This window comes from Sorex araneus, chromosome 1 (assembly GCF_027595985.1).
Source record: "Sorex araneus isolate mSorAra2 chromosome 1, mSorAra2.pri, whole genome shotgun sequence".
Taxonomy (NCBI): domain Eukaryota; kingdom Metazoa; phylum Chordata; class Mammalia; order Eulipotyphla; family Soricidae; genus Sorex; species Sorex araneus.
The window spans coordinates 36,401,894-36,527,592 of NC_073302.1; the positions used below are offsets into that span (position 1 = coordinate 36,401,894).

Consider the following 125,699-nt stretch of genomic DNA (forward strand, 5'->3'; position numbering starts at 1 on the left):
CTAAAACAATTGTCTTGAACTCCCATGTTAGTTGCATCATACACAACAGCAAAGATCTGGACACTCATGTCCTTTTATGGGTGAATGGTTTAAGATGTGAGTATTTGTATATGCAGTGAAATGTGACCCTAAAACAAAGGAAATGTGACATGGATAAACTTGGACAACATTATGCTAAGTGAAATAAACCAGGTCAGACAAGTACCTTCTGGTCACTGTCACTGTCATCCCGTTGCTCATCAATTTGTTCGAGTGGGCACCAGTAACATCTCTCATTGAGAGACTTATTGTTACTTTTTTTTTTGGCATATCCAATACGCACAGGTAGCTTGCCAGGCTCTGCCTCGTGGGCTCGATACTCTCGGTAGCTTGCCAGGCTCTCCGAGAGGGGCAGAGGAATCGAACTCGGGTTGGCCGCGTGAAAGGCGAATGCCCAACCACTGTGTTATCGCTCCAACCCCCTATCTATGGTACCATTGAAATTCTGGGTCCTGTACTGGAGAGAGCACCAGGGGCTCAGGTGCTTGCCTTGTGTGAGGCTGAACCTGGTTTGATATCCAGCATCACATATGGTGGTCCCCCAAGCACCACTGAGTGTGATCCAGATACACATCCCCAAATAATAAAAAATAAATGCGGGGCAAATTACTTAGAAAGATGGTTGCTAGGGGATGAGAGGGGAGGTGTGGGAAGATGTGTATGTTCTGGGGCGGGAGCAATAGTACAGGTCGGGTGTTTGCCTTGCATATGGCTGACTTGGGTTTGAACCCTGACATCCCATATGGTCCCCGAACACTGCCAATTCCTGAGTGCAGAGCTAGGAGTAACCCCTGAGCATTGCCGGTATGACCCAAAAAGCAAAATAATAATAATGTATAAGTTCTGGAAATCTAAAACATGTGGTGACTAATTGACTAGTTACTGTGACTTGGAGACTTGAAATGTGTTGAGTTGATTTAGAGTTCTTACCCCTCACAGACGCATACAAATAGTAACCGTGAAGTGAGTGATTGTGGTCATGACAGCAGACTAACTTGTTAGATGGGTACGGTGGCCCTTGAGCAGCACTTACGGGGCTGGAGGGATAGTCCAACGGGAACGGCACTTGCCTTGCAAGTGGCAGACCTGGCTTCGGTCATTGGCACCCCCTATGGTCCTCTGAGCACTGCTAGGAGTGATTCCTGAGCACAGAGCCAGGAGTAAGGCTTGAGAATCTCTGGGTGTGGCCCCCAAACAAAACAAACAACAAAAAAGGTAAGACAGGAAGCTGAAGCAATAGCACAGCGGGTAGGGCGTTTGCCTTGCACATGGCCGACCCGGGTTCGATTCCCAGCATCCCATATGGTCCCCCAAGCTCCGCCAGGAGTAATTCCTGAGTGCATGAGCCAGGAGTAACCCTTGTGCATCGCCAGGTGTGACCCAAACCCCACCCCCCCCCAAAAAAAAAAGGTAAGACAACCTGATAGATACCATTTTTGTGAGTCAGACCTAAATGAAACTGGAGAAGAGCCATGGAGATGGTACAAGGGTCGGGGCACATGCCTTGCGCACGTGGGGCCCTGGTTCCATCCCTGGCACCGGGGCACCCTAAGCCCCATGCTGCTGGCTGCCAAACACCGCTGAGCACCCCATTAGCACTGGAGCCCTGCTGGGTACTGGGAGACAAATCAACTTGTTGGCTAAATTTTTCTGGGCGGGGACACCAGCCCCCTGAGCTCTCCCCAAAAATGTTGGAAAGAAGCCTCCCTCAGCTTCCACTTCTAAGGCTGTTGCCTTTTAACACCTGTGGGCTCTGCTCTGTCTGTGCTTCACCCTTTGCTGCTTCCAGATCAGGAACAGAATTTTCTTTGCTTGGAGGACCCTTCTATGCCTTTTTGCCCAATGTGTCCCTCAGGTTGATACCTAAATACCACTTCCTCCAGGAAGTCTTCCTCGAGTCCCCTCCCAGAACACCCTAACCTCCCTTTAACTTGCTCCTTTCCCCAACCAGCAGGGCAAGCTCTTGACACTAAGTCTCTCATAGCTGTTTCCCATCCAGATGTTGGCCTCAAACAGGAAGTACTTCATGGCTATTCGTAAATGGAGCCACGCAAAGTGCCGGTGTTAAAATGTCTAGGTAGGTGTTTATTATCGTTACATTCTTTCCATTGCACAATTCCATATTTATTTTCACTTTTATTATTTTTTTTACAAAGGTTCAAGGAATTACAGAAACATTAAACCAATCAGTTTCAGGCACGGTTTCATATGAAAAGCATAGATTGATTTCTAACTTCTTGTTTCCCTCTATGATACAATCTCAAGTTTTGTTCCAGGAAGAATAATAATTTGTAGAGAGCTAAGGTGGATCCACCCCAAAACTCATCTCCCAATTCAGTCTTCATTCTCAGAAAGTTCCTGAGTCAGCAGTCAGCAGAGGGGCAGGGTAGGGGGTGGGGTGTCCCAGGCTATGAAGAAAAGAGCGGGGGGGGGGGGGGGGGCGGGCACCCTCTGCTCATCTTACAGGGAGGCCTCACCCAGTCAAATGCTGGGTAAGTTCTACTTCCTCAGTCTAGAACATAAAAACAAATTTTAATGGCTTTAAAAATATTGATAAAAATTACCTATCCCTCTTCCCTTGTTGTAAAATAATTTAAATAATTTATTCTGATGTAAAAAAAAAGTTTGTTCAACGATGTCTGGGTATTGTCTTTAAGAAGCGTGAGGTGTGGGTCTCGTTGCAGGCGGGGGCTATGAGGCGAGGACCCCAGCCTCCCACCCCGCCCGGGGACCCCGTGGCAGTCCGTGCCTTTGGTCATGGTGCCTCTTCACTGGGAAGCCAGGCCTTCCCTTCTCACCCCGGCCATCCCGCAGGGCGGGTGTGGAGGAGGGAGGGCTGTAAACGGGGAAGCAGGAGAGGGAGGGGCCCTCGGCCTGAGACCCGCTTCCCTGACCACATCTTGGAGTCTGACCTTTGGCGAGCTCGGCCAGTCCCCGAGACGGAGTCAAGTGAGGCTAAGAGGAGGAGTGGGGTGGCCGGTGCGTGTTGGCAGGTGGGAACTCAGCCGTGGTCTTAGGCAGGGGTAGCCAAGGGCACAACACTCCAATGTGTTACTGCAGCCGGAGCATCCAGAGACCTGGGGCACGGGGGGGCGGGGAAGGGCAGGGGGACAACTTGGGACCAAGACTCTTGAATGTTCTGTCCAGGGGTCCCCAGGCAGGTCTTAGACTCTGGGTTGGAGTCCCAGCTCCGCCGCCTCCTACTGGCCTCCATCTTCACTGCAGACAGAGATGGAGGAGGCCCGGTTCGCCTTCCTCACTGCCCTGGGCATCGCCTGGGGGCTTGTACCATCCACAAGACCAGACCCTGCTCTGGGGAGTCTGCGCCAATAGTGGGGAGGGTGTGGGGGGGTGGCGGTGGGGGCTGAAGCTTCTTCAGTCGGACCCTGCCAGGCTTTGGGGTCCCCAGCACTCCAGAACCATGGCTCTAGCATCACCCGATACCCCCGAGTCGGGAGGGGATGCATTTAATTTTCAGTCATGCCCCCTTCCCCCGAGACCTCTAGCTGGTACTGAACACCAAGAAAAAGAAAACCATGGTAGAGTCGCAGAGATTCGTCACGGAGGGACATAGGCACGCGAAGGCCGGCTGGGGACTCGGGGGGCTCTGCCGCTCCTCACCCCCCGAGATCCGGAGCAGGTGTGTTTGCCCTGAGGGCCTCCTCAGTTTTCGAGGAGTGTGAAGTCCCAGAGCATGTGACATGGCTGGGGACACCCCGCAGAAGGGACAGGGTCTACCTCCAACCCAGCTGATCGGGGCTGAGGAATGGGCGCTAGGGGGCTGTCTGTGTTCTAGAATTGAGCTGGACCCCCACTCATTTCCCTGATGGAAAGTGTCCCTCGGCCCCTTTGCTCACGGCCTGTGAGTGCCTGCCGAGAGCTCAGCTCCCCTGGCCTCCAGGTAAATGCCATCAGGCCCAGGCCCGGGGTTCTCAGGGTCCGGGGCAGATCCTGTAGGGAGCAGCACCTCTGGGACTCCCTGCCCCATCTCCCCACCCTTGCGGGAAGATGGAGGGCAGGAGCCCGGAAGGGGGAAATGTTTCATCAGAGAGCACCGAGCAAGCCAAGGGCACAGCTGGAAGGACAGGTCAGCCCGAGAACGGCCAAGCCCAGACTCGGGACAAGAACTCTCTGGCCGTACCCCGTGCCTCAGTTTCCCCATCTGTAAACAAAAGGAAGTTGTTGGGGAAGAGAGGTTTAGCAGAATGATGTACTCCAGAGATGCCAATCAACAGAAAGGAGGAGGGCCTGTCTGCTTCGGGAATGGGGTTGATGGAATGGGGAGGGGGGACCAGTCTTCCCGCAGGGTCTCCCCCATTCTTACCAGCTCGGCGTCACTCCATTTTCACCCCACCTCTAGAAGCCAAGCTCATCCCTGAACACCGTCTCCCCCCGCCTCCCGCCCCACCCAAGACAGAGTTCCACAGAAGGCAAGGTTCTCGTCGAGAGAGTCAATTCAGAAAATGCTGTTTTGAGAAGGCAAATAGAAAAACCGGCACCGCATCCCATGGGAATCTTTCAGCGACTGAGGGTTTCGTTTTCTGGTTAAAAAAAAAGAAAAAAGAAAGAAATGAGGGTGATTTTTCGGGGGGGGGGCCGGGCACTGGGGGCTGGATCCTGCCTGCCCTCCCCCGTGCCCCTGAGCCCAGTGGTGTCCCTGGGGCGGAAAGGCAGAGACCTCTGCTCAGAACCTCTCCGAGCCCGTACGCAGGTTCTTGATCTCCAGTTCCAGCTGTCTGGCCTGCACGTCGCGCTGCATCAACAGCTCCCGGAGCCGCCGGATCTCCTCCTGTTGCTTATAGAACATTTTCCGCAGCTGGGGAAGCAAGGCAGAGGGAGGTGGTCACGGGGCGGGTGTGCTAGGACAGGTAACAGTGCTCCCTGTGGCCCAGAAACGATGGGGCTTTGGGGGTGTATGCTAATCCCTTGGAACTCTTTTTTTTTTTTTTTTTGTCACACCCGGAGGTGCTCATGGCTTATTCCTGGCTCTGCGCTCAGGGATCACTCCTGGCAGTGTTCAGTGGACTGACTATACAGGATGCGGGGGACTCAATCCAGGTCAGCTATGTGCAAGGTGAGCTGTCGCTTGGCTCAGACACAATACTTCTGACTCCCACCTCTATCGATTTCTATGTTTAGGCCACACCAGGACCTTATGTGGGGATCGAACCTGGGCCTCCTGCATGTAAGATATGTGCTCCAGTCTGTTGAACTCAGCCTGATTTCACATCTGACATTGAGGCAGAAGAGCAAGGGGGCAGGAGGGCAGAGACCCCAGCTCAGAACTCTTTCTGAGCCCACCCACAAGTGGCATTGTTTTTTGGGTCCTTAAATCTACCCCTAGGGAACAGAGGAAAGAAGAAGACTTGGCCCTGAAGTATGGCTGGATTTAGGGTTTGTTTTTTTTTTGTTTTTTTTGGTCACACCCAGTGATGCACAGGGGTTACTCCTGGCTCATGCACTCAGGAACTACTCCTGGCGGTGCTCGAGGGACCATATGGGATGCTGGGAATCGAACCCGGGTTGGCTGTGTGCTAGGCAAATGCCCTACCAGCTGTGCTATCACTCCAGTCCCTGGATTTAGTTTTTCACTACCACTAAACTGTATGTACTTGCCCTCTTGGATCTTTATTTCCTTTCTTTGGGAATTGGGGTAAAAGAAATTATCAAGCATTCTCAAGACTGCTGCCGGGGCTGGAGCGATAACACAGTGGTGGGGTGTTTGCCTTGTACACGGCCAACCCAGGTTCAATTCCCAGCATCCCATATGGTTCCTCGAGCACTTCCAGGGGTAATTCCTGAGTGCAGAGCCAGGAGAAACCCCTGTGCATCGCCAAGTGACCAAAAAACAAAAACAAAAACAAAAGACTGTTGCTACTGCAGAGAATGGCTAATACTGTTGGGGGTCCCTGTAGACTTTCTTCAGCATCCACCAGTACTTAACGCCTCTCCAGGAGGGTAGGAGTGTTTGTGTCCCCGGTTCACCAGGAGGTCCCTAGGGAGGAGACACAGTCCTTCGTCCAGTCCCTACCAGCACCAGAGTCCTGGATGTCAGAAGCTGTCAGGTCAATCAAACCCCACAAGGCCTGACACACAAGAGCACATTACAAATGCTGGCATGGGCTGGGCAGAGAGGTCGGAATAAGAGTGCCAAGCCCCGAGCCTGATCCCGGGCACGGCCTGCCCCTCAGAAGCCTCCACCACCACAATCACTACTAAGGTAGCACTGTCATCCCGTTGTCCATCGACTTGCTTGAGCGGGCACCAATAACATCTCCATTGTGAGACTTGTTAACTGCTTTTGGCATATTGAATACGCCACGGGTAGCTTGCCAGGCTCTGCTGTGTGGGCGAGATATTCTCGGTAGCTTGCCGGGATCTCCGAGAGGGACGGAGGAATCAAACCCTGGTTGGCCGTATGCAAGGTGAACGCCCTAACCACTGTGCTATTGCTCCAATCCCAATACTAAGGTGACCTACAAAAATCAAATGTCTTTTCTTTTTTTTGGGGGGAGGTTACACCCGGCAATGCACAGGGATTCCTCCTTACTTTGCACTCAGGAATTATTCCTGGAGGTGCTCAGGGGACCATATGGGATGCTGGGAATCGAACTCCGGTTGGTCACGTGCAAGGCAAACACCCTCCCCACTGTGCTATCACTCCAGCCCCCAAATGTCATTTCTGAAAGCACAGAAAGCCCAAGGATATCAGAACAACTGTTTTTAAGCTGTTTGGGGCCATGAGATACTAGTTGAGATACTAGTCAGAAACTGGGGTACCCACAGCTGTGGCAAGCGCTGCAGTGACAGCCCCCTGTGTCTGTGTCTCCTCCTTTCTTGCTCTGCAGGTCGCCCACCGCCCACCCAGCCCCCTCCTCCGCCCCCCACCTCGTTCTCCGTCTTGGGTGGCGGGTAGTCGAAGATGTCCATGCCGTTCATCACCCAGGTCCTCTTCTCCTCCGCCTGCTGCTCCAGGTCCCTCCGGGACGTCTTGTCCACGGCCCCGGAGCCGGGCCGCCAACCATCTTCCACGGCCAGCTTTTCCGCGTGGCCCAGGGGCCGGGGCGAGGTGGGGGGCATGGGGTTGGAAGTGGGTCTCTGTGGGGCCACCACCTGGGGGCTGGGCTGGGGCTGGAGGTTCAGCGGCTCGGAGCCGGGCCTCAGGGATATCATGACGGGCCCTGGAAGGAAACAGCAAAGGGCTGCGTGAGGCTTGAGTGACAGGCACAGACCCCGAGATGCCCTCTGACCCTCGAGATCAAGCCGGGGCTTGGCGCTGCACCAAGAAGGCCTAGAGGCCTCCCCTCCTCCTGCCCCCCGCTCCACGGGCAAGGCCTTGTCCTCAGCTTTAAGGTGACAATCCAGTCCCACCCTCCACACTGCGCTTGGCTCTGAATCATCACAGTGTGTGTGTGTGTGTGTGTGTGTGTGTGTGTGTGCAGGAAATGGGAGTCTAGCGATGCTAGTGGAGATGGTCCCCTCCTGCCCCTGCGCCAGTCCTGAGGTTGACGGTCAGGGAAACTGAGTCAGGGCTGTGGAGCGGACTGAGCCCAGGGAGAGGTCGGGATGGTGGAGGGGGGAGCTGGGCTGAAACTCTCCGCTCAGTCGTGGAGTTCAGAGGCATTTTATTTTCATTTTCAAATCCTAGGTGCTCACGTGTTCATACATTGCAAAACTCTCATCTTGGTGTTACTTTGTGGCACTAGGGACAGAATCTGGGTCTGCACATGCAAGGCAAGTGCCTTCCCTGCCAGGAAAAGTCCTTCCTGGGCCCGGGGGAGCTGACCTCCAGGGGCCTGCGTCCACAGTTGCAGGAGGAGAGAGATGCAGGCCAGACCCCTCTCTGTCACTTGGGATCACTGGGACATTCCATTGTGCTGACCCCCCATTGCCCCCCCACCCCCCACACGCACCCATGTTGCCCCTTTGTTGCATCACCTTTATTCATCCCGCTGAGCCACTCCTGGGCCGTCATGGAAGGCTGCGCCCCTGCGGTGGGGGGGTAGATGTCCTCCTGGTAGGACTCCGACTGCGGGGAGAGCGGGGCCGTGAGAACCAGGCCGCCAGGCTCCCCACGTGAGGAACCCCAGGCCCCGAGAGCCTCGGGGGATGCCAGAGGGAGTGAGAGGCCAGGGAAGTCTCTCTGGGGAGGGTCTTCCTCGCCCTCATCCTTACCCTCCGGGGTACGATCATGGAAACAGGTTCGATGAGGCTTTTGGTTGTGATCAGCTTGTAGAACCGGAAGATCTCACAGGAAGAGACGTCCAGACCTCTCTTTGGCATAACACCTGTGGCAGGAGGCCGAGGAGGGGCGGGGGGACAAGGGAGGGGGGTGGCTGCAGGCCTGGGCCCAGTGTCCACCTGCTCCTCCCACCTACAAACTGTTCATCAGCAAACACTGCTCTAGGGCAGGGCCTGCAGGAACTGGCCTCTCCCCTCCTCCAAAGATGTCCCTGGTCCTGGGGGCTTCTGAGGGCTGTGCCCGGCTCCCCAGGGACCCACATCACCCCCTGCTGTGCCCAGTAGAGCAGCTCCAGCTCTGTCTTGACCCCAGAGACACCCCCAACCCTTCGCTTTCATCCAGCCGTGTCTTTGGGTGGTTCCTTGGAGGTGTCATACATTGTTGGGTCTTATTTTTATTTTTTTTTTGGGGGGGTGGGATCGGGCCACACCTGGTGGTGGTTAGGGCTTACTCCTGGCTCTATGCTCAGGACTGTGACTCTCCGTGTCGCTCAGGGCACAATAGGTCGTGTCAGGGATCAAACCAGGGTCGGCCGTATGCCAGGCAGGTGCCTTACCCCCTATACTATCCCTCCAGCTCTTAGTTTTAATTTTTAATCCCTAAACTAAGTTAAAAAGTCAGTGGAGGGAGTGGAGTGACAGTACAGTGGGTAAGACTGGGGTTCGACTTGGGTTCAACTTCCGGCATCCCATATGGTCCCCTGAGCACCGCCAGGGGTAATTCCTGGGTGCAGAGCCATGAGTAAGTCCTGAACACTGCCAGGTGTGGTAAACATACACATACACACATATACACACACACACAAACAAAAAACCCCAAAAAACAGAAACAAACAAATCCAAAACCTAAAACAACAAACTCCCTCTCCCACCAAAAAAAAAAAAAACCCACCAAAAAACTGTCAGTGGAGGGAGGGAGGGGTGGGGAAGGAGTACAAGGGTCAGGGCGCAGGCTGACATGTGCTGACCTGGGTCTGATCCCTGGCACCACATGGTCCTCTGAGCATTGTCAGGTGCAGTCCTAGATGCCCCCAAGCACTGTCAAGGTGGACCAGGTGGGCACCGCAGGGCCTGAGAAACTGGCATCCTCAGGGCCTCGCACTGAACTGCCAGTCAGACTGGCCAACCATGGCCAGGAGCAGCCCCTGAGCCTCTGACCCCCACTCAGGAGCCCCCCTCCCCACCATCTTCCATAAAAAAAAATAAGTCAGTGGGGCACACACTCGAGGGTCTCTCTCAGGCTGGTCTGTCTCATTCTCCTGCTCCAGCTGCTCAGACAGCGGTTTCCCTCCTAACACCCACACACCAGCTCCACACTCATCCTCTCTCTGAGCTGGGTGCTGCTTAAAGGCCGCCTTCCGTGAGAAGCCTTCCTTGACTTTCTCCTGGTGTTCCCAGACACCCTCCTGCACGCCTTGGCCCGAGCCCCCATGAAGGCAATGACCCCCACTGGCTCATCTTTGTCTCCCACCCCCCCACCCAGCTCGACCCCAGGGTCCCCTGCTCACCGATCCCCTTCTGTGGATTGGAGGAGCGGTACTCGGTCAGGTAGCTGAGGTAAGGTTTGTTGGCGCTCACCTCATAGTAGCGGATATTCCCATCTCCCTAAAGAGTGTGGGGGTCCATTTAGAGCTGGCTCCCACCAGCACCCCCCAACCTCCCCCACCAGGCCCCCCACTGAAGGCTACAGAAGTCCCACCCAGAGGGAGGAGGTGGCCAAACCACCACACACCAGGGGACACTAGGTCGCATGAGGGTGGTCCTCACGGCAAGACTCGGTCCCCCCAGCTGGGGCCCCAAACCTACCCTAGCCCAGGGCAGAACAGATGAGAGCCCACTTTACGCCTGAGAGGTACGCCCGAGGGTCAGAGGTGATCTGGCCTGAGGTGACCCAGCGGGGTACTGTGGGGGGTCTCTGTGCTGTGGGATCATAATGACTGGGTGGAGGGGGGGCATTGCGGGGCGTGGCCAGCAGGCCACTGGCTGCCTCCAGTCTGAAGGTGACCCCATCAGAGAAGCGCTGGTGGGCCCCTCCTCACCCGAGCCTCCGTGGGGAGGCACTGACTTGGGGTGTCCAACATGAGCTCTGGCCCCAGCCCCGGGCGCTATGGGGGAGCCCAGAAGATGGGAGAGGGGCTCTGGGTGACCACAAGGGACTGGCCGGAGACTCTTGCCTCTTCCTGCCCTGTCCTACTCCCCAGGGCCCTGCACTGCGGGGTCAGGCTCGGGGGTCCGGGCCGCCGCCTCCCTCCCGTGCCAGGCTGACCTTCCCCACCATGTAGAGCATGTTGGTGTCCTCGTCAAAGAAGGGAAACAGCACACCTGAGGAGCCATCCAGGTCCTCCTCCACGATGGGCATGCCCAGGTTGTCCTGCAAGGGAGAGGGCCGGCCGCGGGGGCGGGCGTCAGCCCAGGGCACTGCACGGTCTCCCGGCACTCAGAGGTCCCCGCAACACCCCCCTCCCAGCACCCTGGGCCTGGGTGGCCAAGACTCCCATCCACACCTCCACGCCCCCTGCAAAAAAACAATTCCTGCATGAGACAGGAGGTGGGGGGGAGAGACAGAGACTGATATAGAGAGGGAGAGGGAGAGAGAGAGAGAGAGAGAGAGAGAGAGAGAGAGGGAGAGCAACGCCCTCTTTTTGCCTTTTTGCCAGCATTTCGTTTTTCCTTCTATTCTTTATTCACCATGTAGTTTGCCAGCATCTATCTTATCTCGCCCGCTCGCCCTGACCTCACTCCACCCTTCCCCCGCCTGTTTTATTATTTATTGTAATGCATGCACAGGGAAATTCAGAGAGTGCAAACCATTGGTTTAATCTGCGTGACTGCTGCCAAGTTCTCCTCCAAATCAATACTGTTTGGTCTGGCCCTCGCCCGACCCCACCTCCAGCTGCCCTGTGGGGCCCATTTCTCCTGCCCGCCTGGATCGCCTTCCCAGTCTTTGTTCCAGCTGCTCACGCTGCATAGAGGGGGGCTCTCCGAATGCCTCCCTCCCCGCTCCCCGCCTGACTCCATCACTTCCCCTCTCCATAATGAGGGGGCTTGATCCTCTCCTGGGGACGGCTCCCTCTTACTTCTTGAAAGATGAGCCACACAATGTCTGGGTTTATCCCCCTGGGCTGTCAGCGGTTCCTTGTTGGGTATCCTCAGCACCCTGCTTTCAAGGCTTGAGGAATGGGTGAGTGAGTGAGCGAGAGGGAATATGTGAGTGAGTGAATGAATGAATGAATGTATGAGTGAGAGAATGAGTGAAACAGTGATCAGTGAGTGAATGACTGAGTGAATGAATGAGTGAGCAAAAGAGTGAGTGAATGAATGAGCAAAAGAGTGAATGAGTGAGTAAATGAAAGAGTGGGGGCTGGGGTGATAGCACATCGGGTAGGGTGTCTGCCTTGTATGCGGCCAACCAAGGTTCGATTCCCAGCATCCCATATGGTTCCTGGAGCATCGCCAGGAGTGATTCCTGAGTTCAGAGCCAGGAGTCAGCCCTGAGCATTGCTAGGTGTGACCCAAAAAGCAAAAAAAAAAAAAAAGTTGAGTAAATGAGTGAGTGAATGAGTGAGCAAATGAATGAATGACTGAGTGAGTGAGTGAATGAGTGAGCAAAAGAGTGAATGAGTGAATGAGAGAGTGAATGAATGAGTGAGCAAAAGAGTGAATGAGTGAGTAAATGAAAGAGTGAACAAGTGAGTGAATGAGTGAGCGAGAGAGTGAATGAGTTAGTGAGTGAGTGAAGCAAGCCGTGCTCGCCTGAGGGGTAACGGTGGGGGCAGGGGGGTGGTGCTGGGACACACCTGGTCCCACAGGGCCATCTGTCGGTTGTTCCATCGGGAGGTGCCTGTGGACAAGAGCTTCTTCAGGGTCCCCAGAAACAAGACTTTGCTGGCACGGTGCTCCTTGTAGCTGGACTCCTGCAGGGACAGGTCAGGGATCTCCGCTCAACCTCTGCTCCCTTCTGCCTGGAACTCCATCCTTCCTGCCTCTGCCTCCCAGGAACCCACCTCCAGCCTTCTGGGCCCTTCCCACCCGCTAGTTTTCCCAGAGCCCTTTTATTTTCTGCCAGGGACACTCTCATCCAGTTCCGAGCTCTCGAAGCATCATCTGGTTCATCTCGCGATTACTGAGGCCAGGGCAGAGTATCAGCCCAGGGGCACCTAGTAGTGAAGGGTGCTGCCCTGATGCCCCACCACAGGCCTCCAGGCACCAGACAGGCTTTGAAGTCAGACCCCAGGTGGGCCAAAGTCATGGAAACTGGGGTTTCCTCTTGGAACATGGGGACATTTCACAAGGCTGACAAATGCCAGGTCTGGGCGCTGTGTTCCCGAAAGCTCCCGCTCCCAGGGGGTGGGCCCGAACCCTGACAGTCCCTTCCTCCCCATAGCTCCCCTCCTCTCACACCCTGCACCCACCTGGAGGCTGGTCCCTGAGCGAGGGTCAATGACCCGGATCTTGCGGTCCTTACAAGAGGTGGCCATCAGGCTGCCATCCGCGTTGAAGGACATGGAGAGGATCACGTCCTGGTGACAGTGAATCGTCTTCACAGGGCTCGTGATGACAGACTCTGGCGTATCCAGGTTCCAGACCATCACCTGTGGGGCCGGAGAGAGAGAGTACAGTGGGAAGGGCACTGGCCTTGCCGGAGGCTGACCCAGGCTCCATCCCGGCATCCCATATGGTCCTGCAAGCACCACCAGGAGTAAGTCCTGAGTGCAGAGCCAGGAGTAATACCTGTGAGCATTACCGGATGTACCCCCAAAACAAAAACAAAAAAAAACACCTTAAAATATGAACTGATGGAAGAAATACAACATATTCCTGGTTGGGAAGAGTCATTTACTATAAAGGTGCTACTTGGGTCTGGAGTGATCGTACAGGAGGCAGGGCGCTTATTTAAAAATTTTAAATAAGGGGCTGGAGAAATAGTACAGCAAAGAAATGTACACACACTGGGGCTGGAGCAATAGCACAGCGGGTAGGGCATTTGCCTTGCACACGGCCGACCCAAGTTCAATTCCCAGAATCCCATATGGTCCCCTGAGCACCGCCAGGAGTAATTCCTGAGTGCAGAGCCAGGAGGAATCCCTGTGCATTGCCGGGTGTGACCCAAAAAGCAAAAAAAAAAAGAAAGAAAGAAAGAAAAAAAGAAATGCACACAACCGAAAAACTGGGGCGGGAGCAGCAACAGTACAGCCCTGAATGCAGATTTCTGGGTTTCAAACCCTGGCAGCCCATACGGCACTTCCAGAAGTGATCCCTGAGTGCAGAACCAGGAGTAACCCCCCTGAGCATCTCTGGGTGTGGCCCCCCAAACAAAAACAGACCATCCCCTTCCAGGCAGGGAGCCAGCTGTGAGCGCAGTGCCCCCTCCCTCATACTCTGCCCTGGGGGACCCACAGTCACCCCGCCAGCCAGGCTGCTGTGAAACACTGTATCTCCCCAGGGGAAGCCGCAGATGGCAGTCTGGCCGCAGGGCTGGTGGGGGGCACGAATCCTGGAGGGGGGAGCTGGACGTCAGGCTGTGTCCAGGAAAACACCATCTGCCTCTGAGCAACAGAACACGCCTGGCGGGAGGACCCATCCATCCAGGGGCTTCCCAGCGCCCATCCTGGGGCTTCCCAGTTCCCAGCTGCACTTCCCGTCCCACCCAGAGAAGCTGCCTTTCACGGCCCAGCTCCCGGGCCATCCCTCCCGCCACCCCCTTCACTGCCAAGAGTGCCCCTTGAAGTGTGCTGCAGAGCCTGCGCCCCCACGTGCAGGTGCTCATTTCTGGGACCCCGTGGGCAGGGGCAGGTGTGATCGAGGCGCAGGGACCATCCCGCCAACGTGTGGTTCCCTCTGTGTGGGCACCACAGGAAGTAACCCCAAGCACTGAGCTGGGAGTGGCCTCCTGCCAAGTATGGCCAGGTATGACCATCCCCCCCCATATACACACACTTTCCTCCCTCCTCCAAATAAAGAGCATTTCAACAGGCCAGGGGGTCACCAGAGAAGCCCTGAGCGCCTGCCCAGGCCCCTCCCCAAACCAGCCCCGGACACTGCAGACCTGAACTCAGGGCTGTAGTCTGCAACCCGTTCTGACACCAGCTGCCCCCAGAGATCTGCTGGGGATGGTCGAATAAAACAGAGCACTCCTGGCTCTCTGCCGAGATGTGACCTGAGTGGCCGCACGTGTGTGGCCTCTCCGTTGCTGGATGACCATGGTCCTGGAGGCCAGCTAAACTACTTTTGGTACCAGCAGCTTCTTGCAGAAATGTCTCTAGACTGTGAACTAAGCCATGGCCCCATGCCACCCCAGGAGGGGAAAGGTTTTTCTCTCTCGGCTTTTCCTTTGGGGGGGAGGGGAGAAGGTGTGGCGAACGCCATATTATAAGGACCACTAAAGAGAGGTAGGAGCTTGCAATGATGCAATTTCTGGCAGAAATTTCCCTAGATTTAGTTACTAAAATACAGAAATCCAAAACTGCACAACCTCATATCTCTTCATTCTCAGCAATGGAAAATAAATTATCAAATGCTTCCTTGTCAGCAGGTCTGATTTTGGGGGGGAAACTCCAAACAATAATAGTGAATTTTTTTTGTGTGTGGAAATATTGAATGTAATCAAAGTCAAGAGAAAGTAAAATGAAAATTATCAGCTACACAGGCAAGGGGGTGGGGGTGGGAGGGAAGGTATACTGGGGTTCTTGGTGGTGGAACATGTGCACTGGTGAAGGGATGGGTGTTTGATCATTGTGTGACTGAGACTTAAGCCTGAAAGCTTTGTAACTTTCCACATGGTGATTCAATAAAAAAAAATAAATTTAAATAAAAAAATAAAACAGCACTTCTGCTCAGAAGGAGGGAGGACCTCCCAACTGCTTCCAACTACCAGCCTGGACACGCCCAGAAGGGTTAGCAAGCCCCGCGCCCATGCTGACCCCAGCCTCACGGCAAAGGAGCCGAGAAGAGCTGGGCTGGTTACACTGAGTCAGGCAGCGTCTCCGCAGCAGGGGATGCTCCAGTCAGCAGGGCCCACAGCCTGGCCGGCCACTGCACGGGAGGAAAAGCTTTTCCTGTTCGTTTTTGTTTCAAGGCTTATTCCTGGCTCTGAGCTCAAACATTGGGGGCCACATCTTGGGGGCCACATAGAGTGCCGGGGATTGAGCCTCGGTTGGAAGCGTGCAAAGCAAGGCAGGGGCCCTACCCACTGCACTATCTCTCAGGTCCCCAGGAGGAGGCTTTTCTAATTTTTTTTTTTTGCAGGAAGGGTGGGGGCTGCTCATCCAGCAATGTTCAGTACTTACTCCTGGCTCTACACTCGAATTACTCCTGCCAGTGCTTGGCTGGCCGTATGGGATTCTGGGACTTGAACCCGGGTTTGCAAAGAAAACACCCAACCCACTGCACTATTGCTCCAGCTGTGGAGGAAGGTTTTTTTTTTTTTTTTTTTTTTTTTTTTTTTTTTAAAGCACGTGGACCCTCAGAATATCACCTGATTTGGAAAGAGAGCCCGTGCAGACGTCACAGTTAGACACGGTCACTCCGGGCTAGGTACACATGGAGATGGTCATCCTTCCTCCCAGAAGACACACCGGGTGGCTAACGGGACTCGGGGGGAACCGCGGGAGGGAGCAGACACTAGCGTCTTCCCTGGCTCTTAGAAGGAGGCGCGATGCTGGGTGGATGTGTCGGTCTGGGCTCCGGGGCACTGTGAGTGAGTACCCTCTTCCGAAGCCTTGAGTCCCCCTGCATCCCGACCTGTGCTAGGAAATGAATCCACAGGCCCACCTTGTAGTCATAGCCGGCGCTGAAGAGGATGTTGGCGGCCGTGGGGTGCCACTCCACCAGGCCCACCCTGCGGGCGTGGCCCAGCAGCTCCTTCCGGCAGGTGGTGATGTTCCTCATCAGCATCTGCTTAGGAATGTCCCAGATCTTAACCTGTCAGAGGAGACACGGGCAGGACAGGCTCGAAGGTGCTTTGGTTCCCGGAGCACCACCCTGCTGGGGCCCCACAGACACCTGCTCCCACCCCCGACACGGTCTCTCTCACTCGGGGTTGGGGGAGCAGAGGGAGGTTCCCTGGGCCCCTGGGGAAGGAGGGGCAGCGGCCTGCAGCAGAGCAGGGTGTGGGTCTCTGGGACTCTCGGAACCATGGAAGCTGGGGGACGGGAGAGTGGGCTGCAGGGCCATGGTGCCTCCCAGCCTGGGGTAGGGCATTCCTCCACGGACGCTGGTCACCTGCTTCCCGTGCCAAAGGCCCAGGGCAGAGCCTCGTGTGCCTGGAAGGGCACCAGGGGGTCAGTGAGGCCCCTGGAGAAGGGCAGAGCAGGGACAAGCTCTTCGGACTGAAGGGGCCCCTGGACGCACCAGGGTACACCCATGGGCTGAGGGTAAAGTGTCCCCGTAGTTTCTGGCCACAGCCCAGGTGCCCCTCGCAACAGCTTCTCCCTCTTCCCCAAGGCGACCACTCTGACTGGATTTTCACTGGCCAGTGAGGAGCGATGCCGCCCAATGTTGAGGGTGGGGACTGGGGTCCATGGAGAGGAGCTGAACGGAGCCCAGAACTTCTCGGTGGGAATGCAGCCCCCGCCCCACCCCATCCCTGTCCCCCTCCCCCCCACCCCCATCCCAGCCCCGGCCCTGCCAATCCCGCGTCTCTCCAGAGCCCCTCACGCCTCGCCCACCCACACTCACCGTGGCATCCTCCGAGCACGAGGCGATCTCAAAGTCGTTGAAGGGGTTCCACTTGATGTCCAGGACGTTCCGCTGGTGCCCGCAGACCTTCGGGTAGTGGGGGTCGAGCTTTCCTGTCTGCAAGACAGGGCCATGAGGGTCGGGCCTAATCAACTCCCAGACTCAAGGCGGCACTTCTCAGCCTGTCTCTGACCCTGGGCCCCCTCGTTTCTTCCCTGAGGCCCCCTTGCACTACTGGCTGCCCTCCTCCGTCCAGTCTTATGTCATGGTTCCCCGCCGACGTGATTTTCATTGTGGCCTCCTGAGGATTTCCTAGGGTGGGGGTTGGGGGCCCACAGAGCCTCTGGTTGAGAGATACTGTTCAGGTAACTGTTTCCCACAGAGGAGATGTTGGCCCCAGGAAGGATCTAGGGGCCTACTAGCCCCTGGTGCAACGTGGCGGGGGGGGGGGGGCACTTTCTGCCTGTTCACTTAAGGGAGATTTCCAGGGGATGCTGAGGGATTGTTTCTTTTTTTTCTGGAAACGTGGTGGTGGGACCCGCTGCAGATGATCCTTTAGCCTGTCAGCAACCCCTCAGTAGATGGCACACGTAGAGGGGGTGGGTATGGGGGTGAATCTAAGATTTCCCCCTCTCACATGATCGAGGCATCACAGGGCTTTGCTAAAGTCTCATGCTTCTCTCAGCACGACGGAACTGTGGTAGGCATTTTATGAGGCTCGTGTGAGGATGGAGGGGAGAGAGGACCATGAAAGGGTCCGGCAGAGTGCCCGGCGCACACTGAGTGGTCCATATAAGGACCTTGGTCTCAGACACCGCAGGGGGCAATGTAGAACTATGCAGCCACCTGGGACGGCCTGGCAGCTCTGGACAACGATCCACACAGAGACCATGAGAAACGAGGACCTCAGCCCATGAAATCGCCCATGTTCACAGCAGCGTCACTCAGTCACTAAGAGACAGTAACAGGGTTGGAGTCTGAGCCCATATTTTGCATGCAGGAGGCTCGGGTTCAATCCTGACATGGTCCCCCCAAGCACCAAGTGATGAGTAGCCCCCTATTTCAACTAGGGCAGACTAACCACCAGAGGAAGAGGAGGAGGAAGAGGAGGGAGAAGAGGAAAAGAAAGAGGAGGAGGAGGAGGAGGAGAAGGAAGAGGAGGAGAAGGTGGAGGAGGAGAAGGAGGAAAAAGGAGGAGGAGGAGGAAAAAGAAGGAGGAGGAGGAGGAAGAGGAAGAAGAAGAAGAAGATGACAAAGATGATGACAAAGAAGATGACAAAAAAGAAGATGACAAAGAAGAAGATGACAAAGAAGGAGTCATAGAAACTGCTAAGTCCACTTTGATGATGGAATAGCTGCAGTTTCATTGCTTGAGCAAACAAACCCTGGTTACCGGTGCTCACAAAAATCCAGAACATCGTCAGGGCTGACGATGGTGCTCGAGTGCCACACAAACTCCCCCGGACGCAGCTGGGAAAGGGCTAAAAGTGTTGGGGACCAAACACTGACCGCAGAGCAGTGAGGACGGCGTTCAATGCATCTGGCCTGCCCAGGGCTCAAACTTGCAACCTCAGGCTTGTAAGGCAGAACAGCTCTGTGCCACTGAGACTCACCCCCACCCCATTTCTCTTACCCTTCACTGAGCCTGACCTGCCTCTGCGGACACCACTGCCCTTCCATAGGATGTCCCTGGGTCTCTGCTGAGGGTAGCTTGGGCAAAGATACAGTGGTGGCCCGGACTCCTGACAGACTCCGGAGACACAGGCATGAGGGCCTTTCTGCACACATAGCTACGCAGTGCTACAAACAGGTGCAGGACTGGCCCCAGTTTGGAAATGCCATGCTCCCTTCAGCTCTCCACACTCAGGAGAGGAGACTGGACCCACGTGCCCTGCACAAGAGGGAGGAACTCCCTAGTAAATGCCATCAGACCTGTGGACTATGGACCAAACATGATGGCTGCTTGTTACCTGTGTTCAAACCATAACACCCAAAAGGACAGAGAGTAAGGATTGTGCCTGCCACAGAGGCAGGAGGTGGGGAGGGGTGGGGATGGGGGGAGGGTTACTGGGAACATTGGGGGTGGGGAATGGGCACTGGTGGAGGGATGGGTACTTGAACACTGCTTGACTGAAGCGCAATTATGAAAGTCTGTAAGTCTGTAATTGTATCTCACAATGATCCATTAAAATAAAACGAAAAACACACACAAAATCTCTAATTTGAGAATCAAGCTAAATTAGATTCTGCTTAAAAAATAAATTGCAATGTTTCAAGATAAAAAAAAATAAACCATCAGGGTGCGGAAAGATAGATCAAAGGGTTGTCAGGATGCAATGGAGAAGTCCATCACTTAAGGCAGTTCTGTAAAGAGTCTTGTTTCTAGGAGACATTCAAGTAGGGAGGGGTAAAAGGCATAGATTTGTCATTCATCCTCAAATGGTTTAGAGAAAAGCATATTTAACACTCCACATTCACAGTCAGGGAGAAACAGGAATCTGGATCTGGTGCTATGTGCATGGTTTGTGGGTCATGGTACATGGTCTGCCGGCAGACAAGCATACCGTGGCTAGCCAGTGGCCTTCGCCTCCTCCAGGGATGAAAATATCGGGCCCCTCGGACAATGCTCTGGACCCGAATCGGGGCCAGCAACACCGGGGGGCTGGTGGTGGTGCCGCCAGCACGCCTTCTCCAGATGGAGCCCTGGCGACACTGAGCAGCAACTAACACGGCTCCAGGATTCGGGACTGGGACACATCCGAGCCGCGGGGGGGCACTGGAGTGGGGCGGCGCCAGCCCAAAACTCCTAGTGGTCCCGGCCACCAGAAGTCACTCCCTCGACCCACCCTCGGCGCCATCTTGCCACAATCCACAGAGAAGCGGCAGGCATTCTGGTGAGCAACGCGGCCCGGACAATGCTCTGGACCTGAATCGGGGCCAGCAACACCGGGGGGCCGGAAGGAGGAGGTGCCGCCAGCACGCCTTCTCCAGATGGAGCCCTAGCGACACTGAGCAGCAACTAACATGGCTTCAGGATTCGGGACTGGGACACATCCGAGCCGTGCAAGCGGCCGCGCGACCTGTTCTAAAACCTGAAAACATACAATCTTTTAATGGAAAACTAATTATCAAATGCCTCCTAACTAGGGTTATCTTGTTTGGGGGTATAACTCCCACAACAATAGTGAGTTTTGTGTTGAAATATGGAACATAATCAAGGTGAAGAGAAAATGAAGTGAAATTCATCAGTTATACAGTTGGGGTGGGGGCGGGGGTTATACCGGGGATTTTGGTGGTGGAATATGGGCACTGGTGAAGGGATGGTGTTTGAATACGGTATAACTGAGACATAAACCTGAGAACTCTGTAACTTTCCACATGGTGATAAATTTTTAAAAAAATAAAAATAAATATATTAAAAAAAAAAAAAGAAAATATCGGGCCCCTGGGTAGGAAGGACAAGGGCACACACCCAGGTGTCTGCTGTCACGAGGCACCCAGTGGAGCTCAGGCCCTGGAGGGAGATCACGCACCTCAGCTCTCCACAAGACCAATAACCAGCCATGAGGTCTACACCAAGCCTCCGGGCACTCAGCACCCATGGGGTGGCCTTCCAAGACTTAAAACACTCGTGGAGTTGTGCCTCTTTTCCCATGTAGGAAGTGTGAATAACTTCCCCCTTCCCCACCAAAAAAAAAAAAAGCCAGGGAAATAACACAGAGGTTAAGGCCCTTCCCTTGCAGTGGCCCACCGTGGTTTGACACCACATACGACTCCCTGGGTGATTCCTGAACACAGGAGCAGGCCCTGAACCCTCCCAGGTGGCCTCCCAAACAGAAACCGAAAAATAAAGGTGGACAGTCTCTTCCCCGTAGGATTAGTAAGAGTTGAATGAAATACTGTGCATGAAAAACAAAACGGTGTCCGGGGCTCAGATTGGGCCATGATTCTACATACACGTGTATGAGTGTACACATACATATGTATGCAGGAATACGTGTCCATCAAACAGAAAGATAAAAGACTGGAAGGAAATATCCATCCCCCCCCCCATTTTTTTTTCTCATTATTCTTAGATGGTAGACTAAATGGACAGTGTATTTTTGTGTGGTTGCTGTCTAGTTTCTTGTTCGGGGGCCACACATGGTTGATGCTGGAGGCTATTTCAGCTCAGAGCCGGCATGTTCCGGGCGGTGCTCTGGAGACTACACGGGTGCTCCAGCCCTGTGAGTGATCTCCCTTCTGGACCCTAAACGATTGGGTTTTGTTTTTGTTTTGTTTTGTTTTGTTTTTTTTAAGTCGTCATCATGTGCTTCTTTTTTATTTTTATTTATTTATTTGCTTTTTGGGTCACATCTGGTGATGCATAGGGGTTATTCCTGGCTCTGCACTCAGGAATTACCCCTGGCGGTGCTCAGGGGACCATATGGGATGCTGGGAATCGAACCAGGGTCGGCCACATGCAAGGCAAATGCCCTACCCGCTGTGCTATCATGCCAGCCCCCTTGTGCTTCTTCTTAATTCCCCAAATTTGCTATTAAAAATGACAAAGTTGGAACTGGAGCAATAGCACAGTGGGTAGGGCATTTGCCTTGCACACCGCCAACCTGGATTCAGTTCTCAGCATCCCATATGGTCCCCTGAACACCGCCAGGAGTAATTCCTGAGTGCATGAGCCAGGAGTCACCCCTGAGCATTGCCGGGTGTGACCCAAAAAGCCAAAAAAAATAAAAAGGCAAAGTTTGCAACAAAAGATATTAACTCCAGACTTTCTAAGGTTTTTTTTTTTTTTTTTTTTTTTTAAGGATGAGCTAAAAGTCTGTTCTAGAACCACCAAGAATGAAGGGCTCTAAGAAGGGGAAGGCCAGCACAGAGCTGAGGCTGCACTCGTGGAGCCCAGCCCTGACACCTGAGGGCAGATTTGCCCAAGGGCCCCCAGGAATGGGTGGGAGGAGATGGGCTGGGGCCCAGGCGGTGGGCACTCACCCAGCTGAGGGAGTGCAGCCCTCTCTGAGTCCCTGACCCTGCACACGGATCATTTCCTGGGTCAAAGGGCACAAGCCGTGATAGGACATTTACTCTGGCTCCCGGGGACTCTCAGGGCCTTTATCTTTACAGGCAGGTGCCGGGCCGTGCCCTGATTTCTGCTCTGACGTTTTCTGCCAAGAGGAGGGGACGGTCGAGCCGCGGGCCGGACGCCAGCGGGCAGCAACTTGGGGGCAGCAACTCGGAGCTTCTCTTCCTTCTCAGTGAACACGGATGGGGAGGGGTGCTGATCCTCCCCCCAAGACCACCAGGCTGCTCTGGGCCCACGTGGGCCAGCCCTGTCCTGGCCAGACCGCTTAGACTCGGCCCCTCTGCCCCCCCCCACCCGTGCCACCAGCAGTAGGGGACAGGCATCCGACTGAGGGGGAACGCAAGCTCTATACTGGGGGACAGACAGAACTCCTGGTCTTGCGGAGCCCCAGGGAACCCTGCTCAGGTGACACCTGTCAGAGTATGGCCGCCCCAAGGCAAGGGCCGGCGGGTGGAGGACACACACGTTAGCTGCTGAGAGGTCACTGCGGTGGGGTCCCCCACAACCATCCCACGACAGCCAGAATGTACATGGGAGTCGGGTGTGGATGGGACAGAGCCGGGCGGGCCCGGGTGGTGGTCTCCACTCGCAGACAACGTGTTCTCCCCTCTGGGCATGGCCACGGCCATCTGCTCCAGGTGGGCACGAGGGTGACCCGGGCTGAAGCGTGGAGGGTCCCTGAAGACAGTGTCTGGGGCCTGGCCGGGGCTGGGTCAGCTTGCCAGAGCTCAGCACGACGGTCCCGTTTTATCATTGCTGTGGATGTTTCAGAGGCCCCCGGAAGGGCCTAGTGTGAGGCCAGCGGCTCTGTGGGGACTACCGCCGCTTCCTACCATCCCACCACAGCCCCGGGACCCCCTCCACCCCGACGGCATCCCCGTCACGGGCGCACGCACAGCTCCTGCCTACCAGGAAGGGATGGGAAGGGCCTCCTGGCCAGCGTGTAGCACAGTTTCCTGACACTGCAGCGTCCCTGAGCACACAGCTGGGGGTCACATCCCAGCACCACTGGGAGTGGGGGCCCCAAAATCCAAAAATAGGGCTACACAGGCCCCCAACATGGTAGAAGCCAATTCACCATGTTGGCTGAGTGTAAACGAAAATGCTGCTTCCTCTTCCCCTCACCACCCCCTCTGCTCCACCCTGGGGGCCCCACGGACACTGCCTCCACTGGGCAGCCCCTGGGTATCTGAAGGCTGAGGACCAAGACCCGAGCAGACCACGCGGTGGACCATGCCCTGGTCCACGCCTGTGTGTCCCCGGAGGCGGAGAAGTCCGAGTGTGGAGGGAGCGGGCTGGGGCTGAGATGGCAGGTGAGGGGGTGTCCCAGGGTGGTGCCGGGGGTGGGAAAGTGAACACCCTCCCCAGCCCCAGGCACCTGCAGGTCTCAGGGCCATTCACACCACTGCAGGTCCTCCGCCCCCTTGCTCTCAGCTTCTGCAGAGGGAACTTGGGATCCTGGGAACTCCCTACAGTTGAGTAGGTGGAGTGATCAGAGTCCTTTGGACCTAAAGGGCTCTTTAGAAAAACACTTCTCTTTTTTTTTCTTCCCCAGGGCCAGAGCCATAGGACAGGGGGTAGGGCGCTTTTCTTGCACACAGCCCATCCCAGCTTGATGCCCAGCACCGCATGCGGTCCCCTGAGCACTGCCAGGCTTCAGCCAGGAGAACAGAGCCCGGAGTAAGCCTCGTGCACTGTCAGGTGTGGCGCCCCCAAACCAAACAAATTCTTTTTCTTCCCGTATGGTGTGCTTGTCTGGGGGCCACACCCAGGAGTGCTGCGGAGAGGGGGCTCCTTCCAGCTCTAGGCTGGGCGGGAGGCGTGGGATGCCGGGGAGGCGGGAGGCGGCTCCCAGTACACGGGGTTCACGCTGCTCAGCAATGTTTCAGCGTCCGCACATCCTTCGCAGACTCCACACCTGGGAGCAAGTCCGGCCTCCTGCCCCGCGCCAAGCCCAGAGGCTGCTGCCGGCTGGCTCCCAGGTATGGGGCGTAACTTAGCTGGTGCCCCGCCCCCCGCCCCGCCCCTGGCTCCTCCCCCTCCTCTGCTCCCGGGTGAGGCGCTGGGTTGCCAGGCAGGCAGGCACTGGCCCTCCCGAGGGGCTGAGGCTGGGTCACCAGGGAGAGGATGAAGGACCTTGAACACACAGCCCCTCCCTAGAGGACACCTGACACCACCTGGGGTGGAGACGGCCTTCTGGCACACCCTGTCCAACTGTGTCCTCCATAAGTCATTAGCAGGCTGGGCCCTTCCTTCTCTCACCCCAGGCTGACACCTCTCCGCGCAGCGGGGGAGGGAACTGGCCAGCAGCCAAGCTCGGCCCTCCAAACCCAAGGCCACAGCCCAAGGCCTGCTGGCATCGGGGTCCTCACCCTGATAGCTCAGGGTCCTTCAGGAAGGCAGATGCCTGAGCTGCAGGACCATTGCTCACAAGCCCACTCCCCAGCGGGCCAAGGAGAGGAAGAGAAGGGATCAGCATATGCATCAATCCAGGGCATATATATATATATATATATATATAAAACAAAACAGCTGCTGCATGCCAGTCTCCGGGGCTGTGCTGCAGAGGGGACTGAATGGGGTCCTGTCCCTTCCAACCTGGGGTGGGGGTGCTTAGGGCAAAACCGACCTGGCCTAGTGCATGGACTTTTCTAGATGTGAATTCAGAGACCATCAGGGCCAGCTGTGCATGAGCTGAGATGCAGTTAGGGCCAACACTGTGAACTGGGCATGGGGTCACCTGTTCTGGGAGTGCGTACTGAGGTTGCTGGTGGCAACATGACAAAATGTCTATGATTTGTTTGTTTTGAAACATTTGAGGGGGGGAAAGAAGAGATGCATAAGGCAAGACGGGCCACTCTGGCATTTGGGGGGGCAGGGGTTTGGGCCACACCCAGTTAAGCTCAGAGCTTACTCCTGGCTCTGCAGACACTCAAGGGTCACTCCCGGGGGGTGCTCAGAGGACCATCTAGGGTGCTGGAAACGGAACCCAGGTCAGCTGCGTGCAAGGCAAACAGTTCCACGATTGCTCTTGCCCATCCGGCCCTATATTATGACCCAGCATTTGCACTCCACAGCACTTAGCCTGGAGAAATGGAATTATTTCTGATTAGGTTCACACAATCCCATGCACAAATGTTTCTATTCATTTTATAGCAGTCCAGGTGGCTGTGGCCAGGTGGAGGGTAAACAGGTGTATCCATGTGCTCCTCAATAACCCTAAGAATGCGTGATAGATGCACACAACCCTCGGGGACGGATTCCCAGGTGCTGATGCTGAGGGTGGACACAGGAAGCCCAGAAGGTTCCACGCCGCAGAGTTGCTCAGAGAGAGCACTCCCTACGTGGCAAAGCTGAGCAGTGGAGAGTGGATCAGTGTCCGGTGAAGGAGAGGACGGGCTTGCAGGGCAGTGCCATGGCTCTCAAGGGGGCAGGCTGATCGCTCAGCAGGTAAGGGCGTAGGCTCTGGACATTCCCTGGAACCCAGCTTGATCCTCAGCACTGCCTGGACCTCTGAGCATTGCTGGGGGTGGCCCTGTGGTCCCTAGCACCATAAGACTTGACCAATGAACAGTCCAGTTGGCCAAATATTGCTAGGAGTGTTCCCAGAGACCCTCGAACACTGCTTGAGGGCCCCCAATAAACATTAAAAGGGCAGCCTGGGCAATCCTTGTGATAATGGCCCTGTCTGTCTCTTCACTGCACTCACAGCCACGTCCGGGTGGACCCTGTGCCATGTGGCCTGCTAGGATGCTTCCCCTGGGGGCCAGGGGAGGCACACCACATCTCTCAGCATCACCGCTCACAAACTGACAATCAGTCCACAACGACCTCAAAATAGAAAGGCTAAGGGAAAAGAAAAACTAAGCTAAAGGCAGAGTTGGCTGTGATGGTGTGTTAGGTTGTTTATCTGAAACTGCATTTTAACTGGGCATCTTGTATTTTATTCGGGAACTCCCTGGGGCTTGGGCCAGGCAGATGTGTCTGGTCCTACGGGATATCCTCCAATCAGAATCTGTGTGCGGATACGGGGGGGTGGGGGGGGTGAGACAGTGGTCATGGTCCATGTGCTCTAGCCATTTAGTTCAAAAAAGCGGAAATGGATTCACACCCGGCCCCCGGGAGCACAGGACAGCCGGGTTTCAACCCTCCAGGGAGCTTCACTGGCCACTGAACAGCGCCAGTTGCCGGTCCTGTCCAAAGTGGGCCCCAGTCCCAGCCTGTGCCCTACGGGCAATGCGGCAATGAGACCCAACGGGTTTCTCAAACATAGGGCGCCCGACCCCTTAGGGCCTTGGCAGCTGCCCTTGGTACATTCAGCCTAGAGAGTCAAGAGGCCGTCTGCTCCCTGACCCTCTCCAGAAGGGCCTTCCTGACCATCCCAACATGAAAAACTGACCTCGCTCAGGCCACTCCTCATCACATCAACCCAACTTGCTTTTAGTGCTGGGTGCAGGGGACGTGGCTGAGTGCTGGAAGGCATACCTCATGGTGTGAGGCCCTGGGGTCCACCCCCGGCACAGCCCCCTGCCCCTCGCCCCATCCCCAACAGATGCAGTTTGGTGGACGGTGTCAGTGCACCCAGCTTGAGAGACTGCAGGAGCTAAGGTACTTGCCTTGCTTGCAACCAACAGCTTTAGTGGCAATCCCCTGGACCGTACATGGTCCCATGAGCACTGCCAGCGGTCACTGCTTGAGCACAGAGCCCCTGAGCACCACCAGGGTTGGCCCCAAAATAAAAATAAGAAACACGCATATCTTGGGGGGAAACAAGCGGCCAAATGGGTCACTTCTAGGGGTCCTTACAGCTGTTCTTCCATTTTACACTCATCCCTCCCCAGATTTCAAAACATCTCTCTGGAGTTCAGTTCACATGCCTCCTCCTGGCAGCCTAGGTAGGCCCTTCCTGCCTGGCCCCAGGCCATTTCCCCAGGAACTGTTCTGCCCTGCCTTCACAGGCTGTCCATGGCTCCTCTCCGCCCTGGCTCTCTGGACTCCCTGACTCTGCTCGTGGCCTTCCCTTGGCCAACTGAGCCATCATTAGGCACAGGCAGGAACAGTCACTGGGGAATGTGCTCACTCTGTGAAGATTCCTGGGCACATATGCTGGGCCCACAATGCCTGCTGGTAAAAAAAAAAAAAAAGAAAAGTTCTTGTTCCTCCTCCCTGTGCCTCATCCCAAGCCTATCAAAAGGTACTTAGCAGGATGAAATTTGCATATAAGTGGATCAACATGGAAAGTACCATGCTAAGTGAAATGAGTCAGAAAGAGAGAGATAGACGTAGAAAGATTGCACTCATCTGTGGAATATAAAATTAAATAACAGAATAGGAGACTAACACCCAATAATACTAGAGATAAGTACTAGGAGGTTGGCTCCAAGGCTTGGAAGCTGGCCCCACATGCTGGAGGAAGGAGCAGCTCGCATAGAGAAGGGAACACCAGGTAAAGTGTGGTTTGAGGACCTGCACGGGATGGGAGATGCACTCTGAAAATAGAATACAGACCAAACACGATGGCCACGTAGTGCTTCTGTTGTAAACCACAACACCCAAAAGGAGAAAGAGAGAGAACAAGGGGGAATGCCCTGCCACAGAGATGGGGTGGGGGAGATGGGGTGGGGGGATGGGAGGGTGGGAGGGATACTGGGAACATTGGGGGAGGGGACTGGGCACTGGTGGAGGGATATAAACAAAATGCAAACATGAAAGTTCACAAGTTTGTAACTGTAACTCATGGTGATTCACTAATAAAAAATAAAAATAAATAAATAAATAAAGGTACTTAGCAGGGCTGGAGAGATAGTACAGTGGGTAGGGTGTGTGCCTGGCACATACATGACCCGGTTTCAACCCCGGGCACTGCATACGGTTCCCTGAGCACCTCCAGGACTGATGCCTGAGCAAGAGTCAGAGACAGCTTCTGGGCACCACCAGGTGTGGCCCCAAACCACCCTCCAACCCCAGTAAAAAGAAAAGAATATCTTAACATTCCTTTATACCACATTTCACTGCGTAATTGTCACACCCTGTTTTCTCAGTAATATCAGCACAATTGAAAACAAAAATTTCCCTTAATGGACACATCCTACTTTTTTTTTTAAAAAAAAAGGCTGTAAAATCTAGGATTATGCAGTGAAATATGAACTATAATTGTTAGCACCATATTAACAAAGAGATCAAATATCAATCTAACCACCAATGGAATGGGCTGACCTCCTGCAGGCATGAGGTATTAATCTAAGGACATAGATTCTGTGTCATATTCTTGCCAAAATGACCAACATGACTCTAAACATGAGGACAGCTTGACAAGCCCAAATACAGGACCATTCTTCAAAACATGCCCTTACTCCTTATAAATGTGAAAATGGTGAAATCAAGTAGGCCAAGAGACAAGGCAACAACAGAGCACAATGCAGGATCTGACTCGGATTTCAGGCCTGAAATGAAATTTCTCTATCCACACATATGGAGAGGAGGATATAAAAAGAGGCAAAGCGAAGTGGGCAGAATGTTAACCACTGGTGAATCGAGGTGAAGGAAAATCAGTTCAACTACACTTTCAGTTTCTCTGTGGGGCTGAGGGTCTTCCAAAATAAAAAATGTTTTCAAAATTCTGTTTCCAGGGCTGGAACAATACTACATCAGGCAGGGCACTTGCCTTGCAGACAGCTGACCATGGCATCCCATCGGGTTCAATCCCTGGCATCCCACCATGGGTGACCCCTGAGCTTGGAGCCAGGAGTAATTCCTGAGCACTGCCAGATGTGGCCCCCAAAACCAATGAACCAAACAAACAAACAAAATTCTGCTTCCAGGCTGGAGAGAGCTGCAGAGGCTGGCGAGCATACTTGGAGTGCAGAGGCCCAGATCCAATGCCTGGCACTACATATGGTCCCCCCAGCACCACCAGGAATGGACACTGAGTACCACCATATGTGCCCCTCCCTTGCCCTCTGACCCCCTAAATTCTGTTTCCAGCTCTCTTTGTTTTGGTCATAGATTGTCTAAAAATGCAGTCCACTGGGTAAGCAAGCATCCTGTGTGCTGGAACAGAAATGGCACAGCGGACCATATAAATTATATCTCTATAAATTATACCTGCAGCAGCCCTCCTTGAAAACCAAGAGTGCTTGGGCTTGCACATTCTCGAGAGGAATAGTTGGCGGTTAAAGGGACCACAAAGAAATGGAAGCTCAGGAGAACCAAATTAGATCTGAGTCTCACTTCTTTCCCGGCCTACAACTCTTGGTTGCTGGAAGACCTGGATCTATAATCGGTAATGATGGCAACTTTTCTTTTATGCATGAAGTTAGATAATTCTGTGGGTTAAAGATGGAAGCTGACTTTTCGCACCAGAAATAGCTTGTAAAATCCGTTTGCGAAAAAAAATGTAAGAGACAGTAAAGAAGAGAATGTCATATTTTTCTTCTATCAGCCTTAGGTTCTTTGCAAGACTGGGGTAACTTCCTTAAGTAGGAAGTAGGCTAACTTCTTGATCCCTAATGCTAGGCTCAGAATAGATCCTCACGAAATAAATATTTGAAGAGAACTCAAACTTCCATTCATTTTATGTTAATCCCTGGAAACTGGTGGGCGTTTTAATGGCATTTCAGCAAGACATTGACAAGGGATAAGTGAGACTTAAAATTTTGACTCTGGTGTGAAACATTTGCATAGCATATTGAACTACCTAATAAGACTTATCCAATAAGTCTAGTTAAATCTCCTTTAATTTTGGGAGGAGGAACCCTAAGCAGTGCTCAGGAAGTTCAAGAGCCACTTTGGGTTAGAGGGTTCAATGCTAGGGTGTGGCGATGCAGTACCACTTGGGCCCAGCAGAGCTGAGGGCCACCAGGCTTACACCTGATGACACTCAGCGGGGCCATGCAGTGTCAGGAATCAAATTTGGGGCCTTTTGCACCCCCTGACTGACAAACTGTCTTAAAAACTCTACTTAAAACTCTACTTAAAACTCTGACCATCTCAGACTGCAGCGATAGTATAGCATTAGGGTGCTTTACACAAAGCTGAGCCGGGTTAGATCCCTGTTACCCTGGTTACCTGTTACCCTGTTACCATGGTTCCCTGAGAATCGCCAGGAGTGATCCCATCCCGGAGCATCATTGGGTGAGGACCTTCAAAAAATTCTGATTATGATGATGGGTGATTATGATGCTTGGTGCTTTGAAGGATGTTTCAAAGTGATCTATGTACTTGAAAAACTGATATATAAAAATCACAAATATTTAGTAGGGAACATTTATTATAGACATTTTATTTATAGCTGAACTGGATAGTACTGGTACAAATTGCATAGACCATTCCAGTATGGCTAAAAAGTCACTATATCTGCTTTATATTTAATGTCAATTGTTCCAAGAATTTTTTTTTGCCCTCAGTACTGTGTTTACATCCAAGGGTGATAGTAACACAGGGCCCTGGGTTGGTTATCTTCAGAGAGGTAGGAGAGAAATGGGATTGAAGTGCACACAGAAAAGGGTATAATTATACATGCAATATGCTCCTTCATTAAAAAAATTAAAGTAGAGAAAGATGAGGGCTTATTAAAGCTAAGTGATGGCCATTCACATACTTTATGTGCTTGATATTCAACCATAAATAATATAGCAATAAAATTGGATAACAAAACCCAATTAAAATATAAAAACAAGGCAGGTGGGGGTGGCATGCTTGGAGAAGTGGGAGGGAAACTGGGGACACTGGTGCTGGGATATTATACTGGTAGAGGGATGGGTGTTGGAACAATGTATGACAGAAACCCAATCATGAACAGCTTTGTATTGCTCATCTCACAGTGATTCAATAAAATAAATAAATCATGATCACGATCACGAAATCCCGTTAATCATCGATTTCTCGAGCAGGCTCAGTAACCTCTCCATTTGTCCTTTCCCTGAGATCTTAGAAGTCTCTCTCGACTTGGCCCTCCCAATGATGTCGCACTGGAGGCTCTTTCAGGGTTAGGGGAATGGGATCCAGCTTGTTACTGGATTTAGCATATGATACACCATGGGAAGCTTGCAAGGTTGTCCCATGTGGGCAGGAAACTCTCAGAAGCTTGCCAGTTTCTCCCAGAGGGAGAAGTAGGCTACAAGTTATAAAATAAATAAATAAATAAAAAGAAAATTTTGCTTCTTATGTGTTAGTGAAATTCCCTTTTCCTAGTCTGCTATGAAATTTTCTCATGAATGGGTATCAAGTTTTCTTAGATGATTTTTCTGCATTTTTGGAGACAACGAGGGCCACTATTTTTCTCTATTTATTTGTTAACAGGACAATGTACCTTCATAGTTTTACTAATATTAAGCCATGCAACAAATCAACCTGAAGATGTATCTTATTTTATTTTTTTTATTTTGTTTGTTTTGGGCTACACCTGACGATACTCAGAATTACACCTGGCTCTGCACTCAGGAAACTCCTGGCAGTGCCAGGAGTAATATATTTGGGTTGCCAGGGATTAAACCCGGGTCAGTCGTGTGCAAGGCAAATACCCTACCTGCTGTACTATCACTCTGGTATCTGAAGATGCCTTTTAAAAATAAAATTCACTGCCAGATTCAGTTGACTGGCAATTTGCTTTCATCTTCCTGAGCGAGACTGGCTCATCATTACTTATTTTGCCCTTATCTCATGTTGGAATGCAGATTTCTGTGGCCTCACAGGACAAGAAGGAAGTAGCCCCCACTTCCCCTAATCTCTGGAAATGTTTGTAAAATCTGGGAATGTTAATTTCTTGGTAGTTAAACAGGCAATGCCTCTACAACTATATAGGGGCTGGAGAGATAGTACAGTGGGTAGGGCACTTGCCTTGCATATGGCTCATCTGGGTTTGATCCTGGGCACCCCATGTGGTTCCCTGCGCACAGCCAGGAGTGATTTCTGAGTGCAGAGCCAGGAGTAGCCCCTGAGCATTGCCGGGTGTGACCAAAAAGTAAAAAATAAATAAATAAACCAAACTAAACAAACAAAAAAACCTACATGGACCTGGCATTGGCTCCTTCTGCTGTTTTCCTTACGATGGATCTGTATTGCCCAATTAGAAATAGCTTGGGGGGGGCAGACAACAGTACCACTGGGTGTGACCCAAAAACAAAAACCAAAAAGAAGGAAGGAAGGAAGGAAGGAAGGAAGGAAGGAAGGAAGGAAGGAAGGAAGGAAGGAAGGAAGGAAGGAAGGAAGGAAGGAAGGAAGGAAGGAAGGAAGATTAGCTAGCTGCAGTACTACTCAGGTTTTCTATTCTGCTTGAACCAATACTGAGCAGCTATATGTATAGTTTTAGGAATTGGTCCATCTTTCCAACATTTTCAAATAGGTTATTATAAAACGGTTCAGATGGGCATTATTAGATTTTGAGCTCTCTTATCATAGAACCTTTTTTGCTTTCTGCGCATTTTCTGAGGTTATTTGCACATTTTCTATTTTATTCTTGTTTGTTTGCAGGGGGTGGGGGGAGAGGGCTCATCTGGCTGTATGTGGTGACTCAGAGCTTGGGAGTTGAAGCTGGCGATGCTGGGGACCAGCTGATGCTCAGGACCAAACCCAGGTGTCCCGCACACACAGCACTACCTCGGCCCCCTGAGCCCTTTCCCTGTCCCTCTCCTTTATTCTTGACCATCCCTCAATTAAAAGCACTGCAGGGGCCAGACGGAGAGCACAGGGATGGGGCGCTTATGCATGCAGCCTGCCGGGGTGCAACTCCGGGCACCACATGTGGTTTGCTGAACAGTCCTTTCTAGGAATGCAGGTTTGGATGTTTATGTTGCCCTTCTCTAATGGATCGTAGGACCTTTCCTTAATTTTTTTTATTATCCCCCTCTTCAAACTTCCTTTGGGTTTGCTCTGTTGTTCTTTAGCGAACCTCTTCGAGATAGTCATTGATTTTCCATCTTCATTGTTTTCCCCCTGAGAAGCATTAATGTTCTACACTGTGGTACCCGAAGTTCCTTGAGTTTCCTGAAAGGCATTTTCCTGCCCCCCCCCACCACCTCCTGCACACACACACACACACACACACACACACACACACACACACACACATACACACAGACATTTGGGGATATATTTCATTAGCACTTAGTATTCTGAATTACTTTTGTTGCTTTCGGGGCCACACACAGCAGTGCTGAGAGCTTACTCCTGGCTCTGTGCTCAGGGATCACTCTTGATGGTCCCTAAACAACCGACCAAATGTGATGTTGGGGACTGGACCCAGGTCGGCCCTGGGCAAGGCAGATGCCTTATCCACTATCACTATCTCTCCAGCCCCAGCACTCAGTAACTTTAACTTCATTCTGGTGTCTTCTTTGGCTTAGAAGTTATTTAGGAACATGCTTTTAAAACTTCCGAAACAAATGAGAACTTAAAATCTCTTTATTGATTTCTTGCTTGGCTGCATTAGGGTCTGAGAGCCTTATCCACCTCCGTGATTCTAAGCTGTATCTGATGTGAACTTCTTCAGTTCTCTCTTGGGGGTCTAAGTGTATTGTTCGCAGTCTTGGCTGACTAACTCAGGAGAGCGCAGGAGCTTGTTAATCTTTGATTTTGCATTTCCCTGATCCTAATCTGTGGCTGTGCCGTGCATGATGTGACCAAGTCGCTCTGGGGAAAGGACTTCCCTCCCTCTGCAGTGAATCAGGCACCACCTGCCAGCAGCACTCGCCCCCTCCCCCACCCCCACCTCACTCTTGGAGGGAGGTTCTGCTTTAAAACAAAGACTGGGGCTGGGGGGGCGACCGGGGAGGTGTGTTAGCAGGTTAATCGATATGGAGCTGCCATTCTGGGGATCAAACTGCAAAATATCAGCCAATGCCTGTGGTCCACCCTCCACTGTCAACATCACACATAGCACAAGCCTGTTCTTCCTGTTCTCGCTGCTGCATTGCTCTCCCAGGCAGCTCTGGCCTCTAATGTTTGTTTCCTTTGCAAGGGGGAGGGAGGAGGCGGAGAGATCTCTCCCGCATCTTGGGAGCCCAGCAATGCGTTAAAATTAAGAATCTGACGTGGCCGGAGAGATAGGACAGTGGGTAGGGCTCTTGCCTTGCACGAGGACAAGGCAGGTTCTCTCCCCGGCAGCCCGTCTGGTTCTTGGAGCAGCGCCAGGAGTGATTCCCGAGGCAGAGCCAGGAGTAACCCCAGAGCACGGCCGGGGGTGGCCTAAACACTGCCAGGGGAGACAGTACCGGGGTTACGGTGGCTGCCTCGCATGGGTCTGAACCCAGTTTGACCCCTAGCACTGCAATCCCCTCCGGCAGCACTGGGTGCATCTCTGGAGGCCCCCAAGCATAGCCCGGGTGGCCTGGGCCACCCCCAACAATGTGGGGCCCAAGGAGTACTGGATTCGCAGGCCCTGGCACTCAGGCCCCCCAATGTGTCTAGCCAAGAATCGCTGGGAGTGGCCTCCAGGCTTCCTGTGCACCCCTCAAATGCCGTCCCCCGTTCCCCGTTATATTTTATTCTGGAATGAATGATTCTGCAGTGGGTCCTCAGAGTTGGGGGGCCACAGATGAAGCTGACACACCAAGAGAGGGAGGGGTCTCTTCCCGGCACGGACACCCAGGTCCCGCATGACTCACCAGGTCCCACGCGGCCACGGGCAGACTTGAGCCCACGTGTGGGACCCAAGGCCCCAGGCTCTCCCCTGCCGCCCCCCAGTCCTCGGGGCCCGCAGAGCGGCCAGGGCCCCCGGCCTGTCGGACCTTCTCACCTGTTGCAGGGGGATGACGAGGAAGGCCCCTCCACCGGCACACTCAGTCACCACAGCGATGAAGTGGGGGTTCACGGCGCAGAAGTGATTGTCGTGGACGCTCCGGGTGATGGGGACGGAGTCGTAGCAGTTCTCCTTGGAGGCTGCTTTGCCAAAGACATGGCGGAACTTGGAGCTGCGGTACTGGGGGTGCCATGACATCTGCAGGGGGCACAGGCAACAGAGGGGGCGTCAGGTCAATGTGGTAAGGAGGCGCATGGGGGGTGGGGATCAGGACAGTGAGGGATTGGTAGGGAGGGCAGCTGAATGAGCAGGACTCAAGTTATGGCTGACCTGTTTGTTTGCCCGCCTTCTCCTTCAAGTGGGGGAGCCAAAGGCAGACATGAGAGAGAGGGAGAGAGTGAGGGGGGAGAGAGGGAGGGAGAGAGGGAGGGGGGAGGGAGAGATAGAGAGAGGGAGGGAGAAAGAGAGAAAGAGAGGGAGAGAGAGAGAGAAAGAGAGGGAGGGAGAGAGAGGGAGAGAGAGAAAGAGAGGGAGGGAGAGAGAGGAAGGGATATAGGGAGGGAGGAAGAAAGAGAGGGAGAGGAAGAGAGAGGGAGGGAGAGAGGGAGGAACTGAGGGAGAGAAAGAGGGAGGGAAGGAGAGGGAGGGAGGGAGAAGGATGGAGGGAGAGGGAGAGGAAGGGAGGGAGGGAGGGAGGGAGGGAGAGGGTGGGTGAGAGAAGGAGGGAAACTAAGCACCCCTGTCACCCACCCCAGCACTAAACTGCCTCGTGGCACTCTGCCAAGTGTCCTGAAGCCAGTCTGTCTGTGCTCCAGGTCCTACTAGACCTCTTGGGATGTCTCAGGGAATGCCCCTGGTTTAGTAAGAGTAGCCAAATGTAAGAAATAAATGCATGAGCACACACACAGATTCTCTCTCTCTCTCTCTCTCTCTCTCTCTCTCTCTCTCTCTCTCTCACACACACACACACAACCACCACCACCAACAACTACTACCACCACTACCACTGCTACTGTTACTACTTAGGGGAGGTGAGTGAGGGAGCCTGGAGCTGAAGGGTGGGCAGCGCCAGCCCCCGAGAGTCTGCAGGAGGGCCTGGATCTCACCCACAACCACTGCAAGGCCACGGGTGGCTCCTCTTCCCTGTGTCTGTGCGGGTCAAAGGGCTTCCCAAGACCCTCCGGCCCCACTCAAGCCGCCACCCCCACACCCCCGCGCCATCCCCACTGAGGCCAGAGGGCTCCTCGGACACCTACACTGGTCAGACCCCCCACCCCATGCTCACGCTTGGGTGCCCCTGTTCATGGCTCCCCTCCAGAATCAAGGCCAGTGCCTCTCCCAACACTCCCCGGGTCTTCCGGGGGTAGCGAGGCAGGACTCGCTCTCCTCTGACCCCCACGCCCTCTCCCCTTCCTGTGGCCTCTGACTCTGCCCTGCTGAGAGTGGGGTGTCAGACCTCTTCTTCCCTAAGGCTGGGGGCTCTGCTCAGAAGTGCTCCCTCAGTGCTGTGCTCCCGGATCCAGACCCCAGACACTTCCGAGGGGAAGGAACTGACCATCCTTGGACACAGAGGGCCCTTGCTCGGCCCATGCGGCCAGACCAAGAGGCTCTCCACTAGGCCTATGTCAAAGGCACAGGATGAGACGCTGTCCCCTGGGAGGCCCAGAGGGACAGTGGCCTGGCCTTTACACAGCCCCAGGGAACTATCAGCTTCTGCCGGGACAGCCACACAGGTGGAGGCCGTGAAGCTCAGCATTTCACCTGGCCCTGAGGAGTTTGGCCCCAAACCCTGTCTGCATGGGCCAGATCCTGGCTCGGACCAACCCATGAGTATCCATTGGACCCCAGGAAGGACTCGAGGAACCTTCTGGGAAGAGAACACACGCCAGGAGGGGGTGGGGCTGGAGCAACAGCACAGCGGGGAGGGGGCTGGCCTTGCACCAGGTGGGTGACCTGGATTTGATCCCAGCACCCTGTATGGATCCCCACGCTCAGCCAGGAGCATTCCCTGAGCACAGAGCCAGGAGTAAGCCCTGAGCACTGCCAGAAGTGCTCCCAAAACCAAAAATCATCATCATCATCATTATCATCATCATCATCATAGGAGGGAGTGGGAAAGCCTCGGGGAGGAAGTGGGGAGTGGGGGTGTGGGGATGCAGGAGTCAGAGATCACCTGAAATGCAGGGGGAGCTAAGCTATCAGGTGAGTGCTCCCCGGTGTCCTCCACACAGGAGGCGGCCCTCAGATTGGGATCGGAGCTTCCTAGTGGCCAGTTCGACAAGGGAAAGAGAATCAGAGAGAGACAGAGTTAGTGTCTATGATGAACAGCCTGACTTAGTGTCTGCTCTGGCAGCAGGGCCGGGGGACACGGATCAAAAGGCCAGAGTGTGGGCTTGACCCTCAGCGCCACTCGGTCTGGTTCCAACAGAGCAGCCCCCGACACTGACGGACGTGGCTCCTGCTGTCCCCGTCCCCCAAATATAAACAAGGGGCCGCCTGGCTTCTCTCGTGCTGGGTCCTGTGAGCTGTGTGTGTGTGTGGGGGGGGGGGGTGCTGGGGCCTCTTAAGAACACCAGGGACCCTCTTTGGGATTAGAGGGCTGATAAGGAACTACCTCGGGCCTTGGGCTGAGCTAGAGTTGGGAGAGGGGGTGGGGCAAGACAGAGGGCTGGGCTCTGGGCCTGCTGACCACCTCATCTGGAGAGGCTGTGTGTGTGGGGGGTGCATATTCGTGTGTGTGCACGCATATGTGCGTGTGTGTGCGTAAGTGTGCATGTGTGTGTGTGTGTGTGTGTGTGTGTGTGCGCGCGCAGGGGGCAGTCCTGTCCATACCCGTGGCTCTGCTCACCCCAATCCTGGCCCTCCTGCAGCCTCGGTGCCTTCCAACCAGAGCTCACAGGTGGAAGCAGGCTGCTGCTTCCAGAAGCGTGCCGAGACCTGGCCGGGACCCTCTCAGGAAGCGTGTGCCCGGGCTGCAGGGAGGAGAGGCTCCCCGGCCCTCTGTCCTGGCTCCCCGAGGGCTGGCTGGGTCAGAGCAGAGCTCACGACTTCCTCTGCTGGGACAGACGTGCACTCGGCCAGGAGCTCTGGGCCGGGCGGGGCTCGTGGTTCAGGTTCACCTGTGGGTCAGGCAGGGCCAGCCAAGGGTAGCGGGCTCAGGGCCGCCCATCTGGATACACAGAGAGCTGCAGGTCATCCCAGAGCTGTGCAGAGGAACTGGGACTCAGAGAGTGTCAGGGTGGGCGGTGTTTACCAGGACGGAGGCAGGGAGGAAGAGGAGCTGGTGACAAGGGTGGTGGATGTCTCTGACCACTGGGTACTAGCCCCTGGGCAGAGGCAGGGCAGGACGGAACGGGTGGCGAGGTACTGTGGGAGCCAGCCTCAGAGCCCCGGTGCCGTGGCTGACAGAACCACACAAGCGGGGGGCACAAGTAGGATCCAGAATCTCCTCCTAGGGTCTGTGCACCTGCGGAGGCAGCTGGACTTGGCCCCACACCTGGGGGGCGGGTGCTGGGGTTCCTGGGGGCTATGTGAGGCCCAGGACCCTGTACCTGGGCTCCAGGTCAGCTCTGTGCCAAGAAAACGCGCAGTTGTGGGGAGCTCGCTACGTACGTGGCGGTCATCTTTCCATGGGCTCAGCAGGCAGGCGGGTCCCCACCTCATCACAGGCGGGGAAAGCCGTGGGGTCACCAGTGGGGGCTACCAGGGTTGGGGGGGGGAAACCTGGTGCCCCTGGTCCTTGTCCAGGTTCCCACAGGGAGTCACCAGGATGACCAAAGCTTTTGGACCCTGATATACCCTGGCCCATACCACGCCCTCAGAGGAGGCCCTGACAGCAGCCTCATCACCCCCTGTTCATGGGAGACCAGGTGCGCCCGCCCTGGCAGGAGGGTGCTGGCCCGCACGGAGGAGCTGGCCTTGACGTAGGAGGAACGTGTGTGACCTTCCACCCCGGCCTCTCAGTTCCTCTCCCGGCCCCACCGCCACACCTGGCCTGCCCCGCCCCACCCCAGCACCTTATCTCCAGCACCAAGGTTCTTCCTGACCCGTTGCCATGGCAGGAAACAGAGTGGGGGATGGGGCAGTCCCGGCCAGGAGGGAGAAGAGGCACATGGGCACCAGGAGGGGAGCTGCACCTGTGCCCGGCACACACACACGCGTGTGCCTGCAGGGGTGTCACGCGGGGGCGGGCATGCGTCCGGGGAGAAGTTTCACTTTCCCCACAAGCAGGCACTTGCCAGGAAACACGGACCAGCGGGAACGGGCGCTCATCCTGCAAGGCGCTCAGCCCCGGGCGGCAGGGGCTGATCCGGGCCGGGTGTATCCCAGGCCACCCGTCCCATCCTGCCCGGCCCCACATCAAAGCCACCGGAGGCCTTCCCGGGCGTGGCACTTGGGTACAAAGCAGGGGGTGGCATCTCTCCTGCTGCTGTGTCCCCCCAGGCACGCTTAGCGGGTCTGACGCATGAGATTAAGGCTCTGTTGGCTACAAACACCCCCACCACACACACACACACACACACACACACACACACACACACACACACACACACAACCCCAAGGATTTTGTCTACTCTGGGTTTAACATGCCATTGATTTTTGCTTTTAAATTGAAACCATTTTTGAGGGTCCAGAAAGATAGTACAGCAGAGAGGGCACTTGCTTTACATGCAGCCGATCCGGGTTCAATCTCTGGCACCTCCTATGCTCCCCTGAGCCCCACTGGGAATGATCTCTGGGCATAGGGCGGGGAGTAAGCTCTGAGCACGTCTGGGTGTGGGCCAAACTAAACAACAACAACAAATAACACACCTGGCGTGGTGCTCAGTGCTTACTCACAACTCTGTGCTCAGAGCTTACTCCCGGCTCTATGCTTGGGGGTTCGCTGCTCCTGGAGGTGCTGGGGGGTATTGGGAGGGTATCAGGGACTGAACTTGGGCTTCCCACTTTGCTCTCAACCTCCTTGAGCAATACCTCCGTAGCCTCATAGACCACTGGTTTCTCTCTTCAGCTCTACTAGCCCCGTGGCTGACACCTGTCCCATCCCTGACTCTCCTGGGGATTTGTGGGACAGGGGCAGCACCTGGGCCCAGACCACAAGAGTTGGAGCCGTGGAAGGGGGGCAGGGAAGGCTGCGGCCTGACTCAGGGGCCCCTCAGAGGCCCTGAATCACACTGCAAGACAAGGTTTAGCCGCAGGGTGGCTGGAACCAGCCCCACTGGGCGTGGCAGCAACCACCCTAATAGATCACGCATTAATTGCACTGTTCCTGGCCTCCGGGAGGAATGGGAAGACCTGATTCTGCAGCAGGACAAGTAGGTGTCCCCGCGCCGCCCTCCTCATCCCTCTGTAAGCCTGGGCTCTCCTGTTCCTATCTGGAGTTTTTAGTTTTATCTCTGACAACCTGTGTTCACCTGCCCCCGTTTCCCCCATGAGGCAGGGTCTAGACCACCACACGATGTCAGCCACAGGGAGAGGAAACCCAAACCCCTTACATTTAAAATTGGGAACAAGTTACTCCGAGAGTAAGGAACTTAGGGTGGTGGGGGGGAGGGGATACAGATGTTAAAGCGCTTGCCTGGCATGCAGCTGACCCAGGGCTGGTCCCCGAGCCCAGGCAGGAGTGACCCATGAGCGCGGGGCCAGGAGTAAGCCCCTGAGTGCCGCCAGGTGTGCCCCCAAACTAAAACAAACCACAGAGTTTGTTTTAAGTTTGTTTAAGGAACTCTGTTTTGAAGGTGATCTAAAAAAGAGCAGGGATGAGGACAAATTCCACGGAACGTGGGAGTTCTGCTACTGACTCCAGCGCTCCACCGACTGGTGCAGATCCTGATCTTGGCCTCACACCTGCCTGGGAAGCTCCTTTCGGATGCATCCCAAACCCCTTCTGGGGCTTCATACCTGTCCTGCGGGGCCCAAGGAACCAAGGCCCCTAGTTGGCAAAGCTCGTCCCCCAACCTGCCGCTTCTCACGGGACATTCCTGCAGCAGGTCTGCGAATTCTCCCTCGTGAGAATTTTGTCCTCAACCGGTTTCTGTACGGCCTGAGGGCCAGGCCCGGGTTTAGCCCTCGAGTTTTAGCTTGGTGGGTCTTTCACTTTTGCCTTTCACTGGGCAGTCAAGGGATCTGCAGTGACAAGATGGGACCTGGGCCACAGACTTCCTCCTCCCTCTTGCCGCTCTCCCAGGAAGCTTGGCTGAGCCACCGTGCCAGACTGCCTGATGGAGCAAGTGGTAGGGGAGAGTAATGCCCGGGGAGTGGTGTGTAAGTGTGTGTGTGTGTGTGTGTGTGTATTTAGGGTACTGACAGCAGGAGCAGGTCAGGGCCCCAGGCCAAGCAGAATAAGAGCAGGACAGGTTGGATCCGTTACCACCCACCGTTTCCAGACTTTCAACTTTCCATGGGATGTTGATCCTATTGTAAATCACCAGTGACTCACAATCTGCCAGTGAAAGCAACGCTAACTTCCTACAGAATCCACCATCCAGAATCAGAGAACATTTAACACAAGGAGGAAGAAAATACATTTGTAAAAAAAAAAAAAAAAAGTGTGGGTGGGATGGGCAAAGCAATAATAGAGCGGGTAGGGTGTTTTGCCTTGCATGCGACCGACTGGGGATTGAACAACCGACCTCGTTCAATCCCCGGCATCCCATAGGGTCCCCTGAGTACCACCAGGAGTAATTCCTGAGTGTGGAGCTAGGAGTAACCCCTGAGCACTGCCAGGTGTGACCAAAAAAGCCAGTAAGTAAGTAAGTAAATAAATAAATAAATAAAATACGGAGAGGTGAAAGGGGGTTGGAGCAAGAGCCCAGAGGGCTTTGCCAGCTAGATAGTTCCCCAGCACCAGTGGATTCCTTGAGCATTGCCAAGAGCGACCCTATGCACCAAGCCAGGAGTTGTCATAGAGCACCACAGGGCATGACCCCAACACTATAAAGGGGGGACTTTAAAAAAATTTTTTTTTTAAATTTTATTGAATCACCATGAGATTTAGTTACAAGCTTTCATGTTTGGGTTACAATCTCACAATGATCAAACACCCATCCCTCCACCAGTGCACATTTCCCACCACCAATATCCCGGATATACCCCCCCTTCCCACCCTCCCCCTGCCTCCATGGCAGACAATATTCAAAGGGGGGGCTTTTAATCAACAACCTTCTCCCAGAGGAGCCTCAAGCCGACTGGGTGCCTGGCTCTGGGTGGCGGGCTGCCGCTGGGCAGGGGAGGAGCCAGGGAGGAAGGCCTGAGATACGGATCCCTGGCGTTTATACCCCACAAGAGGAGACGGCGCGATCCGTTAGGGCAGGGCTCACATCTGCTGGGGATGGACAGTAGGCAGGGGAGCTGTGGGGCAGCTGCCTGGCTTCGGAATGGGAACTAGCTAAGCGCGTGGAAAGCAGAGATGTCAAGTTCAGCCACTCAGCAGCGCAAGCAACCTCTCAGGGACTCCCGGGCCTCAAGTGGTTGCAGGGTGCCTGGGCACTGGACACGCCAGTGGGAACTTGAGAACTTGGGCAAGTTACTGTTTCTTCCAAGGGAGGCCTGGTGGAGGAAACCTGGGAAGTCTTGGTGGTTGGGAAGGTGCCCTAAACCACACGCAATTGTAACCATGTTGCCAGACTGCAATAAACATTCAGAAAAGAAAGCACTGGAGCTGGAGCAATAGCACATCGGGTAGGGCGTTTGCCTTACATGCATCCTACATGGTCCCCCGAGCACCGCCAGGAGTAATTCCTGAGTGCATGAGCCAGGAATAACCGTTGTGCAACGCCGGGTGTGACCCAAAAAGAAAAAAAAAAAAAGAATGCACTGAAATTCAAACAGACAAAACCCAGGAGAGTCAGGGTACAGGAGCAACCCAGCCAGCCACACTAAAGTGTTTGCTACTTGAGGAGGATGGTCCTTGTGTACCTTGGATGCGTCTTGACAGAGGAGAGAACCGAGGCACATTGGGGTTAAGTGACTGGCCCCAGTCACACAGCTGGTGGGGCTGGGTTGGGCTCCCAAGCCAAGCTGAGAGTCCCCAGGGGGAGCTGAGGGTCCCCACTCTCTCTCCTGGTGATACCTAAGGGCCATCCAAGGGAGCGTTAATGCTGCTGCGGTTCTGGCCGGGAGACAGCCCACAGGACTGGGGCACACTCCGGGCGCTAGAGCACTGCCAGGATTGGCTCCGGCCAGGAAAAAAGATGGTGTTGCCAGAGAGAGGAGAGGGCAGCGGGCAAGGAAGGTACCTTGTCTTGCCTGAGGCTGACCCAGGTTCACTCCCCAGTACCCCTATGGCCCTTGAACACAGAGCCAGGAGTAGGCTCCAACATCCCCCACAAAAATGACTGTGGAGGTCTTGACGTCTGTGTGTGTGTGTGTGTGTGTGTGTGTGTGTGTGTGTGTGTGTGTGAGGGGGGCAGGGGTCTGAGTCACATCCCCTATGCAGAGCTGTCAGGAGGTGTCAGCAACCAGGAATGCTCACCTCGGTGCTGGAAGAGGCGGGGAATGGGGAGAGTGGGCTGAGAAGCCCTGCAGGATTTGTGCCTCTCTGCGGGGGCAGGGGGCGGGGGTCCCTGGGGGTCCTTCCCGAGAGCAGTGAGGGTGACGCCTCGCCCCTGGTTCTAGCCCATAGCCTGCTCCGGGCCCACAGGAACCCGGAAGGGCCCCCCGATCCCCACAAGGGTCACGTCTTCTCCAGACACCTGATACCACCCAGGGCCTGTCCTGATTCCCTAGGCAGGGCCAGGCCCTGCTCCCCAGAGTCCCCCTCACCTGTCCCCCCTGCCCCCCTGCTCTCATCCCTCCACCATGCGCCAGCTCAGGCCTCTATCCCTGGACCCCGAGACAGCCCACCACTCCCCAGAGCACCTTCTCCTGCCCACACGGCCATCGTCCTGGGGCCCACTCCCCTGGGGCCCACACCCCGCCTTTGCTCACCCTCCTCCCTGCCACAGAGGGCACTGTGGGAGCTCCCTGGCCGCCCTCTCCTCTTCCCCCCGGGGCCCCAGATGGCTGAGCAGCCTCTAAGGCTCCACCCCAACATCCGGGGCACAGGAGAGAGTCACCTGGCTCCGCTCTGGGCTTCAGCATCCTTGTGCACGAGGAAGGACACCCCGATACCCACCTCCCGGGGACTGGGCCAGGACTCGGCAAGACGATGCACAATTTGGGTATCACACAGGACTGTCTGCCCCCTACCCTGCCCTGCTTCTCTTCCTCCTCCTCTCCTTGGTCCATGTCCCCTGCCCCCTCTACCCCCCACTTCCCTCCCCCTCCCCCCGCTCCCCCCCTGCCCCGCTGCTCAGCACCCACCCACAGGCAGATCCCAGAGGCAGCTGCCCCAGGTGGCCTCACGGCACCTCCCCACCCTCCGCCAGCTTCCCTGTCAAAGGACTCCGCTGCCGAAGGCCCAGGGGCAGGAGGCCATGCCCGAGGCCGGGACACTGCCAGGCCTTGTTCCCCCGCCCCCTCCCCCCCAGCTTGTTCTACTTATTTTTATTGGGGTTGGTGGGGGTGCTCCTAAGCTGTGCCCGGGAGGGCCAAGGCCCCATTGGCAATTCTGGGCCAATGAACTGGGCCAGTGGTTCAGCGCAAGCACTTGACAGTGCGGTGCTGCCCGGGTCATCTGAGGTCGCACTTGGTGGTGCTCGGCGGGGAGTGGGACACAGAGCCACACTAGCGATGCTGGGGTGGGGTGGGGGGGAGGGCATGCGGGGCCGAGACTCAAACCCAGGTCAGGCGCATGCCAGGGTTGTATGGCGGCAGTACCAGCTCCCACCCGCTCCCCACCCCACCCCCTTCCTCTCAGCTTTGGTTTATCCACCCACCCCACGGCTGTGCCCTGCCCACCTGTTAGGAGGCTCCAACGCCGCGGGGGCTCCGCTGCCCCCAGGCACTGACCGCCGGAACCTTGTCCGCCTGGACAGCTCAGCCTGCCCTGAGGCTTGAACAGGCGGGTTGTGATCCGTGCCGCTCTGGGAGACACACGACACCACCGCTCCTTCCCAAATCAGGCCTGGACCAAGGCTGCAGGCCCATTTATGGCCCCGCAATCACCTTATCGGCCAGTTTCGAGAGGCAAGGGTCACCGGGGACTTCCTTAAAAACGGCCACCCAGGGAACCGCCACTTCCTGCTCATGAACCACACCACGCGTGCCCTCACGGTGCTTCCAGTTTCTGTTTGGGGACGGACAGCCAGGGAGCCCGAGACCCCGAGAGGGGCCTGGCTTGAGGTCCCAAGGGGGTGCCCCACGCAGGGGCTGAACCTCTCCCCCCATCACCCTGCAAGCCCAGTCCGAACCAGCAGGGTCCCTGGGTGATGGGGAGCAGGGGTCTGAGAGCTGAGCCGCCCCCAAAAGCCCGGCATGACATGATGCCAACTTGGCAGGACCAGCAAACCTGATTCAGGGAGAGCAGGACGGAGCAGCCTGCAGCAGGGAGACAGAGAGTGAGAGGCGGGGAACGAATGGGTCCTGAGCGACGCCTCAGGCTGTGGCAGGCAGAGGCCTATGGGGCCCGCAGAGGCGTAGGGTGAGTGAGGAGCATGCACACTTGTGGGCTGGGGGAGCCCGGAGGACACAAGGGAGCCCAGTGGTGGGGGTGGGGTGGGGGCAGAACCTTCGACACAGTGCCAGGAGGGATGGGGCTGCACAGGCGGCTGGGCGTGGGCGATGGAGGCAAAAGAGGCCGGGGACACTGGACTCAAGCTGGACGCGGCCAGGTTTGTAAGCGGGAGGTGTGGTGCGCAAGGTCAGGGCTGGGGTGGATTTCGCCTCAGCAAACAGCAAGGTACAACATTGGCCCTCAGGCTTGGAGTTCCTCTTTTTCCCACTCCCCCCCCCCCCCCCCCCCCCCGCCCTGCCGGCCATGGATTGATTGTTTCCTGCCCAGCCCAGTGCTGCAGAGCACGGGGAGAAGGCGGCAGACTCTGACTCTGACTCTGAGGCTCTGGTCTGGAGGCAGGAGGAGATGCACAGGGCTTTTAAATGAGGGGGGACTGGGTGGGGGGTGCGGGTGCGGGAGGAGGGAGGGTTCTGAAGAGGGGTCTGGTCTGATCTGCCTGCACAAGGTTGGGGCTGAGACAGGCAGGAGGCCTGGCCTCCCTAGTTCATTCCTGGGCCACAGCTTGGCCGCGGGGCCAAAGAAATAAAAGCATTTCCGGGGCCCGGAGAGATAGTACAGCCGGTAGAGCTCTTGCTGGCTCTATCCCCAGTACCTCCAGTGGTCCCCCAAGCCCTGCCAGGTGTGATCCCTGAGCACAGTGCCAGGAGTGAGCCCTGAGCTCCTCCGGGTATGGTCGAAAGACAGCACAACCACTTACGTGTGGAATATAAAATAACATCATGTGAGACTGACACCCAAGGACAGCAGAGACAAGGGCCAGGCATATTGCCTCACAGTGGGAAGCCGGCCTCATGAGCTGGGGGAGAAGGCAGCTGGGATAGAGAAGGGACCACTAAGCTGATGATGATTGGAGGGATCAGTCGGGATGGGAGATGCGTGCCGAAAGTAGATAATGGACCAAACATGATGGCCTCTCAGTATCTGTGTTGCAAACTATAATGCCCCAAAGTAGAGAGAGAGTATGGGGAATATTGTCTGCCGTGGAGGCAGGGGGAGGGTGGGAAAGGGGGGGATACTGGGGAGATTGGTGGTGGGGAATGTGCACTGGTGGAGGGATGGGTGTTTGATCTTTGTGAGATTGTAACTCAGACATGAAAGCTTGTAACTATCTCACGGTGGTTCAATAAAACAGCAACAACAACATCAAACACCCCAACAAACAGCACAACCAAACCAAGAGAAACGGTCAGTGCTTCCTCCACTCCCCAGCGGGAAGCATCCCCAGATGGGCCGAGGGCCTGCTCCTGCCCTCACCCGGGCCGCCCGATGCTCACGCAGGCAGGCGGGTGCTGGGAAATTCCTTCCCGCTCCTACCTCACCTGCAGGTTCACATGGAGATGAACGCGGCAGCTCACCCTAATCAGATCCCCAGGCAGCTCTGCACCCGCTGCCGGGAGAGGATGGTGAGGTCACCTGCCCGCCGTTGCCACGCAGACCGTGGCGGGGCGCAGAGGACAGGGAGGGGAGGAAGTGGTGGGGCCCAGTCCCCGGGCCACAGCAGCTCATCTCCTGAGTCCTGACCCTCCCCTGGGCCTCACGGTCAGCAGATTGACACCCCGATTGCTGGGCCGCACCCTCGAGTTTCAGATTCGGCGAGACCAGGGTGAGGGCCGAGAACAGGTGTTGCTGGCACGGGCCCAGGAGCCATGTTGGAACTGACCCTCCACTGCCAGCGCTATGGACTGACAGGCGACTTCCTCTTTCGAGGACACATGGCGTCCCTCACCCTCCTGCCCGCCCGCCTGTCCACCCGCCCGGGGCCAGGGAAGGAGGGAGGCCCAGGGTCCGTCCCTTGAACACCTTCAGGAGTGACCCCTCCTGAGCACACAGTGGGGAGCAGCTCCTGGGCACCCACGGCTGTAGCACACACCCAAACAAACACACATGAAAATAGCTACAGGCCTGCTACAAAATAGCTACAGCTCGTGCTGGCGAGGTCACGAGCCCTCCCTCTAAGCCACATCCCCGGCCCCGCGCCCAACACTGAAGTAGTTAAGATGGTTCATTTCAGGGCCAGGGGTGAGGTTCAGAGGCAGAACAGTCAGCACAGCACGTGGGGGGCCCTGGGAGGCCGTCCCCAGCATCACAACAAAGAAAAGGAAGAAAAGGAAGAGTCTACTTGATGGGAGGGATATTTCCTTCAATTTAATCAATTGACCAATTTTTGTCTCTCGGTCACACCCAGCGATGCTCGGGGGTTCCTCCTGGCTCTGCACTCAGGCTCTACCTCCGGCAGTGCTCTCCGGACCATATGGGGTTCCGGGGATCCAGTCCAGGCTGGCCACGTGCAGGGCCAGCACCCCTATATGCTGTACTTCCGCTCTGGCCCCGGATATTTACTTCAATTTAAAATAAAGAAATTGAGAAGAGACACGGCAGCCCCCATCAGCCGGCAGTTTGCCCCTCAGAAGGCCTGTCTAAATCTCTTCGTGCCCTGGCGAATTCCTTCCCGCTACCACCCCGTTTAAAGAAAAAAAAAAAAAACGCATTTGCCTATCTATGCAGGGCAAGACACATGTTTTCACTGTCCTCCACCTTGGTTAGAAATTTTCACTTTGGGGTTTGGTTTTGGGGCCACAGCCCTCAGTGCTCAGGGCACTCCTGGCTATGTTCTTAGGGATCGTTCCTGGTGAGGTGTGGGGACCGTACGTGGTGTCAGGGGTCAAACAGGGTCAGCTGTACTCTCTCTCTCTCTCAGGTCTCTCAGAGTTTGTGTGTGTGTGTTAGACTGTACATGGACTTTTTCCTTTTTGGTTTGGGGGCCACGCCTGGTGGTGCTCAGGGCTTCCTGCTGACCCTGGGCCCAGAGATCACCCCTGGCAGATGTGGGGGACCCTGTGCAGTGCAGGGTATCACCCCTGGTCTGCTGTGTACAAGGCAAGCGCCTTCACCCCTGTAATCCTTAAAACCATCTTTAGGGGGTCACTCCCATAAAGGCAGTGCGTGGGGAGCGGAGCTCGGGCCCTTGCACTCTCTCTACCCCTCGCACTATTTCCCTGGCCCTGCTCCTGTCCGCACTGGATCCTTCCTGACCTCACGGCCTTCTAGTTGTCCCTGATAAGATGGAGCATGCCAGAAAGAGCAAAACCCTTTCGCTTTTGGGCTAGTCTAGGCCCAGTGGGGCTCATCCTGCCTCCAGGATGGACCCCTTAGGGGTACCAGCGGGGGCTTTCCGACCCCTCCCCTTGGTCTTGCTACACCTCCCTGGAACCGGCTCTGGAGACCTGGGGCCGGATGATAGGACAGTGGGCAGGGCATTTGCCTCGCACGAGGCCGACCTGGGTTCGATTCCCAGCATTCCACAGGGTCCCCCAGAACTGATTCCTGAGTGCAGAGCCAGGAGTAACCCCCCTGAGCATCGCTGCGTGACCCAAAAAGCCAATAGACTAACAAATAAATAAAGGGGTGAGACCCTCACAAATGGCCCAAATCCCACCTTGATCCACACAGGGGAGACACGTGGATATTCTGAGACCAGGGGACCAGACTGTTCTGTCCTCTTTGCTGTGTGACCCTGCCCACATTACTGTCCCATTTTGGACCCCTGGGTTTCATCTCTCACATGGGGCTATGCACCCCTATCTGTCCCTGTGCAGAAGCCTGGGCGGGGGGCGGGGGCTGAAGGGAGCAGGGAGGCAAAGGACCCAGCGAGGGGAGCAGAATGGTGGCTGCAGGCACAGAAGTGCCTGGGGCTCAAACTCAGCCCCATCACAGAGCAGCCCCGAGAGCTGGCAGCTAACTCGACCTTTCGAGGCTTCAGTTTTCCTCATCGGTGAACTGGGCTCATGATAGTGGTTCTACCTGCCAAGCACTTTGAACACTGGATCAACGTGAGACACATTCAAACGCGAAAACAGCAGCCTGAGCAATTGTACGGGGGTAAGGTGCTTGCCTTGCACACGGCCGACATGGCTTCAATCCCCAGCATCCCCCATGGCCCCCTGAGCACTGCCAAGAATGATTCGTGGGTGCAGAGCCAGGAGAAAGCCCTGAGCATCGCTGAGTGTGGCCACCTCCCCACCCCCGCTCCAAAAAAAAGAGGGAACAGCTTCCCCGCAGTGACTGGTATACATGGACAGAAACAACATCAGCAAAAATCAGGAAGGGCTCCGCACTGCACCGTATCGCTGGGTGTGACCCAAAAAGCCAAAAATAAATAAAGAAAATTAAAAAAAAGAAAATTAAAAAAAAACAACAACAAAACACCCACACCTCTCCTCTGCTCTGAGGGTCCTCCTGAAGAACTAATGACCATGAGTCAGACAGACCCCCTGTGCGGGGAGGTGCCCACCTCCCTCCCCCGCCTCACCCCCGTGTGCTGGTCTGGACGAAACCGAGAGAGCCCGTGTACTGCCCCGGCCCCTTGATGCTGATGTACACCCAAAGCTCTAATTCGCTCCTAATCTAATTCTCAGCCAGATTCACTCCGGCCCTCTCTCCGGTGATCTGATTATGCCTGGGGGTAAGACCAGGCTGCTGACGTCACTCGCTCCTGATGTGAGGGACGGGTGGGCACCCGGGCCACCCTCCCTCCCGCATTGTTCTATCTGCAAAGTCTGAGTATCTTGACTCGAACCCTTCTGGCGAGGGGACGCTCACTCCTTCCGGGTCAGAGATGCTCAGCGCTCTGCACCTCTCCTGAGCAGACGGGGACACGTCCCCTCACCACCATCTCGCCATCCCTGCAGCCCACTGACTACATCTGTCACCCGACAGGCTCCCCCCCCCTACACACACACCCATGGGTTCAAAGACTCCTGGCCACAGGCCCTGGGGTGGTTCCATCCACAGCCCTCCGAGCAACCCCCATCTCTCGTGCAGCTTAGAGTCCAGAGGGGGCTGAGGCCCACTTGGGGGAACCGTTTCCCCGACTTCACATCAGGGGAGCAGTCAAGGCCAGACCCCGAGAGATCACAGGGTGTGGGAGCAGGAGGCTGAGGTAGATTCTCCAGGACGCCCACCCAGATAGCACCAAGCAGGGATCCGGGTCTCAGCTGAGGGCTGGGGGCCCGCCCAGGAGAGCCAACTCACACCCGAGCAGTTTCCTTGGAGCCCGTGCCTGGAACGATACCAAACATTTCCTTCCTTATCTGTGTTGTTGCTCTCCAAGGGACAAATTCCAAGGATGGTTGGGGGAAGAAAGATCTTTGAATGGGGAGGTCAAGGTGAGGGGCGGGGGGCGGGGCTTGGTGCTAGCTGGGGTTCAGACCTCTGAAAGGTGAGCTGCGTTTCTGTGGAGCGCGGTTTAGGCTGGGAGAGATGCGGTTCCCGAGACTCGGGAGAGAAGACAGACGCCCAAACCCCCGCCCCAACCTTGCTGCTGGAAAAGCCGGGAGGGTCTGAGTGTGGGAAGGGACGATGGGGAGAGCAAATGGGGGTGCATCGATCCCACCCCAGTCGGAGAGAGAGACCCTGAGGGTTCTCCGTGGGTTTAGTGGTGGTGTGGGAGTTTCTAGAAAGAAATCAAAACCCCACTCCACCAAGGCTGGGCCACAGACACAGAAAAGGCCAGGAGGCCAGAACGGGGGTGCTGACCTGTGCTGATCACTAATTACCCCCAAAGGGAAAGAGAACAGCGCCGCCCCTCCCCAGGCTTGGCAGGAAACAGGATTTGCTCTCATCGGCAGCTGCCGCAAGGCCGCAAGGCGCGCTGCCTGAATGCAGGCCGATTCGTCATTAACCACACGGGCTATAAAGTTGTATTTCAAATGGTTCCCTAGACTGAAAAAAAAAATAATAAAAGCACAACAACCTTGGGCTGGCTACTTATCAAACTCAGCGTGTCCCGGCTCTTACTTCCTTGTCTGTAGCTGGAAGTCACTATCTGTGGGAAGGCAAAGGTTCTCGCCTCGTTCCCCTTCCACAGTGTGACCAGAGCCACTGTCCACTGCGGTCTTCCGGGAGGACTTGAATCCTCTGTCCACTAGGTGAAAACGGGCTCATACAACTGCCAATCCCCTCTGCGTTAATGAGTCCAGATGAAGTGAATTCATCCGCCCATGCGTGAACCCACCCACTGAAGGCAAACCCACACGCAAGGTGGTCCTTGTCAGCCCTTCCTCTCGGGGCCTTCTGAGAAACTGGAGGTGGGGAAGGAGTGGGGGGGGGTCACTGTGTTGACGTGGAGGCTGTAGCACTGTAGCACTGTCATCCCACTGTTCATCGATTTGCTCGAGCGGGCACCAGTAACGTCTCCATTGTGAGACTTGTTGTTACTGTTTTTGGCATATTGAATACGCCACAGGTAGCTAGCTTGTCAGGCTCTGCCATGCGGGCGGGATACTCTCGGTAGCTTGCCGGGCTCTCTGAGAGGGACAGAGGAATCGAACCCGGGTCGGCTGTGTGCAAGGCAAACACCCTACCCGCTGTGCTACATGGATAAATGTGGGTGATATAGCCTTGTTTCCTGGTAAAAAAAAACTTTCCTTTACACTCCAATGAGCATTTAGAATGGGATAAAGATGAGGGACTCTGAGGGCTGATAACAACATAGGGGCTACCAAGGGAAGGGTAGGGGGGGAGCAGTGAAAGGGGCCAAGAGTTCAAGCTTGGGCTGGAGTGACAGCACAGGGCCAAGGCACTTGCCTTGCACACGGCCGACCCAGGTTCTATCCCATAGCACCTATATGGTCTCCCCAAGCCCTGCCAGGAGTGAGCCCAGAGCCAGGATTGAGCCCTGAGCACAGAGCCAGGAGTGAGCCCAGAGCCAGGATTGAGCCCTGAGCACAGAGCCAGGAGTGAGACCAGAGCCCAGAGCTAGGAGTGAGCCCAGAACCCAGAGCCAGGAGTGAGCCCAGAGCACTGTTAGGAGTGAGCCCGGAGCACAGAGCTCGGAGTGAGCCCTGAGCATCACCGGGTGTGTCCGAGGCGCAGCAAGCTGTGAGAGAACCGGGTCTGCACGCAGCTCCATGGCAGGACGGCGCTGATCCTGCCCCTGGGAGAGGCAGGCCAGAGACCCACCGTGGCTGGCCGCAACCCTCCGCCCCAGCACCCCAGGCCACTCGAGGAACAGTGGGAACGTTTCCCATGGGGACATGCAGGCTTCTTGTCCCCCATAACCCCGGGACGTGGCCCCTCCCCAGACTGCCCACCACCAGGCTCCCTCCACCTCCTCCCCCCTCAGACAACCTCCGAGGCCTTTGGCCTCACTGTCACCAACAGCCTGCACGGCTCTGCCCGATGCACCAGGGGGTCTAAGCACGCTGGGGGTGGCAGAGGGTGTGCGCACGCGTGTGTGGGGTGTGTGTGTGTGTATGTGTGTGGTGTATGTGTGATGTGTGTATATACGTGTGGTGCGTGTGTATGTGTGTGTGGTATATGTATGTATGTATGTGGGGTGTGGGTGTGTGGGGTGTATGGTATGTGTATGGTGGTGTGTGTGGTGTGTATGTATATGTGTGGGATGTGTGTGGTATGTGTATATATATATGTGTGGGGGAGTGTGGGGTGTGTGGTGTGTGTGGTATGTGTATGGTGGTGTGTGTGTGTGGTGTGTATGCATATGCGTGGGATGTGTGTGTGGGGGATGTATGTATATATGTGTGGGGTGTGTGTGAGTATGTGTGGTGTGTATGCATGTATATGTGTGGGGTGTGAGTGTGTGGAGTGTGTGGTATGTGTATGTGTGTGGTGTATGTGTGATGTGTGTATATACGTGTGGTGGGTGTGTATGTGTGTGTGGTATATGTATGTATGTGGGGTGTGGGTGTGTGGGGTGTGTGGTATGTGTATGGTGGTGTGTGTGTGGTGTGTATGTATATGTGTGGGATGTGTGTGTGGTATGTGCATATATATGTGGGGTGTGTGTGTGGGGTGTGTAGTGTGTGTGGTATGTGTATGGTGGTGTGTGTGGTGTGTATGTATATGTGTGGTATGTGTGTGGTATGTGTATATATATGTGGGGGGGAGTGTGGGGTGTGTGGTGTGTGTGGTATGTGTATGGTGGTGTGTGTGGTGTGTATGCATATGCGTGGGATGTGTGTGTGGGATGTGTGTATATATGTGTGGGGTGTGTGTGAGTATGTGTGGTGCGTATGTATGTATACGTGTGGGGTGTGAGTGTGTGGAGTGTGTGGTGTGTGTGTGGTGTGTGTGTGTGGTGTGTGTGTTGTGTGTGGTGTGTATGTGTGTGGTGTGTGTGGTATGATGTGTTATGTGTGTGGTGTGTATGTGTGTGGTGTGTGTGTAGTGTGTGTGTGTGTGTGTTATAGAACCAGGCCAGGAGGATGCCTATTCCACGCAGGCCCCTCCTTTACAGCTGGGCACTGCCCCTGAGGGCCTGTCCCCCTACCCCTGCCCCCCAGAGGGTCCCTTTCTGTCCAGATCCTCCTCCCACACACCTTTCCACATGGGGCACTGTGTCTCACACCCCACCTACCCCAAGGTACCCTCTGCATGCATCCCTCCATGCCCCCCCTGCCCCCTCGTACCGCCGTCAGAGCCGCAGACACCCAGAGCTTTCTGTTCCTCTAAGGCCCTTTCTTTATTTGGGGGGCAGTGGGGGCTGGGTCATACTGGCTATGCTCGGAGGCTATTTCTGACCCTGTGCATGGGGAGGAGCTTGAGGGCCCAAGGGCAGACCTGGGGCCCCCCCCCCACACTGAGAGCATGAAGCAAGCATTTGCCCTTTGAGCCGTCTCCCCGGCCCTGTGTCCGGGGTCCGAGGACTCTAGAGTCATCAACCATCTGTGAGGTCCCCTAGGCTGGTGGGGTGGGGGTTCGGGGTCGGTGGTGCTGTGCATCCATGGGACAAAGCTGTGTTCTGCAGGCCGGAGCTATAGTACAGCGGGGACTTGCAGGTGGCGACATGGGTTCGATTCCCAGCATTCCATAAGGTTCCCTGAGCACCGCCAGGAGTGACTCCTGAGTGAAGAGCCAGGAAACCATCCCTGACCCCAAGACCAAAAAGAAAACGCTGCCTTCTGCGCAGAGAAAGCGACCCATACGTGACCAGTGGGCCCATCCCCAAAATTCAGTGGGAGCCCGGTTTGGTGGGGACTGGGTGTGCCAGGTCTCTGATCCCTCGAGGGGGATCTCCGGCCCACCCAGTCCTGCTCCTGTCACACCAGGGAGGAGGCTGACCACCTAGCAACAAGCTCCCTTTCCTGCCCATTATCTCTCCCGCCCCCGGCCAGGCTCTCCCCTAACTAATCACACTGGGCTTTAATGACCGGCCTGCTGGGAATAAGCCGAGAGCCAGGACCTCTCGCCGCTCTCCAAGGGATCAGATGTGAGGAGAGGGGCGGAAACCGGATGCAACGGGCTTTGAATCCCTGCAGGCTGGGGGACCTGACGGAAGCACCCGAGCTTTGGTTCCCTCCCGTAGGAGGAGGACAGGCCTGGCCGGCCACGAATGGACATTATGAGCCTGGAACGACAGACTGGCTGGACACAGACGCCAAGACGTAGCTTCAGGAACAATTCCGCATCTCTGCCACTGCCACGGATTCCAGTTTAACTTCCTGTGGTTTGCTCTTCCCTCGTGGCCCATAAAATCAGGGGCCGCCCTCCTAATTCTCACTCGGGGGTTATAAAACACCATGATGAAACAAGGGTGCCTCTGACGACAGACAGACGGTGGATAGCACTCACGGTAACCCAGGAATGAGGTGGGACGGAGCCGAGTCCTAAAAAAGGGAGCAAAGGCAGAAGAACGAGGCTGAACGCAAGGTGTCTGCCCGGGGCTGCAGGGTCGGGGGGAAGCCGGAATGTTGGGAAACGGTCAGTCCCAGAGCAGGCTGGGCTGGCACCCACCTACAACTCTAATCATGGGCCCAAACGGAGTCAGGGGTCACGTGTGCACCGCTGAGACTCTCCTCCCCTCTCTAGGCACCCCTGCACCCTTGCAGACCCTGCACTCTGGAGAACAGTACTGGACGCAGGAATGCAGCAGGTCACGGGGGCGGGGGGGTGGGGGTGGCCTCCAACCTTCCCGCCCCAAGTCTGTGACTTCAGATCGGCCAGACTGGGCGGGAGCAGTAGTCCAGCCAATAGGGCGCTTGCCTGCACGCATGACCCAGGACCTGTCCCTAGCACCCCATTTGGTCTCCGGAGCCTGGTCAGGACTGATGCTCGCGCACAGAGCCAGGAGTAAGCCTTGAGCACAGCTGGGTGTGACACCCTCCCCAGGCATGCAAACAGATCAGCCAGAGTGGCCGGCTCGCTAAGTTATCTATAGCTAGTATCCCATAATACACCGTCCACGGAGCCAGTGTCTTTTTGTTTTTTGGGGGAACCAGCAATGCTCAGGGGTCCCAGGGGTCTCTCCTGGTGATGATACTCGGCCAGCAGAGCTGGCGAGCTGAATGCTTGCGCCCAGCAGTGCCGTGATGCCCAGCTGCCCGGCCCAGGGGTGCGGCGGCGGCAGAGGGAGGGAGGTGTCCTGGGGCCCTGCGCACCCCTGCCCACAGTCCATGCCACCCTGACCCCGACAGAGCTGGGGGTGCTCGGGGGTGAATCCCAAGTCTGTGCTCACGACAGGCGGTGCTGGGGCTCAGGCTTGGTGCCTGGGGCTCGCAAAGCGCATGCCCCAGCTCCTGGCGCCGCCTCCCTGGACACAGGGTCAAAGCTTTCTAGAAATAAAATGCCTCCCGCGGGCTCAGAGAGCGACTCCAAGGGGGAGAGCGGTTCAAACCCCGGCAGGCTGTGTGGCTCCCCGAGCCAGTCAGGTGTGATCCCTGAGCACCGAGTCAGGAGTTAGCTCTGAGCACTGCTGGGGGTGCCCCCCCCAACCAAACCAAAGCAAAATTTAAAACTCCGATCCCATAGGAAAGGTTCGGAATCCAGGCAGGAAAGACCGAAGATAACCAAATGCCGCCAGCCAGGTACGCGTGTCTGGATTCCTTTGGGGGTGGACACGTGGAGGGAACTCAGGGTTCCCCCCCAGCCTCACCCCTTCCCTCAGCCAGTCCCTAAGTCCCGTCTGGCAGGTCCTTCCCCATGACAGGGACCATGGGGGCTGGGCTGGGCTCACACGCTCAGGGCCCTGCCCACCCTGACCCCAGCCCAAGACACCCTGGCAGTATCGAGTGCACACAGAGCCGTCCCCACTTTACCCAGTCTCCAGCCTCACAACCAGCCTGCACAGGAGTCAAGCAGACGGGACCGTGTCCTCTACACAGGCAGGGGGACCAAGACTGAGCGACGGGGACATTCTCCAGCATCCTCCCTTGCTCTCCTCGTCCTATCCTGCTGCCAGCCTGGCTCAGGCCTCACCTCCTCCAGGAAGCCTTCCTGCACTTCGCCCTCTCTCAGGGCTTCCCATCAGACCTGGATGGAGCCAGCGCTGCCTCCTCTCCTATCCCCCCTGGAGGCCTTGGTCCCTCTGGCCACGCCCCTCAGACACAGAGAAACCTGCTAGCATGGAGACCACAGCTGACCAGGGCAGACTGTTCTCCCCCCTGGAAGGAGGAGGGGGAGGCAGAGCAGGACTTGCCTAGGGTGTCGGGGGGTGGCCAGGTGAGATCTTGCTCCCCAAGGACTTGGCTCCCTTCCGGCCACGGGGGCCCCTGGAGTGGACAGTCTTGGCCTCCCGGCCACTGCTCAGGACTCATCTCGGCTCCTCCCGCCTGCCCCAATGGCCAGCTGTGCAGAGGAGGGGCGAGAAGCAGGATCTGGTGGCAGCAGGCGCAAGTCCTCCGCAGGCCAGGCCAACACTGTGGGGGGCAGCCCAGGGACTGGCCACAGGCCACAGAGAATTGGCCACCGGCTGAGCATCTGCGGGGGCCACACCCCGCCCGACACTTCCCATCCACGCTTCCTCACCTGAACAGCCGGCTCCATTATGATGCTGTCTTGAAGGTGGGGGGGAGGGTGGGGGAGAGAGAGATAGAGAGAGAGGGAGGAAGGAAGGGAGGGAGAGAGAGGGAGAGAAAGAGAGGGAGAGGGAGGGAGGAGAGAGAGGGGGAGAGAGGGGGAGAGAGAGGGAGAGAAAGAGAGAGGGAGGGAAAGAGAGAGGGAGGGAAAGAGAGAGGGAGGGAAAGAGAGAGGAGAGAGGAAAGACAGGAGGGGAGAGAGGAGAGAGAGAGGAGAGAGAGGGGAGAGAGGGAGAGAGGGGAAAGAGAGAGGCGAGAGAAGGAAGAGAGGAGAGAGAGAAGGGAGAGGGAGTGAGTGAGTGAGTGAGGGAGGGAGGGAGGGAGGGAGTGAGGGAGGGAGTGAGTGAGTGAGTGAGTGAGGGAGGGAGGGAGGGAGGGAGGGAGGGAGCCAGGCCCTAGGCTCACCCACTGACGGCTGCTGCTGGCAGACGGGTCTCCCAAGTACCCAAACTGGAAAGAAAGGCCCAGTCGGAGGACATGAGACAAGTCCCAAGGGAGCCTGCATGCCTGGCCACCTCCCGTTCGAGGACTCTGAGGGGAAGACTCTGGGGTCCTGGGGCTGCAGTTCACCCTGGCAGTCCCCAGCACTGAGATGTGCACAGCTACGCCCTGCCCTCCCCCCCACCCCCCCGCCACACACACACAACCCAGTGGCCAGTCTCACAGCATCACACCAGAACTGTGGTCCAGGCTGGCCTGCGGCGGCCGCCGGCTCACATGGCACCAGCCCTGCCGCTGCCTCGCTCTCTCTCCTCTGAACGAGACTTAAACATGCTGTGTTCAAGCGGCGGAGAGGCTGAGCGCCCGCCGTTTCCCAGGTGGAAGGAGGAAAGAGGAAGGAGCAGGGGGTGGCGCCAGGGGTGGGTGTGGATCTCACAGGACCCCACCAATCTGACGTGCCAGGGCCTGCCTACCCACATCAGAGCCCGGCTGCTGACCGCATCTCACCGCATAATCATGGCCGATCTCAGATGATCTTTTGTGTGTGTGTGTGTGTGTGTGTGTGTGTGTGTGTGTGTGTGTGTGCAAAAAAGAAAAAAAAAGTGAGGTGTGACCATTATGTGAAGCCCCCCCAAAATAATTTTTTTTGGTGCCAGAGGGCAGAGAGTACTATGGGTAAGACACTTGCCTTGCCCGTGCCCAACTCGGGTTCAATCCCTGGCACCCCAAGGGCCCTCCAAGCTCCACCATGAGTGGTCGCCTGAGCACAGAGCCAGGAGTAAGCCCTGATCAATGCCAGGTGTAGCCTCAAAACAAACAAACAAACAAACAAACAAACAAACAAACAAACAAAAAAGCTGAAAAAATTGTGTCAGACCAGAAGGATAGAACAGGGGTTGAGTTTGCTGTGCATGTGGCCCGCCCTGGTTCAATTCCCAGCCCACTTAATGGTCCCCCGAGTTCCACCAGGAGTGAGTCCTGATCTCAGAGCCAGGAATATTCCCCGGTCACTGCCAGGTGTGGCCTGTATTACTTTAAAAACGGAGTGCACTGATTATGCAGTTAAATATGGAAGGACCCTGAACCCTGCGTTAATAACCACAGGGTTCAAATGTGAGAACCCTGTGCAAGCTGCCAGCCTCTATGGGCCTCAGTTTCCTCATCTGCAAAATGGGGAGAATACAAGAAGCAAAGACTGAAAGCAAACACGCCAAAACAAGTACACGGTTTAGCAGGCGAGGCGACCGCCTTGCTCATGAAAAACTGGGTTGGAATTCCGGCATCCCATATGGTTCCCTGAGCACTTCCTGGTGTGATCCCTGAGCACAGAGCCAGAGTAACCCCGGAGCACCCCTGGGTGTGGCCCAAAAAATAAACCAAAACCAAAACAACAAAACATGTACATTACTTGTCTAGGATGGAGAAACGGGAGAGAAAGATGACAGGTAATTATATTATCACCTCTGTGGGGAAGGGCTCAACAGGCAGCAGCGCGTCGCACAGGGGGGACGCAGGGGTTCCATCCCCGGCACCATAAGGAACAAGCCCCCTGAGCACTGCCCAGGGTGGTCCAACACCCCGACCCTCCACCTCTCTCTCTCTCTCCATATTTGTATATATGTATACTTCATATATACACAGACAAAAGATACGCAATCTCTCTCTCCATCTCTAGATCTACCACTATCACCAAGTCACAGCACTGTAGCACTGTCGTCCCATTGTTCATCGATTTGCTCGAGCGGGCACCAGTAACGTCTCCATTGTGACACTTGTTGTGACTGTTTTTGGCATAGCAAATATGCCACGGGGAGCTTGCCAGGCTCTGCCGTGCACGGGATACTCTCAGTAGCTCACCAGGCTCTCCAAGAGGGACGGAGGAATCGAACCCGGGTCAGAGTACTAATGATAGAAAAAAAGACATACTTCCTTTTCCTTTGCCACGGAGCTCTATTGAGCTAGAATTTATAGACAATATAATACACCCACTCCTTGGGGTAATGAGTCGCGGTACCCATCTTATGGAGTGCTTTGGGGTGCCATGCGTTAGTGTCTGTAAAATCCCAGGTGGGGCCTGCAGCTCCTTGGGGAGTGCTCCCCAGGGTTTGTGAAACAGGAATGCACCGGGCCCTCCTCCTCTTCCTCTCGCTCACCTGCACCCCCATCCCACCCTAGCACCTTGCTCGGTGAGGCCCTGTTCACAGCCATGGTATAACCAGCCTCCTTGCCCCAAGCCCGGACGATTTCAAAGTCTTCCCTCTGGCCCCCCAAGGAATGCCAGGGCCCCGCCCTGCTCAGAAGCACCCCATGGTGGCCCCACAAATGGCATCATCGCCGCGATTTGCGTTTTTCCACCTGTGGCGGCTGCATACATAGTGCTCTGCTGTATCCCACAGTGCCGAACTAATGTATAATCGGAGATTCTGGCAACAATAATAATTTCTTTTCTTTTTTTGCGGGGGCTTTGTTTTGGGGTCACACTCAGCGATGCTCAGAGGTTACCCTTGGCTCTGTGCTCAGGGATTACTCCTGGCGGTGCCTGGGGGACCTACCTAGGATGCTGGGGATCAAACCTGGGTTGATCACATGCAAGGCAAACACCCTACCCGCTGTACTCAGGCCCCAACAATCACCATTTCTCTTGGCATAGTCTGACCAGTGTGTCGTCCTCGCGTGAGCCACTGATGGCACACACCAGCGTGGTGTGGAAACCCCTGTTCTTCTGTGAGACCCTTTCCCAAGAGACTTAACCTCTGAGGACCATTTCCTTCCCCCAAAAAGAGGCAGGGAACCAGGTCCTGCCTGGGCTCAGGGGCATGGTTTGGTGGCGTTGGGGTGGGGGGCGGTGGGGGCTGCCCAGCCATGGGGGACTGTGGCACTACAGACTTGGGAATCCAGGGCACCACCCACCTCTGGGGTCCTGGAATCACAACAGGTGCGTAGCCCCGAGCATTGCAAGGATGATGATGACAACGGGAAAGGAGAAAAACAAGTTTGCATTTGGCTCCAGACTATGGAATAAAGCAAACCTCCCGGTAAAGTGAGTCCCTCGCATGCACACAAATGAACAAAGTGAAAAGATACCCAAAAGCACAGAGTCCACCTGCAGAGAGGGCAGTGTCCCTATCGTATTCAGTGGGAGGGGGGGAGGGACACAATCTTTCCTTGTTTGGGACATATAATATATATAACACCCCATGGAGCTTGGGGGCTACTCCCAGCTCTGTGTAGGGACTGAGGACCACATACATGGTGGTCAGGGCACCTGGATCATGCTGCGCCTGAATCCCTCCATGCTGACTCTCTGCTTGAATAAGCCAGCATGGTCCCCTCTCCCAGCTTCAGTGCAGGAGCCAGCTGCCCTTTCCATGGAACCTTGGAACCTGGAGCAACTTCTGCCATCATCACTCACCTCCGTCAAGCCCCCACGTCACCTTCTCAGGAACCACCCCTATGCTCTATTTAGAACTGCAACTTTAAAACTGCAACCCTTCCCCTCTGCCCAAATCACCTGGACCGTGGGCCCCTCTGGGGCCACCAGCTACTCCACTCATCCTTCACTGTCTGCCTTTTCTCGGACTAAACAGCCAGCTTCTTTAGGGGAGACTTACCGGGGTCTGTGGGTCTGTCAAGGAGAGAAGGACCAGGGCCTGGCACAGACTTTGTAAATGAATGAGAAGCCGATGACTGACTGACTGGAGAGCAGGTAGGGAGAAGCAGGCAGGAAGTCTTCATGGATGCCAGTGATGGACAGTCTCTGCTACTGTTGTGATTTCTATTACAATTTCTATTGCGATTTCATTACGATTACTATTGCATGTCACTGCCATGACTATTGCATTACTATTCTTGTTGCTATTTGTGTGTGTTGGGGGGGGGGGTCTACACCCAGTGATGCTCAGGGATTACTCCTGGCTCTGCACTCAGGAATTACCCCTGGCGGTGCTCAGGGGACCATATGGGATTCTGGGGATGGAACCTGGGTTGACTGCTACCCACTGTCCTATCGCTCCGGCCTCTATTGTTGCTATTTTTAATCCTTTAAGATTTGAAGCTCCCACATCCCTTCTCATACAATTTCCCAATTTCACACCTTCCTGGCCTTGACTGTACCCCACCAATCTCACACTGATGGTCAAAAACACGCTCCTCTTCAACTGGACCTCTTCCGTGTAGGTGGAACCAGATGAAAAGGCCCATTTTTGTAAAGTCAGGAAGGGTCGGTGAATGGTCAGGTCAGGGGATTTCATCCATGTGTTTCGCACACAGCCGTCCAGCCTAAACCCAGCCGCTGGCCCAGTCAGCAGTTGGTCTCCAGTGAGCCCACCTGATTCTGGCCCTTCCGACTGGGGTGATGGCGCAGCACCTCCAAAGTGCCACAGATGCACTGCGCAGAGGCTTCAAATAATACACAGAGGGACCCTCTGAATTATTTTCTGGTCCAGAAGAAAGCTGTCTCCTGGTAATAAAAACGGGCCAGCGAAAGAGCTCAAAGGGCTACAGTGCAGGCCTGGCATGAGCAAGGCGGGGCGCTCAATCCTGGTATGGCATGTCCCCTCCCACCCCCAAGCCCCCAACCAACCCCAGCCCTGCTGGTGTAGCTCACATGACATGGAATCACTGGCCTGAACTGCGAGGCCGCAAATGCGGTCACACAACATCTCATACCTCACACCACTCGTATTCCAAGAGTAGTGCACCACATTTGATGAGGTTTAAAGTAGAAGGCAACCAATCTTAGAGGGAAATATACTTACACAAATATACATATAATATATATAACTACAATATATATCACAAGGCTCACCTTTAACAACATGTTAGTAATCTCTTATAGAAGGGCTTAATGGGGAGCCAGAGCGATGGCACAGCGGATAGGGTGTTTGCCTTGCACACGGCTGACCCAGGTTCGATTCCCAGCATCCCATATGGTCCCCGAGCACCGCCAGGAGTAATTCCTGAGTGCATGAGCCAGGAGTAAGCCCTGTGCATCGCCAAGTATGACCCAAAAAGAAAAAAAAAAAAAAGAAGAAGAAGGGCTTAATGGCCCCTGGATGAATAATACAACAACAACCTTCACACCCTTTCCTTTAAGGAAAGTTTTTTGGAGCATTTTCAATGACTTATTCATAACAAACAATGCAAAATAAATTATTTTGGTTCTGCTTTGGGGCAGGGGTTGGGGTTCGGGATGGAAACATCTAAAATATGATGGTGGGAAGGTGTCGTGGTGGTGGGATTGGTGTTCGAATATTAAATGGAATCAAATATTGTGAACTACTTTATAAAAATAAAATAAAATAAAATAAAAATCCCCGGCCTGAAGGGAAAGCCTCAATCCTCAGGCCCAGCCCCGGGTCAACCCCCATGATATGGGGCATAGTTGCTCCCACCCCTGAGACCCTCAAAAAATATTAAACCAAACCCATATTTGACAGCAACTGAGGCTATTTTTGGAAATAGGAAATGGTTAGGTCCCTTCCCAGAGAACCACGACTAGCTGCCTCTAAGGATGGAGGCCAGAGGCGGGATGGTTGCTTGGTTATCACTGCCTTTGTTCTCGGATTCTTCTTTTGGGTGGTGGTAAGGGGTGGGGGTGAGTGATAACTGGTGGTGGCAGGAATCAAACTGCAATCAGTCACATGCAAGGCAAGTGCCTTAACCCCTACACTATCTCTCTGGTTCTTCTCACAAAGCTTTTCGTTACAGATTTGCTAGGGCTAGATACGGGGCATCAGAGTGAAAGTCATCGGGGACTGCACGTAGTAGGTTCCCCCCCCTCCCATTTCACAGGTGGGAAAATCGAGGGGGAGGGCACCGTCCTAAGGCCAGAGAGTAGAGGACAGAAAGAGCTCGTCCTGGAATCCATGTCTCTTTTAGCTCCCTGGCCCTTCTGGTCCACACTGCTTCTTGGCTGGCCAGACCCCAGTACCACCAGCGACCGGCCTCTGACGTCTGAGGCTCTGCTTCTCAAATGAAATGTTTCTTAAGCTTTAGCTTAATCAACCCAGAGCTTCTTGACAATAAGCCAAGTTAACAGGACTATTTTCTTTCTCTTTCTCTCTAGTTACTTCCTCCGAGTAAAGTCCTCAGAGCAGAAGTTGAGGGGCAAAGGGTGGCTATTATCATTTTCTTGCACCTTTGTAACTGGCAGTCAAATCGCTCTGCAAGATCATTATCCTGCCCACACAGAGCTCTCTTCCTTCCACACGTATGTCTGCGATTTCTATAGGAAAACACAGACACACTGCTTTCATTGACACGCGCATGTGTTTCTAAACAAACAAATCTGTTCTTGGGAGTCAGGATCCCCAGGGCTGGAAGGCTGGCGGACTGTGTGACCTCTGGCAAGTCACCTCTCCTCCCGAGAGGGGTGATGCCTATCTGTCCACGGAGCGGGTGGACGGGAGGGTTTCTTAAGATCCCTTTGAGTATGGACATTCCACAGTCCTCCGGTGCATTTTTTAAAAGTGATTAGACAGGATGACTTTTTTTTTTTTTTGTAATTAGAAAATGCCCCGCTCCTAGTCAATGGGCGCCCCCCCTCCCCAGGGCCCTGTGCTCCCAGGAAAGCGGGGCCCCGGGTGAGACATCGGCAGCAATGCCGGGACACTCAGGCTACACTTAAGCCCCTGCACAGGGGCTGCACTTATACTTGGCTTGCTTTCGCCAGGGGATAATAATACTCATCTGTGGTCTAACTCCAAGGTCGGTGCAGCTTCCTCACCCGCACCCCACCCCTGAGGGCAAAAGGCGAGGTCCAGGTTGCTGTACTTCACCCCGAAAACCCCAGCAGTGCAGTCAAAGGCAGTTCACCCCAGCAAGCGCTTCCCCCGTGGGGTCTCTGCCCGCCTGCTTTTGATGACCTGTGAGTGAGTGTGTGAGTGTGTGTGTGTGTGTGTGTGTGTGTGTGTTTGAAGCGAGTGTTTGAGTGTGTGTGCAAATGTGTGTGTTTGTGTTTGAGTGTAAAGCGAGTGTGTGAAGCGAGAGTGTCTGAGTTTGTGAAGCGAGTGCGTGTGTGTGTGTGTGTGTGTGTGTATGTGTTTGTGTATCCCTCCCTTTTCTTTGGTTGTGAGTGAGCTCTGGATGAGGGGCAGGTCCCGACAGGGACAAGAGAGCCTAAGAAGGCCCAGATGGTTCTCAGAAGACTCCCTCTAGCAGGGTAGGAGGGGCCGGGGAGAGGCCCCCTGGGCTGGAAGGGCGCAGAGAGGACCCTCTCTGGCCCCACCTCCCAGCCAGCCAGCCAGCCCCGGCCCTCCCTGGGCCAGTGCAGATGGCTGGGGGACCCAGCCCCGCGCCCTGGCCCCGAGACTGCTGGACGCAGACTTCCCGGCGGAGGTCAGCCGTTGTCCGCCCTGCCTGGGGCGGGCGCGGTCCCCGCGGCAGGCTGTGCACAGCGGCCGGGCCGGCACACCCCGGGGCCGGCGGCTCCCTCCCGGCGGGCCACACGTGTGCTTGGCGCTGCCGCCTGCCTGCCTCTGCGGGGGTGCTCCCACGCGGCCCCCCCGGGTCCAGGTGCGTGCATGCATGTATGCATGTGTGCGTCTGCTGCAGGCCCCCCAGGTGGCAGACTGACCGCCTCACCCCGCGTGCCCAGGCGGGCGCGGCAGGGAGGGAGACCTGGGTGGGGGCTGGGGGAGGTCTCCCCGCCAGCGAGCTGAAGCCCGGGAGGACCCCTGCCAGAAGGGACACGGCCCCGTGGGGGCACCCAAGCCGCACAGAGGCGGCGGTGGGGTGTGTGGGTGTGTGGAAAGCGCTCCTCCGCGCCCGCGACAGCGGCCTCCGAGCAAGATCAGAGCCGGCGGAACCCCGGCACCTCGGGGCGTCTCCTCCCCGCAGGCGAGGGGAAACTGAGGCCCAGAGCGGTCACGCAGCATCCCTGCAGGGGCGCGCGCGCGCACACACACACACACACACACACACACACACACACACACACACACACACGCACCCGGCGCGGGGCCGCCCTACCTTGGTGACGGCCGCGCAGGTGGCGCTGGCGCTGGCCGCGGCGTCCGGCTCCCGCTCCGCGCTGCCCGCCGAGTCCCCGCGCCCCGCAGGCGCACGGGCGGGGCCGGGGGCGGGGGCCGGGCTGGCCCCGCCCGCGCGCCCACGGCTCCCCGCGGGCCACCCCGCCCGGCCCCGCCTGGCCTCCTCCCGGCCCTTGTCCCCGCGCCCACCTCGCGGGAGCGGCGGCGCCGGGGGGCCGTGTCCCCCGCCCGGAGCCCGGCGCAGCCCCCGCGCCCGCAGGCGCGCAGGTGGACGGACGGCAGCGCGCGCCTGCCCGGGGCCCCGCCGCGCGTGCCCACGCCCGGTCAGCCGGGCCTCTGAGCTCGCACGCTTCCTGACGGGCTCCCGGCGGGAAGCCGAGGCACGGGGAGGGGGAGCATCTCGCTCACGGCCAACAGCCGGCCCGTCTGGATTGCAGGAGGAGGGGACTCCCAGGCCCCACTTCTTGTCCACTCTCGGCCAGGTGACGTGTCCGGGTGGGGGGCGGAGAGGGGGCGCGAGGGCCGTGCTTGGTACAGCCCCCAGCCAGCCTGCCGTCCCGGCTCCCGTATCAGCGTGAAGGGATGGGCGCTTGGTATTTCCACAAAGCACACGGGGAAGCAGCCAGGGGCTGGAGAAGGGGGTCCCGGGACCCTTAGGCTTCAAAGTGGCCTTTATTTGTCATCAAGGTCAGGCTGCCAGAAGTTCTTCACTGGCCTGGAGCTCTCCCGGGGGCCGAGCCGTAGTAGTAGAGGAGAGAAGGCAAGGCGTTTGCCTTCTGCAGCTGACCCGGGTTTGAATCCCCCCACCCCCCATATGGCCCCCTGAGCCCTCCAGGAGCAATCCCTGAGTGCAGAGCCACAGCTGGGTGAGGCCCCCAAGCAGAAATAAGGCGGTGGTGTGGGGGGAGGGATATCTCTTCCTGCTCCTGCAGCATCTGAGCCTCATCCCCTCCCTCAGGGCCAGTAGCACCCCACTCACGCCCCCCCCCTTCTGTAGGAGGTGGGCACATCTGGGAGACCGGGAGAATCCCTCCTGGGCATGAGGTGTGTGTGTGTGTGTGTGTGTGCGCGTGTGCGTACCTTCACTCCCTGTAATACACCTGGGCATGAGGTGTGTGTGTGCCTTCACTCCCTGTAATACACCTGGGCATGAGGTGTGTGTGTGTGTGTGTGTGCCTTCACTCCCTTTAATACACCTACCTGGGCATGAGGTGTGTATTCCTTCACTCCCTTTAATACACCTGGGCGTGAGGTGTGTGTGTGTGTGTGTGTGTGTGTGTGTGTGTTCCTTCACTCCCTTTAATACACCTGGGCTTTCACTCCCTTTAATATACCTGGGCATGAGGGGGGTGTGTGTGTGTGTGTGTGTGTGTGTGTGTTTGCGAGCGCGCGCTCGCCCTTCACTCCCTTTAATACATGGGGCAAACAGCCAGGGCATCGGTGACCAGGCCAGGGGCGCCTTAGCAAACCATGCCAAAGGCTCAGCTCTGTGGCCCCGGACCCCTTGGCCAGCACCCTGGGCCTGGTTGCTGATGGGTGGACGGGCCATGCAGCTACAGCCCCGGGGCCCGGCTTCCTTCCCTGGGTGTGGGGTTTGCCTCACCAGGGCCCGCTGTGCCTCACCAACCCCCAGTGCCTGGCGCGGGGCTGGACTGGGTGTGGGGGACAGTGGCCGTGTCCATTTGCATGTCCAAGGGGAGTGAGCTGAGGAAGCCCTGTGTGTGTGTGGGGGGGGACGGGGGTAGTGGCCGGCACGCCCTCTGTGGCGTTAGGGCCGGACTCCTCCCCTCCTGGCGGGAAGGCTGGCTGCTGGGACCCTGGGCAGGAGGAGACATCCCCTGGGGCAGGAGGTGGGGGGTGCGAGGGATCAGATCCTCCAGTGGGGATGGGGGTGACAGCTGTGCTGCGGGCCAGGAACCTGACACCAGGGTGGTCCCCGAAGGCTCTGCAGGGCGAGGGCGGCAGGTTTCTGGGTAGCAACAGTGGCCCCCAGCCGGCTGGGGCGTCCTGCTCCCACGCCTGGGCCCAGCTTTCCCCAGTAGCAGGGGTGGGGTGGGGGGTCAGCTCCAGAGGAGAGGAGAGTCGATGAGAGTTCGGACCCAGCCCACCTGCTCTCTGGGGCCAGCCGTGTGGCCTCTCTGGGTCTCCTCTGGGCGAGCAGGCCCCCCCCCCCACCCCTGCAGTTCCCGTTCCCACCCGCTGGCACACCCTCCTCTGGGGAGTGACCTGCGATATGGAAAATGATTAAACATTCCATCATAGGAGCCCGAGAGCCCTAAAGCGCCGGGTAGGGCGCCTACCTGCCCTACGTACGGCCGGCCGACCTGGGTTCAAGCCTGCCAGGAGTGATCCCTGCCAGGAGTGCAGAGTCAGGAAAAAGCCCAGAGCACCACTGGGTGTGGCCCAACAAACAAACAATCTATTTGTTCTGGGCCTGAGGGTGCATGGGGGGGGGGCAGCCTGTGGTGTGGCCAGGAGGGGAGCAGAAGCTCCACAGGGCTGGGCCAACTGCAAGGCTCCCCCTGTCCCCACAGCAAGGAGGGGGGCTTTGGCCTGAGACGGTTGGCGTGGAGGGACAGTGAAGGGGAGAAGGGGGTGGGGAGGGAGCGGAGGAGGGTCGGGGGAGGGAAAGGGCAGGTGGGTGGGTGTGGGACAGCGGGCAGCCCCCTCTCAGCTGAGTGCTTTGTCCTCTGGTTTGGGGGCCACACCCGGAAATGCTCAGGGGGACCATATGGGGGGGGGCGCTGACAAGTGCCTTAACCCCTGAACTAGCATCTCTCGAACCCAAGGAGACACGGGGCCGTGGAGGGGCATGGCGGGGACCCTGGCACAGCGGGCAATGGGCGTGGCCTCCTCCCTCTCCCTGGACACGCAGAGGGCAGGGCTCCCCGCCCAGGATGGCCAGGCACGGACAGGGCCGGGAACTGGGTCCCGCAGGCCACTCACGGAGGAGGCTGAGGGTGATGCAGGCTGCGGGGGGGCTCGTGGCTGCCCTCCTAGTCCCCAAGCATCCATCTGTCATGAAGGAGGTGACTGGGACATGAGAGAGAGGGGAGAAAGAGAGAGAGAGAGAGGGAGAGAGAGGGAGAGAGGGAGAGAGAGAGAGAGACGGAGAGAGGGAGAGAGGGGGAGAGAGGGAGGGGGAGAGAGGGACGGAGGGAGGGAGAGAAGAGGGAGGGGGAGGGGGTGGGGTGCCTGACCCAGGCCTTGCTCTTTCCCACAGCAGTTCCTCTTGGTGGTGGAAGGGTTTTTCCCCTGGGAACCCCCCACAAAGGGACCCAGCAGACAGGCGGGAGCTGGGCTGGACAGATATCCCGACCCCTCTGGCACGGGAGGCAGGAGCTCTGAATGCACATCCCCCTCCTCCATGGGAACGGGTGCGGGCAGCGGCGAGAGGGGTGGAGATGTCCCAGGGGGCGCCTCTGGCTGCTGAGACGGTCCCGACCCACAGTCTGTGCACCACTGGCTCCAGCATTTACCTCGTTTCACTGGGGTGAGAGTGGGGGTGGGGGGGCTGCACAGGCCCCTGCAGGCAGTCTGGGGGCTGAAGCCCTCTGTGGTGTGAGGTAGCCACCCAGGAGGTGTGCTGGGGATGGAGTCAGGTGCGGGGACCCCCGCCCCACCCCGCCGGGGTCAGGCGTCTCCATCCCCCTCGTCCTCGCTGGCACAAGCCTCGGGCAGCGCGGGGCCCTGGCACGTGCGAGACTCCAGGTATTCGGCCTTGAGACGCTCCAGCTCCCGCAGCTCGGCCTCCAGCCGCTCCCGGTGGGCCGCCCGCAGCTGCCGGAGCTGCTTCATGGGGAAGGGGTTCATGTCACTGAAGGCGATGGTCATCAGCTTCCTGGGGAGAAGCAGTGCCCTGAGTCCACTGCGCCCCGCCCCCCCCCGGGCCTGTGCTGGGGGGGTCGAATTCTGCCCTGCCCTCCGAGAGCTTTTTCCGAGTAGGGTGGGGGGTGGGGGCTCTCGTCCAATAGGGAAAGCTTTGTTCCGGGACGGACGCCTGCCTGGAGGAGGTGGCCTATAAAATGGAATCTTACGGGCCCAGACAGTGGTGGCCAGGAGGCATTGTCAAAGCACAAGAAGCCGCAAGGAGCAATAGCACAGCGGGTAGGGCGTTTGCCTTGCACGGGGCTGACCTGGGTTCGATTCCCAGCATCCCATATGGTCCCCCGTAATTGTCCCCAGTAATTAATTCCTGAGATGCAGAGCCAGGAGTAACCCCTGTGCATCGCCGGGTGTGACCCAAAAAGGAAAAAAAAAAAAAAAGAAGAGGCCACAAGGCCCAAAGCCGGGACACAGGCCCTGGCCTAGGAAGGCAGCTCCGTCCTGTTCGGTAAGGTCACAGGCCACGGGGCTGGGGGGCAGGGGGGGGAGGAAGGGGGCAGGAAGAGCGCCGGGTGGAGGGGGACAGGGCGGGCGGCGGGGTCCCGCTCACCGGCTGTCACAGATGGTCTTGGTGAAGAGGCGCAGGTACTGGTAGATCTCCAGGCTGTCCTGCAGCCGCAGGATCTCCTGCTCATTGTACTTGAAGATGGCCAGGGCATAGCGGAACACCACCTGCGGGGGCGGGGGGGTGTTGGTGAGACCCAGCCTGCCCTGGCTGCGCTGCGGGGCGCAGGCTGGGGGACCCTGCAGGACAAGCCAAGGGGGTGGTGGCTGGGGCTCTGGGCAGAGCATCCTGGGGGAAGGGGGGGGTAGGGCTGTCCCTCCAGGGGGCACCGGCAGGAAGCAGGTGGTCTCGGGACCCAGGGGTTTCAGGAACTGTTGTCAAGCATTGGCAGGAGGGCAGGGCCAGGGGCGGGGCAGAGCCAGGACAGGAAGCAGCGCACTGATAAGGGCTGCAGGCAAACAGGAGGGAGGGCAGGAGGTCCCCATTGGACAGCGGGGTGGGGCAACGCCCCTGGTCCCGCCTGCTCCCCCATCCTGGGGCAGGTTTGGAAGAGTCTGAGCGTGAAGGGGGGGCAGGGGAGACGGCCGGACCCCCCCCCCCCCAGGCGCCCACCTTGGTGCCCTCGTACAGGAAAGCGTCCCAGACCCGCAGGAGGATGTCGCTGATGAGGCTGTCGGCAAAGACCACCAGGAACCAGTTGAAGGTGATGACGGACAGGTCCACGCGGTGCTGGGCCAGGTGGGCCGTCAGCCGGGGCAGTTTCTCCGCCAGCAGGTCCTGCAGGACCCGCTGGTCCACCTGCAGGCCCAGGTCGGGGACCGTCAGCCCTGGCCAGCGCCCGGGGCAGGGCCACCCCACCTCCACCCCCCTCCCCCGCTGGGGGGCTTTGGGCGGCCTGAGTGTCCTGAACTGCCGAGTCCTCCTTGGTTGGTGGCAGTTGGGCCCTCTGCCACCCACTGGGGCCACCTCGGGCCTGGCTGGCCTGTGTCTGCCTTTCTGCTCCCACCCTGGACCTGCCCTGCAGGCGGCCACAGTCCGGCCATGCTGGACGCCGAAGCATCTTCCTCCCTTCCACCTGCCGCCCCTCCCTGCCTGGGCCCTGCAGCTGCTCCAGGTGGGGACGGTCGGTCCCAGCCTGGCGCTGGCCAGGGGTGTCCCTTGCTCTGCACAGTCCCAGCTGGCTCCCGGGGCGGGGGGGTGGTGGCAGCTGGGGTGGGGGGTGGGGTGAGGGCAGAGGCAGCAGCCACTGGAGGCAGCTGGGGAGCTCAGTCAGGAATTATCACCCCCCCAACCCCCCTGCACACGCACCCCTCCACCCCGCTCCTTCCCCCAGCCCCGTGCAAACTCCAAGCGGCACATTACCGCTTCTGGGGAGATCACGAGCCTCCAGTGACGCATGGAGACCACTGGGGTTAACTTAATGGTGGTCCGAGCCCCGTCAGCGTCAGCTGGCCCCAGAGGGGAAGGACGGCAGGGCTGACTCGGGGGCGCCCCCTGCAGGCCCCGCTCACCTGCGACGCTGTCAGGGTCTTGCTGTAGTAGTCAGCGGGCAGGATGGACTCCACGATGGCCACCAGGCACCAGAAGGCACTCTCCTCCTCTTCCAGGACCAGCAGGGCGATGGCCGCCAGCCTGGGGGCGGGGGAGGGGGTGAGGGGGACCTGCAGCTGCCCCGGCCAGGCAGCCTGTGGCCCACCCAAGGGAGCTCCCAGGTGCCAGGCAAGTATGGACCAACACCCTAAGGAAGGACCCGGGGGAGGGGGTGAACACATGGAGATGTGAGTGGGGGCACACCTGGGGGAGTCTAGCACGGCCCCGAGCAGGGGCCCCAGAGTTCCCGGCCTGTGGTCTCTGCTGGGTGACAGTGGACAGGTCACTCGGGCCACCTTTGACTTTCCGGCACCTCGGCGCAGTCACAGGGCTGCTAGGAGGGCATGTGGTGGACACAGTCCACGTGGCCAGCACCCGGGAAAGAACCCCCAACCATCCCCTTGGGGCAGCCACGGGCTCTGAGGGCCGGCCCATGTGCAACCTCCCTCTGTCTTTTTCTTTTTTGCTTTTTGGGTCACACCCGGCGATGCTCACGGGTTACTACCAGCTCTGCCCTCAGGAATTACTCCTGGCGGTGCTTGGGGGACCCTATGGGATGCCGGGGATTAAACCCAGATTGGCCGCGTGCAAGGCAAACGCCCTACCCACTGTGCTATCACTCCAGCCCCAGAACCTCCCTCTCAGTGGCCACCAGGCTGGGACGGGGGCGGGGGGTGGGGACACAATTAATCTCTGCACTGCCCCAGCGGGTGAGGAGAGACGGGATGGTGGTTTGGGGCTCGTTGGGGGTACCAGGCACACAAACAGCCTCTTCTCCTCCCTCACCTCCCTTCTTCCCGAGTTCCCTCGAGATCACGGGGGCGAAGGAGCAACTTGCCCCCACGCCCCCCGCCCCCTGCTCCAGGGCGCTGCAGGGATGCACTGTGCTCCTTCTCTTACCTTCCCGGGCTGGGCCAGAACCGCTGCCAGGACGCGCAGGTGCCCCAGGCCCCGGTCACAGAGGTCTGGGCAGTGCTGCACAGGCAGCCGTGCCGAGACGCTCCCGGCGGACATGGAGCAAACCGACAGCGGCAGCCCCCTTGAGTCCCTCTTGCAGCCCCTCAGGGAGAGCCTGTCTGAGAGGGGAGCCCCGGCCCTGTGGGCTCAGAGAGCATTCCACTGGCCACGGTCACTCTCTGCCCGGCTCGCGCACACACGGGGTTCACGGTCCTGACCTCTAGGACAGTCAGAGAAAGAAAAACTCTGTCTCCTCCCCAGGACAGTGAGAGGGAGAGTCCTGCCAGGCTGGCAGATGGGCAGAAATCAGCCTGAGTCCAGGAGGAGTGGACCCCAGAGCAGCAGAAGGCTCGGCCTTGCTAAAACTTGGGGAGCCGGGAGTGTCGTCCAGCTCAGGACCCGTGTGGGATGTGCTGGCCGCCACTCTTCCTGCCCGTGCCCTGGGTGGACGTGACCAATGGACCACGGCGACATTCCCTTGGTGCATGCGCAGGGGTGGACGTTACCAACTGACCACGGCACCCCTTCCTGCGGTGCCCGGACACTGCTTTGGAAGCCCGCAAGCTTCCAGGTGTTTGCCGAGATGAGCTCGGCTAAACCTACGGGGCTAGGGAAACTGGTCTGCCGAGAAAGCCAAAGTGACCGGCCGGGGTGACCTTTGCCAGTCCTTTGTTTAAGTTTCTGTGCAGGCTGGTGTCTCCAGCTCAGGCCTGCTGCCGGCCTGGTCTGCAAAGCAGGGATGAAGGAGGAAAGAGAAGACTACTTGGAGAGCACTTGTCCTCCTGGCACTGCCAGGAGAAAGAGAAATCCCGCTTTTATCTTGGGGGAAAGTGGCTTGATACTCCTCCCGGTCTGGACTGGCACTCAATCATTTCTTTGATCTCTTGTTACCCTGGTGACAGGCTGGTTGGGGGTCTGAGCTTTTGATACCGCACTGCAGTTCTGAAGGCAGCCACCAGGTGGCAGCACGTGGACGAGTGAAAGGGCCCCCCGGGGCGCCCCGGGGGCTGGGGCTGAAGGCTTTGAAAGGTAAGGGGGCGGGCTCCTCACCTTTGCACAGGGTTCCTAGCCTGAGACACTTCCTACCTAAAGCAATAACACCTGCCTAGATACCGATCGCGGGGAAGACAGCCTCTGGTGTAAGGGGTCAAAGTGGGGCCGGAGCGAAAGTACAGTGGTGAGGCCCTTGCTACGCATGCGGGCGGCTGGATCAATCTGCAGCACCCCATGTGTTCCCTCGAGCACTGCCAGGAGTAAGCCCTGAGCAGAGTCAGGTGTAGCCCAAACACACACACACACACACACACAACAAAAGCAGATGGGGTGCTTTTGCTTCCTATGCCGTCACCCTAAATTCTATCCCTGGCACCCGAAATGACCCCCATCCCCCGTGTCCTCCCAGGAGTGACCCTGGAGCACAGCCCAGTGTGGCTGAGCCCACTCTGTCCATCTCATGGGGGAAGGGGGGCTCTGGGGGAGATGGAGAGATGGGGGGGAGAGAGAGAGAGAGAGAGAGAGAGAGAGAGAGAGAGAGAGAGAGAGAGAGAGAGAGAGGAGAGAGAGAGAACAGAGACAGAGAGGGAGAGAGGGAGACAGAAAGAGACGGAGGGAGAGAGAGACAGAGAAACAGAGAGGGAGAGAGAGAGAGGGAGACAGAGAGAGATGGAGGGAGAGAGGGGAGAGAGAAATAGACAGGGAGAAAAAGAGGGAGAGAGAGAGGGGGAGAGGGAGAGAGAGAAAGGAAGAGAGAGAAAAAGAGAGGGGGAGAGAGAAACAGAGAAACAGAGACGGAGAGGGAGAGAGACAGAAAGAGACGGAGGGAGAGACACAGAGACGGGTGGGGGAGAGAGAGAGAGAGAGAGAGAGAGAGAGAGAGAGAGAGAGAACGGAGAGCAGGCAGGAGGGACCAGGGGGTTCGGGGCGGGGGCCGAGGCGGCGGGCGCCCTCCTCTCTCGCCTCACCTTGCCTGTCCCCGGGTTCGGGCCGGGGGGGCTCACCTGTTGAGGCCCTGGCAGTAGCCGATGGTGGGGTTCTGCCAGGAGAAGGCCAGCAGCACCCGGCGGAGCTTGTCGGGGAAGCCGGAGGTGGGGCAGGTGAAGTGCTTGTTGCTGGGGAAGGTCCGGTTCAGGTCCAGCTCGATCTGGCGGGCGGCGGGGTGCTCGCAGGCCTGGCCGCGGCCCAGCAGCTCCTGGTAGCGGCCGGGGCCCTGCAGGTGCCGGACGCGGCGCTGGACCAGCCACCGCCAGACTCGCGGCCGCTGCGCCCGGGGCGCGCCTTCCCGCAGCAGCTGCTTCAGCTCGGCCGAGGCGGCCAGCTCGCCCAGGGCGGCCCAGCGCTCTGCCAGCGCCCGCTCGGCGGCCTGGCGGGCCAGCAGGTGGTGCGAGCGCACCTCCAGGGCCTGGATCTTGGCCAGCAGCTTCAGGTCCTCCACCTCGTAGTTGGGCGCCGTGGGGAAGCCGTACTCGTCGTACTCGCTGCCGGCAAGCGGGCAGGGGCCCGGGTCAGCGGGGCGCCGCTCATCGCGCCAGGGGTCCGGGCATTCCCGCCCCGCCTCCCCGAGACCCGCTGACTTAGGGCTCTGCTCTAAGCCGTGGCCTCGTCCCGGGCACGCGGACGGCTATTCCTCCAGGCAGGACTCCTGGACTGCCCCTCCGGGAGTCACGTGCAGAGCCGTGGCCCAGAGACAGCAGGGGAGCAGGGCCACCCCCCCACACTGTCCGCTCGTCCAGTGTGTACCTCCCTTCCCAGGTGACCCCGGGGGTGCCCACGCTGTGAGGCAGGGGACTTGGCCTTGCTCCATGCGGGGGCCGAAGGGGACGCTGAGGACGGCAGAGTGGCGGGTGCCACGGAAGGAGCGAGCAGAGCTGCACGGGGCTCCCGAGACCGCCCAGCACGTCCACGCCGCTCACGGGGGCTGGGCTCCAGGAGGGCCCGTCTCCCGTCTCCCCAGTACCTCCGAGAGGGACCCGAGAGACCAGGAGTGCAGAGGCCAGCAGGGCGGGGGTGCGGCTCACCTGATGGGGCTCAGCTCCACGCCGTCCGCCGCCGCCTCCCCCTGCAGGGCCTCCTGGATGAGCTGCCGCAGCAGCTCCGAGCACTCGGGGGGCTCATCCCCCAGGGCCGCCTGCAGCCGGCGCAGCCCCGCCAGGTACTTGCTCTCCACCTGGCAGTTCCGGGCTTGGAGGTAGGCACACTGTGGGGACACAAGGGGCGGGGGTCAGCACCCGGAGCACCCCGAGGCGGGGCCTCAGCAGTCTGAGGCGGCTCCTCCCGGCTCTCATCTCTGGCCACACGGACAGCCCCCTACCCGGTCCCCAGGCCCCTCCGCCCGCAGGGGGTCCCAGGGGACAGGAAGGGCTGGAAGGAAGGGGAAGGGCGGCGGGCAGGAGAGTGGCCGCGGGCCAGGCAAATCCTCGTGTCTGAGCTCCCTCCTGTGCACGATGGGAAGGAGGAAGCCCGGGGCCCAGGGAGGGCCGGGAGCGTGCCTGGTGTGGCACTTGGCGTGTGCTACCTCCACTGAGTGCGCTCCGGCCACTCCCCAGGCTCCCGGCATACGCCCCGGCACACAGACACACAGACACACAGACACACAGACACACACAGACAGACACACACGCAGACACACAGACACACACAGTCACACACACACACACACACACATAGACATACACACAGATACAGACATATACATACACACACAGACACACATAGCCATATAGAGACACATACCCAACACAAACACAGACACACATACAGACACACAGACACACAGAGACCTACAGATACAGACACACAATCACACGTGACACACACAGACACAGATACACACAAACACATACACACAGACATATACAGACACATACACAGACTCTCATATAGAGACACAGAGACACATACAGATGGAGATACACAATCACACACAGATACTGACACAGACACAGACAAGAGATACAGATACACATGATACACAGACATATGTACAGACACACACGACACACAGAAATACACACACAGACACACGCACACACAGACACACAGACACACGACTCCCACATACAGCCAGCCGGCCTGGCCTCCCTGCGGCAGCACCTGCACAGCATCCCTGGGCTGCCCCGCCTGCTACCTCTCACCCCTCCCCACCTCCATCCACAGCTCTGGTCTCTCTCGGGAAGAACTTGCTCCAGCGCCTGTCTGGGTCACACAGTCGCATCCGCATCCTTAACACCCAGGAGAGGAGACCCCTCCCCCAGGAAGCCTTCCCAGACTTCCCTCCCCCAGGAGCCCAAGAATCTCATGACCACAGCACCTCCTGGCTGAAGTGTCTGAGTCCGTCCTTGGGGGGAAATTCACCAGAGAAGCCTGGGGGCTCAGGGCTAAAGGGTGGCCAAGGGTGGGGTGGGGGAAGGGTTGGGTCACACCTGGAGGGGCTCAGGGGACCTGACGGGGTGCCAGGGGGAACTAAAAGGGCGCTGGCCACAGGCGAGGCGAGGTCTCCCGCCCAGGACTTCTCTTTGGAGATTTCTGAATGTTTCTTTCAATTCTTATCCATTTATATTCAGGTATTCTATTTGCTTAGAGTTTGCCCTGGCTGGTTCTGTTCCTAGACTCTGGCCCTCGGAACTCCTAGGCCCGCTCCACCTAAGTTACCCAATGTGTGTACAGCTGACCGCAGTGCTTCTCAGACTTCCTTCCTACAGCATTGGCCATAGTGCTCCCACCTTCATTTCTGATCCCGAGCCTCCTTTGCTGTGTCCGTGGTCCAGCTGGCTAACACTCTGCTAGTGTTCTTGATCTCTCCGTCAGCTTCTGATCTCGCTGCTTTTCTGTTCTCTATTTCATTTATCTCTCATCTTTATTATTTCCTTCCCCTGCTAAGCTTCGGGTTTGGTTAGTTCTTCTTTTTAATTCCTTCAGTTGTAAAGTTAAGATTGAGATTTGAGACCTTTTCTCTTTTCTTCTGATGTGTTTACAGCTACACATTTCTCCCTTAACTTGACTTTCACCGTGTCCCACTGTGGTATGTTACGTATTGGTTTTCATTCGTCTGTGTGTATCTCCTACTCTCCGCTCTGCTTTCTTTCTTGACTCTCTCGTTAAGAATGTGGTATTCTGGGGCTGAAGCGACAGTACTACGGGCAGGGTGCTTGCCTTGCACACAGCTGACCCAGGTTTTATCTCTGGCACCACGTCCGGTCCCCTGAGCCTGTCAGGAGTGATGCCTGAGTGCAGAGCTAGGAGGAAACCCTGGGTGTGGATTCCCGCCCCCTCCCCAAATAAAGCATGTTTGGGGACCAGAGGGATCGCAGAAGGCTTAAGGTATTTCCCTTGCATGCGGCTAACCCTGGTTGGGTCTCTGGCATCACATACGGTCCTCTGAGCACCACTAGGAGTGATCCCTGAGTATCGCCGAGTATGACCACCTTCCCCCACCCCCCACCACCCACACACACACAGAATGTGGTATTTTAATTTCCACAATTCTGTGAGTTTCCCAGTTTTACTTCTGCTATTGAGTGCTAACTTTTCTCTGGCCCCAGACATTTCATGATTAAATGTTAATGGAACACGAAAGACAGTAATGCAGAAAGTACTAACGTACGAATGCCGCAGTAATACAGCTGTGTAGGGAATAGGGCCCTTTTCCCTGCACACAGCTGACTGGGATTTGACTCCTGGCACCCCCCCATGGGCCCCGACAAGACCAGGAGTGACCTCTGAGCAGAGTCAGGACTAAGCTCTGAGCACAGGTCAGCGTGGCCCCAAACTTATTAAAACACCCCCCAAAATAAAAGGTTTCAATTTCCTTCCCCTGTCCTTCTGTGGATGTTCCACAGCTAGTTTCTTTGTGGTTGCTATGGGAACATTTAAAATTTTGAAGCGACTGGCTCGCACTTCAGGCCCGTGTCCTGCCCTGAACGCGTGCCTTGCTGGCTTTCTCCCTGCTTGCCCATTTCCTCTCCCTGTCCACTGCACTACAGCGCTGGCCCCACAGCGTTATGCTCAAAGTGTTCTAGAGCACACACTGACCACTCTTCTAAAAAAGTATTTGTCTCTGGGGCTGGAGCGATAGCACAGCGGGTAGGGCGTTTGTTTGCCTTGCACGCGGCTGACCCAGGTTTGATTCCCAGCATCCCATATGGTCCCCTGAGCACCGCCAGAGGTAATTCCTGAGTGCAGAGCTAGGAGTAACCCCTGTGCATCGCCAGGTGTGACCCAAAAAGCAAAAATAAAAAAAAAAAAGTATTTGTCTCTGAAGCCATCTCCAAAATAAAATGCGGCGTTACAGACCAGTTACAAGAACAGCAGCCTTTAGATTTCCCTTTTGTTCCCATGTTATTAGTCTCTGCACTCTCATAGGAAACAAAGCATGGATTATTTTTTGGGGAAAAAAAAATACTAGCTTTTATCCTCATCATTGTAGTGACCTTCCCTGAGCTCTTTTATTTCCTTATTTGGCCTCCAGTCACTGGCCAGCGTCCTGTGCGGGGCTCTGTTGAAAACATCTTGCAGGGCAGGTAATGGACTCTCAGTCTGGGCTTATCGGGAAATGTCTTCATTTCACCCTCCCTTCTGAGGTGCCGCCAGCCGTGGATTCTTGGATCGGTGCTCTTCTCTCTGCACTCTCTGGACACGCAGAGCTCGACAGGGAGGCTACCTTCGGGGAGGGGGCAGTTGGGCCACTCTGCCTTGGGGTGCAAGTCACAGATCCTTCCTCCAGCTACCGGGTCTAAACTGCTCCTCGCTGGGGCTTGTAACGGGGACGTGACTATGCGTCCATGGGCGGCCCGAAAGGCAACTGCACCATACCCGGCTGTGTACCAAGCCACTGCCTCTGGCTTCCAGTTTCTAATGAAAACCCCACTGAACCCAGGGCCCAAGGGGCCTGTGCAGGGCTGCTTCTCCCTTTCTGCTTTCCAGGTATCTTTGACTCTGTCCTCTGAGAGCTGACTGCAACGTGCTTTGGTCTGTGTCTGCGTCCATCTCACCTGGGTTTGCGGAGTATGTTCATATTCACATATATCAATCCTCAGTTTCCAGGCATTAATTCTTCTTCATTTTTTTAATTTGTTTTTTGGGTCACACCTGGCAATGCTCAGGGGTTACTCCTGGCTCTGCACTCAGGAATAACTCCTGGTGGTGCTTGGGGGACCCTATGGGATGCTGGGAATCGAACCCGGGTCGGCCTTGTGCAAGGCAAACGCCCTACCCGCTGTGCTATCACTCCAGTCCCCGGGCATTAATTCTTTTAAGCTTCTCTCTGCCCTTTTCTCTTTCACTCATTCTTCTGGGTCAACCGTGATGCAAGTTTCTCTGCCTGGCAGGGTCCCACCATGAGTCCATATTTCTCTCAATTTGTTTTTCTCTCTTCTAAAGAAAGATCACCTAAATTCTTGGTGGTCTCCACGTCTGAGCTCCACGCTGACTGTTACCTTTGGTCTCCTCAACTGGCCTGTGAATCCCTCTAGTACAGATTTTTTTTTTCTTTTTGGGTCACACCCGGCGATGCACAGGGCTCACTCCTGGCTTATGCACTCAGGAATCATCCCTGGCGGTGCTCAGGGGACCATATGGGATGCTGGGATTCGAACCCGCGTCGGCTGTGTGCAAGGCAAACGCCCTACCCGCTGTGCTATCACTCTAGCCCCCTCTAGTGTCGATTTTTCATGTCAGTGATTGCACTTCTCAGCTCCAGAATTTTGGGGCTTCTTTTGGTGTTTTCTTTTCTTTTTTTTTGCTATTTCCTTTCATTCATGTATTATTTTATTGACTTTCTACTATTTCTTTAGTTGTTTTTTTTTGTATGTGTGTCTTCCAGATAATTATTTTACATCTTTCTCTAATATATCTACCACTAGGTCTTTTATCAGGGACAATTTCTATTTCTGTTGTTCTGTCCCCGCTCATCTGAATGGGCCATTTTTCTATTTTCTTAAATCCCTTGTGATCAATATATATATGTATATAATTAGAAATTTGAATGTCTCATAAAATCTTAAAAAAAGATTCTGGGCCAGAGCGATGATACAGCAGGTAGGGTGCTTGCCTTGCACTCAGCCGACCCAGGTTCAATCCCTGGCACCCCGTATTACTCCAGGAGTAATCCCTGAGAACAGAGCCAGAAGTAACCCCTGAGCATAGCTGAGTAGAGTTCCTGAAACTAAAAAACAAAAAATAAATTCCTTCTCCCCACTTTATAATTTTTTTTAACTTTTAGAGCCAGAGAGATAGTTCAAAGGACTGAGGACAAGCTTTGCACGTCAGAGGAGACGCGTCTGACCCCTGGGCATTGCATGGCCCATGCACATCGCCGTCTGAACAGTCACGCCTGACCTCGCACCCCTGCACGCGCTGCTGTCCAGCTGAGGACATGCCCGCTTCTCAGAATCCCCATGTGTCGTGGCCTCCTTGGGGACACGAGCTGGGCCTGGCTGGTCTTAACAACCCGATCCCGTATCTGCCCCAGACAACTCCACCCGCCAGACCCCCAGACCAAGGAGGTTCTAACGAAGGCCCGGCCCCCGAGAGGCGAAGCCCAGGGAAAGGAGGGCAGCAGACAGGGAGGGGGGTGGGGGGCGTGGGTGAGGGGCTGGGGGGAAGCCGGGGTAGAGGGACCGCAGGCCCGGAGCACAGAGGGCCGGCCTGGGGCTGCCACCTCTCACCTTCATCAGGAGGGCCTGCTCCTTCTCCGCCACCTTCCTCCAGATCTTTGTGACCTGGTGTATCTCCGAGTTGAGAAAGCGGTTCTGGGTTCGGTAGGCCTCCATGTCGTCCTGGAGAAGCCAGAGAGCCAGGGTTGGACGGGCGGCACCAGGGACCCTCCCTGCTGCCACCCTCCATCCAGTACGCCGCCAGCACTTCCTTTCTTTGGAAACTTCCAGTGCCGGCAACAGGAGAGAAAATCTGTCCCGGGGCTGTGGCGGGGAGAACCCCACGGTCGAGAGGCTGCTTTTCTCACTTGGGCCGGCAGAGGGAGCCCTGGGCCCGGTGTGAGTCCTGGCTCCCACCCTCTCCTTTGGGGGGAGGGGTTCTCAAGCTCTCTGACCCTGTCTCCTCACCTGCAAACGGGGCAAAGGCCACAAGGGCACCCAGGTGAGGGAGTGCATATGGTTTTATTATTTAATGTTGGTCTTGAGGGTCACACCCGGTGGTGCTCAGGGATCACTCCCGGCATGGTTTGGGGGACCCTTCGGTATGCTGAGGATGGAACTCAGGTTGACCAAGAGCAAGGCAAGCGCCCCGGTACTGTCACCCTGGTGCCAGCATTTTTTTTGTTTGCTTTTTGGGTCACACCCAGCGATGCACAGGGGACCATATGGGATGCTGGGAATCAAACCCGTGTCGGCCGTGTGCAAGGCAAACGCCCTACCCGCTGTGCTATCACTCCAGCTCCCATGTTTGTTTTTTTTAAAGTCAACATTCTCTCTCATATGGTTGCCACCAGAATGGATGGCTAATTTTTTTTGCCACACCTGCTGATGTTCAGGGATAAGTCCTGACTCTGCACTCAGGGATCACGCCTGACAGTGCTCGGAGGACCAGATGGGATGCCGGGGAATCAAACCTGGGCAGGCCGCATGCAAGGCAACTGTCTTACCTGCTAGCTTACTGCTCCGACCCCAAGAATGGGCAATTTTGGTGGGCAAGGGGGGGACTGTTTTTCATAGAGCAGCTCTTCGCACAATGGCGGCAGCCAGCGTCCTGGTGCTTGGCTCTAAGGGCTAAAGAGTTAGCCCCCAGGTCAGTGACCACAGCTCAGCCTCGTCCTGCAGCTGCAGCCATGTCTGACCACGCTCTGGCGCCCTGACCCTGCAGTGCTGGCCTGCTTCCCTCCCTATGCTCTTGGGAAGGAAGAAACTCTGCCCCCCCTTCACAGATGGAGAAAGAAGCCTCGAGAAGGCAGGAGTAAGCCCGGGGGGACGGCCCAGTGGCCCTGAGTCCCCCTCCGCCCCTTCACCAATGGGCACCGTCTCCTGTTCCACCCTGCCTTCCCGTCCTGGACCCAGGAGGTGCCCAACGGCCTGGTTCCAAGGCTCTGGGCATGTGGTGCAGGGGACTCCCGCTGGTGGCCCAGTGTCGAGACAGCCAGGGTGGACGGAGTGAGCAGCAGTGGCCGAGAGGTGGGGAAGCGCCCCAGCCGCCGTCTTCCTGGTCAGCTAATGGCCCTGTCTTGTGTGTCCTTCTTGGCTCAGAACTGGAGGAGAGAGAGGAGAGAGAAAGAGAAGAAAATAGAGAAAGAGAGCGAGAGAGTGAGAGCAAGAGCGAGAGCGAGAGACAGAGAGAGAGAGACAGAGACAGAGAGAGAGAGAGCGCTCAGGGAGAAGCCACAGGACAGTCAAGGAAGGGCAGGTCAGGAAGGCATGTGGAGAAGGGTGGCCGGAAGAGCAGCTGTGGCCGGCCGGCCTGGGGACCAGAAAGCAGGGCATGGACCTTAGCACTGCCCCAGTGGTTACATGCACTGCAGGGGGAGCGGGGTTGTGGCTGGACATGCTCTGTGACCAGCACCTGTCCATTCTCAGCTGCAGGTTTCAGCTGTCCCAGCCAATAAAGGGTGGGCGGATGAAGAGACGGGCGTTCGCCTTGCTCATGGCAGACCCAAGTTCAATCCCCAGCAACCAACAGAGTCCCCTGAGCACTGCCAGGAGTGATCCCTGAGCACCGAGCCAGGTATAAGCCCCGGGCAGCACTGGGGGGTGGCCCACCCACTCCCCAAAAGGGGGACAGCCTGGGTCCCTCTGTCTTCTGAGCTCTGATTCTTCAGGTGGCCAGTGGCTTTTTCTCAGACGGCCAGTTTCAACTGCAGAGAAGCACTTCCTCCGAGCCAGGGCAAGCAGCGGAGTCCCCGCAGAGAACGTCTCTGGGCCGAAATGCCAAGACGGTGGGTTTCTGCTGCCCTGCTGGTGGGAGCAACACGCTTTCTGCAGCCCAGGGGATCCCAGTCCTCCAGGTGAACGTGGGGCCTCCTCACGCAAGCCAGGACTTCCTGCCGCTAAGCAGACCCCCCGCGGGCTTTGGCTGGGGCTCGGCACCCTCCAAGGTCAAGCATCTAGGGACCAGCGACTGGGGCCCTCTAGCCCGCACCCCGGGCTCCCCGGACGTCCGAGGGCCGGGCCGGCTGCCTCTGCTGCCTCTGTTGTGCGTTTGATGGCGCAGAACCCGGCCTCATCTCAGAGGGGCATAAGAAAGGACACAGTCCACAGGGGCGGGGGCAGAGGGTGCACAAGGCTCCCAGGTGGGGGTGGTGCCACCAGCTTCTCTGTGCCCAGACTGGTCAGCGGCCTAGCAGGAGAGCTGGGGCCGGGTAGTGCCTGGCAGCGGAGGGAAGAGGGAAGCAAGCGGGTTCCAAGGCTGCCGTGAAGGGCAACCTAGGGGCACTGGTGTTGGCCAGGCTTTTGTCTTCGTTTTAGATGGAACCTAGGGAAGATCCAGAAGCTGGTTCTGCCCTCCCCTCCGGAGAGAGCCTGCATCCTCCAAGGCCTCCAGAGAGCTCGGTGTGGGAGGGAACCCAGGGCCTGGGGCGGGAGGGGGTGGGGGTGGGGATTCTGCAGCCGGGAAGGGGGTTGGGCCACACCCAGCGGTGCTCAGGGCTTAGTCCTGGGGCTCTGAGCTCTGGGATCACTCCTGGGCGTGCTGGGAGACCCTATGTGCTGCAGGGGCATCAAGCCCAGGCAGCTGCACGCAAGGAAAGCCCCAGGCCCGCTGTCCTATCGCTGGCTCCCAGCACTTTATTATGACTATTATCATTATTTTTGGTTTGGGGGCCACACTTGGTAGTGCCCAGGGCTTCCCCCTGGCTCTGCGCTCAGGATCACTCACGGTGGTGCTCGGGGAATCACAGGCGGTCGGGGGATTAGCCCGGGTCGGTTGCATGCAAGGCAGATGTCCTACCCACTGTAGTATCACTCCGGCCCCCAAGCCCTCAGGGTTTTATAGAGATGTGAGGGGACCTGCTGGAGGCCGGGCAGCTGTGCCAGAGTCTATACCAGCTGTGCCAGGCACTGACTGCAGGCCCATGTTGACCACTGTCTCAACTTTATTTCCTATTTTTTAAATTTATTTTGTCCTGGGGCCACACCGGGCAGTGCTCAGGGGTTACTCCTGGCTCTGCACTTAGGAATTACTCCTGGTGGTGCTCGGGGGACCATATGGGATGCTGGGAATCGAACCCGGGTCGGCCATGTGCAAGGCCGCGTGCCCGCCTCACTGTCCTATTGCTCCAGCGCCCTGGACTTTCCTTCCCCTCCCCTTGGGGCCCTCCCATTTTCTGAGACCTGAGCCCGGAGCCCCAAGGCTCTGTGGTGGCTGTGTGTCGGGTCTGGGGAGGCCGGCCTGGTTTGCACGGTGGCTCGTAGGAGCACGTGGGGGAGGTGCAGGGGTGAGTTCCCAGCCGCAGGCCCCCCGGGGTCTGGCAGCTCCCCTGCAGTGAGGAGGCTTCGGCCCACGGCAGGACCTCCTGTAAGGGGTCCTTGGCTCTTCCCAGTAAGAGCCGAAGTGGCCTGGCTGGGGGAGGCGGCAGGGAGGGCAGAGGCCAGGAGAGGCCACGAAGCTGCAGCCGCTGTGCCTCCTCACTCACACAGCCCTGGGCTGGCCACTCGGGCCTCTGCAGCCCCGGGGTGCACCCGCGTGTGCAGTGCGGAGCCTGCTGGTGCCGTGAGGAGCCAGGAAAGGCCACCGCCCAGGCACCGGGAGCAGCGACAAGGCTCTGAGGAGCTCTGCCTGTCCGTCGGGCTCCCTCCTGTCCACTTCAACCACGCGGGGAGAACTCGGCTTTGGGGGTGCGGGGGGGGGAGGGTGGCACATGTGGGGCTCCAGCTGCACATGGGCCTAGGGGTTAAGAATGCGAGTGCACATCTGTGGAGTATGAAACAACATCACATGAGGCTGACCCCCAAGGACAGTAGATACAAGGGCCAGGGGGATTGCCCCATAGCTGGAAGCCTGCTTCATGAGCGGAGGGGAGAAGGCAGATGGAATAGAGAAGGGATCACTAAGAAAATGATGGCTGGAGGAACCTGTTGGGATGGCAGATGCATGCCGAAAGCAGATAATGGACCAAACATGATGACCTCTCAGTGTCTGTGTTACAAGCCATAATGCCCAAAAGGAGAGAGAGATTAGGGGGAATATTGTCTGCCATGGAGGCAGGGGGAGGGTGGGAAAGGGGGGGGTATACCGGGGATACTGGTGGTGGGGAATGTGCACTGGTGGAGGGATGGGTGTTTGATCATTGTGAGACTGTAACCCAAACATGAAAGCTTGTAACTATCTCACAGTGATTCAATAAAATTAAAAAAAAAAAAAAGGAATGTGAGTGCACGGGGGCCGCCAAGGATCCGGGGTGCTTCCGGAGTGGGACACAGGGTGCGGGGCGGGCATGGGGGGCGGGTCGCCTACCTTCAGGTGCTCTATGAGCTCCTGCTGGCTCAGGGCCTCCGGGGGCTCGGGGGGCTGGTCGGGGGGCTGCATGAAGTCTCGGGTGACCTTCTCGGAGAGCTTGCAGATGACCTGCTGCTTGGCCTGGTTCTTGTCCAGCAGCAGCTGCACGTGCCCCCGCAGCTCCTGCAGCTCCCGCTCCCGCAGGCCGGCCGCCTGCACCAGGCCCGCCCGCTCCTGCTCCAGCGCGTCCACCCGCCGGCCCAGCTCCGCGATCTGCCGCACTTTGTGCCGCACCAGCTCCAGCCGGTCCTGGTCCTCGGGGGCAGCCAGGTAGGCGCTGGCCGCCCGCTTCTCCTGCTGGGCCGCCTCCAGCGCCTTGTGCAGGATCCTCACCAGCTCCTGGGGGGGCGAGAGGGGGGTCGAAAGGGCGACCCAGTGAGCTCGGGGAGGGCCCCCAACAGGCAGCACCCCCTGGGCGGCTCATCCCAGTCCCACCCCCCCTCCCTGCTCTCTAATCAGGAGGTTCTAACCGCAGGCCGGAGAGGAGACAGTGCAGGGCCTCCGTTTGCTCGCCCACACCACAAGGCTCCCTGCACCCTGGGTGTCCCAGTGGTCCCTGCCGTGGGCGCCCCATGTAACACAGCATCCTCAGGCCCTGGCACCCAGCTGGCCACGAGGCTCTGGGAGTGGCTCCCCAAACCCCAGAGAACTGCTTGGGAGGACCCTCGTGAAAAAAGATAAAAAGTTTTAGCTGCACACCTGGTCCTCGCCCCCCCTCCCCCTGCCCCCATTAAAAGATGACTTCCTCAGCCCAGCTCACAGCTAGGGTACTTGGGAACTCCGGGGGATGTGAGAACGCAGGGCACACACACACACACACACACACACACACACACACACACACACACACACACACACACACACACACACACACACACACACAGAGCTCTCCTGCTCCAGTTCCCCTTCCTCTGTTCAGGAACTGGCAAGCACGTGGGGCTGGGGGCTCTGCCCATCAGATCTGCCCACCCCTTGCATTCCTCAGCGTGTGAGTGGGAGAAGCTTCTACTCGGCCTCGGCACCCGGAGGCCGCTCTGTCAGAGCAGTTCAGACCACGCCCTGACCAACACACGTGCGTTTCACGTCCGAGACCGTGGGAGGCCCAGCAGAGCGGGTGAGGCCTCCTTGGCGGGTCGGCGATGGAGGCAGAGCTGGCAGCCCTGCGGCTCTGGGCACCGCCCTCCGGGTCTTGCTCCCGTGGCAGACTGGGCACTGCTGTGGGAGCCAGAAGGCATCATCGCCCGTTGAGTCTCCACACCCCTTCCTGTTCCCTACCTGTGGCCCCAGAATGCTCCCGAATAGGGCTTCCAAGAGGACAGGACCCACTGGGGCGGGCGCCAGAGGAAGTCCAGGGTCATCCTCGCGCTACACCACGCACACAGCCTCCCCCAGCTCGCCCGAGCCCAGGAGCCTGAGAAGACCCCTGTTCCCCACCCACCAGTCGGTGGCTACAGCACTGGGCTTCATGTGGTGGCCCAAGGCCTGATCGTTTCCTCTCAGCCTGCAAACTCCCTGAGGCCCGTGCCAGCTCGGTGCAGAGAGAGGAATTCTTTCAGGGCCAGAATCTCCGAGGCCAGGCAGCCAGCCACCAGTCCTGCGTGTGCCTCAGACCCGGACGGGTAGGGCAGTGCTGCAGTGTCACTTGGAAAAACTCAGTGTCCCGGAGACACATTAACTCCATCCGTGCCAAAAAATGGAAATAAATGCCGGGTAGGTCATTTATATACAACTCCCATTTCGAAGGGAATGCCCCCAAATCATGACTTTGAGAAGCCTGTACAAAGACTCAATTGGCATGTGCTCTGTAAGGCTCAGGACTGGTGACTGCCTGAGTTCTCTCTCTTCTTTCCCTCTATTCACCCATCAATTCGCCGACCTATCCAACCAAGCACCATCCACCCATGCATCCCTCCACTCAGCACCCATCTGTCCATCAATTCACCTACCCGTCCAACCAACCAGCTACCCATTTGTCCATCCAGGCATGTGTCCACTCTCTACCCATTCATCCATCAATCCACCTACCCATCCAACCAACCACCCATCCATGCACCCATCTATCCACTCATCACCCATCCATTGATCAATCTACCTACCCACCCACCCACCCACCCACCCATCTACTCATCTATGCATCCATCTGTTCAGTTTACCCATCTGTCCATCCAAGCATTCATCCACTCATCCATCCATCCACCCTAGCTTTATTAAACACCCACTCCTTATCATCCATCCACACATCCATCCATCCACGCGCTCAACCTTTATCAAGCGCCCACTCACTACCAAGTCCTGGGCCAGGTACAGGGTGCAGAAAAGGAGCAACCACAGTTCCCACCTTGAAGGATGCCAGAGGCTGGTGGGAGTGGAGGAGAATCATTGTCCCGGGGCCTCACTGCAGCAGGGGGCAGCACGGGCAGGTGTGGGGGCTCAGCAGAGAGGAGCAATGACTTTCTCCCTGGGGGGAGTGGGGCGGCGCGTTCCAGAGAAAGGAGAGCAGCGGGAAGGGACCCCCGAGGCCCAGAGCGGGCGGCAGGCGGGACAGGACAGGGAGGCTGGGAGAGCTTTCCAGACAGATGAGACATCAGTTCCAGCAAAGGGTCAGAGGAGGGAAACCCTGTGGGTGCCGTGAGGGGCTGGAGGTGTGCCCAGAAGGTGAGATGGGGTGAGGGGTGGTTGCGCACCCCACAGGAATGCCTGGAATGAAGACATGTCCCGGGGGTAAGCAGGGAGGGAGTAAACATTCCTGCGGCAACCTCGAACCTTTTCTGGCTCAGCGGAGATCTGAGTATGCGCTGCCCGGTAAAAATAGCCAAGATCCCCTGATGAGACCACCCAAAGCTCCCCGCCAGGTAGGCGACTCTCCCAAACCTCGGGGCAGTCAAGTTTGAAGTCCATTTCTTCTTTTTTACTACCAGGATGTCACAAATGCTTTATTCTGAGACACTGAATGGACAGTGTCCTATGCCTTTCAAAGGGTGATTACATAGACCGTTTAGGAAGGTCATATGGTGGCTTCTGTTCTTAAAGCCACAATAGTCCATGGATAAATATTAAATATATAAAAGTGAAAGAAGATGGGCCAAAGAGCAAGAGAGAGAGAGAGAGCTAGAGAGAGAGCCAGAGAGAGAGAGCAAGAGAGAGCGAGAGAGCGAGAGCCAGAGAGAGCAAGAGAGTGAGAGAGAGAGCCAGAGAGCCAGAGAGCAAGAGAGAGTGAGAGAGAGAGCGAGAGAGAGAGCCAGAGAGAGAGAGCAAGAGAGAGCGAGAGAGAGAGCCAGAGAGAGAGCGAGAGAGTGAGAGAGAGCAAGAGAGAGCGAGAGAGAGAGCCAGAGAGAGAGCGAGAGAGTGAGAGAGAGAGCCAGAGAGCCAGAGAGAGAGAGAGAGAGCGAGAGAGAGAGCCAGAGAGCCAGAGAGAGCAAGAGAGAGAGCGAGAGAGAGCCAGAGAGAGAGCCAGAGAGAGCGAGAGAGAGAGAGCCAGAGAGAGAGCGAGAGAGTGAGAGAGAGCCAGAGAGAGAGCAAGAGAGAGCGAGAGAGAGCCAGAGAGAGCCAGAGAGAGAGAGAGCCAGAGAGAGAGCCAGAGAGAGAGAGCCAGAGAGAGAGCCAGAGAGTCAGAGAGAGAGCCAGAGAGAGAGAGCCAGAGAGTCAGAGAGAGAGAGAGAGAGAGAGAGAGCGCAAGAGAGTCAGAGAGAGAGAGAGAGAGAGAGCAAGAGAGTCAGAGAGAGAGAGAGAGAGCAAGAGAGTCAGAGAGAGAGAGCCAGAGAGAGAGCTCATGAGAGCGATAGCCAGAGAGAGAGAGAGAGAGAGAGAGAGAGAGAGAGAGAGAGAGAGAGAGAGCGTGCCCACAGCGGGCAGGGCACTTGTCTTGCATGCAGCTGACCAGGGTTGGATCCTGGCACCCCATATGGTCCCCCAAGCCCACTGGGAGTGATCCCTGAGCACAGGGCCAAAAACCAGCCCTGAGCATTGCTGAGCACTGCTGAGTCTGGTCCTCTTCCAGCCCCCCAACAAAAAAGTGAGAAGATCCACGGGTGCCAGGGAGAGAGGCTGAGGCCCATCTGAGGACCGGAGACGCCGGGCAGTGAAGCTCCTTTCTCTGCTTCCAGCGAAGGGAGGCTCCTACTCATGTCCCTCTGGGGCTCCCTGAAGCCCCTCTCCCACACTCTTGGCGGGGCTCAGGGGACCAGGCTGGGGTGCAGGGGATCAACAAGGAGGTCGGTTGCGTGTAAGGCAAGTCCCCTACGTGACGAGTCTCAGGACTGATAACTGGTAACTGATAACTGTGCATCGCCGGGTATGACCCAAAAAGCAAAAAAAAAAAAAAGAGAGAGCGCTGATAACTGGTCACAGCCGTCACTCTATTCAGCCTCCTCTGAGCCCAGAGACGGCCTTTCTCCCACTAGAGAGCCGGCGCCTGGCAACTCCCTCTGACTGTGGGCCTGGGGGGGGTGTCGGATACCAGAGAGGGTCAGAGTTCAGCTTTCTCTCCTGTGATGGAGAGGGGGGTCCCTGCTCCCCAGAGAGAGGCAGAGAGGGAAGGCACCCCCTCGGCAGGCCCAGACACCCAGGTACCCTCCCGGCCTCCACGCCTGGCCTCGGGGCAAGCCCAGGACCCGGCCGTGTGGTCTCTGGGGAAGGAAGGAAGGGCCTCGCAGCCCTTGCCAAGCCAGTCAGGGGACCGTGGAGTAGTCCCGGAAGGGCTAAGCTGGCCCCGGGGCCACCCCACCCCCGCCCCGGCAGCCAGCAGATGGCGAGCACTACTGCCCCCAGCAGACTCCCTTCTGCCAGAGCAGACGGGCTGCGGGCTGGCGTAGGGGAGGGAGAGCCGTCTGGTGCCACCTGCGCACGCAGCCTCATGCGTGGCTGATGCCTGCGGGACCCCGGAGCCGGGACGGTCACCAGAGACGCTGGCTCAGACGCTGGTGGGCACTGCACCCACTTTCCCTGATGCTGGGACCTGAGCCGGGGCCGAGCCGAGACCGGGAGGCGGAACGAGGAAGTGGGGGTTGAGGGGGCAGGCCTGGTGCGCTCTCTCTCTCTCTCTCTCTCTTTGGCTTTTTGGGTCACACCCAGTGAAGCACAGGGGTTACTCCTGGCTCTGCACTCAGGAATTACTCCTGGCGGTGCTTGGGGGACCATATGGGATGCTGGGGATCGAACCCGGGTTGGCCATGTGCAAGGCAAATGCCCTACCCACTGTGCTATCGCTCCAGCCTCGGGCCTGGCTCTTTCTGCTTGTGACCTTGGGGTGGGGGGTCACCAGCCTCCTCTCGGCTCTAGGGAAAGGCAAAGCTTCGGAGGCAGAGTCTGGCCTCAGCCGCAGGTGCAGGGCTCACGGAGCCGCTTGGAGTCCACCCCCCACCCCCACCCAGTGCCCTCTCTGGGAAAGGGGTCGGGGGCGAGTGGCCTGAAGGAGCAGAAAAGCCCCTGCAGCTCTGGGGTCACATGTCACCCCGGCCTACATGTGTGCCCCAGGCGCTGGGTGCCTTGTTTACTGTGGTACCCTGCACGGCAGCCGGCAGGGTCTGAGATACAGGCCCGAGAGATAACGCAAAGGCTCAAGAGCCTGACGCGGCCACGGGCCTGGTTCCAATCCCCGCACCCCAGGCGGGAGAGATTCTGAGCGAAGGATCAAACCCTGAGTACCACTCAGTGTGGCCACAGAGCAAAATAACAAAACAAACAGAGATTTTTTTGTTTTAGTTGTTGTGGGGGGGCGGGGGAGGAGGATGTCACATCTGGCGATGCTCAGGGCTTATTCCTGGCTCCGTGCTCAGGAATCACTCCTGGTAGACTCGGGGGACCAGATGGAATGCTGGAGACTGAACCTTGGCCAACTGAATGCAAGGCAAGGATCTGACCCACTACAAAACAACAACACAATTAGAGACTCAACACAATTAGAGACTCTTTTTGGGGCAGGGGTGAGAGGGGTGTCACGCTTGGCGATGCTCGGGGCTTAAGATAACTTTTTTGGTAGGGTAGGGGATGGTTCCACATCTGGCAGTGCTCAGGACTTACTCCTGGCTCCGTGCTCAGGAATCACTCCTGGTCCACTCGGGGGACCATATGGGACACTGGAGATTGAATCTGGGTCAGCTGCATGCAAGGCAAGTATGTGACCCACTGTACTAGGGCTCTGACCCCTGAGAGATAAAAATAAAAGAAAAACCCACTGAAGGTACCACAGTGGCAGCTGCTACCTGACCCTGAATAAGGCCCCTCAGCCCACATCCCCCTGCGGCCTGGGGCGGAGAGATGTGCCTTCCCACGGAAGAGACTGGGGCGGGGGGTTGCCGAGGACCTGGACGGAGGGTCTGGGGGAGAACTGTTCTCAGGCCACTGCCCCAGGCCTTGCGGCTGCCTCTCCCCACCCTCTGGGCTCTGGGGCAAGAGGCACTTCCCCTCTTTGGCGCCTGGGCTGGAGGTGAATCTGGGGTTCCCCTTGCTAGTGGGAAAGGAAGGCCTGGCCGCTGCCATCACTGTGCTGCCACTCCCCCAAAGGATGTGGGGGGGCAGGGGCAGCCAGAGCTGAGCCGGGGTCCTCACCTGCCAGGCGCCGGGACGCCAGAGCCAGCCTTTGCAGTGCCTGCGGGTGCAACGGCACAGAGAGCGGGCGCGGAGGCTGGCAGAGCTCTGAGAAACTGGGCGGGGCGGGGCGGGGGGGGGGTGGGGGATGGCTCTGAGGGCAGGAGGGCCAGGCTGTCCCAGGCATGGCCTCCTCCCCCGGCTTCCCCCAGGAGCAGCCCCTGAGCACCACGTCAAGAGGAACCCTGAGAACTGCTGGGTGTGGCCCCCAAACCGAAAACAAACTGTGCCGGGGGCCAGGGTCTGCCCTGGCCAGCAAGTCAGACGGAGAACCTGGCTGGGCATCAGCCGCAAGGCCGAGGAGGGCGTGAGCCGGGCAGGGGCTGCTGCTCAACGGGGGGAGCTACGGAAGACAGACCCGGCTCCCTCCCCACCTCTCTGGGCCGGGGCAGAGCTGGCTGAGGAGTGAGGCAGGGCTGGAGTCATAGTACAAGCGAGCAGGGCGCTTTGCCCTGCACCCCGCTGACCCGGGCTCGATCCCCGGCATCCCACAGGGTCCCCCGAGCACCGCCAGGAGTGATTCCAGAGTGCAGAGCCAGGAGTTAACCGCTGAGCATCACCGAGTGTGGCTCAAAAAACCAAAAAGAATGCTGGGGGTCCCGGGGGCTGAAGCGGTTCACTCCTGGCTCTGCACTTTGGAATCACTCCTGGCGGTACCGGGAGGGCACTTGCCTTACTCGTGGCCAACTTGGGTTTAATCCGAGCATCCCACATGGTCTCCTGAGCATTGCCAGGAGTTCCTGAATACAGAGTCAAGAGTAACCCCTGAGAATCACTGGGTGTGGCCCCCAACCACCCCCACCCCAAAAAAAAAATAAATAAAAACCCCACTGGGATCCCTAAAGGTCTAAGCAACTTCCTGTTGGCATTTTCACTCTGACTGCACAGCAGGAAGGGGGTGCGCTGAGTGCGAGCAGAAAGGCCCCCCCTGCCAAAGCTCGCCTCCTTCCCTGCAGACGGGTGAGCCTTCCTGGGCTGTGCAGCCCTCTGAGCGAGCCTCCACGGACTCAGGGTCCCCAGGGCCCCTGCTGCTGCGGCTGACACGCCACAAGGCCTCACGGAGGCTGGCCGAGAGGGAGGCCTGTGTGCATTTCCTCGAGAGCAGGGAAGAGGCAATGAAAGCAGAAGCTCTTGCTTCCCTTGCTGCGCCCACTCGGGCTCGAACCTCTGGGCTGACGGCCTCAGGACAGGAGCACGGAGCTGACGGAGGGTGGGAGAGGGGCCGGCAGGCTGCTACGTGGAGAGGAGGGGTGTTCCCCGTGCAGGAATCATCCACCCGGCTGAGGGGGTGCCCCGTGCCTTGTCTCTGCCACCAGGCATCAAAAACCCCGGCCCGAGGGGGCGCAGTGTCTGCGCACACCCCAATCCTCAAGGAAGACCTGGCGGGTAACACGAGGGTCTGAGAACAGATGAAGGCGCTTCCCCCGCCGAGCATCCAGCTCCCTGGACCTGCCAGCAATGAAGTCTCAGCTCCGCTGGCACCTGCATAGGGCCGAGAAAGGCAGAGAGGGGAACTGCAGGCAGAGAGAGCATCTTCCCGGACCAGCATCGCCAAACACAGCAGAAAGGAAAATGGTGGTGGGGGGGGGCGGGGGTGGGTCATGAGCGTAATACTCAGAAACACTGATACCACGGATGGCTCCGTGCCCTATGCCCCCCGCCCTGGGTGCTGCGGCCAGGAAGCAAAGCGGAAAGCCGGGCTGGCAGCTCAGACACAAGCCTTCTTCCCAGGAGCCCAGGGCCTCAGAAGGGCTACTCCTGAAGAGGCCCCCGGGCTCCCGCCTGCCACTGGCCTTGCTCACCGCCAGGACCACAGAGATCCTTGCACTCAGCCGGACGCGGGTCCTCCAGCTGCACCCAGTTATCAGCTGCCACGACAGAGAGTGACGTCACCTGCTGCCCAGATGGCCCCCAGGAACCTGGACCTGGGTGGCCCCCTCCTCCCTTCCACCCCCCCCCCACAAAGACATACACACACACACACACACACGCAAACATACACACACACACCCCACATACACCAAATCCAGTCATATGAGTTAGGAGTCACAGCAGGCCTGGCCTTACAGGAGGGACCCAGGAGACAAGGACCAAAGGACGTCTTTCAGACGCCCAGTCCATGGTGGCCTTTTGTCACCTGAGTGAAGGGCATGTCCCACATCATACTGACTGAACTGCATTTTCTCTTTGTGCTTTGTTTTCGGGTGATCCCTGCGGTGCTCTGGGGTGACTCCTACCACTGTCCAGGAATCACTCCTGGCTGTGCCCAGGAGACCACCTGAGATGCCAGGAATAGAACCCAGATTGGCTGCATGCAAGGCAAGCATCCTACCACTGTACTATTGCTCTGGACCTCAAGATTTTTTTTTTTTTTGCTTTTTTTGGGTCACACCTGGTGATGCACAGGGGTTACTCCTGGCCTGCACTCAGGAATCACTTCTGGCAGTGCTCAAGGGACCATATGGGATGCTGGGAATTGAACCTGGGTCGGCCGTGCGCAAGGCAAATGCCCTACCTGCTGTGCTATCACTCCAGCCCCAACCCAAGATTTTTTTTTTTCTGAGCCACAGCCAGCTGTGCTCAGGGCTCTGTGCTCAGGAATCATTCCGGCTATGCTCAGGGGACCGTATCAAGGATCGAACCTGATCAGCTGCGTGCAAGGCCAATGCCCTCCCTTCTGCACTACTGCATGGGCCCTATAGATTCTTGTCTGTGGTTTTGAACTACACCTGGCGGTGCTCAGGGCTTACTTCTGGCTCTGTGCTCAGGGACCACTCCTGGTGGGCTCAGGGGACCGCATGGAGTGCTGGGGGTGGAACCTGGGTCGGCGCCCGGCCCGATGTGTTATCACTCGGGCCCCTGAGCTGCACTTTTCAAGCCTACCCGTGGTTCGGCTTCTCACGCCCGGGCGGGTGCCCCGGAGCCCGGCTCACCTTCTGGGACTCCAGCTCCTGGGTGAGCGTCCCCACCTGCTGCTCCAGGGCCAGAACCTTCTCCTGGGCCGCCCGGCCCCGCGGGAGCCCTTCCGGCAAGAAGGGGAAGGTGTTGTTCTGGCGCTTGGCTTTCAGCCGGAGGCTGCTGGTCAGTGAGCACTTGGAGGGAGGCTTTGCAGGATCCGCCGGTTCCTTCCCTGCTCGGGGAGAGAAACGCGGAGGTTATGACGGGGACGGTGCGACCTTCGCAAGCTCGGGGAGCAGCTGGACAGCTTGGTAAAATGTGGACTGGAGTTGGGGAGGGCTGGTATGTGTGGGGGGTGGGGTGGGGGTCTCTCTTCCAGAACCTTCTGCACAACAGGGTGTGTGCGAAGATAATCCAAGAACCGCTGGGCTTGACAAGCACCAGTGACACTCACCGCGGCCGTGTCACTCGGCCCAGCCCGTGCTTCATGCCTCAGCTGGCTCCTCCACCCGACCCTGCTCGGCCCGGCCCTTCTCCTCCAGACACAGCAGCCGGCCACCCACTCAGGCCTGACTCCTGGTCTCTGACCTCAAACCCCGCCCTCTGGGTGCTGAATTCCACGTCACACCTTCATCAGTCTGTTTTATGGATTTTGGTTTTGGTGGGGGGGGCACACCTGGCGATGCTCAGGGGTCACTCTTGGCATTGTGTTCAGGGGACCATCTGGGACGCGGGGGATCAAGCCAGGTTGGCTGCCCCACCTGCTGTATGATCTCCCCGGCCCTGTGAGCTGCGTGTTATAGGGTGTAGATCAGGCTCACCCAAGGGAGACGGCAGGCTGGCACTGCCTGTAGTTGGGAGGGAAGTGGGGGAGTAGGCACGAGGAAAGGCAGGTGGGAGTGGGGTGCAGGGCTTCTCTTTATCAGGGGGCTGGCAGGAGGAATATAAAAGTGTCCGGGTAGGGCATTTGCCTTGCACTCGGCCGACACAGGTTCGATTCCTCCGTCCCACTCAGAGAGCCCGGCTAGCTACTGAGAGTATCCTGCCAGCACGGCAGAGCCCGGCAAGTTACTTGTGATGTATCCAATATGCCCAAAACAGTAACAACTTTCAGAATGGAGATGTTGCTACTGGTGCCCGCTTGAGCAAATCGATGAACAATGGGAGGACAGTGCTACAGACAGAGCTTGATGGTGGTGATGGTGGTATCACTGGGAACATGTGGAAACCCCTGGCCGGGACCCCCGACATGGGGGCACTGTCTGGAACCTGGCTCTGATCTGCAATGAGAGGAGCTCGGCCCAGTCACCCGCTCGATCCCTCACTTGCTCGTGACTGTGGGTGTCACTGATTTGGGAGACCGCGGGTGTCCTGGGGCTGCCCGGCTCCGGGGACTGTCTCCTCACATCTCTGTGTGGACAGACGCTCTGAGGGCCACCTCGGCCGCTTCTAAGAAGCCCAGTGCCCTGCTGATGTGCAGCCTCTGGTGACAGGAGGAAGGAGGGGCACACTCAGAGGGCACTGCTCTGCTTTCCCAGGTGGACCTGATGCTGATCATCCCAGAAATACCCTTGCCTTGCAAATAAATTTGAAGAAAAAAATAAAAGGAAGAGAGAAACAGCAGATGATTATATTCTTCAGAGTAATAATGGAAACAGCAGCAGCAGTAGGCAGAGCACCCAGGGGCACATGCCTGCTCCGTGCCAGGGCCCAAGTACAATCCCGGGCACCATGGGGTCACTCCTAGCACCGCCTGGGGTAGCGCGAGTGGCCCAAGTAGTGCCACACTGCTGGGTCCAGTTGGCCTAGCGACACCAGAATATTTCCTGAGCCCCCTGAGCACTGTGTAAGGGCCTCTGCCAAAAAGCAAAACCCCAAACCCAAACAACAAAAAAATCCAAATCCAGAGAGATAGAACAGCAGGTAGGGCATTCGCCGTGCATGCAGCCGACGCGGGTTCGATCCCCGGCACCCCAAATGGTTCTCCGAGCACTGCCAGGAGTAATTCCTGAGTCCAGAGCCAGGAGTAACCCCTGAGCATCACTGGAGGTGGCCCCCAAACCCTTCCCCCGCCCAAGACACTCCCCGCACATTCCAATTCAAACCCAAGAGAACTGCGCTAAAAGTCCTAGTTTCTAAGAGTCCCTGTTTCCGAGAAGGGGATGAGGGGTCCCCGAGATGACAGGTGATGTGGCACAGGGTGCGAATGATGTGCTTGGAACACGAGAAGGGCCCGACGCCGGCTCAGCGCTGCCGAGCTCGTGGCCGTCGAAAGTCCCATCTGGGACACAGACCTGCCGTGCGGCTTGGCTTGGGGGGAGGCCTGAGGGCAGCGGGGCGGGGGATGCTCACTTGGTGTCTGTAGGCGGCGGGGGGCCTGGATGGAGGCTCACCTGGGGCACCAGGGTCAGGGGCCAGAGACTGCAGCTCCCTCTGGGGCTCTCCGTGGGGGGCAGCCTCCCCGCCGGGAAGTCCGGGGCCTGCTCCTTGGGCCTGCCTGTTGCCCCGGAAGTTGAACACTGTGTTTCTGAAAAGAAAACAGAGGCTGTGATGCCGAGACCTCCATCCTGCCAGTGTGGGAGTGGGGAGGGTCCCCGAGTCACACCCCAGCACCTGTGCCCGTCCCGATTCCTTGTGCCCTTCTGGTCATCCTTCCGGCACACCTGTCACTGTCCCCTGACCCCGAGGTGTTGCTTAGAGGGGCTTGGCGTGGGGCCCCTATGTCCCTGGCTGGCGGCTCCGGCTCCTCGGCCAGAGGCCAGCTGGGCAACGGTGCCCAGAACCCAAAGGGCACCGCCAATGGCCAGGTTTCATAACCGCCTGGCTCAAAACGCACCAGCAGCTCCCTGCTTCCTCCAGGACAGTCTTCTGAGAACGCGCCTCGCGCCTCTCCCTGGTTCTCTGTCCTTGTATGGGGGTGCTCCTCCCAGAGCCTTGGTGGACCACCCCTCGCAGACCCCCAAGAGCCGACTGCACTTCAGTTCAGGTCATCCTTTGATGGCACCTGTCTGGGATGGGTCAAGGTGGCCCCCAGAGCACCCAGAGCACAAGCCCTGTGCGTGTCTGCTGTGCAGGCGGGCACTACCCCCAGCAGTGGGCAGAGGCCCACACAGCCGAGGGGAATGCACGGTGTCGGGGGAGCAGACAGTTCAGAGAGGAATATTTTTCCTCTGCAAAGGGGGCCCAAAGCAGGCCGGGTCTAGGGGTGGGTCCGGGAGAGAGCTCCATGGGGCAGAGCACATGCTCTGCGTGCAAAAGTCGTGGGCCTGAAAACTGATTTTTCCGGTGAAATCTGTCTTTTAGTAAACTTGGGTCCAGATGGGAGAAGAATGAGTTTCCTTGATACAGTATAGATGACTGGTGGAGGAAGAAAAAAAAAAAAAAAACAATCCATCAGTTCGTGACAAGCCCAGGAAACAAAGAGAATGCAGCGTTCCCGGCACCTGATGGCGGCCAAACCCCCTGAGAAATGAAAATCTGGTGCCCTGGTGCCCCGGGCTGGGCCCTTCCTCTTCCTGGTTCTTACCTTCCCCGCTGCAAAATGAAAATCTGCAGGTCTCACTGAAAAAGGAGAATGGAGGGGTCGAGTGGGGCAGGCACGACCAGCTGAGGAGCACTTGGCACTGAGCCCCACGAGTGCGTGCAGCTCTCTCAAGCCTGGGGTGCCAGGAGTCAGGCGGGGCACGCCCTTGTGCCAGAGGCATCACTGGGTGGGGTACCAGTCTCTGCCGCCCACACTTCCCCCAGTCCGGGAGCTGCTCCAGCTAACAGTCGTGGATCCGCCCGCAGGGTGTCAAAGGGCCTGCTCCTCGGGGAAGGAGTTCACTGCCGACGGGGCCCAAACGCCCTCGGGAGAGGCCCCTCCGGGTCATGCATGTATCCACACTGCCTGGAGCGGTGCACGGGCCACTTTCTGGGAAGATTCCGACTGACAGCCTTAGTCTGATGGCCCGGACGCCGTGGCCATCGTGGAGAGGGGATGGCGGGGGAGAGGGGAAGCATGGTGAGACTTGGTTTTGTTCTGTTTTTTTTGGGGGGGTCACAGCTGGCGAAGCTCAGGGGTCACCCCTGGCTCTGCACTCGGGAGTTCCTCCTAGCGTGGTTGCTTGGGGACCATATAGGATGCCAGGGATCGAGCATTTTCCCTTTGTGTTTTGTTTTGGGCTGACACCTGCGATGTTCAGGGATCACTCCTGGATGTGCTCAGGAGACCCTACGGGATGCCGGGGATCAAACCCGGGTCGGCTGCGTACAAGGCAAATGCCCTCCCCGCTGGCCTATCACTCCGGCCCCGCGTGACTAGACTTGGAAGGCCAGCCAGGGGCAAGCCTTTCGCCATCTCTGTGTTTGGAGGACCAGAGGGGAAAGATTTAGGGCGTGGTGCTGGGGGCCTATTCCCGGCTCTGTGCTCAGGAGTGAGCCTGGTGGTGCTGCGAGGGGCGGGGGGTGGACACCATGGATGGACAGCACAGCGGGAACAGAACTGGGGCCGGGCTCATGCCAGGCGCGGGCCCTCAGCCCTGTCCTGTCCCTCCAGTCCAAGCACCATGCATGTCTGAGCGAGGGTCTTTCCTCTGCGCTGGGGATGACAGGCTGGGCACGACCACGACTGGGCCCTTCTCTGGGCCCGGCCTGGAGCCAGACACCACACTGAACTCACCGAACTCTCACAACAGCCCCATGTTGTAGCCCACGACCTCCCCATGGAGAAGTCCCATGAAGAGCCCACCACGCAACTCTGGGAACTACTACCAAAGCCACAGACGAGTGGCGGGGCTGGCCCGGCACCTGGACATCAGACCGGACATCCCAGTAAGAGCGCGACCCCCTCAAGCCAGCACTCCACAAGCTCCCCGACTCCCTTCCACTGCGTGTGACCCGGGCTCATGGCCGACGCCACGGCAAGCTCCAAGCCCCGAGGGACAAGCGGCTGTGCGGGGACCACGGCAGGTTCTTGGGCGCCTGTCCTGGGCTCCGAGTGGCCTGGGACACTTTTTTTCGTGCCATTTCCTCCAATTTCCTGTGGCTGATTACGAAGCGTCGGGGGACGTACCTGTCTGATCTGCTGAAACTTCCTTCCTTTCTTGGTCTCTACACATCCTCACTTCCACTTCTGCTGCGGGGGACCTTCGCGCACACACAGGGCTCAGGGCTCAGCTTTGGGGCGATGCCCCGAACACAACGGTGGTGGCTGCCCTTCCTGAGCCCCCACCCGCAGCGGGAACCTCCAGCTCCGTCCAGGGGAAGGTCCCCTGCCGGGTGCTGGCCTCAGCCATCCGCCCGGGGTCTGTGGCCTGGGGGAGGGGCTCCTATCCCTCAAGTCTGTCTCTCTCTCCAGCTCAGCTCTCTCCCCTGGGCACCAAGTCCCCTCTGTGCTGTGGGCAGGGGTGCCCCCCAGACAGCGGGTGCTGGTGGGCACACAGCGTGTCCCCTGAGAAACCTGCTTCTCTGCCCTGGGGATGGCATCTCTAATACACTGCACGACCCAGGCAAATTCAAACACTGATGTCAACAGAGAAACGCCAAACCCGAGTCACACAGGAGACGGGGTGGGGTGGAGTGGGAGTGGGGGTGGGTGGAGGGGAGGGCGGGGGCTGGGGGGTGTCCTCCAAGCCACATTTGCCCAACAGTCTCTTCTGCTTCCTGAGAGGCACCTGCCTGTCTCAATTCCCATGGGAAACCAACACCCACGCAGTCAGGACCTGAAGCTCCCTAAATCTCTTGGGCCCACTGCCCTTTTCAGAAAACAAGCAAGCAAGCAAGCAAGCAAGCAAGCAAGCGAACAACTACCTAGCATTGGCCCTGGAAATTTTCCTTCTTTATTTGGGGATAGCACAGCAGTAGGACGTTTGTCTTGCATGCGGCTGACCCGTGTTCGATTCCTCCGGCCCTCTCAGAAAACCCGGCAAGCTACCCGTGGTGTATTTAACATGCCAAAAACAGTAACAAGTCTCACAATGGAGATGTTACTGGTGCCCACTTGAGAAAATCGATGAGCAACGGGATGACAGTGACAGTTTGGGAACACAGCGAACTGCGCTCAGGAATCACTCCTGGCGGGTTCAGGAGAACCTATGGGGTGCCGAGGACTGAATCTGGGTCGGCTGCTGTGCAAGGTTTAAGTGCCCTTCCTGTTCTACTATCGCTCAAACCTACCTTCTTTAACACACTGATCCCAGTGCGTAAACACTGGCAGTTCACATTTTGGTGTCACCTTGGACAAACTGGGCCACCAACTATGGACAATCATTCACTCAACTGGTTTGGTTAAAAAAAAAAAAAAAGAAAAGAAAAGAAAAGAAAAACTTCCATACACTTGGGAATTCATTGACTTGCTAACCATTTCCAAACTTTACGTTTTGTCGAAGGTAAAGTAAGATTTATTGGATGAGGCTGCCAGAGGGCACGAAATACAAATTGCCCCGATGGCGGTGGCAACGCGTTCAGAGAACAAACAGCAGGTGCCCTCCCCAGCCGAGCCTCGGGCGAGAAAGGGCATCAGAGCAACAGCAGCAGCAGATGGACTGCCCAGCTGGCCTTAGAGCCAGGGTCCCCAGGGGCACCTGCACTGACCTCGCAAGGCAAGCAGGGCCACAGGCCCAGATGGTGGGTCTCTACGCCACCTTATCTCCGTGTAGGCCACTTCTGACGAAGCCCTCGGCTGGGAGGCTGCCCACGGTATGCCACTAAACAGCAGCTGGGGAGCACGGAGATGTGCCAAACGCTAAGGTGGCTTGTCTGGGTGCTAACACTGTGGGAAATTTAAAAAGAACTGGACTTTTCATATGGCGGGTCAGGTGCTCGTCTTGCACACAGCTGACCTGGGTGTAATCCCGGGCACCTCCGATGGTCCCTCGAGCACCTCCAGGAGCAAGCCCTGAGTACCACTGGGCCTGGGCCCTTCCACTCCAACAACAACAACAAAATCAACAAAAATGCACCCTTTCCAGGGGTTGGAGTGATAGCACAGTGGGTAGGGCATTTACCTTGCCCGCAGCTGACCTGGCTTTGATTCCCAGCACCCCATATGGTCCCCTGAGCATCGCCAGGAGTAATTTCTGAGTGTGGAGCCAGGAGTAACCCCTGAACATCGCCAGGAGAGACCCAAAAAGCAAAAAAAAAAAAAAAAAAATCACCCTTTTCAGATGCTTCTGATTTCCTAGAGAACGCACACACGATTTTTAAAAATCAGAACAATGCACGTAGTATGTAAAAAAGTAACGGCGTGATGAACTGAAGAAAGAGCCCGAATCCCCAGGGGACTCACAGCAGACCAGGGCCAGCTCCCAGGAGGGGTCCGCTCTCCCTGACCTTGGGTCCCGGCACTTACTGGATCTCCGTTCCCAGGTGCTTGAGAGAAATGTTCTGCAGGGCGGGCGCGGGCTGGGAGGCGGCGGCCAGGCCCACCATCCCGGGGGGCGTCTTCACAGGGCACAGGAACTCCTCCAGCTCGGCCTCCTCTTGCTCTGGGAAGGGAAGAGGGGCGGTGACAGAGCCGGACAGCCTGGGAGGTGGGCCGCTCGGGGGGCCGCCGAGCAAGCCTGCCTCACATGTCACTCACTAAAGAGATGGGCTTGTCACGGAACCTTCTGCAACCCGTGAAACGATGTGCTTAGCTGCTACAGACTTCCGGGGACATTTGTCTATTCCTTTAAGATACGCTGGGAGCTGGGAAGACAGTGTGTGTGCCTGAGCTGGGTTCGAGCCCCGGCACTCTACGGCCTTCCCAGCATCTCCCGGGAACTACTGGAGCACGACTGGGGGTGGTCCTGGCAGTCCCCTGGCACCTCTGGGCTGGAACAACATTGCATCCTTGGGCCCTGGCATTAACTTGGCTGAACTGGCTGAGAACTCCCAGGGGGTGGCCCTGGGAATTCCAAGGCACCACCTGAAAGTCCACCGTCCTGGGCTGGAGTGATAGCACAGAGGGGAGGGCATTTGCCTTGCACGCAGCCAACCCAGGTTTGATCCCCGGCATCCCATATGGTCCCCTGAGCACCGCCAGGAGTAACTCCTGACTGCAGAGCCAAGAGTAACCCCTGAGCATTGCTGAGTGTGAACTGAAAAGCAAAAAAAAAAAGTCCACCGTACCCCATTAAAAAACAAAACAAAAATGAGAGCAAACAAGAAAGAATAGACTTTTGGGCTAAAGAGATAGTACAGTGAGTAAGGTAGTTGCCTTGCAAGTGCCCAACCTACTTCAATCCCAGGTACCCCATATGGTCCCCTGAATACCACCAGGAGTGATCCCAGAGTGCAGAGTCAGGAGTAAGTCTTGAGCACTGCTGGGTGTGCCCCACCCCAACCCTCCTGCCAAAAAAAAATGAAGGAAGCAAGAAAATACTAATATACTTTGCAAACAATCTGTTTGCTAATTCCTGATAGGTGCTTTCATACCTGGCAGTGAGCAGACCAATACCTGGCAATACCCAGTCATTTTCTGAGCACCTCCCTTCAATTTACTCTCACCAAATATACCTTGAGCATCTGCCTGAAAGTTTCCAGGTGGAGCCTGAGAAAGTGAGATGATAATCAAAGGTACAGGAAGCTCCAGCTTAAAGGAGCAAGAAGGAGGATGTATTCTGATGGGAAAACTGGTTGACCACATGCAAAATACGAAACTCACACCTTTTTCAAATGCCATGCACAAAAGTCAATAAAGACCTCGGTATGTCTGAATCCATAAAGCACATAAAGGAAAACAGGGGCAGAACTCCCCATGATACTGAAGCTAGAGGCATCTTTGAGGATTCTACACCATCAACCAAGCAGGTGGAAGCAACAATGCCCTCATGGAATGTCATCAAACTAAGATGCTCTTGACCTCGAAAGAAATGACAGGCAGAGTACAGAGACACCCCAGAGACTAGGAGATATTACTTGCTCATCACTTGTCTGGTCCTGGGGTAATGCCCAAGACATATGAAGCACTGGGACAACGTCACATGAAGAAACCTCCAGGATATGCCATACACACGCCTCCAGACCCCCTGCCCGGCTGTTTCATTCAGGGCGACCCCAAGGGGAGCAGGTGAGGCCCCTCCCGGCCCCAACAGAGCCAGCCCTGGCAGTGGAAAACCTCCAGAAGACAACAGCCACCATGCTCACGGCCACTCTCCACACGCTGGGGCAAGCCTCACCCACGAGAGAATGTCCTCTTGGACTACGTGGCTACATTTGTGGCTGCGTGACATCTCATATACTTTATGCCACCAATATACCAAGAGGAGCACACCACCTTTGACTGGGTTTAAAGTAGAAGGCAACCAATCTTAGGGGAAATGTACTTATACTTATGCACACAAGGCTCAACCTTTAACAACCTGTTACTCATCTTTATAGAAGGGCTTAATGGCTCCTGGGTGAAATACAACCATCTTCACGTACTTTCCTCTAAGAAACCATTTCTATCTCATTTTTAGCAGATTATTCATAACAAGCAATACAAAATAAATTATTTTGCTTCGCTTTGGGGCAGGGTCTAGGGTTCAGGATGGAAACTGGTGGTGGGAAGGTGTAATGGTGGGAAGGTGTAATGGTGGTGCGATTGGTGCTGAATATTAAATGTTATCAAATACTGTGAACAACTTTATAAAAATCATCATCATCATCATCATCATCCCGTTAATCGTCGATTTTCTCGAGCAGTCTCAGTAACATATCCATTCGTCCTAGCCTGGAGATTTAGAAGCCTCTCTTTACTCATCCTTTCCAATGGTGCCGCACTGGAGGCTCTTTCAGGGTCAGGGGAATGAGACCCCTCATTGTTATTGGTTTTGGCATATGAATACGCCACAGGGAGCTTGCTAGGCTCTCCCATGTGGGCAGGAAAGTCTCCATAGCTTTCCAGGTTCTCCCAGAGGGTAGAATTAGGCTATAAGATGTTGTGCAGCTGCAAAGCGGCCACACGCTTCTGGGAGCTCGGTCTTATAGTCTCTGGATGTTGGCTGTTGGTGGGATTACATGGCACCAGGGGCAGTTCTGGGTGTAACTGCCTAGCTACTAGAAAATGGGGAATCTGGATGGAAGAGGCCCAGTCCCAATCCAAGCAGGCTTGGAGATCTCGGCCCCAGGTCCCACACACCTGGGTTCCTCTGCCAGTTCCTTCATGCCAGTTCCTTTATTTAAAAATAAAATAATAAAAAAAAGAAGTCTCCACCCCCATGCAAGAAATGGGGAGAAGTAGTGAACAGAAACTTCCTCAAAGAAGAAATATAAATGGCCAAAAGGCACATGGAAAGTATGCTCTGTATCACTAATCATCAGAGAGATGCCAATCAAAACAACGAGACATCACCTTAACACCACGGACTCTGAGACACCTCAGAAAGAACCACCACCACCAGTGTTGGTGAAGATGTGGAGGAAAGGGGAGCCTCATTCACTCTAGTGTTTCTGGAAAACAATATGGACATTCCTCAAAAAAACTAGGAGTGGAGCTTCCAAATGACCCAGTAGCTCCATTTCTTGGAACATACCCATGAGGGACCCAAAAACACAATGCAGAAAAGCCATCTCCACTCCAATGTTCACTGTAGCACTTTTCACAACAGCCAAAACCTGGAAACATTCCAAGAGCCCAAGAACAGATGGCTGGAATACTACTCAGCTTAAGAAAAGATAGCACTGTTGCACTGTCATCCCATTGTTCATCGATTTACTCCAGTGGGCACCAGTAACATCTCCATTGTGAGACTTGTTGTTACTGTTTTTGGCATATCAAATATGCCACGGGGAGCGTGCCAGGCTCTGCCATGCGGGCGGGATACTCTCGGTAGCTTGCCGGGCTCTCTGAGAGGGACAGAAGAATCGAACCCAGGTTGGCCGAGAGCAAGGCAAACACCCTACCCGCTGTGCTATTGCTCCAGTCCAAGAAAAGATAAAACCGTGCAATCTGCTGCTGATGAACCTGCAGGGTATCATGCTGAGTGAAGCCAGCCAGAGGGAGAGGGACAGACAGAATAACCTCGCTCAGAGGCAGGATATACAGCAGCAAAACAGGGAATCACAAATAGCCAAAAGCGGCAGAAATGAAGAACATAAGAACTGGTTTTCAGGGCCAGAGGTGTAATAGGGCATGTACGGCGCTTGCCTTGTATGTGGCTGACCTGGGTCTGACCGTCCCACCCCAACCCCATATGGTCCCCCCGAAACCCTGCCAGGAGTAAGCCCTGAATATCTGGCTTTGGGTGTGGCCCAAACACTGGGGGAGGAGGGGAAAGAGCTGGTCTTCAGTAGGGCGCCTGCCAGCGGGGAGAAGCTGAAGGAGGGGACAACTGGACAACCAGACAGTGGTGGAGGGCACTGGTCACCCTGGAGTCTGGGGGAGGGCGGTCCTGCAGGACACCCGAGCAGGAACAGTGTGAGCCAGTGTCTTCCCGCAAGGGAAAGGAGCCTGCCACAGAGGCAGGAGGAGGGGTGAGGGGGCGGGAGGCTGGGGGGGGAGGCTAGGGGCACTGGTGGAGGGACTGGCATTGGAACACCGCATGCCCAAAGTGCAGTTCACGGAGACTCCATTTTCAAACCAAAGTGTGTCCACTTTGAGAAGACCAAGTGGCTGGCAGGCCAGTGTGGGGACATTCTGGGAGCTGGACGCAGAATTCCTTCCCAGTAGGTCGGGGGAGGGGAACTTCTGGGGGGCGGGGAGGGAAGCGTGCTCGAGGTGGGGCTGGCTCGGAGGGCCGCCAGGGCCAGCAGGAGCGAGGAGCACTGAGCCTGCTGACGAGGAGCCTCTCTCCTCTTTCCATGGGTTCGAATTCCTAGAGGCTGCAGTGGCCGGGCTGAAATCACCATTTCTCCTTCTCGCCTCGGGTCTGTATTTTTTTATTTTTGCTGTTTGGGTCACACCCAGCGATGCTCAGGGGTTACTCCTGGCTTTGCACTCAGGAATTACTCCTGGAAGTGCTTGGGGGACCATATGGGATGCCGGGGGATCGAACCCGGGTCGGCCGTATGCAAGGCAAACACCCTACCCGCTGTGCTATTGCTCCAGCCCTCGGGTCTGTATTTTTAACACGAGGGTCATGCTCCACCACAGGCTCCGTGATGCTGACCAAACCCCTCGACCTTGGGCTCTGGACTCACATCTGTCAAAGAACCTTCCCTCCAGACTCCGAGCCAACTTAAATATAAATGTTTTGAGGGCTGAAGCGGGGAGGGCATTTGCCTCGCATGCACCCGACCTGGGTTCAATCCCCAGCACCTGAATTGGTTCCCTGTGCACTGCCAAGAGTAGATCCCTGAGCACAGAGTCAGGAGTACCACCGGAGGTGGCCTCAAAACAAAAATAAATAGCTTTTTTTTCTTCTCAGAGGGGGAAGGGTCACCTCCAGGGGCCTTGCACCTGGGTCCTACCTGGTGGGTACCTGGGGATCCACAGTGACCCTGGGTTGGCCACAATCAAGGCAGGTCCCAGCCCTGTACTACCTCTCCGGCTCCTGCGTCATGAGTTGTTTTGGGGCCACACCCACCTTGCTCGGGGATGACTCTGGACTGGGTGCTCTACAGAGTTGTGCCAGGTGGTGCTGGGGGGGGCATGCGGTGCCGGGGAGTGGAATCTGGCCCCCCTCGTGCAAAGCCTACGCTCAGCCTGCGGGGCTCTCTCTGGCCCTCTGGATCGCCCCTCTTCATTCACGCCCCCTCAGTTCAGGACAAACGAAAGAGACAACAGTTTGTCTAAGGTCTGGAACCTCAAGCCGCCCTAACATCCCCAACTGCCTTATTTCCTGAAACTTCCACTGGGACACCCCAGATCTACTGAGAACACACAGAAGGAAACCTTGAGGGTAAACGTCCCCTCGAGGTTGGCTGGTTTTTCCACTGAGGAAACAATGGCTCAGGGAGGGCGAGCGTTTTGGCCAAGGCCACTGGATGTGGCGGCCATGAACACAAATGCAATTCCTTCCTTCTTCACTAAAACTGTGTGGGGGAGAGAGAGATGTGATATACGACACATACACATACTCATACATATGCACATCCACAGACACACTTGCACACATACACACACACACACGTGCGCACACATACATACTTGCATGCGCAGACACACACTCTCACACACACACACTCTCACAATCACACACATTCGTGCACACTCACACACAGGCACACTTACAGTTTTACACACACAGACACATATTCCCACACTCACAGTCACACACATTTGTGCACACTCACGCAAACTCATGTGCACATACACATATACACTCACAAACATATGCAGGCACAGACACACACAGAGACACAAAGACACACACTCGCACACACATTCGCACACTCACACACTTGCACTCAGAGACACACTTGTACACACTCACACTCACAGACACACTCAGGCACACAGACGTATACACAGATACATACACTTGCACACACTCACACACATACTCACACACATACTCACACTCAGGCACACAGATACATACACAGATACACACACTCTCACTCACTCAGACACACACACTCAGAGACACACAGAGACACACATTCACACACACACACACACACACACACACACACACACACACACTATGTTCGGGGGAACCATATGTGATGCGGGGGATTGAACCTGGGTTGGTGGTGTGCAAGGCAGGCACCCTGCCCGCGGTACCATCTCTCAAGCCCTTTCCCTTCCTTCTGCATTAACCTGAGCCCTGGGTGCCCCAAGCACAAGGCCAACTGCCCCCTCGCTGGACGGGCCTCGAGTGGCTCCCTACTATCAGGGTTGACGCCGTCCCCCGAGCAGGTCAGGGCGGCCTCTCGGGCCTCAGCTCCTGCTGCCATGAGCTGGGGATCAGGAGCTGCTGCCGATCTGCCTGCCTGTGGATGCAGCAAGGACTCGGCAGATTCTCAAAACCCCTTTCCAACCATGGCCGCCCGCCCCCGAGGCCTGCCGGCTGGCCCGAGGCCAATGCCCCCCTCCCTGCCACCCCCTGAGAAACCGGGTGGGAGAGCGGAAGCGTGAACCGTGTGGAAGGGGCCAGAGAGCAGGGTGCCCACTCTGGGATGCTAACGCTGATCAAAGTGCTCAGGAGCTGTGGCTGATCAAAGTGCTCGGGAGCTGTGGCCGACGCTGGCAGTATACTATTACAACCGCCCCGCGGGCCTCCCCGTAATCTCTCGGCTCCCGAGGAGACTAATGTCTAGGTAAAGCAGCAAATAGAGGGGCAAGCGCCTGGAAGCTGTGGAGAAGGTGGCTGGCAGATCACTCGAGGGGCGTAATGACACGCTCCTGCAAGACCGGGAGTCTGTGACTCAAAGTCAGACGTGAGTCAGGGGTTTGGCGGCCCGGCTTGGGCCCTGCTTCCTCCCAGGAAGGGTGGGGACGGCCGGGAGGGGCAGGGCCGGCCAGCGTGCTCCACTCTGGAGGCCCTATGGGGGTGCTGATCCGGGTGGGGATGGGCTTCGGGGAGAAGTTCCCGAAAGCGCCCCTGCAGCTGCTCTCTGGGGACACAGGCACCTCGTGGTGGCCTCTCCCTGCCCCTCCTGTCAGAAGGGGCCCCGCCAAGGCCGTCAGTCAGAGCCACAGGACGCCAGGACCAGGACAGCCTCCAGCCCCCCCGAGCCCTGCGGGACAGCCCAGCCATTCCTCTGTGGCGCTCCTTCCCTCCCCGCGGGGTGCGCAGGGATCCTGCCAGGGCTGGGGTTTCTGGTCACGCCTTATCTGAGTCCAACTCCAGCCACTGTGGACTCAGGCCTCGGTTTCCAAACAGCCGGGGGTGCGGGCTTCCTGGCAGACAGGGGGCAGAGGTGTGGCGGGGACACGCGTGGAACGGAAGTGCAGAGCCAAAATCCAACCCTTCTGCAGCCTTCCCCAGCAGGAACACCCAGAAAATTCTCCGGAGAAATTCCTGATGATGGTTAGTGACCAGAATAAGGAGTGGGGATTATGGGAGAAGCAGCGTCCATAACACACACACACACACACACACACACACACACACACTCACACAATCACACAAACATATTTATACATAAACTCACACAGGCACACACAGTCACACACTTATATACATACTAATACATTTACACAGTCTCATGCACACATTCACACACAAACACATACTCACACACACACAGATACACACATTCAGACACACACTCGCACTCACACTTACACACGGGCACACACTTATACACATACTAATACACTTACACAGTCTCATGTACACATTCACACACACAAACACACACTCACACACACACTTACACAGGTACACACATTCACACACTCGCACTCACATTCAAACATGGGCACACACACTTGCACACACATTCACACACACTCACACACACACTCGCACTCACACTCAAACATGGGCACACACACTTGCACACACATTCACACACACTCACACATACACAGACTCACACACACTCTCCCACACGTGTACATACAGTGACAGTGCCCTCAGGACTGACGCCGTGCATACAGAAGCACACCAGGGCCTGATGAGGGCTCCTTTCCTCACTCTCTCATAAAATTCATTCAACGTTTTCACTCACACATTCATTCAACAAATAGGCAGTTGCACTGGGCAGGCAGGACACCAGGTGCTGGGGTGAGTGGGCGGAGACGGGACAGGATCCCTGTAATGAGAACAGTCGGGGAAAGCCCCAGGAGCCTTCCTGGAGGAGGGGACCCTGGGGCTTCTCCAGAGAATGAGCAGGAATGCTCCGAGCACAGAGGAGAGCAGAGACTGCCCTGCAGGAGGGAGGCTGGGGGAAGGGGCGCGCAGGTAGAGGGGAGGAGGGAGGAGGAGGAGGATGAGCGGGGGAGCAGTGTGCTGGAAGGCACAACCCAGGCTGAGGTCGTCCTTACGGGAGCTCCCTCGGACCACAGCGGGGCCAGGCTGGGGCCTGGGCGGGGACTGCGCTGCTGGGGCTTTCCAGCCAGCACGGGAGGCCTGCCTGGGGCAGCGGGAACTGGGAGAAGGGTGAGGGGCGGGGAGCAGGCAGGGCTGCGCAGGGCAGCTGGGCACGGGGGCCGCAGAGGCCCTGTGCCCGGGTCCTACTGCCACCCAGGGCTGGGACCCGCTCTCCCAGCTCCAGCCGTGGCCCCTCTGCCACTGAGCCCGGCCAGACCGACTTCTGGCCAGATTCGGGGCAGAAGGACCCTCACCGCCTCGCCCCAGTGGGCCTGGGAGCTGGGGTCGGACACTTCCCTTGTGGGTCAGGTGGGAGGTAAAGATTCCATTTGGGGCGAGGGGTACCGAGAATAAACATCACTTAAGAGACCCAATCCAGTCCTGGAAAGCATTTGTGGGGCCAGAGTGACAGTACTGCGGGGAGGGTATTTGCCTTGCACATGGATGACCCGGGTTCCACCCCTGGCATCCCATATGGTCCCCTGAGCGCCAGGAGTAAATCCTGAGCACTGCCAGGTGTGGACACACACACACACACACACACACACACACACACACACACAGAGCAAAGCCTTTGTGTAGGAAGCCCACCCCGACCACTCTATCTCCTCCCGCATCTTCCTGCAAGTGTCACACCTGACACCTCCCGGGGGTCAGCACAGCCGAAACCGAGGTTCCCAGAGTTCTGACAAAGGGCGGATGCCCACCGCGGGAAGCTCACGGATGCATTCACTCCTCAACAATCCCAATCTGCTGAGCCCACCTTACAGGGAGCCCCAGAAACTCAAGGACAGGCGACCTGGCCTCAGAGCGGAGGGACATCCTCAGCGACTGTCCCCGGAGCTCTGCCCTCCCTCAGTAGACAGTACGGCCCGACATGCAGCTGCGGGAGGGGGACAGGGGCCCGGGGTGGGTACCTAGCTGGAGGCGCAGGGCAGCGGCGCGGGCGGGAGGAGCAGGCAGCGGCGGGCAGTGGTGGAGCTCCCAGCGCTTCATCTGCAGCTGCTGCAGCCAATACACCATCACTTGCTTCGTGGCAGCCTGGGGAGCACACGGGTTAGTTGGTGAGGCCCCGTGCCTGCAGGGGGGCACTGGGTGGGGCGAGGGCGGGGCTGACCGACTCCCTCCTTCTGCCTCCATCTCTCTGAGATGCTGGGACCTCGGTTTCCCCAGCGGCCCTGTGGGATGCACACGTTTCCTCGATGGGCGGGTTTTTCCAACAATAGGAACAGGGGAGGGGGTCCCTGCATAGCGCCTGCCTCCTCCCTGCAGAGAGAGGTGCCCAGGGAAGGAGGGAGAGGACTCCGGGGTCCTGATGTCACCATCTAACTTGGAATGACATCTCGGGGAATGGGGGTGAGGGGGAAGGCCCTTCCTTTTGGAGGGTGGACTAAGTTATGGATCAGGCGGGGGGTCTGGAAAGCCCTAGGCACACTGGGGCAACAGGGTGGCCCTCTTCCAGCACCCCGAACCAGGACCAGCTTGATGCTGGTTGCCAGTCTCCTGGCATGACTGCCAACCGCTTCCCTTCATCGGGACGGGCTGGGGGCCGGGTGGGCCCCAGTTCAAAACCCACTCAGGCAATAGCACCACGGGCAGGGTGTCTGCCTTGCACACAGCTGACCCAGGTTCAATCCGTGGCACCCCCTGTGGTTCCCTGAACCACACCAGGAGTGATCCCTGACCGCAGAGTCAAGAGTACTATTACCTGAGTACTACTGCGTGTGGCCCACAAACAAACAAAACAAAACAAAAAATCCCACATGACCCCATACCCACCCTTGCAGCCACTGGTGGGTGCTCCAGGCGGGCAGGGCTGAGCAAGGCCGAGATGCTGGACCTGCCCCAGGCAGTGGTGGGGGAACCTGGGCTTCCCTTGACACTTAAGGCTTTATAAAGGGGGGCACCCACCAGGGGCCAGGGGCTCCCCGTCCTGGGTTTCCTCCCATCAGCACTGACCCCGCTCCCTGCCCCAACCCCCCATGTGACTCCCTCACATCTCTCCCCCTCACATAGCTCTGGTGGGGTTCCTGCCTCCTAGTCCCCCAACTGTGGACCCTGTGGACCCTGCTCCTGTACTCTACCTCCACCCCCCACCCCTGGTGGCTGACTACAGCCAGACCAGACCAGAGGGGGTTTTCTAACGTCCAAAGCTCAAGGCACTGTGCTGGGGCCAGAAGCTCTGAGATGATTTTCCCACAGTCCATGGGACAAAGTCCGAGTTCCCTGGCCTTGCTCCCCACGGTACCTGGCCCTGTTTCTTCCCTCCCCCCTAACCCTGCCAATCTTTGGGGGGGCTCCTCTGGCACTGCCCTTTCCTATCTTTGCTCCTGACAATCCCTTTCTCCCCCGCTGTCTGCTTCACAGAGCCCACCACCTTCCTCTGTCCCACCCAGGGGGCACCTCCTCCATGCAGTCCACGGAAGAGGCCCTCCTGTCACCACCTGCCTTGAATACAGACTGGGGGCGTGTCCACAACACTCTCCTGCAAGGTGGTCTTGGGGTCACTCTCCCAGGAGGGGCTGTGCACTGCCAAGCACCAGGGGCAAGGCTCACAAACTCTGCACTGGGGGCGGGGGGCGGGCACAGGGAGCTACAGCGCTATGTGGCGACCTTGGGAATAGGCTGCCTGACCTCCCCAAACACCTGCCTTCCTGGGGCTGCCACGGTGGAAGCCACCCCTCGTCTCGGGGGCGGGGGGGAACTGAAACCGTGGGCCACATACAAGGGGGCTCGGCAGAGGAGATGGATGGCGGTGGAGATGGGGTGGCATGGGCTAGCTGGCCCCTGGCATTCTCCCCCAATGAGGGAAGCTTTCCGAGCTCAGAGCCCGTGTCTGTCTTTCCAACTGCCTTTATTTTGGTTTTGGGGCCATACTCGTCTATATTCAGGGCTTCCTGCTGGCTCTGCACTCAGGAGTTACTCCTGGCGGTATTCAGGAAAGCAAAAGGGGATGCTGGGGATTGAGTTGGCCACATGCAAAGCAAACACCCGATCCACTGTACTGTCACTCTGGCACACCTTTTTAAAAAAAAAAATTTATTAGTGAATCACTGTGAGGTACAGTTACAAACTTATGAACTTTCATGTTTGCATTTCGTTTACATCCCTCCACCAGTGCCCATTCTCCTCCACAATGTTCCCAGTATCCCTCTCACCACCCCAACCCCAACCCCAACCCTCACCACCCCACCCTGCTCTGGCACACCTTTTTAACTGACTTCTGAGACCCCTCCTGCTGTCCTCTTGAAAGGGGCATCCTGACCTGACTTCTAATCGATATCTATGTCCATTCAACACACAGTTTTTGAGCACCCGACAGAAGCCACGCTCGGTTCTGGGGCCTGGGATCAGCGTGATGATCTCTAGGTGCAGAGATGCGACTGGTGCTTACCTACCCTGTTTTAGCTCTCAGAAACCGCCGGCGCCCTTGCACATTAAGTTACTTGCCAGGACACACAGCTAATGAGTAGCTGAGAATCTGAATCCAAGCCCGTCTAGTTTCAAAGCATGGTGAGGGTTTGCTCTGCTACCACACGATGGAAACAAAATCCACCCCTTTTTCTGCTGATGGGGATGCGGGTTTAGACATGCTTCCTCGAACAATCTAGGCTGATGGTGAAACCTTCACCACCGAGCCTAAAGTATCTAATCTCCCCCCATCTCTGACTGCTGTTTCCTGGGCATTCCTTCCAATTGGCCGACTCATCTAGGAAAGGTTAGAAGAATCTGGGGCGTGAGAGAGGATTGCAGAGCCCTTATCTGGGCTGTTGTTCAGCGTAGGAAAAACACACAGACACAGAAGGTAACCAACTGCACTACGAGGGCCGGCACACCCAAAAGCAAAAGTCTGAAACAGCGTGGAGAGGCATAGAGAGGCTGGTTACCGTATCCGAAACGTGACCTCCTCGGTCACTTCGTCGGTCTATGACTCAGTTTCCCTGATCCCCATCCCCTATGGGGGTCCCTCCTCCCTGCCACGTTGCAGGCACGCAGACGAGGACACGCGTGTGGAATGCAAAACTCCGCGGCCACTGTGCGCGCTGCCGGTTCCCTGTAAACTCAGCGCGCCGGGGCGGGCGCCGGGAGAGGAGGGAAATTCTTCCCCACTCACCTTGAGCGTGATGACCCGGCTGGGGGTCTTGATCTCGAACGTGCCCTCCTCGGCGTCCGCTCTGCAGTTGAAGACGGCGCCCGCGAGGTCGATGCTGTCCAGCGGGTTGGCGTCCTGCGCCGTGCGCGAGTAGGACAGGTGACCCTTCCTCTCGTCGTAGGAGAACCAGCGGGACTTCCAGCCGCGGATGGGCCCTTTGCCGCCCAACTTGCTCAGGTAGCCGCAGAGTCTCTTGGGGGCGGCGGCGGCGTCCGGGGGCCGGGGGCAGTCGCCCACGTCCCGGGGCGGCGACCCGTGCGGGGGGCTGCCCCGCGCCGAGCCGGCGGGGTCCTCGGGCGCGGGAGCCGCGGCTGCAGACTCTGGAGCGCTCTCCCCGCTCCCGTCCATCGCCGCGGTCCGCGGTCCCAGCGGGGCCCAGACCCCGGCGAGGCCCAGGTCCCTCGGGAAATGGACAGGGGCGCGGCCGCCGGCACGGCCCCCAAACCCAGATCAGGGCGTTTCTGGCCACGCCCCCGCAGGCTCAGGCCACGCCCCAACACGCCCACCACAGATACCCCGCCCACTTCCGGCGGCACGCCCCTCGGCCATCTTTGTTGAGGGCAGCGGCGGAGGTTGAGCGCCTACCTCCGCGGGAGGAAATTGGTGTACCGCCTCTCCCGGCTTTCGGTTCACCAGCGGGTAGAAGACGCCCTGCCCTGAGATTACACTTCCCTGGGAACTCGCGCAATCACGCAGCAAGACGGTCTCTCCTCGTGCCCGACTGGCCGTCCGGCTTCTCTCCGCAGGTGCCTCTGACGTCACTGTCGGACGGCGCACCGCGCGCCTATTGGCTGAGAGGGAAGCCCGGCTCGGTGGCGTCACTTCCGGCGCCTGTAGGGCGCGCGCGGCTCCTGGTCTCTGGGTTGGGCTGTGCTGCAGGACCTCGGCTCCCTGGGGAGCCTCTGTTGGCCACGACTTACCTCTCTACCTGTGTGTAAAATACCCCTTCCAAGTCACCTACCCGGGCACCGGTCGCATTGCACAGGGTGCCCGGACCTGGTTGCTGCCCTTCGGGAACTCGGTGCCACTCCGGTCTTCAGCGTCCAGCCTCGTTCATTTCTGGCTGTGGGATTCCTCGCCGGCCCTCTGGTGTAAGGCGTAGCTTGTCCACCTCCGGAGGGCTTCGTTGTTGTTTGGCTCTCGGTCTCTTCCCTCCCTCCAACCGCTCTCCTCGCGCCATCCTCAAACTTTTGCTGGCACATGTCTTTTTAAGGGGCGGTGGCCCAAGGTATGAGCTCCTGGGGCCCTTTATGCATCCAGATTCTGAGACGAGACGTCATCCGGGCCACGCTGAAGCATCAGGCTCGTCATCTCTAAACACGAGGCTGAGGATTTATCCCAAAGCTAAGGATGCTTAAGATTGCCTGCTGGGGCCTTTGGAACTTCACATGTGGTTTGAGCGCCCATACTGTAGGATTCCCAGAGCACCGTGGAAGTGACCTTCGAGCACTTCCGGGAGATCCCATCCATGTACCTCCAGATGTGACTCCAAAGAACCCCTCACATATAGATCTGTTTTGAATTTAAGTTCCAGCAACAGAAGTCAGAACCCCATTTATCTTAACACACGCACAAAGAGTCACTCATGAAAAGCAGATTAAAGAGTCTTCCCAGAGGAAAACATATATAACATATAACTTCCAGGCATTGTAGATTAAGAACACTATCATCCTCACAGGCTAGACCGAGAAAGGGTAATGAAACTTTTTCAGCTTTTCTGCCCTGTGGGTTCCATTTCCCTGTTCCCTCCAGTTTCAATATGCTGCAGTCTGGTCTGCCAGCACCTCAGAATATTACTATATTTGGAGACAGACACTTTAAAGAGGCAAATGAAGTAAAATGGGGGAATTGGCTAGATCCTAATCCATCTGACAGGGTGTTCTTAAGAAGAAATTAGGGGAGCAACAATAGTGAATTATGTGTTGAAACATGGACTGTAACCAAGATAAAGCGTAAACGAAGTGAAACTTATCACTTACAAGGGCGGGGACTGGGGGGGTGGGAGGGGGCGGGAGGTATAATGGGGTGGTTGGTGATGGAATATGGGCACGGGTGAAGGGAAGGGTGTTTGAGTACAGTATAACTGACATAATCATGAGAAATTTGTAACCCTCCACATGGTGATTCAATAAAATTTAAATTAAAAAAAAAAAAAAAAAAAAAGAAATTAGGGGCCCTGAGCTAAAGCACAGCAGGCAAGGCGCTTACCTTGAATTAGATTGATCTGAGTTTGATTCCTGGTATCCCATGAGGTCCCCAGAGCACTACCCAGGTGTGATCCCTGAGGAGTAAGCCATGAGAATTGCTGGTGTGGCCCAGCCCACTCACCCTTCCACCCCCAAGCACACCCAAAACAAAATAAATGAGTTATGGGAAGATGGTGTGTAGGTTGGAATGTATCATCTGTATGATCTGTATGTATGGGGCTTGATCCCTGACATCACAGGGTCCCTGACAAGCACAGCCGGGAACAACCCTGGAGCAACAAAGTGGGAGTAGCCCCTGAGCACAACTGGGTGTAGCTCTATTTTTTTTTCTTTTTTTTTTTTACTAACCCGGCGATGCACATGGGTTACTCCTGGCTCTGCAGCCAGAAATTTACTCCTGGCAATGCTCAGTGGACCTTATGGGACACTAAAGATGGAACCCGGGTTGGCCTCGTGCAAGGCAAATGCCCTACCCACTGTACTATAGCTCTAGCCCCTGGGTGTAGCTCTAAAACAGAACAAAACAAAAAAATTAAAAAGAGGAAATAACAATTCAAGCCACACTCTGAGGGGAAAGCTTGAGAGCACAAGGACACGTGTCCAGGGCCGAGCCAGGGGGAGAAACCAGCTGGGCCCTGCACCTACCACTCCAGAATTGTGATAAAGTCTATTTGTGGTTTATACCATCCAGCAGACACCTAGAGTGGAATTTTGTTTCTCAGCGCCCAGTGTGGAGCCCAGAACCTGCTGCAAGGGTAAACATACTCTCACACAGAGCCCTTCTTCTGTCTGTGCTTCCCGGTGGCCCTGGAGTTGTGGCAGTCACTTTAAAAAAAAAAGTATAATTGTTTTTATCTGCTATTTTTGAGGAAGGTGGGAGATGGAGGAGAGAGAAAGAGGGAGTAATGCACTCAAGAGAGGATGCCGGCTTCTCCAGAGTAGAGAGGGAGCCCCAGTACACAGCACAGTATCAAAGCACACATCCCAAGAGGGGAGATGCGGGCGACACGTGTGCGCAGGCACCACGTGCGCTTGGCAGCAACACATGGGCACAGGCAACACATGGGCTGGGGCAGCCTAGGCACCTCCCACTGCTGACAGGTTTCCCTGGAGAAACCCCGCCCAACCCCTGGTCATTTACAACCCCTCTGGGCTGCGGTTTCCTCATCCGTAACATACTGTAATTCCTTCCCAGAACATCAGGAAGGCCAAAAGGCACTGGTGGGACTGTCAGATTGTGCTCCTAGAGCTGCAATGATGTCAAACAGTCTCATCAACTTGGCTCGTAGCCCTGGAGGCTCAGTGCCAGGGTGTATAGTTCCCACCCATTAGGGCTACCCAAGCAATGCCAGGGGAATGCAGGGATCTAACCAAGGGTCAGGTGCATGTGAGGCTGCGCCCTAGCCCCTGTAGTATTTTCCTGGTTCTCAAGGAACATGAGAAGGAAACAATTACTGATCGAGGGCAAAAGGTCCCAAATGTATCTGGCTGACTCCCTCTTTTCAGAAAAAGAGATGCCACTCCTCCAGATGAAAAGAACACCTCCCAATAGCACCCGAGACGACCGTACCCATCAGCCGGGGAAACACTGCTTTGGGGAAACACTTCTCTAGACCCCTCCTTTGCAGTGTAACCGGGATCTGTGACTGTTACCCAATCCTCACCCACCGCGTCCTCCGTCCTGCAGAGGAGGGTGGTGAGAAGGCGACACCTTGTGGCCTTTATGGTGTACTGCCCTCGGGGTAGACAGTCCCCAGTCCGTCTTGTCCAAGGTTTTGCCATAGAAAGGCTGTGAGGGCTGGGGGGTGCAGGGGCAGGGGCAGGGGGAAACTGGTACATTGATGGTGGGAAATGTACAGTGGTGAAGGAACGGGAGTTGGAACATTGTATGACTGAAACCCAATCACGAGCAACTTTGTAAATGTGTATCTCCCGGTGATTCAATAAAAAAATAAAATCCAAGGACCAAGCAGATTCCAAAAAATGTTAATCCCTTTGTTATAATTAATAACTTTTTAAATTTCATTTTTAATAGAGGGTACCGTAATTTACATGGCATTAGGGGCATTATTAGTATCATTATTGTTTGGTGTTTGGGCCACACTTGGTGGTGCTCACGGCTTACTCCTGGCTCCACACTTAGGGATCAATCCTGGCAGGGCTCAGTGTTCTGGGTACAGAACCTGGGTGGACTGCATGCAAGGCAAGCATCCTACCTGCTGTGCTATCTCTCTGGCCATTTTTTTGGGGGGGTGGCTATCCCAGCAGTGCTCAGGGCTTAGTCCTGGCTCTGTGCTCAGGGATGACTCTCCTGCAGGGACTAAGGAGACCATTTGTGGTGTTGGGGGGTCAAACCTGGGTCAGCTGCATGCAAGAAAAGTGCCCAGTACCCTACCCACTGTCCTATGGCATTAGGGTCATTATATTGTATTTGTAGTGCCTACATCAACCCTCTGTTTATGATGCAGGTTCCTCCGCCATCATCCCATGGTCCTTTTTTTTTTTTTTTTTTTTTTTTTTGCTTTTTAGGTCACACCTGGCGATGCTCAGGGGTTACTCCTAGCTCTGCATTCAGGAATTACTCCTGGCGATGCGTAGGGGACCATATCCATATGGGATGCTGGGAATCGAACCCGGGGGCAAGGCAAACACCCTACCTGCTGTGCTATCGATCCAGCCCCACATGATCCCTCTTAAGGCCATATCTTTATACACTATATGTGAGTGAGGTCATCTAATTTTTATCTTTTACTTTCGGACTCCCTTCACTCAGCACGACACCCTCCAGTTCCCTCCACATTGCAGCCAGCTGCAAAATCTCATCTTTTCACATAGCTGAGTATGATTCTGCTGTCACAGACCTGCCAGTTTCTTTATCTGATTTTCTGTTGTTGGGCATTTGGGTTCTTTCCAAGTAGTGCTGTGACGAACACAGGTGTACTATACTTATACATGTTTGGTTTTGGTTTTGGGTGGGACATACCCACTCATACTCAGGGTTACTCCTAGCTCTGCAGTCAGGAGTTACTCCTGGCGGTGCTCAGGGGACCATACGGGATGCCAAGGGTTAAGCCTGGGTTGGTTGTGTGCAAGGTAAATACCCAACCAACCACCGTACCATCGTTCTGGTCACTACATACATCTTTTGGACTAAAATTTGTGTTTTCTTCGGATGGATTCCCAGGAATGGAGTCACAGGGTTGTCCTCATTGTAATACTTTGTAGAGTCTCCAGCCAGTTTCCAGAGAGGGTGCCCCATGCACCAGTCCCACCAACGGTGAGTGAGAGTTCCTTGACAGCACACCCCACCACTGCATACTGTTTCCGGTCATTGTCACAGACTATTCTCAATGGTGTAAGGTGCTAGCTCACTGTCATTTTGAAAATCAATAATTTTGTTTTATTTTTTGGTGCCACATCCATGGTGCTCAGGGGTTACTCCTCACTGCACTTAAGGAATTACTCTTGGCGGTACTCTGGAGACCTTCTAGAATGCTGGGGGTGGAACCTGGGTCAGCTGTGTGCAACGCAAGTGGCTGACCTGCTGTATTTTCTCTCCGGCCCCCAACTTAAGCGTTTCATTAACACACTTATTTAGTGAGGGCAAAAGAAACAGATTTCCTATCAAGAAAACTAAGCATTTATATTCAATGTAAAACTTTTACAGGTATGGATGAACTTTATATTTGAAGTTATCTTCTAGATCACTGTCGCTGTCACTGTCATCCCATTGCTCTTTGATTTGCTTGAGCGGGCACCAGTAATGTCTCCATTGTGAGACTTGTTGTTACTGCTTTTGGCATATCGAATATGCCATGGGTAGCTGCCAGGCTCTGCTGTGCAGGCGGGATACTCTCGGTAGCTTATCAGGCTCTCCGAGAGGGGTGAAGGAATCAAACCTGGGTCAGCCGTGTGCAAGGCAAATGCCCTACACGCTGGAGTGCTATCACTCCAGCCCATTATCTTCTAGATGAATTAGTTAAATCATGGGACACTTTTAGTTTTCTTATTTAAGAGGGAGCAACATATGGATATGTGTGTGCATACAAAGCCCATTAAAACATGTTTGATAGATTTTAGAATTAATAGATGGAACCTGAGGTGATCAGACTAAAGTGAATGAAGCCAGGAAGTGAAAGATGATTGAACAGTAGGACTCATCCGTAGAACTTAAATAACAAAATCAAACAAATGGGAAGTCAGCAACAAAACTAAGTCCTAGACTTGGAGAACACCATGAGGGCTTCTGAGGGGAGAGAAGGGCAGAACTGAACAGAATGAATAGAAGGAAATTTGGTGGTGGGATGGCACTGGAACTTTGGTGGTAGGGTTGGTGAATCCTATACACATATTTAGCTGTTAATCTCTACCTCTGAGAGTCAATAATATTGTAAAGTACTGAAGATAAAAAGGAGAAATTAAAGTTTTAGACTTTCTGGTCAGTGAAACATCAGAAACTTTCTAACTTATCCTTTTTTTTTTCTTTTTGGGTCACACCCGGCAATGCACAGGGTTATTCCTGGCTCTGCACTCAGGAATTACCCCTGGCCGTGCTCAGGGGACCATATGGGATGCTGGGAATCGAACCTGGGTCGGCCGTGTGCAAGCCAAACGCCCTACCCGCTGTGCTATTGCTCCAGCCCTCTGACTTATCCTTGAAAAAAAACAAAAAACAAAAAACAACCTTTTTAGAATGGGTTTCCCCACCAGAGCTTGGGACCCAGGCCCGATATTCATCCCAACAGAACAGTTGTTCAGTGCTAGTTTGCTAGTTCCGATGATGCTGGGGTCCACCCAGGCCACAGCGGTGCCCAGGTGTTCCTTTAGCGGCTGGTACCTCACTCAGGCCCCACGCATGCCAGGTAGCACTCCCATCCTTTGAGCCGTATCTCCAGTCTCAAGCGCTTCTGTTTTTTGAGTAACTGATTTCAATTGATAATGTGTCCTAAGAATGCATGCTTATTTGACACCTTGGCCTCTTTTGAACAGGGAATTAGGTTCCCTTAAACCTTACCACAAGTCACTGCAAATAGAATTCTCACCGGGCAGTTTTCCTATAAAATACTGAACTGGGCAACACGTGATTCTCGGGAACTGGAGGAGAGATAAACAACGTGTGGCTTGATCTGTAGATCTCATGATAGAATGTGATCTCTGAGGCAGTCACAGGTGCCCCTGCTCCCTGGAAGAATTACTGTAATGAATGGGTATCCCCTCCACCGGAAGTATTTTGCAAGACTGAACATCACGAACATTCAGTTTGCAGGTCTAGAACATATTTCCCAGGGTTTTAGTGACCAACTCTTGAAGGAAATGACTGGACACTGCAGACACTGAACACTATTCTCTCGAACATTCCATTTCTATTTCTGAATGTGAGCCAGGCTCTGCAGAGGGGACTTTAGTTCCAGGGAAAACTGCTTTATTATTACTTTTTTTTTTTTACCTGTAGCACCAAGGATTGAACCCAGGGTCTGACATAGTTGAGGCATGTGCTCTGCCCCCCACCCAGCACCACCCCCCAAAACTATTTGTTGAATTATTTCATATTTAAAGACTCCAGTAGCATTGTGAAATCATTTTAACTTACTGTTCACAAATTTGAGAGCCAGAGAAACATGTTTTGTGTTTTGGTCTGTTTGGCAGGAAGTGTAGCAACACTGCTTACTGGACGGTGGGAGGAAACGCCTGGGAAATTAACTGTCAACACTTGGTGGTCCCTTTATCACTTCTTAGCCATTGTCTTTGGAATTAGACCGAGTTTGAATTCTCATTTCATTATCACTGGCTGTGTGACCTCAGACACATTACTTAACCTCTCTGAGCCCGTGTTTCTTCAGCTGTGGAAATGAGAATGATCATAATACCTACCCTGCAGTACTGTTCCACAATTGATACGGGATAAAGCACATAAGGGCTGTACCTGTATAACACAATGTCTGGCCCAGAGGAAGTATTTAATAAATGTTAGACACTGGCATAAGTTCTAGGAATCAAGGTTCAGATTCCCACCCGACTCGCCAACTGTGTGGCCCGGGACAGCAGGCCCCTGGCCCCCTCAGTCTGCGTATGTTCAGCTGCAGAAAGGGGAGAGTGATTGGTGATTGTTGCTCCTTTGCCCCCCCCCCCCAGATCTAAATGTGATTATGTCTACCAGGCACTCAGCCTAGTACTCAAACAAGCACTGGCACTCTGTCACCTTTCAATTTGTGTGCAGGGTCCGAGGCGTCCCAGGGAGGAAGGGGGCCACGATCGCCAACGGCTCCAGAGAGGGACGGAGAGAGCAGAGGGGGAAGGGACATCTCTTAGGCGCGCGTGAGGGCCGGAGGGTGGTGTGGCATACTTCGTGAATATATGAAGTATTCGTCGCGGTTTAGACAAAGCAAAGCGATGTGATAACTGAGTCACCAGGCCAGGCAGCCAGACCCCAGGGCGTATGCCCGGGCGCCAGATCATGTGTTATGAGCTGCCACGAGTTTCCAGCCAACTCTCACCTACCCCATGCAAACCAGGCGGTGAGTCGGGGCGGACTGGTATTCTCACTGGGTTTGCATTTCACCTGCACAGGCGTTTGGTCTGTTACCCTGAGGAGAGACAGTGCGTTGGTTTGAACATTTTAGGTAACTTTTGTTGGTTTGTTTTGGGGGCCACACCCCCTTTCGTGCTCAGAGCTTACTCTGGGCTCTGGGCTCTGGGCTCAGGATCACTCCAGGTGGGGCTCAGGGGCCCATATGCGGTGCCTGGGATGGGACTGGGTTGGCCACCTGCCGGGCAAGCTCCCTCCTGAGCGTACACTATCGCTCTGGCCTGCCGTAGGGTCCAGAGTCAAACACAAGCGAGCAGACAGGAGAGGTAGCTCTGGGGTCTCCGAGACAGGACAGCTGGGCTCTGCGCTGGCCATCGTGCAGAAAGCAAACAGGGTCAGAGCAGAAGGCCTTGTAGGCCCCTTTTTTTGTTTTTGGGGTCACACCTGGCGATGCACAGGGGTTGCTCCTGGCTCTGCACTCAGGAATCACCCCTGGCAGTGCTCAGAGGACCATATGGGATGCTGGGATTTGAACCAGGGTCGGCCGCGTGCAAGGCAAATGCCCTACCCGCTGTGCTATCGCTCCTGCCCCAAGAAGGGCCCTTTTTTGCTCTGTGTTTTTTTCTGAATCTAGGTCAGGAGCAGGAGGACCCCAGGATTCTCTGTCTCTCTCTCTCTGTCTCTCTCTCGCTCTCTGCCTTGGCCAGGGACTCTGTAGGGCTCGGCTCCGTCCCTGCTCCTCTCCAGCCTTGAACACACGCTGTCTCATGGGAGGATTCTCTGCTCCAGCACCCGGACGCTGGCGAGGCCACCGCGAGCTGAGGCTTCCTTTGAGATTCCAGCCCAGGACCCGTCTCCCAGGGAATCCTGTGGGGAGCTAGTCCCCCCTCCCACCTCCCCATTTCTGGGGTACCTTCCCAGTCCCTCAGACCCTCTCAGCACCAGCCTTCATCCATCTGTTAGACCCAGCAGCTGACATGGACATGTTTCAGCAGAAATATTTTGTTCTCCAAAGACCCAGGGAGGCCCGTCCTGCTGCAGGGCAGGGGTTCAAGGGAGAAGCTATGGACAGTGTCCCCCGTGCAGAACAAAGGAAGAGGACATTCATGTCACGGGTGGGATCCCCAGGGGTGGTGGCCCGAGGCGGAGCAGAAGGTCAGGTGGAAGAAAGCACGGTCCATGTTTGTGAGGTTCTCAGGTCTGTCAGAAACCAATTTCTGGTGACCTGGAGGAAATTGGAGCAATAACGACCACTGGGAGGGTTGAAAATCCACTGAAGATCCATCGAGCACACAGACACCCTCACCCCCCCCACCACCACAATTTTGGGGTTCTGTTTCTTTCCATGTTGGTTTCATTTTTCTCTGGCGTGGCCGGGGGCGGGACTTCCTGGCCCAGTTAGGTCAGGTGATCACATCTGCATCCATGCCCCGGGGCCGAAGCCGGGCGCCCTGGGAAGTA

General features: G+C 56.7%; 2 protein-coding genes across 3 annotated transcripts; both read right to left on the minus strand.

Annotated features, from left to right (window-relative positions):
• Positions 1-2,103: 2,103 nt before the first annotated feature.
• Positions 2,104-65,738, minus strand: CORO2A (coronin 2A). The gene is made up of 13 exons (XM_055135446.1): positions 65,610-65,738; positions 34,767-34,967; positions 16,957-17,073; positions 16,051-16,200; positions 12,693-12,872; positions 12,078-12,194; positions 10,547-10,651; positions 9,789-9,885; positions 8,215-8,327; positions 7,978-8,068; positions 6,928-7,220; positions 4,718-4,855; positions 2,104-4,580 (listed from the first exon to the last, which is right to left on the minus strand). Exons 2-12 carry the CDS (start codon positions 34,965-34,967, stop codon positions 4,724-4,726), a joined length of 1,596 nt encoding a protein of 531 aa, XP_054991421.1. The 5' UTR covers positions 65,610-65,738; the 3' UTR covers positions 2,104-4,580; positions 4,718-4,723.
• Positions 65,739-66,265: 527 nt separating this feature from the next.
• On the minus strand, positions 66,266-116,231 carry TBC1D2 (TBC1 domain family member 2). 2 transcript variants are annotated; one of them, XM_055123638.1, is made up of 13 exons: positions 115,467-116,231; positions 112,270-112,393; positions 102,814-102,949; positions 97,877-98,010; positions 95,519-95,715; positions 85,959-86,339; positions 81,227-81,337; positions 75,581-75,759; positions 74,564-75,040; positions 71,531-71,651; positions 70,632-70,817; positions 70,065-70,186; positions 66,266-69,418 (listed from the first exon to the last, which is right to left on the minus strand). In XM_055123638.1, the coding sequence occupies exons 1-13, from the start codon at positions 115,851-115,853 to the stop codon at positions 69,115-69,117; spliced, it is 2,859 nt and encodes a 952-aa protein (XP_054979613.1). In that variant the 5' UTR covers positions 115,854-116,231; the 3' UTR covers positions 66,266-69,114. The 2 variants fall into 2 exon arrangements, with proteins under 2 accessions (XP_054979613.1, XP_004600309.2); XM_004600252.2 differs by having other exon boundaries at positions 69,124-69,470.
• Between the last annotated feature and the right edge of the window lie 9,468 nt (positions 116,232-125,699).

Excerpts from the sequence above, each read along its gene's own strand:
- CORO2A (XM_055135446.1), bottom strand. The coding sequence starts at position 34,967 with ATGTCATGGCACCCCCAGTACCGCAGCTCCAAGTTCCGCCATGTCTTT. Across the intron at positions 16,201-16,956 it reads CGTGCTCGGAGGATGCCACG|GTTAAGATCTGGGACATTCC; the intron begins GTGAGTGTGGGT and ends CTCCTCTGACAG. Across the intron at positions 8,328-9,788 it reads CAATCCACAGAAGGGGATCG|GTGTTATGCCAAAGAGAGGT; the intron begins GTGAGCAGGGGA and ends CTCCTGCCACAG.
- TBC1D2 (XM_055123638.1), bottom strand. The coding sequence starts at position 115,853 with ATGGACGGGAGCGGGGAGAGCGCTCCAGAGTCTGCAGCCGCGGCTCCC. Across the intron at positions 81,338-85,958 it reads AGCTCATAGAGCACCTGAAG|GACGACATGGAGGCCTACCG; the intron begins GTAGGCGACCCG and ends TGGCTTCTCCAG. Across the intron at positions 71,652-74,563 it reads TACTGCCAGGGCCTCAACAG|GCTGGCGGCCATCGCCCTGC; the intron begins GTGAGCCCCCCC and ends CCCCGCCCCCAG.